A 144,179-nucleotide genomic window follows, 5' to 3' on the forward strand; every position below is an offset into this window, starting at 1 on the left:
ATCAGATTAGTAAAGAATACCATCTGGTTGGACACAAAGGGAGAAATTGAGGCAGAGATGGAATTTCTTTCCCAAGAAAAGACAGATTTAGCACAAGGGCTGAGGCTCCTTGCATCTGCCACATTCACGTAGGACAGCACTCCCTTCATTACCGGCATTTGTTAAGGCTTTTCCACATTTCAAGTACAAATACCAACTACTACTGTGAAACCGAACGGACAGCTTACTTTTTGAACAGAGTAAGGCGGAGGTTAAAAAGGAATTCCACTTGTTATCTCAATGTTTGGTGCATCCTCAGACGCATTTTACTCGAATGACACATTGGACCACGGCTATCACAGACAAAAGCTGTGGCACTCAACTTGCACATCTGCCCTTTCTCCTGACATTTGCCCTCGACCAGCTCATACTGGATGCGCATTTTCTCCTCACACTCCACAAAAGGGCTGTCTGAATGCTATGGAACAGACCACAGTGAAAATTCCCATCTTTCATAGTGCAGTGTGACATGGAAACATGACAGAGGCCATGTGCTGAATCTCAGCACACGGAACAGATCCCAGAAGTGCCTACAGACCTTTGCCTACAGACACCAGACACTAACAGCCAAAGAAATCAAGACATTTTCATACACAGCTCTTTATCATTATGCTTCAAAGTAGCAAGGTACTTACAATCGCTACCAACTTCTTTGCTACCATACAGGCTACAAACATCCCAACAGGATGTGCTCTGGAGCAAGAGAAGGCAGACACACAGAGGGAAGGCATGCCGCAAGGACACAGAGAAAGGAAGTATCTCCAACACCTCCCCTCTTCTTCTCACACTTCCCCTCTTCTTCTGCAAGAGTTAAAAAGGAGTATTTTTGTATGATTGAGAAGGGATTCATGTCAAAATTAACTTTTGATTTCCTGCAGATTCATTCTAATCAAGCCGTTCCTGCTAGATCTCACCATGCACAGGTGTTTGTACTGGCCAAAGGAAAGCCATGCCACAGGCAGCTTCTTTGGCTCTTACTGCCACCTCCAAGCAACTGAGAAGGGATGTGGGAACACACGGAACAAAGAATAGAGCAAACATGCACTCTCAAAGCAACTGTCTGCCTCATCGTTGCCCGGGAGAAAAGAAAATATTGCTTGAATTCCAGACTGTTCTTAGCATTTCCCGACCTACCTAGACTTTTGTTTCAATTCTCCAGAGTTCTGCACCATTCGTTTCCATCAGATTTGGCACGTGTTGGAGGCAACAAGGTGCTATCAAAGTAGGAAACAAGAGTCAGGTATCCTAAAATACAAACCACTCAGTACTTCAAATATAAAATTATGAATCTGAATATCCATACTACTGGGCTTTCTTTTATTTACAGCCATCTTGGCAATGAAAATAAACCTGAGATTGTTGTTGTTCAAGGCCAACTGTTTACTGCCCGATAAGGAACTAACTGTCATCTACCTTGTTCCTACATGCACTGTAAAAAACCTCCCTGTAAAGATCGTAATGCATTGCACCCACACCAATGCGTCTTGTGTTCAGGATGGATATTCAAATGTAACAAGGTTATATTTATATCCAGACTCCTCTCTTAATTTATTACGCAAATAAAATCCCACGCCATGGAGAAAAAATGCCTTGACAAAAGCACCAACTTCTAGCTCTCCACCCATCTATGCCCATTTCTACTATGTTTCAAGATTTACTTCTGCATTCCTCCATTTTTAGAGGCTGATCGCCACCTATTAAGTGTGGCTGGGGCACTGAAAATCAAGAATGCATTTTCTCCATTCAAAAGAGCTGTACAGAAATAGATGTAGTCCCTGCCTTATTGCTGCATTTAGCAATCGCACATTGACAGGAAGCAAAGTGGATTTTGTAGCCAAGTCCTTCATTAACTCCAGGAACAATTGTTTTCCTTTATGCTATACCCTCTTTTGCCACACCCGATATATTGCAAAACCTTCAGTCTCTGTTCACTGAGTACCATCTGCTCCTTTATCAGCTTTTCCATTTCCATATTCACAGTTGGGGGATTCTGTATTTCTTCACTTGCCATAAATTCTCTGCTGGATGGAAAGTAGATATGTAGAATGGAATCACATGATATATGTGATATCGTACGTGATATCACGTAGAAAGAATAAATGATCAAGTATTACTTTGATAGAAACCAAAAGTGAACACTAGCCACTTTGTGTTGCTCATTGTCCAAAAGAAGACTGCCAAATTTCTGACCTGAAACTCTGAACTACACACTTCTTTTGCATGAGCTTCCAGTCCTTGACTCTCCCTTGCCATTTCAGTTGATGCCATTTTTCTTTCTCAAGCTCTGATTTCATTCGATTCAAGAGTAGCTTGGCAGTTGCCCTCTCATTATCCAGCAGTGCTCTCTTTACATTCTGTGTATTAAAAAATAAAACCAGAAGTAGAAGCAGCATATGACATGCAAAAACAAACAAAAAATTGTCTATTCTACAGAAAATGAGGGGAGAAAAGAACACAAATGATAACCAATACCCTGCCAAGTAGAAATTTCTTCTATATTTCAGTGATTGATAGGCAGAAAAAATGAATTTCATTTGGGGAAAGAAAGACATTCTAGGAATTTTCAGACTGCTATCTTGCCCCAGGTAAAACATTTACCATGGCCTTAGCGTTAATGAGCTTGTGAACATCAGCTGCCAAGAGGAAGGACATTTCCTCCAGTTTCACAGAATACTTGGTCAGTACATCTGCTATCTGTGCAATCAAAGAATACAGAAAAGCAACAACAATGAAAAGTAGAAATCAAATATCAATTTCCCAAGTTAAAATCCACATGAACAAGACAATTTTTCCGTTCAAGTGAATTCGGTTTAATTAATTCATTAGCTTCATAAGTATCATTCTCACGTTCAAGAATAGAATTCAAAGAATCAACGTTGCTTCTTCTGAGACATTGAAGCCTGAGTAGATCCCAACTTGAAATCTATTAGGACGACATGAAAGCAATACCTGCTACATTTAGTACATGTAAACTACAAAGACATCTAGAACAGCTCTAAAATATGAACAAACCCATGAACTTTGAAGTAGATGCTAGCAAGAAATGTGGAAATAGGCTTTATCTGCCCAGTGCTTTTCCCAAAAGCTTGGGCTCTCCTTGGCGTCAGTGAGAGTCTCTGTCTCATTATTCAGCACCTGGCTTAGGGTAAGAATGGATGCATGCAATCACTTCATTCCTGTTCATGACATAAACTTACTGCATAATCACGGAAGCCATTTACTTGGAAATATAGCCTAAAAATAGGTGTCAGACTGGGTACATATCTAGGTTGCTATGAGCAAAACCAATTTCTTTTTAACAGGAAAGCCATACAATATGCCTTCCATGGCAGATATTAGTCTACTAGCCCTGCGGTTCAACTAGCAGTGAGCAGTTCATTACACCAAATTTACGTTTGGCAAGGAGACAGTCTATTTATTACAAGCCCCTAGTTCTAGAACCAAGAATTCAGGAGTTGCTCATTCCCAATGAAAATCTGTCCATTTCATAATTTTGGGGTTTTATGCTTCTGTTCTTTACCTGTCTTGAGTGTGGCTTTCTTGTGAAGTCACTGATGGGTGTTTTTCCAACACATTTCTGCTGATTACACGGTAATTGCATGGCATCAGCAGACATCTCTGCATGTCTCTTTAAAGTATGCTTTTTACTCTTCTTAGAGGACCTTGTCTTCTTCTTTCCTTCACCCAAAAGTTGGGCTGAGTGAGCCTTCAAAGAACCATCATCTCAACAATTAGAATTCTCTCAAACCTACTGAATGGAGAACAGCAACAAAAAAAATTTAAAAAAAACTAGTACTCACAAGACAGCAGAAGAGAAAGGTAAAATAATGAATCCTACATGCCACATGCATAACTCTCTTCATTCCAGGCTATTTTCAAAATGAGAAAAAAAAAAATCATCTTTTTCTCAGAGAGGAAAAGCAGAGTAACTGGATTGTGTTGCCTTGCTTACAGTTACCAGAAAAGTCAACAGCAGAGTTGAAAACTCCTGAAGCTGACTAACTACACCTCTAAATGTTTTACTACTGTGTTATGATTCTGTCTTCAGTTAATAGAACCTGATATACAACAAAGAGATGGGAGCACATGGACATGCATTGGAGAGCCTACTCTGGAGGTAACACATTCATTACTAACTCAAACAAATCCAAATTAGAAATGTTGAAAATGACCTGGGGCCATTTCAACAGCCAGCAAACTGACTAACACAACCAACCTTTGTCTTTTATTCAATCCTTTGCTTGTTTTACCTGGGCCTTGAAGATCTGTCTGCAGCCTTCCTCTCTGCAAATATATCACAGTCGTCCTATTGAGAACCCATGGCTCATCACAGCTGCTTGGCCAGGCCTGCTTCCAGAAGAACTGGCAACTACAAGCTGGGAGCCAAGAGATACAACACTTCACTTGGAAAAGGGCCTTCCATGAATCCTAGAATCCCAGAATGGTTTGGACTGGAAGCGACCTTAGAGATGATAGATTCTCGACTTCCCACATCCTGACATGGGCAGGGACACTTTTCCACTAGTCCAGGTTGCTCCATGTCCACTCCAGCCTGGCCCTGGACCCTTCCTTCCATGGGGCTCCCACACAGCCTCTTTGAGCAACATGTGCCAGTCCTCAGCACCCACACAAGGAAGAATTCCTTTGCAATATCCCATCTACCCCAGACCTCTGGCAGTTTGGAAAAGGGTCTGGACTCGCAGGGCAAGGTGGAATAGCTTCACAGTCCCTCCCCAGCTATCTTGGAGCCCCAGCAGGCACTGCAAGGGGCTCAAAGGTCTCCCTGGAGCCTTCTGTTCTCCAGATTGGACACCCTCAGCTCTCCCAGTCTGTCCTAGAGCAGTGGAGTTCCAGCTTTCAAAGCAGCTTAGCAGCTTCCTATCTATGTAATTTGATGTCACCGCAGGCCTTCCGGGCCCTACAGCTATCGCTTCTGGTGTCGCTCGGGGTCACTCCCGGCTCTCTCCCCCCCGCCCCATGCGGCCCTCAGGCGATGCCGTTCCGACGCCACTCCTGCAGCTGTGAGACCAACAGGGGTAGGTCGACCGGCCCAGCCTCATTCACAATCCACAGTGTCCTTGGCGGCTGCTGCAGGCTCATGGTGGCCCGCGCACCCTGAAGCACACGTCCGGAACAGAGGATCATAGCCCCACATTTGTGTTCGTCTCTGCACAAGGGAGGCCAGAATTTCCATGCCCGGACTTTTCAGTTCAGCGCGAGAATGAGAATACACCTGCGCCACGGGGGCGGAAACCTCTAAAGACTCCCTCATAAGTGGTCTCTCCACTTAATGCCTAGGCACTTGCCAATACTGAGGCTACACTAACACCTTTTTTACCTTGTGGGTAAGAAATGCCATTGTTCTGGTGTGCAGCTAAAGGTGCAGCAGAGGCAGGCCAGGCCAAAAGCTGGGGCAGCGCCCTTCCTCACAGCTTCGCTGTGGTGTTCTCCATGCAGCTAGAGAAGTGAGAAGGACGCGAGGAAAAAGAAGGCGTTCTTAAAGTAGCCCTCTGTCAAGCAGCCCTGAAAAGGCGCATAACACACGGCGTCTCGCTGCCCTCCATTCTACATACTCGCAGCTCCCTTTGCCTACTTGCAAAAGTTGCTATCAGAGCAGAGGGGGCCAGATTGAAGAGGCAGTGCCTAGGTTCACCTTCTACTTATTGCACGTAAGCCACGTCCAGCTCCTCGCTGCACTCTGTATTTCCCTTCTCCACGGCATTTACCGTGGTGCTCTCTGCAACTCGGCGCATAGAAGTGACCGCCAATGTTTCCACAGAGGGCTGCAAGGGAACCAAGGAGCAGCACAAGCAGCAGTGCTTCATCTTTCTCCTTCCGACTGCTAAGGGCACTTGGGAAGGCAAGCGAGAGGCAGCCACCTTCCTCTCCTAGTAGCCTGTAACGTGGTGTGTGAGGTATCTGGGGACCTCCGGGTGCCTCTTGTGCACCCACACTCTCAGGCTACTTCTTCTTTTATGTAAAATGCAAAGCAGCTAATAGTAGCTGTAAACTTATTTATTGCAGAAGCACATCAGTCTCAAATGCAGAGTCAAAGCTAACAAAGTCCATTGCAGGTTCTAGCTCGAAGTTCCAAACAGAAACAGTAGCTCCCCGTGGTCCCAGCAGGGCCGGAGGAGCCGGGCAGCTCCTATCTTCTTCTCGGGTCTTGATTTCAGCGGCGAAAACAAAAGCAGAGCAAAAGCTGTGCCATAAAAGCAATGGCTAAAAGCAATGTCTCTTTCCAAGCCTCTTCTTTTATAGAAACTTACGAGCAAACTAAGACATAGAATCGGAGCAGACTCGGACCACTACTTCTTAACCTATTAGAATTCTAATTTCTTAACACACCAAGCTACGTATAAATTGCGTTCATGGCCTATCTTGTTCTAACTGAAAAATGTAAGCAATATTCTTAACTCTATTATGTCTGAAGCTAGGTTCTTGGAGCCTCTAAGAAAACACTAGCATGTTTTTCAGCCTTCACTAGAATATGTACTACTTCTCAGGCATTTAAGACCTTTTGCATACTAAAAGCACTTAAAACTTATTCCATTTACTTACTTATTTTCTTTCTCTTATGTTATAGCTGAAGTCTACACCTCTGCCTTATAAGTAAGAGGCCTAATATACTTCAATCCATCCAAAGGATTCAACTCAGTCCCTGTATTCTGATCTCTCCCTGAAGGATTCAGAGAAACTCCTGACTTACTGACTCCAACATCTCCCCCTCCTTTTTGGACCATAAAGATCCCCTCAACAGATCTTTCAATTATCCATCGAATACATAGGAAAAAAAGGGGCACCATAATTAGTACCACTATTATAATAACTAAAACATATAAACCCATTTTTAAAAGCTTCTTTGCCCACGATGTTAGGTCTAATCCATTAAACAAATCATCTAACCAAGTTCCATCATCAATTTTGATCTTTGCCACACCTTCCCTAAGCCGTTGTATACTTTTATGACTGGATTCCAAATGATCACATAAATTCATGCAACACATTCCGTCAAAATCTTCACATCCATGGCCATGTGCTAACAAAAGGAAATCAATTGCAGCTCTATTTTGCAAAGTTGCATGTCTATTACTGCTAACATCCGTTAACATATCACTCATTGCAAGGGAAGTAGCATTGGTCTCTTTACTCAACCAGCACCCCAATCGATCTAATTGCTTCAATGCCACTGCCGAACTAAGTTGTGGCAAAAGAAGAGACGATGGAAGTCTCTTCCCAAGACCCCAAGGTGTAAAATCATCCTTGCAGTCTGGTTTGTAAAGATGGGTAAATCTCCTCACTCTATACTTCATAGACTTCTTCATTTTGGGTGCTAGCAAAGTAAGTTTTCCAATACTACATGGTCCACCTTTGATGTGCGTCGGGATGGCAGGCCAAACTCTGTCCCCACAAATAAAAAACATCCCTCCTGGCAACTGATAAGTAACATTATTAAACGTCGATTGGACCAAAAAAGTCTGATTACACCAAAAAGTTTGATTTTTATAAATAACATGATGGGGAGAAACATCTTTAACTAAAGCTCGATTTTCTTCTGTGTAGTTAAACACAGCACAAAAGTTCATTTTCACAGAACCAAAAATGTCCAATTCTTGTGGTTCTGAAATTGTTTCAGGAAGATGGGGAACCCACCACTCCCACGTACTAACAGGGGTTTGAAGGTCCCATTTTGGCGTTCCTGCCAAAGGTCCTCGTATAGCTCTATCAACTTCTATGGGAATTGGCCAAACATCCACAGTCACACCAACTAAACAAGTTGAAAATGGCTTCTCCGGGGTTGTGTTGGACAGACATAGTATCCAGACCGGTCACATTAGCTAATGTCACCCAAACATTCATCTTAGTCTGGCTAATTGGCAAATCTGTACTACTAATAATAAACAAAGCAAAGCAATAAAAGCACAGCATAAAATGAAAACCCATATTTCCCTAAACTAATACAAAACAACATTCTACAATACTACTGATTCCCCCTCTTTTTTTAAAAAAAAAAAAGAACAGAGCACACAGTCTTCGTTAGATGAAGCATGAGATATCAGGTGTACGTAAAGATCTTTAACAGTTCACGTTTGTGTGCCCGCTTCTTCACTGGAGGAGTGGGTAGTGCTTTCTTGCTCTTGGAAAGGTTTCACGTTCTTATCTGGAATCCACTTGGGTCCTGAATCTGTGGAAATACAAGCAAAACCGTTGCCCCAAGTTATTAAAGGAAATGGGCCTTCAATTTTCCGTTTCTAAATTTTTGATCAAAACTGGGGGATTTTCTTTCAATTTTGCCTGTGTATTGTTATAGAAATGCCTAAAAATCGGTGGGTCAGGCTCTGTAGGAGAGCTATTCAAAAAATTATAAACATACAAAGCTTTACTCAATCTCATTTGCGGTGTGGCTTGTGCCAATCCTCCTTTCTGCTGATCTAAGATAGGTTTTTGTCCTGGTTTTGGGCAAATTTGGGGGAAAACCTCCAGAAGGAGCCCCCAGACAGCAAACCCCACGACTCCTCCCCCCCACCACCGGGTTCGGGAAGAATTTCCTCAGAGAAGAGTGGGAGAAAAAACCTGTTTATTTAACAAGCAAGACACTCCCCAGCACAGGGAAAAAGACAACACCAGCTGACAAAAAAACTCTTTCACCGTTCTGAAGGGATGACAAGTTCAGTCTCTCCGGCGAGTGGTCTCTCAGTTATCAGTCTCTGGCGCTGGAGATGACTGCTGCAGGTGACAAAGTGTAGACTCCCGGTGTTTCTTGGGGTTTCCCAGGTCCCCGTCCGGAACAGGTTCAGATGGTATCCAGGAGAGGGAGGGAACGGGGTGGAAAACAGTCCAGGGAAAAAGTTGGACTGCCTAGCTGAACTAACTAATAAGCAAAAAGCAAGGACAAAGCGAAGGAAAGAAAAAGAGGCAGAAGCGAGCAAGCAGGCAAGCAAGCAGGCAAGCAAGCAGGCAAGCAAGCAAGGAAGTCGAGCTAAAACCTCTCCTAAACATAGACCATGGGGGAGGTGAGCCGGCTGATAACAAGACAAAACAAAGCTTCACTCTCAGAGTCAGTCCTGGAAGCACAGGACATAATACCAAACATAATCAGGACACACGATTGGAGATACAAACACCATAACATCACCCTAGGACAGTTTTAAAGAGCGATGCGTTCTTTCAACAATTGCTTGACCCGTGGAAGAATGAGCGATACCAAAAACATGTCGAACACCCCAATCCATCAAAAAATCAGACAATCTTTTGGCCTTATATGCTGGGCCATTGTCAGTTTTTATCTCTTGAGGCACACCCAATGAAGCAAAAGCTTGCAAAAAATGTTGACACACCTGGTTAGCTGTCTGCCCTGTATGAAGGGAGGCATAAACTGCACGGAAAAAGTGTCCACTGACACATGGATGTTTTTAAACTTCCCAAATGATGGGTACTTAGTAATATCTGTTTGCCACAATTCAAGGCTGTGTAACCCTCGTGGATTGACTGCTCCTGTGGAGACAGGAGGTTGCACCAATTGACAGTCAGGACAGGCACTTATAATTGCCTTCGCCTGATCTTTAGAAAGGTGAAAGGTCCGCACAAGTGCTTGAGCATTTTGGTGAAAGAAGGCATGACTCAATTTTGCTTGCTCAAAAATGTTGGGCAAAGTATTAACAACAGCCACTGTCAGCTCATCAGCCCTAGCATTCCCTTCTGCCAGAAATCCTGGAAGTGAAGAATGAGCCCTAATATGGGAAACAAAATATGGATTAGTTCTATTTTGCAAGATAGTATAAAGACATGCAAGGTATCGATATAAATCATCATTATCGACATCTTTTAGAATTGATCCCTCTATTCTTTTTACTATATTTGCTACATATGCAGAATCTGTGATCAAATTAAAAGGCTCTGGAAAAAGGTGAAACGTTCTAACTACAGCTGCTAACTCCACAACTTGATGTGAACCTTCCACTGACTGAATATCTGACTCCCATTCTTTAGTTTTTTCGTTTTGCCACGTAATAACTGACTTATGGGTTCTCCCTGAACCATCAGTAAACACTAATAGCTTACAGAGGCACTTGACTTAAAATGGGCTTTTCCCTAAAATTTAATTTTGCTTGCAATAACTTGTGACTTGGGAAATGTAGAGAACAAATACCCGAAAACTTTAACAACACAATCTGCAAATCCTCTGACTTTTGCAATGCCCAATCAAAATACTCTCTCCTCAAAGGCAAGTAGATTATGGTAAAATCCCGACCTGCAATGGCCATTAACCTTTCCCTGGCTCTAATTACAATCTGAGCCAACATTTCCATCGTGGTAAAAATTGTCTTGGGAGACCTAGAAGATAAAAAAACCCATTCTATTATCAACAAAGGGTCCCCTTTCAGAACGTCCCACTGAAATATCAGTCCATATAACCGTTTGTTTCCCCCCAAAATTGCAAGAAAATAAGGCAATGAAGGCCCACATCGATGAGCTTGTCTAGATTGAAGGGCTTCAGTGACCTTTTCAAGGGCTTTCTGAGCTTCAGGTGTCAAAGATCTCGGAGAAGTGATGTCACAATTCCCTCTAAGCAAGTCAAAAACCGGAGCAAGTTCATCATTGGTAATCCCTAAAGTAACTCTGATCCAGTTGATTTCCCCCAAAAGTTGCTGCAGATCTTGTAAGGTGTTGACCTTAGTTTGGAGCTGAATTTTCTGAGGCTTGATGGAATGCTCTGTCATTCTCCACCCTAAATACTTCCATGGTGAAACTTCTTGTATTTTTTCAGTGGAGATTTCAAGTCCTGCTTCCTGAACTGCTGCAACAACATTATCACAAACCTCTTTTACTTCCTTTTGAGTCGAAGCTGAAATAAGTAAATCCTCCATGTAATGTAAAATCATTGCTCGAGGATGCTTTTGCTGCACAGGGGCCAAAGCCTGAGCCACAAACCATTGACATATAGTAGGAGAGTTCTTCATTCCATGTGGCAGAACCACCCAGTGGTATCTTTGCAGGGGTTCTTGTCTGTTGATACTTGCAATAGAAAAAGCAAACCGTGGAGCGTCATCTGGATGAAGTGGGATATTGAAAAAACAGTCTTTTAAGTCAATAATAACAAGAGGCCAGTCTCTCGGGATCATTGAGAGCGAAGGGAGACCCGGGTGTAGTGGTCCCATGTCTTCTATTACCTCATTGATCTTCCTGAGGTCTTGAAGCAGCCTCCAGGCACCAGATGCTTTCTTGCGAATGACAAACACTGGTGAATTCCACGGACTGTTCATCACTCTAATGTGGCCTTTTCGTAGTTGTTCTCTAATCAGTTCTTTAAGAGCACTCAATTTCTCTTCCTCCAGAGGCCATTGACTCACCCATACAGGATTATTAGTTTTCCAGGATAATTTTGGAGTCATAAATGCTGTCATGGCTTTTCACAAAAATCCACTTCCAGCCTTGCTCCCCACTGAGACAGCAGGTCCCTTCCCCAGGCTGTGATGGGTCTTTGCACCACAAAGGGACAGATGGCCGCTGTCTTCCCCGCTGGTCCTCTGACTGTGATGACGTATTCACTTCGTTGACAAACAGTGGCCCCTCCGATACCTGTAATAGGATCTAAAGGAGTAATTAAAGTCCAGTCCTTTGGCCAAAGCAAATAAGAAATCACTGTAACATCAGCACCAGTGTCCAGGAGACCTGTAATTTCAATAGTTTTGTTATTATGAGTTAGGCTGCAAGTCAGTTTTGGTCGGTTGCGGCCTATATGTTCCACTCAAAAAACATGAGAAGCTATATTCATGTTCCCAGTTGACATCTGTTGACCTTCAACAAGCTGCTCCTCTATATTAGGTGGCAAAGCAACAGCTGTAGCTATTGGAGTTCCTGCTAGAATGGCAAGTGGAAGGCACCAGGCTTGAACTAAAACTGTCAATTCTTCATTAAAATTTGCTGAAACAATAGTCGGAAAAACCACAAGTCCCAAAATACGATTCCTTTCTTTACCTAGAATTAGAAAATCTTGTCTCCTTTGTGAAGTTCCCGTCACTCCTGTAGAAACAACTGCATGACAATTCTGTAAAAAGCAGGTTAATTTGGAAGTTGCCAGCTCGCATTGTGCCCCTGGGGGTAAAAGGGTGGGATCGTTGGGTAAGTGACTGGTCACCCAGGGTATGATGGGGCCGGATAATTCATGTATCCTGCCCCAGGGAAGCCTCCTGGCTGCTGGAAAGCCACTATTTGTTTCGGTAAGCAGTGGGGCGTGCTCACTCTCCCGTTTCCCGTCAACAGATTCCCTTCAATATCATATTTAGAACGTGTTGGGGTTTGAATGCTTCGCTTTTCTTTCTGTGGAATTTCTCCCATTGTTATGCTAAGTAATTGTGGCTACACCTTAAAACGACAGATAATGTTCTCTCGTAGGGGGGTGGCTGGAGGGGGAGGGGGGGGGAACCGGAAAAGGAAAGGAGGGATAGGGGGGTCTGGAGCGGGGGACTCGCTCTCTCGCTTGGCTCCTGGAGTGGGAAGACAACCTGGGCTCTGCTCTGGCATCTTCCCCTGCCATCCCAGCGCTGAGATCCACGCTCTCTGCCTTTGGACATCGCTCTGCTGCTCTCCCAGCTCACCCTACTACCTCCGGACACTCTGCTGAGCACCACGACCGACACCGTGAGGGGGGAGTAACTTTCCCCATCCCCGCTCACCCCTGGGCCGCGGCCGCCATCACCCAGCCCTCTTCAACTGCGCGGGACCTGCCCTGCCCCCACAGCACCGGTAACAGCACAGGGAGACGGCCTGCGGCCAGAAGGGACTGGAGCGGAGCTAGACTGTTTCTGTTGCCAATTTTTATAGCTGTTGTTGTTTTTTCTGCTTTGTTAAATACCAGTAAAGAACTGTTATTCTCATCCCCATATCTCCTGCCTGAAGGTGTCTGAATTGGACCTAAAATAATTAAAAGGGAGGGGGGTTGCACTCTGCATCGCAGAAAAGGGGCTCCTGCCTTTCCTTAGACCATACCTGTCTTTCAAACCGAGACAAATTTTGGCGCCCAACGTGGGGCATTGCCTGAGGGCATTGAGAGAGGGGTAGAAAAGGGGATAACAGTTCTTAAATTACCCAAGCTTGTGGTAGGTGACACCATGCTGTCCAGCTTACCCTGGATTGGCCTCCATGTGGTCACTGCTATATCTCTCCCATTTGCAAGCCCTTTTTTAAACATGAGTCTCATAACCAAGGTTACTGTGGCTATTATCCAGTTTATTATGTGGGTTGATCAGTTGAGGAATTCATGGATTTTTAATTTTCTCTGGAAGATGGCCACATGGATTCAGAGCTATCACACTCTAAGTGTGTGTTTCTGGGGCTACTTCAATAATGGTACTTACTGTGAGGAAGTGGCAGCAGGTGAAATTTTTTCTCAACCCATCACAGGGTTTTTGAAGTTCACCCCACCAGTCTTCAAGGGGTTCCAATCCACTTTAAATGCTAATGACATTATATTGTGGCTAGTGTTGCTTATATCCCTGTTAAACCTGTTCTATCTAACATTCAGAGATAAGGGGAGATTGACTTGGATAACAACCCTGATACCTACCCCAGGGATTAGTGATGTTACCCCAGAGCCTGATCCTGTCCCAGAGACTAGGGAGGTTACCCCAGAGCCTGATCTTGTCCCAGAGACTAGGGAGGTTACCCCAGAGCCTGATCCTATCCCAGAGACTAGGGATATTACCCCAGAGTTTGACCCTGCTCCACAGCCCACCTTGGAAAGGAACCACCCAGAATGGGTGGGGGTGCTAGCAAAGGAGATAGGTGAGATGGGCCAGATGCTGAAGGAGTACCTCTCCCCAGCTGGTGAGAAACCCTCCCCCTGCCTTAAAGAGGGAGACTCTGATGGTGCAGCGGTGGGACCCACAGATGTTACATCTGTCCAGGTTCCAGCTGAACTGCAAGGGCACTCACAGCCAGCAGCAGTTGCCCCTGTGGAAACTAGGAAGTCTAAGATGAAAACAAGGCACCTAGATAATAAGGGTCAGGAAGGGGGCCCCTCACAACCAGCAGGGGAGCCAGAAGTTGAGATCATCACCGAGTCCCTGTCATACGAGAGTCTCCGTAACCTGCGAAAAGACATTGTACGACGGGGCCGTGAGCCTTTTACAACCTGGTTACTGCGGGTCTGGGACCTTATGGGTACAGGTGTGCAACTGGATGGTATTGAGGCAAGGAATTTGGGAGCCTTGACCCAGGACTCAGGTGTGGACCAGGTATTTGTAAGGGAGACAGGTCTCCTTTCCCTCTGGGAGCGACTTTTAATGAGTGTGAGAGAGAGATTTGTCCACAGGGAAAGAATGCAGGAGTACCACCAGAGAACACGTTGGAATACCCTTGAGGAAGGGATCCAAAAGCTGAGAGAAGTGGCAGTACTGGAGGTGCTCTTTGGGAGGGATGGACAGCATGACAATGACCCTGACAAGGTCAGGTGCACAGGGCAGAGGTTGTGGAATCTGGCAAACCTGGGCCCATCTCAATATACCCCCTTTATTGCAATGATTGATGCTGATACCAACCAAGTGACAGTGGGTTCTGTTGCCAACAGGCTCAGGAATTATCAGAGTATGATGGCTGGCCCAGTGCAGGCTCATGTCTCTGCTGTGGCTAAGGACCTCAGAGAGGAGTTTAAGGAGGAGATGAAGGAGATAAGGGAAGAGGTGAGGAAGATCAGTGCAGCACCAGTGAGAGTCATGGACCCCAAAAGTAGAGCCCAACCCCCCGGAGCTAGGGAGAGAGGGTACACCCCACGTGCTGACCTGTGGTTTTTTCTACGTGACCACGGGGAAGACATGAGAAGGTGGGATGGGAAACCCACTTCTGTCCTGGCAGCACGGGTGCGCCAACTCAGGGAGGGGAACACCAACAGAGGGAACTCCACTAAAGTGAGGGTAGCCTCAGCCTCCCATGGAGGTGCAGGGTATTACAGAAGGGAGGATGATCTGTCAGATCCCCTTGAAGGAACCTCCAGTATGTATGCCCAGGAGAGAAATAATAACCAGGGCTAGAGGGGCCCTGCCTCTAGCCAGGGAGAGGCACGGGAAAACCGGATCTTTTGGACTGTGTGGATCCGATGGCCTGGCACATCAGAGCCACAGGAACACAGTGCATTGGTTGACACTGGTTCACAATGTACATTAATACCATCAGGACATGTCGGAAAGGAACCTGTTTCAATTGCTGGGGTTACAGGGGGATCTCAGGAATTGACTCTGCTGGAGGCTGAGGTGAGCCTCACTGGGAAAGAGTGGCAGAAACATCCAATTGTGACTGGCCCAGAGGCACCATGTATCCTAGGCATAGACTTCCTCAGGAATGGCTATTACAAAGACCCAAAGGGACTCAGGTGGGCTTTTGGAATAGCTGCTGTGGCAGCAGAGGGCATTAAGCAGTTGAACACCCTGCCTGGGCTATCAGAAAACCCACCTGCAGTGGGACTCCTCAGAGTGAAAGAGCAACAGGTGCCAATTGCTACCTCAACAGTGCACCGCCGGCAGTACCGGACGAATCGAGATGCCGTGATCCCCATCCACAAGATGATCCGTGAGCTGGAGAGCCAAGGGGTGGTCAGCAAAACCCACTCACCCTTCAACAGCCCCATCTGGCCTGTGCGTAAATCGGAAGGAGAATGGAGATTGACAGTGGACTATCGTGCACTCAATGAGGTGACTCCACCGCTGAGCGCTGCCCTGCCGGACATGCTGGAACTGCAGTACGAGCTGGAGTCCAAGGCAGCAAAGTGGTACGCCACCATTGACATCGCCAATGCATTCTTCTCCATTCCTCTGGCAGCAGAGTGCAGGCCTCAGTTCGCTTTCACCTGGAGGGGTGTGCAATACATGTGGAACCGACTGCCCCAGGGGTGGAAACACAGCCCCACCATCTGTCATGGGCTGATCCAGTCTACACTGGAGAAGGGTGGAGCTCCAGAACATCTGCAGTACATTGATGACATCATTGTGTGGGGGGATACGGCAATGGAAGTATTTCAGAAAGGAGAAAAGATCATTGAGATTCTGCTGGGAGCCGGTTTCGCCATTAAAAAGAGCAAAGTCAAAGGGCCCGCCCAAGAGATCCAGTTCCTGGGAGTAAAGTGGCAAGATGGACGGCGCCAGATCCCCAGTGAGGTCATCAATAAGATCACTGCAATGTCTCCACCAACCAGCAAGAAGGAAACACAAGCCTTCCTAGGTGCCATAGGCTTTTGGAGAATGCACATTCCTGAGTACAGCCAGATTGTGAGCCCTCTTTACCTGGTCACCTGCAAGAAGAACAATTTCCACTGGGGCCCTGAGCAGCAGCAAGCCTTTGCCCAGATCAAGCAGGAGATTGCTCATGCAGTAGCCCTTGGCCCAGTCAGGACGGGACCAGATGTGAAGAACGTGCTCTACTCTGCAGCCGGGAACCATGGTCTGTCCTGGAGCCTTTGGCAGAAGGTGCCTGGTGAGACGCGAGGCCGACCACTGGGGTTCTGGAGTTGAAGCTACAGAGGGTCCGAGGCCAACTACACTCCGACGGAGAGGGATATCTTGGCCGCCTATGAAGGGGTCCAAGCAGCCTCAGAGGTGGTTGGCACAGAAACACAACTCCTCCTGGCACCCCGACTGCCAGTGCTGGGGTGGATGTTTAAAGGAAAGGTTCCCTCAACCCACCATGCCACTGACGCCACATGGAGTAAATGGATTGCCCTCATCACACAACGTGCCCGTATTGGAAACCCGAATCGCCCTGGGATTTTGGAGATAATTACCAACTGGCCGGAAGAGGAAGACTTTGGCCTTGCCGACGAAGAGGAACAGGAACAGGTGACCCGGGCCGAAGAAGCCCCACCATATAACCAACTGCCAGCAGATGAAACATGCTATGCTCTTTTCACTGATGGTTCCTGCCGCATCGTGGGGATGAACCGGAAGTGGAAAGCAGCCGTATGGAGCCCCACACGACAGGTTGCACAAGCTACCGAAGGAGAAGGTGGATCGAGTCAACTTGCTGAACTCAAAGCTGTTCAGCTGGCCCTGGACATTGCTGAAAGAGAGAAGTGGCCAAAACTCTACCTTTACACTGATTCATGGATGGTAGCCAATGCTCTGTGGGGATGGCTGGAAAGGTGGAAAAAGGCTAACTGGCAATGTAGGGGAAAACCAATCTGGGCTGCCAATGAATGGAAAGACATTGCCACCCGGGTAGAGAAGTTGCCTGTGAAAGTCCGTCACGTAGATGCCCATGTCCCCAAGAGTCGGGCTAATGAGGAACACCGACACAATGAGCAGGTAGATCAGGCTGCACAGATAGAGGTGTCGCAGATAGATTTAGACTGGCAGCACAAGGGAGAGTTGTTCCTGGCTCGATGGGCCCATGATGCCTCAGGTCATCAGGGCAGAGATGCCACCTATAAGTGGGCACGAGACCGAGGGGTGGATCTAACCATGGACAGTATTTCTCAAGTTATCCATGACTGTGAGACATGCACTGCCATCAAGCAAGCCAAGCGGGTGAAGCCCCTCTGGTATGGGGGGCGATGGTCCAAATATAAGTATGGAGAGGCCTGGCAGATTGACTACATCACACTGCCTCAAACCCGCCAGGGCAAGCACTATGTACTGACCATGGTGGAAGCCACCACTGGATGGTTGGAGACCTACCCTGTGCCTCATGCCACTGCCCGGAACACCATCCTGGGCCTGGAAAAACAAGTTCTTTGGAGGCATGGTACCCCTGAGAGAATTGAGTCAGACAATGGGACTCATTTCAAGAACAGCCTTATAAACACCTGGGCTAGAGAACACGGCATTGAGTGGGTGTACCATATCCCCTACCATGCACCAGCTGCAGGGAAAGTTGAACGGTGCAATGGCCTGCTTAAAACCACCTTGAAGGCACTGGGTGGGGGAACTTTCAAGAACTGGGAGATTAATCTACCAAAGGCCACCTGGTTAGTGAACACCCGAGGTTCCACTAACCGAGCAGGCCCTGCCCAATCTGAGCCCTTGGGAATATCGAATGGAGATAAGGTTCCAGTGGTACACATGAGAGGTATGCTAGGAAAAACTGTTTGGGTGAATCCTGCCTCCAGCAAAGACAATCCCATCCATGGAGTTGTATTCGCTCAAGGACCAGGTTGCACCTGGTGGGTGATGCAAAAGAATGGAGAGACCAGATGCATACCCCAAGGAGAGCTTGTTTTAGGGTGAAATACCTATAGTACTGTGCCTATGTCTCTAACTGCATGTATGTATATATAATGTAACAGTTTAATTTGATATAGCATATTAGTATGGGAGAAATTCAGGGGTGGATAATGTTGGGGGTTGAATGCTTCGCTTTTCTTTCTGTGGAATTTCTCCCATTGTTATGCTAAGTAATTGTGGCTACACCTTAAAACGACAGATAATGTTCTCTCCTAGGGGGGTGGCTGGAGGGGGAGGGGGGGGGAACCGGAAAAGGAAAGGTGGGATAGGGGGGTCTGGAGTGGGGGACTCGCTCTCTCGCTTGGCTCCTGGAGTGGGAAGACAACCTGGGCTCTGCTCTGGCATCTTCCCCTGCCATCCCAGCGCTGAGATCCACGCTCCCTGCCTTTGGACATCGCTCTGCTGCTCTCCCAGCTCACCCTACTACCTCCGGACACTCTGCTGAGCACCACGACCGACACCGTGAGGGGGGAGTAACTTTCCCCATCCCCGCTCACCCCTGGGCCGCGGCCGCCATCACCCAGCCCTCTTCAACTGCGCGGGACCTGCCCTGCCCCCACAGCACTGGTAACAGCACAGGGAGACGGCCTGCGGCCAGAAGGGACTGGAGCGGAGCTAGACTGTTTCTGCTGCCAATTTTTATAGCTGTTGTTGTTTTTTTCTGCTTTGTTAAATACCAGTAAAGAACTGTTATTCTCATCCCCATATCTCCTGCCTGAAGGTGTCTGAATTGGACCTAAAATAATTAAAAGGGAGGGGGGTTGCACTCTGCATCGCAGAAAAGGGGCTCCTGCCTTTCCTTAGACCATACCTGTCTTTCAAACCAAGACAGAACGGCATTGGCTAGCTTGATGCTTCCCCTTTCTGCATCTTGGGCAACGACCAGTTGACTTTTTGCTCTCTGCTGGCTCTGGGCAATTCTTTATCAAATGTCCTGATTTTCCACATCTATAACATGATCCTTTAGAAGCACCATCTTTCTGAAACTTATTATTTTGCAAAAGTGCTGAACTAAGATTATCAAGAGCCTTTGCAAGGTAATCATTATTCTCTTTAAGTTTTGCCCCAATCTTCTCTCCCATAGTATATGCTTGAAGAGTAGCTATACGTTGGGGAGTGCCAATCTTACTGCAAGCCTCTAGCATCCGTGAGACATCGGGGTTAGAATCTGGCAGGCTTTGAATAACTTTTTTTACACTCACTATTAGCATTCATGAAAGCAAGAGTTTGAAGCATCAGTGTACGGATTCTATCATCTTCACATTGCCTGTCCAGGGCCTGTGATAGGCGGTCAACAAATGTTGCATAGGGTTCTGTTGGCCCTTGTTTAATTTGCACAAAATCTCCCTCTGGGGTCCCCGCTGGCTGAGTCAGAAGCAAGGCTTTGCAGGCAGCCCTCTTAATATCATTGAGCACTGCTCTAGGCAAATCTACTTCCTGGTCTTCGGTTCTATCATGTGGGGCTTCTCCTGCTAAATTTGCCAGTGTAAACTGAGCATTGGGACCCCCAGCATATCCTTCAATTAATTGATTTAAAAACCTTTTCCACCTTCCTTCCCACAAAATTAATTGCGATTCCGTCAACAATGCTCCAGCAATACAACGGCAATCATGCGGCGTCAAATCCACACTGTTAAACATTCCTCTCAATAATTGCCTAAAATATGGTGAGCCCAATCCATCCTCCTTCAATACCTTCCTCAGCTCCTTAACATCTTGATGATGTATTGGTTCCCATCTAGGGTTCGCTCCTCCTCTGCCGTATCTAACAGGCAGAGCTAATAACGGTTCAGTAGCTAAATGAAAATCTTTCTCTTTAATTGCTTGGTGCCTCATTGCTGTCCAATTTACAGAAACATGCTGTGGAGTCTTTGACTGAGAATCCTCAGGCTTAAAAACAGACGAACTTCTTTCCCCGTTTGAGTTTTCTGGCTTTGATGTTGGAACCTCTGATCTCCCTGGAACGGGACAATCAACTCCTCTCTTTTTCTCAACAGCCCACTGATCTTCCCTCTCACCCTCAATCACGCCGTCCTGCCCCTCCGCCCTCCAATTCCCCCTCTTCTTTGCCAACTCTGCCTCATCTATGGACACAGAAGGAGTGTTGTCCCATGCAGGCACAGAAACAGCAGCACCGCGGCTAAGCGGGGGGGGGGGGGGGGGGGGGAGGGGGGATCCCGATCTCCCGATCACATTGCCGGTCCGGCTGGGGGCGGGGACCGGCAATTCCGTCTCCGTAGGTGCACAATGAACACAGCAACGCGGGGCCGGTTGGGGACCCGCAGGCGCAGAAGAGGCGACGGCTGCCCGACGCAAAGGACTGACGTCATGAGGCAGTACTTGTTCGAAAACTTCCGCGCGGTCCCGATAAGTATGCAGAGATGGAAAACCCCCCGAACGAGCTCCCGAATCCAAACTCGCGGCATAAGGTATGAAAGCCGACTGAGTCATTTGTGGAAAAGGCCCGTAAAATGCAGCAAAGCCCGCATCGTCCCGGTGCAAGGTAGAAAAAAACGGCGGCGCAGCTACCGTTAAAGGAAGCGGCCCGCACGGCAGGTACCTAGCACCGGCAGTCATGCCGTAAAAATCGCGACGTGCTTCCAGCGCAGCCAAACCTGGCGCTGCCGCTCGACTCAACCGCGGAGGGGAGGGAAACTGACAATCACCCGAATCCCCGACACCGGAACCCGGTACAGGACCCGCAGTTCTTTCGCCCTCGAAACTCCGTTCGGGGGCCGGTGGGACAGAACCAGGTCCCGCACTCGCAAAACAGGGCTCACTGTGTAACAATCGTGGCGGCGAGACCCCGAGATCGCGTTCAGGGCCATCCTCCCTAGCTGCAGGAGACCGCGGTGGGGTGGCTGCCCGAGATCGCGGTGGAGGGGGGGCTCGGTACCAGAATTTCCCTCAAAGGCTCGCAAGGGCATCACAGAAGGGAGAGAGGAAACCTCTGTATCGACAAGATTATGCATTAACAGAGAATCACTAACATACTTCCAAGTTGGTAACAGCAACGGGGCTGTCTTATCACCTCGAGTAACATCTTCAAAAAGCTTAACTCCTGTCTGATCCCAATAAGAAGCACTTAAGGCAGAATCAAGATCTATATCAGGAAACACACTATGAGCATATACTAAAAGCTCTTCCAACTTTTTTTCAGAAATGTTAAAACCATTCTTTCTTAACAAGAATTTTAAGTAATCAAAGACATATTTCTGCTCTTTTGGCATATTATTTCGCATTTCTCTAATTCTAAATGGCACTACTCTTCACCCCAAAGCTCACCTCAATATAAGACAGGCGATGAGAAGGTCCAGACTCGGCCCCCTTCGTCCACCTTTTAGGGGTGCTTGCTCCTCTCACAACCGGTGGGGTGTCCACCCTTCTTCTTACCACACTCAAATAAGGGTTCGAGGGAGGCCCGACAGTAGATATAAAGCCTTGCAAAGCGAGGCGAAAGCACGGCACCAAACACGGGGCACCAAATGTGAGGTTTCTGGGGACCTCCGGGTGCCTCTTGTGCACCCACACTCTCAGGCTACTTCTTCTTTTATGTAAAAAGCAAAGCACCTAATAGTAGCTGTAAAGTTATTTATTGTAGAAGCACATAAGTCTCAAATGCAGAGTCAAAGCTAACAAAGTCCATTCCAGGTTCTAGCTCAAAGTCCCAAACAGAAGCAGAAGCTCCCCGTGGTCCCAGCAGGGCCGGAGGAGCCGGGCAGCTCCTATCTTCTTCTCGGGTCTTGATTTCAGCGGCGAAAACAAAAGCAGAGCAAAAGCTGTGCCATAAAAGCAATGGCTAAAAGCAATGTCTCTTTCCAAGCCTCTTCTTTTATAGAAACTTATGAGCAAACTAAGACATAGAATCGGAGCAGACTCGGACCACTACTTCTTAACCTATTAGAATTCTAATTTCTTAACACACCAAGCTATGTATAAATTGCGTTCATGGCCTATCTTGTTCTAACTGAAAAATGTAAGCAATATTCTTAACTCTAACTCTATTATGTCTAAAGCTAAGTTCTTGGAGCCTCTAAGAAAACACTAGCATGTTTTTCAACCTTCACTAGAACATGTACTACTTCTTAGGCATCTAAGACCTTTTGCTCACTAAAAGCACTTAAAACATATTCCATTTACTTACTTATTTTCCTTCTCTTATGTTATAGCTGAAGTCTACACCTCTGCCTTATAAGTAAGAGGCCTAATATACTTCAATCCATCCAAAGGATTCAACTCAATCCCTGCATTCTGGTCTCTCCCTGAAGGATTCAGAGAAACTCCTGACTTACTGACTCCAACAGTGGTGCACACAAGCACGGTATTTGTGCGGCTTTGATCACCGCCCTCGCCCACGCCTGGCGCCGCTTTCACTCCCCGGCGGCCAGAAGCCGCTGAAGCCGGGCCACACAGCCAGCAGTGTGCCGGCAGCCAAGTGCTCGAGAACGCTGCTTCTGCCCAAGCCCGCCTAGGACGTGCACCTTTGCTCTCAGAGCTCCGTGCAACAGTCTGCCTCTCTCGCAGTTCGAATGGAAAACGAAAGCTTTTTGCCTACGCCCTTCACAGAGATCTGCTGCCAGGACGAGAATATCTTGTGGCAGGAGCTTGCCCCCGACACGAGGAAGCTGCTATTAGCACCGCATTGCAGGGGCACTTCTCCCTCCTTGACTACGCGCTCAGCGCTCCCCGAATTCGCTGCTAGCTCCACGGTCCTTCTCAGCTGCAAGTAGCAGCGCTCACAGTACATAGATATTCACATGGACCGAGGGCCTGGAGGGACATATCGCACACGAAAATGTGCCAGGACAGAGACGTGTTCTACATTGTCCCTTCTCGTGATCCAGTTTGTGCTTCTGCTGCTTCTGCTGTTAGGAATCGCTCCTTGAAAGACGAGCGAGAGCATCTTTCTGGGTGCATTGCACTCAGTGTCAGCTCACTAGGGTCTTTGCACTCGGAGCCAAGGCAACAGGGCGTGATTGCCCGCAGAACTGAGGACAATCTGTTGGGCAGAGCTGAAACTGAGCGCTGGAGTTCAGCTCTGTCCGGACGGGAGAAGGCGAAGAACGAAGCCGCACAGCACCGGGCTTGGGAGCGCAGTGTAGCGAAGAGCACACCAGCAGCCAAAGAGCTCCTTCACAATTGCTTTAACATCTCTGTGCTCTTGCTGCTTGGAAAAGTAGCACACAGCCGTTGCACGCCAGGGCAAAAGCTGGGGCAGTGCCCTTCCTCACACCTTCGCTGCGGTGTACTCCATGCAGATAGAGCGAAGCGAGAAGGATTTGAGGAAGAAGAAGGGGTTCTTAAAGTAGCCCCCAGTCAGCAGCCCTGAAATGGCGCATAACACACGCATAAACAATAGATAATGGTCTCTCGTAGGGGGGTGGGTGGAGTGGGAGGGGGCTAACCGGAAAAGGAAAGGAGGGACTGGGGGTCTGGAGAGGGCGGGCTCTCTCGCTTGGCTCGTGGAGTGGGAGGACAGCCCGGGCTCCGATCTGGCATCTCCTCTGCCCCCCCCTGCTGAGATCCACGTTCCCTACCGTTGGACATCGCTCTGCTGCTCTCCCACCTCACCCTACTACCTCCGGACACTCTGCCGAGCATCACGACCGACACCGTGAGGGGGGAGTCACTTTCCCCATCCCTCTCACCTCTGGGCCGCTGCCGCCGTCACTCCAGCCCTCTTCAACTGTGCCGGACCTGCCCTGCCCCCACAGCACATGTACCTGAGCACAGGGAGACGGCCTGCGGCCAAAAGGGACTGGAACTGAGCTACACTGTTCTGTTCTGTTGTCAGTTTTTATAGCTGTTGTTTTCTGCCTTGTTAGATATCAGTAAAGAACTGTTATTCTTATCCCCACATCTCAAGCCTGAAGGCCTCTGATTTGGACCTAAAAAAATTAAAAGGGAGGGGGGTTACACTCTGCATAGCAGGAAAGGGGCTCTTGCCTTTCCTTAGACCATACCTGTCTTTCAAACCAAGACAGATTTTGGCGCCCAGAACGTGAGGCATTGCCTGAGGGCATGGAGAGAGGGGTAGTAAAGGGGGTAACAGTTCTTGGATTACCCAAGCTTGTGATAGGTGACACCATGCTGTCCAGCTTACCCTGGAGTGGCCTCCATGTGGTCACTGCTATATCTCTCCCATTTGCAAGGCCTTTTTTAAACGTGAGTCTCATAACCAACAGGCTCAGGAATTTTCAGAGTATGATGGCTGGCCCAATGCAGGCTCATGTCTCTGCTTTGGTTAAGGACCTCAGAGAGGAGTTTAAGGAGGAGATGAAGGAGATAAGGGAAGAGGTGAGGAAGATCACTGCAGCACCAGTGCGAGTCATGGACCCCAAAAGTAGAGCCCAACGCCCCCCAGCTAGGGATAGAGGGTACACCCCACGTGCTGACCTGTGGTTTTTTCTACGTGACCACGGGGAAGACATGAGAAGGTGGGATGGGAAACCCACTTCTGTCCTGGCAGCACGGGTGCGCCAACTCAGGGAGGGGAACACTAACAGAGGGAACTCCACTAAAGTGAAGGTAGCCTCAGCCTCCCATGACCAAGGTGCAGGGTATTACAGAAGGGAAGATGATCTGTCAGATCCCCTTGAAGGAACCTCCACTATGTATGCCCAGGAGAGAAATAATAACCAGGGCTAGAGGGGCCCTTCCTCTAGCCAGGGAGAGGCACGGGAAAACTGGATCTTTTGGATGGTGTGGATCCCATGGCCTGGCACATCAGAGCCACAGGAACACAGTGCATTGGTTGACACTGGTTCACAGTGTACATTAATACCATCGGGACATGTCGGGGAGGAACCTGTTTCAATTGCGGGGGTTACGGGGGGATCTCAGGAATTGACTTTGCTGGAGGCTGAGGTGAGCCTCACTGGGAAAGAGTGGCAGAAACATCCAATTGTGACTGGCCCAGAGGCACCATGTATCCTAGGCATAGACTTCCTCAGGAATGGCTATTACAAAGACCCAAAGGGACTCAGGTGGGCTTTTGGAATAGCTGCTGTGGCAGCAGAGGGCATTAAGCAGTTGAACACCCTGCCTGGGCTATCAGAAAACCCATCTGCAGTGGGACTCCTCAGGGTGAAAGAGCAACAGGTGCCAATTGCTACCTCAACAGTGCACCGCCGGCAGTACCGGACGAATTGAGATGCCGTGATCCCCATCCACAAGATGATCCGTGAGCTGGAGAGCCAAGGGGTGGTCAGCAAAACCCACTCACCCTTCAACAGCCCCATCTGGCCTGTGCGTAAATCTGAAGGAGAATGGAGATTAACCGTGGACTATCGTGCATTGAATGAAATGACTCCACCACTGAGCGCTGCTGTGCCGGACATGCTGGAACCCCAGTATGAGCTGGAGTCCAAGGCAGCAAAGTGGTACGCCACCATTGACATGGCCAATGCATTTTTCTCCATTCCTCTGGCAGTAGAGTGCAGGCCTCAGTTTGCTTTCACCTGGAGGGGTGTGCAATACACGTGGAACCGACTGCCCCAGGGGTGGAAACACAGCCCCATCATCTGTCATGGATTTATCCAGGCTACACTGGAGAGGGGTGGATCTCCAGAACATCTGCAGTGCATTGATGATATCATTTTGTGGGGGGACAGGACAGTGGAGGTATTTCAGAAAGGAGAAAAGATCACTGAGATTCTGCTGGGGGCCATCTTCGCCATTCAAAAGAGCAAAGTCAAAGGGCCTGCCCAAGAGATACAGTTCCTGGGAGTAAAGTGGCAAGATGGACGGCGCCAGATTCCCAGTGAGATCATCAAAAAGATCACTGCAATGTCTCCACCAACCAGCAAGAAGGAAGCACAAGCCTTTGAAGGTACCATAGGCTTTTGGAGATTGCACATTCCTGAGTACAGTCAGATTGTGAGCCCTCTCTACCTGGTTACCCGCAAGAAAAATTATTTCCACTGGGGCCCTGAGCAGCAGCAAGCCTTCGCCCAGGTCAAGCAGGAGATTGCTCATGCAGTAGCCCTTGGCCCAGTCAGGACGGGACCAGATGTGAAGAAGGTGCTCTACTCTGCAGCAGGGAACCATGGTCTGTCCTGGAGCCTTTGGCAGAAGGTGACTGGGGAGACTCGGGGTCGACCACTGGGATTCTGGAGCAGAAGCTACAAAGGATCTGAAGCCAACTACACTCCCACAGAGAAGGAGATCTTGGCCGCCTATGAAGGAGTTCAAGCTGCCTCAGAGGTGATTGGCACGGAAACACAACTCCTCCTGGCACCCCGACTACCAGTGCTGGGTTGGATGTTCAAGGGAAAGGTGCCTTCCACACATCACGCCACTGACGCCACATGGAGCAAGTGGATTGCCCTCATCACTCAGCGCGCCCATATTGGGAATCCAAATCGCCCTGGGATTCTGGAAATAATTACAAACTGGCCTGAAGGTGAGACTTTTGGATTGTCTTCTGAAGAAGAAGAGGAGCAAGTGGCACATGCTGAGGAAGCCCCACCATATAATGAGCTACTGGAGGCTGAAAGATGATATGCCCTCTTCACTGATGGTTCCTGCCAAATTGTAGGCACTAACCGGAAATGGAAAGCTGCAGTATGGAGCCCCACACGACAAGTTGCACAAGCTACCGAGGGACAAGGTGGATCGAGTCAGGTCGCAGAGCTAAAAGCCGTCCAGTTGGCTTTGGATATTGCTGAATGAGAGAAGTGGCCAAGGCATTATCTCTACACTGACTCATGGATGGTAGCTAATGCTCTGTGGGGATGGCTGGATAGCTGGAAAAAGGCCAAGTGGCAGCGCAGAGGGAAACCGATCTGGGCAGCTGAGATTTGGCAGGACATTGCTGCCCAAGTAGAGAAATTGACCATAAAGGTTCGACACGTGGATGCACATGTACCCAAAATCCGGGCTAATGAGGAACATCACAACAAAGAGCAGGTGGACCGAGCTGCCAAAGTGAAAGTATCACAGGTAGATCTAGACTGGCAGCACAAGGGAGAATCATTCCTAGATCGCTGGGCTCATGATGCCTCTGGTCATCAGGGGAGAGATGCAACATACCGATGGGCCCATGACCAAGGGGTGGACCTTACCATGGACAGCATCTCACAGGTCATCCACGACTGCGAGACCTGTGCCGCAATCAAACAGGCCAAGCGGGTGAAGCCTCTGTGGTACGGTGGACGATGGTCAAAGTACAGGTATGGGGAAGCCTGGTAAATTGACTACATCACCCTTCCCCAAACCCACCAGGGCAAGCGCTAAGTAGTGACCATGGTGGAAGCAACTACAGGATGGTTAGAAACCTACCCTGTGCTTCATGCCACTGCCCGGAACACCATCTTGGGCCTAGAAAAACAAATCCTTTGGAGGCATGGTACCCCTGAGAGATTTGAATCAGACAACGGAACCCATTTCAAGAACGGCCTTATCAACACCTGGGCCAAAGAACATGGTATTGAATGGATATATCATATCCCTTACCTCGCGCCAGCTGCCGGGAAAGTTGAACGGTCTAACGGACTCCTTAAGACTACTTTGAAAGCACTAGGTGGTGGAAACTTCAGAAATTGGGAAATGAACTTGGCCAAAGCCACCTGGATGGTTAACACCCGAGGGTCCATCAATCGAGCCGGTCCTGCCCACTCTGAACCCCTGCACACAGTGGATGGGGACAAGGTCCCTGTGGCACACATGAAAGGTGTTTTAGGAAAGACTGTTTGGATTAATCCCACCACAGGCAAAGGCAAACCAATCCGTGGGATTGTTTTTGCTCAAGGACCTGGTTGCACTTGGTGGATAATGCAGAAAGATGGGGAAACCCGTTGTGTACTGCAAGGAGACCTAATTTTTAGAGAGAGCTGTATGTAAGGTTTCATTTTGTATTATATATCTGTAACAGGGTATTGGTTTGAGTATGATGTAGATGGTAATAGAATAAGGGGTGGATTATGTCCTGGGGTACAATGCAAAAATGTGTATTCTATCACCATCTGTTAAAATGTGGGAGGGGTGGTGATCCTTATCTCTGTGAGAGATATCCTCTGCTGATGTGCCATCTGATAAGATCAGGGGGATGATCATTGTTATCTTTTCACAACCCATCCTTCCTCCAGAAGATATATTCTGTTAATGGGCCATTAAGTCCTATTGTGTGAGTGATAAGATTACATCATCCCATTGGGAGATGCTCCAGCCTGGGGGAGGAGCCAAACATTTCCTACCTAGATAAAAACTGAGATTTGGAACACCAAGGCAGTCTTTTCTGCTGGATCCCAGAGGAAAGTCGGACCTTTTTCGACATCCTCGCTGGATTTTCAGGGGAAAACTGCACCTTCTACAGGAGCACTGCTTCAACTGAACCACATCTGTCATCCAGGAGTACTGCAGCCACCATTTATACAGACTGCTAACAACACCCTGACTGACAGGGTGTCAGGTTGTATTTCTGACTTTGTTGGTGGTTTTTTCTTTTATATTATTGCATGTATTTTATTTTTTCTCTTTTCTCCTATTAAATTGTATGACTGACTTGGAGTCTCGCACTGGTTTTACTTTCAAACCAACACAACCCCAATCCTTGCGACCCGGGATCCCCCAAAATTCCAATAATTCTCCCCTAAAATCAACTTGGGACCCCTCAAAACTCACCTTGATCTCCCCAAATCCCCCCCCACTTCATCTGGGAACCCCCAAATCCCCAGAATTCAACCCAAAATTCACCTGGGACCCCAAAAACCTCCAAATTCGCTCCAAAATGATTGGCAACTTTACACACACAATTTTCCCACAAAAGGATCTAGAGCTGAATCATTAAAAAAACCGGTGTAATCATGGACAAAGACCCTCTAACTAATTAAATTAGAAAGTGGTATGTTTATTCACCGACGGGCGGCACAGGAGTCACCTCCGGAAGGCGTGACGGCCCTGGACAAGGTTCTTTGCCATCTATTTATTCCCCGAGATCTTACATACAATACATATGCATAACCCCAGAACCTCCCATCCCCATCCCATATTAAAATGAGCCCATTAGTCCTTCACGCGTGCACAGCTCTTCTCTTGAATTGGGTCGGCAACCTTGAAATGGGTCAGTAGTCTCGAAGGATGAAGTCAGGAGAGTCTTCATCAGGTCTCAGTGACCCTCTGGCACGATCCAAGGCTCCGTGCTTCATGGTTAGCAGTTTACTTATTTTACGTTCTTCTGTACGTAAATTTATAATAGCAGATAATTATAACAATTAGCTCTAGCCTAAGCATCTAGTAATTATTAACCTACCATTTACCTACCTAACTTACGTCTTGGTCATGGAAACTACTTCTACTCTTAGCAAAAATCTTAACTTTTTAAAACCATGATTCATTCCCCACTCCTTCTTCAACGTTAGTAAATTCTTTTCCTAATAACAATGCTTTGGTTAATTTTCATGCTTTGACAGTTTTGGTAGGGAAAGTTTCTGGCCACCCTGAAAAGGTACCTATTAATACCAGTAGGTATTGTTACCCCCCTCTCCTGGGTAGTTCTGAAAAATCAATTTGCCATTGTTGCCCAGGCCCATAGCCTTTTTCAATTTGTCCAGGCTTTGGTTTAGGAATATTCTTGGGATTAGTTTGGAGGCAAGGCTACATTGGCGAGTCACCTGAATTACTGCACCTTGCTAGTTTCTGGCCATGATTTGATCTTTCAAATAATTGTACAGAGCATCAATTCCCCAATGTGTTTTCTCATGGTCCTTTTTCACTAATAACCATAACATGTAAGAGGGGATCACAAGCCTACCTTTTCCTCTGTCTGTAATAGCCCACCCCTCTTGGTTATAACTCCTGTTTTCTTCTCTAATGAGCTTTTTGTCCCTTTTATTGTATCTTGGCTTACCTTCCATAGAAATTTGCCCATTTAGAATTAAAGCTGCCTCAATTGTTTTAATAATTACCTTACCTTTAGCTGTTTCTTTTGCCTTTCTGTCCACCAGCTCATTTCCTTTTTCCAATTCAGAGCTCACTTTTTGGTGTATACATGTTGATTTCTTTTCTTTTAGCTAGCTCTAAGGCCTGGGTTAAAGTGATTATTTCAGCCTTCTGTGCAGAGGTGTTTGTTGGCAATGGTCCAGACTCTATCACCTCTCTATTGTGGTAACCGCATATCCAGCATATCTTTTTCCACTGATGATGTAGATGCTCCCATCAGTGAACCACGTTGCAGTGTCCTCGAGAGGGGTGTCCTTCAGATCCAGGCGACTGGAGTAAGTGGCTTCAATGGTCTCCAGGCAGTCATGGATCACTGGTTCTCCCATACTCCCGCTGAGGAAAGAAGCTGGATTGACAGTGTTAGTTACCACAATTTCAACATCATCTTGTTCTACTAGTATGGCCTGGTACTTTAGAAATCTTTGTGGGGAAAGCCAATGTCTTCCTTTCACCTCCAGGACTGCAGCTTCTGGCCTAGGGTGAATTTGTGTGCCTCTTACTGCTGCAACAGCTCTGAGGCACCCTGGCCACCCCTTGGCTGCTGTGTCCAGCTGTTTGGAGAGGTAGGCGACTGCCCTCCAGTACGGGCCCAGGTCTTGTGCTGGTATTCCCAGAGCAATCCCCTGCTTTTTGTGAGAAAACAGAAAGAATGGTTTACTCACATCTGGAAGTCCCAGGGCTGGAGCTGACATGAGAGCCTTCTTTAGTTGGTCAAAGGCTCATGTTGCTTCTTTCATCCGTTGGAGATCTCTGCTTCCTTCTGTAATCACGGTATATAGGGGTTTGACTAACAGCCCATAATTGTAAATCCACAGTCTGCACCACCCTGTCATGCCCAAGAAGGTTCTCAGTTCTTTCACTGTTTGGGGTTTTGGGGTCTGGCATATTGTTTCCTTGCAATCCCGTCCCAAGGTTCTTTGTCCAGCACTAATCTCATAGCCCGGATAGACAACTGTTTGTCTCACCATCTGGGCTTTCTTCTGGGATACTCGATACCCCTGTAGACCCCAAAAAATTTAGGAGGCTTACCGTCCACTCCATACATGCTTCTTGAGTTTTACTAGCTATCAGGAGGTCCTCCACATACTGTAACAGCTGTCCTTCTCTTGATGGAGCTTCCCAGGATTCTAGATCTTTTGCCAGCTCTTCTCCAAATATGGTAGGGGAATTCTTGAACCCCTGGGGTAGTACACACCATGTGAGCTGAGTTTTACCTCCAGTTTTGGGATTTTCCCATTCAAATGCAAACATTTTCTGGCTGGTTTCATGGAGAGGAAGGCAAAAGAAAGCATCCTTTAAATCTAAAACAGTAAACCAGGTTAGTTTGGATGTTAAACGAGTTAACAAAGTGTAGGGGTTGGCTACCACTGGTGACAGCTTGCAAATCTTGTACTAACCTGTATGATCCATAGGGCTTTTTTACGGACAAAATAGGAGTATTAAAATCAGATTGACATTTTTTAGTAGTCCTATTTGAAAAAAGTTCTTAATTACTGGACTAATCCCTTCCCTACTTTCCTTTTTTAAGGGGTATTGTCTAATTTTAACAGGTTGTTTTCCTTCTTTAAGCCAGATTTGTACTGGTAGAGCATTCGTTGCTCTCGCTGGTATATTGGAGGCCCACACCCCAGGGAGCAGCTGATCTATTATTTTCTTAATAATTTCTTCTTTGTTTTCAGCCACAATATCTTTGGTTATTAGCATTACATTTAACAGTTCCACGTATTGCTGATCATTTACCTCCAAACTAATTTCCCCATTTTTGAATATTATTTTTGTTTTTAATAGTTCCAATAGATTCTTACCCAAAAGTGCTAATGGAGCATTGGGCATATATAAAAACCTGTGAATTCCCCATTGTTTCCCAAACTTATATTTCAATGGGCTACAAAAATAAGCCCTTTCAGATTGGCCAGTTGCCCCCTTTACCATGACATAATCATCTGTTATTGGTATTAAGGCTTTATTTAACATCAAATATGTTGCTCCTGTGTTTATCAAATTTTGTTTTTCTTTGTTCCCTACTTTTATTATAACCAGAGGGTCTCCTAGGGTAAGATCCTCTGCTCCATTCCTCTTTTCAATCTCCTCTTCTTTGATCATCACCTTTTCTTCCTTCTGGATACTGGAGTTGAAATAGAAATTGCTTTAACTAGAGTGGGGGATGGAACATACGCTGGAGTCTGGATAGAAGAAGAAATCTCAGGAGGTGGAATGGGACTGGAGTGGGGGATGGGACATAGAAATTTCAGGAGGTGGAATGAGGGAATAGGAGCTGAAGTAACACGAGCTGGCTTTTTTTCAGAAGTAGAAGGTAAAGCGGGAGTTGAGGTTAATAACCGTCTCAAATTTGCTTCCCCTCTCACCCCGCTCTGCCTTTTAGCGGGCGGTTCAAACAAATTCTCCAATTCTTATTCCAGAGGGTTAGCTGGATACACCTTATCAGGGTGTGTGCAGCGTTGGTTTATGGAGCATGTACTACAACATTATTTTAACTTAGCCTCGTTGTCTTTTTCTAAGACCAATACCAAGGGGTCAGAGGGGGCTCTGAGTCCACAATCTTTCTGCCACTCAAGGTGATTCAGGAGAAAAAAAACTCAAAAAACCAAAACAGTCAGAGTAAGTCACCTCCTCCCATTTCTGTGTCTGAAAAATAACATAAGCTGTAACAAAGTTTCATAATGTAAATATCCAACTGAGGGCCACCTGGCTCCCCCCTGAAGTTTATAAAGTGGCCACCATGGTGTACAAAACTTTACAAGGGTCTTTTGGTTCTCTGAGTCTCCATACCCCACTAGCTCCTTCCAATGTGCCAAAACGCACCCCAAAGGACAAGTTTTAGGGATCTCTTTACTCTGGCTAGTTCCCGTCATCCCTCCTTAACAAAACTGGTACTCTGCTTTAATTCTTATTATCTTGTCCATTGCTTCTTGTCCTGCTTTTCACTCAGCAAGTGAAAAGTCAGTCCTTTCCTAGACTTTTTCTTACAGCCCACAGCTCAGGTACTAAATGTAACTTTCCACTTATCAGCTCGATCAAGGAGCTGTTGTTTACCTTTACTGTGCTGGTTAGCAGAAGAACGATAGTAATAGCACCCAGGCACAAGGCCAACCTCGAGATGCACCAAAAACTGCAGGAAAATTCTTACAAATACAAGCTATTTCATTCACTCTTTCTTAACTTTCTAAATTTTCCACAGCTTGTTGCTCCCAATCCAAAGCCACAAGTCCTCCAGCAGATGTCCGATGTAAACTTTTAAAATATGTTTTCTTATTTCTCCTATCTGTCCACTAGTTTACTGAATTCACAAACTCCTATGGGTCAAGCCCAAACCACTGAGGTAAAGGAATTCTTTCTATTCATCTGGTTAGATTGGATCCTTAAACTGACACTGCTCTTATTCTGATTTCAACAATCTACAAACACAGCCTATTGCGTTTCCTAGATACATTGTAAATGGTACATTCCGTGACCTCTGCTATGCCCTGTAGCTTGGTCCCTCTCCCCTCTTGGCCACACAGAGCTGGCTGGGATCCACTTTCTCCCCGCCACCCTTTTCAGACCCTAGAAAAGATCTGTGCCCCCTGACCTCTGTCTCTTTTCCCCTCTTTTTCTGTTGCTCCCTCATTTCCTCACTACTCATGAGAAATAAACCCTGTAACTTCATCAGGGAAAAGATCCTCTTTTGTTATCTTATTTACGTCCATGAGGCAAGGGCCCAGGGGAACTTCACCCTAACACCTGATCTAGACCGGAGGAAGGGTGAAAAACCCTATTTTGGGGCCAAGTAAAAGCCTCAGTTGGCGCTCCATGTGCGTGGTCTCTACAGAGCACCCACATTCCGCTGTGACTCCTATTTTCTGGATTCAACAAGCCTGGGAGCTGATCAACTAGCTTAAATTTCTTTAAGCTGCATTTTGTGCAGTTCGAAGACTTTTCAGCACGAACCGGAAGAATGTCAGGAGCCCAGACAGGTCGGTTCTGGGCATGGATCCACTACATTTACACAGACGTCTCTGCCTGCAAGAGGAAAGGTGAGTGAAAGAGTCCCTTCGCGGCGGGTGGTTCCTGGAGCTCCGCGGGGGGGTCACACCGGTGGCATTTTGCCAGCCCGGCGCCGTTCTCTGGAGGAGAGGCGGGGCGGGCGTGTTTGCAGCCTGCACGCGGCTCGGCATCTCGCGGCCACGTGGTGCGGCGCACGGGCTGGGGGGGGGGGCTGGACGCAACCCACGGAAGAAACATGGACACAGCAATTCTTTTTGACTTGGCCCAATGGAAAATTTCAGAATCACAGTTTGGGTCCATGTTGTCTGCACTTCTTTTTTGGATTTTATTACCCAATTTGTTTTTGTGCATCCAATCGTTAATTAAGGTTTCGTTGGGTGCCAACAGGGACAACCGACCTAAGGTGCATGGCCCTCCTAAGAGCCGAGAAGGGATCCCCGCCCACACCTGGTCCCCACAAATTAAGAACAATCCCTTTGGGAGGCTTTTGGGGCTTGAATAAGTTGGGGTATCAGCTGCAATATGGCTTATAGTATTGCACCACCTTTTGGCAGTGAATTCCCCACGATGTTGCATTATGTTGTGGAATTCCTTTATGCTAGAAGGTTTTGGGAAGATCCTAAAGTGAATGCAATATTGTGCTGGGTAGGAACCTAACAGCTCTAATTCTTGGGGTTCCTGAGCTGCTTTGGGCAAACTTGGCAGCAACTCCTCTATGGGGTTTTTACTTACTCCAGCTTGCTGCCTATGATTTTTGAGTGATCAAATGGTGTGTGACTCAGGAATTTCATTGGACATTTGTGTTTCAAAACTGGCTGAATATTCTCCAGCCTTCAATGGGATTCCTACCAGGCAGGTGGACATAGGGTTTCCTGTTGCTGCTGCGGACAGACATATGTTTTCTTGTTGGAGCGTCTGTGCCAGGGTCACCCAAATGTTCTGACGTCGTTGAGGAACGATTCATGCAGCTGCTAAACTGTTCAGTGTCAACAGGAAGATAACTTGAATGGGGTTCCTCACAGGACCTAGAGAAGGGAAGCTTTTCTCTAAAAGGAAAGACAAACATTATAAAACCTGTTAAAAGACTCTGTATGCCAGAATGTCATCCTCTATGAGGATTTCTTTTTCTTTTTTCCAGCGACGTCTTCTTTTTGAAGCCACAGCCACCTGCTCCTCGTTCCCCTCAGTTGGAGCAGGATGTTTGGGGACATACGGTTTCACCCACTTTTGGGGAATCCACCGAGGGCCTGAGGGAGGGTATACGCACGCATAGCCACGTACCCAGGTAACGAGCTCATAGGGACCTTTGATTTCCCAGGGTTCTGGGTCGCTGATCAAAACTGGAGGGTGTTGGTATAACTTGAACTGTTTACCACTGTTAAAGTGACGTACCACAGGTGGACTCATGTTCTCAAATGAACAATTCAGGAAATTGATAGTAAACATGGCTTTGCAGAGCTTCTGCTGTGGAGACATCCACGCAGTTGAACTGCTCTATTTAGCCAAAACCTGCTTGAGCATCTGATTGGCTCGCTCAACTACACGTTGGCCTGTGGGGGAGTGGGAGGTGCAAGTTTTATGTTCCACTCCCCACTGCTGGAAGAATTCCAGGAACTCCTTGGAGTTATATGCTGCGCCCTGATCAGTTTTGATTTCCTTAGGGATCCCCAATACTGAAAAGGCTTCCACTAGGTGTTTTTTGGCGTGCATTGCCCTTTCTCCTGCGTGGGCAGAGGCATAGACTGGGCCTGAATATGTGTCAATGCTAACATGCACATATTTGAGGCGACCGAAACTAGGAATGTGTGTGATGTCTGTCTGCCATACCTCGCAACTGCCAAGACCTCGGGGGTTAACCCCCATGCCTATTGAGGGCATGGTGTGTAGCTGACAGTTGGGACAGGTGGCCACAATGGCTCAAGCCTGACTCCGTGTTAGCTGGAACTGACGCATTAGACCTGGTATATTCCGGTGATACTGCTGGTGGCTCAGCTTTGCCTGTTGGAAGATGTCAGGAAGGCGTGCTTGTTCTGCTGGGGTTGCTTGTTCTGGTGGGGTTGCAAGGGAGTCTGCCTGACGGTTCCCTTCTGCAATTTTGCCTGGCAAATCTGTGTGTGATCTCACATGCATCACATAGAATGGGTGTTCTCTATGAGAAATCAAATAAATTAGTTTGGAAAGCAACCTGAAAAGCTGCTCATTCTCGATGTCTCTGAGCACTGCCTGTTCCGCTCTGGACAGTACCCCTGCTACATAGGCTGAGTCTGTTACCAAGTTGATTGGCTCTGAGAACTTCTCAAAGGCTCTCACGACTGCTGCCCGTTCAGCTATCTGGGGTGACCCCTCCGCAAACTCAACATCAGCTTCCCAATGCTGAGTCTGAGGATTTCTCCAAGTCATCACAGACTTGTGGGACACCCCAGATGCATCTGTGTACACTGTGAGAGCTTTGAGTGGTCTCCGACTCCTCACGAGGAATGAGGTGGAATTCCTCATTGACCAGATTGTGAGACGGGGCATGGACTGATATTTGTCCTCTGTAGGTGTCCAGGGCTAATTGGAGACTGGCATTGCTCTGGAGCAAGTGCTCAAACATCTCTTTAGTCAATCTTTCAGGAGAGTTCCTTCCCTCCTCAGACAGTTTAACAGGGAGGTGAATACATGTGAAGTCACAGCCAGCTAGTTCATACAGTCTCATCCTTGCTTTCTGAATCAGCTGAGCTATCATTTCCTGTGGCTAAGTGATAGTTTTGGATCTTTGGTGGGAGAGGAAGACTCACTCTATGATTAAGAGTGACTCTCTCTGCCCCTGCATCCATTGGAATATTAACCTGTGTAAGTGTGGCAGTTTTCCTCGGACAATGAATTTGAAGAGCAGCTTGGGCTGGTAACGGTGAGCTTGCCTCTCTCCTAAAGTCTTTTGAACCTTTTTGATTGCAGTCTTTGCCTCTGGGGTCCGTTCCCTAGGAGAAAGCAGGTCTCTCTCCCCTTTCAATAAACTGAAGAGAGGTTCTAGGTCCTCATTAGTGAGGCCTAGCCAGGGCCTGACCCAATTCAATGACCACCCACACAGGGAATGGAGATCTGCTAAGGTTTTTGGATTACAATTAATTTCCAATTTCTGCGGAACAATGGTCCGTGCAGTAATTTCCAAGCCCAGGTACTTCCAAGGTGGCATCCTTTGGACTTTGTTCTCCTGCAATTCAAATCCAGCAGAGGTTAAAACTTTAACCACTAGGTCAAGTGTGTCTTGGAGAAGAGAGTTATCGGGGGCACACACAAGCACATCATCCATGTAATGAAGGATGATGGCCTCCCCTCTCTGGGCACGCACCTGGGACAGCAATGAGGCCACATGGCACTGGCAGATGGAGGGACTACATTTTAATCCCTGGGGCAAAACCTTCCAGTGGTAGCGCTTCATTGGGGCTTCTTGATTGATGGTAGGAACCAAGAAGGTGAACGGTGGGGCATCCTCTGGGTGTAGGGTAATGTGGAAGAAACAGTCCTTGATGTCTAGAACAGCCAATTGCCAATCTCTAGGAAGCATTGTTGGAGAAGGCATTCCAGGTTGGAGAGACCCCATGTCCTCAATTACTTTGTTTATTTCCCGGAGGTCCTGGGGCAGCCTCCGCTCGTCCTTCCCCGGTTTCTTTATCACAAAAACCGGGAAATTCCATGCACTTGTGGTCTCCTCTATGTGGCCTTTAGCCAATTGCTCCTCCACAAGCTCCTCAAGCGCCCTGAGCTTCTCCTTACTCATCGGCCACTGTGCTACCCACTTTGGGGTATCATCTAGCCATTTCACCTTTTGGGTAGGTCGCTGTACAGTGGCCGCCTCTAAAAATCCCGAGGAGTCTCAGGAATAATCAATATTACCCCCCACTGGGACATGGTGTCTCTTCCCCCATAGAGGGCATTTATAGTATGTAACAAATGGACGGATGCTAGCCAATTTTCCATCCGACCCCTCAATTTGCACGATGCTTTCTGATATTTTTGCCAATTTTACTCCTCCTACACCTTGGATTCTGCCTGCCACAGGCTGAAGTTCCCAATGTGACGGCCACATCCTTTCGGGTATGATAGTCACATCAGCACCTGTGTCCAGTACCCCCTCCACATGGAGGTGATCTCAGCCACGGGTTAGGTTGCATGCCAGACAAGGTTTGTACTCACCCACCACTTCTGCCCAGTAGACTTCAGGTGATTTTCCATCTACTGGGACCTCCACTGGAATAGGAATGGCCTGGGCAAGGATTTGTCCCTCAACCAGGTAATATGGTGGTAGAGGACATCGTGCCAGGAGAATGAGGCCAGTTATGCTTCCCTTGATGGTCATGGGAGCTACCTCAATCTCTGGGGGTGTGTGTGCTGTGTACCCTACAACAAAGTATTCACTGTCCAGTTTCATGTGGTTTAACGTCACGTCCTGTGTACTGTTAGGTAAGTCCACTGTAATGACTGTCCAATCAGGTGACCTGAAATGAAAACCTTTGGTAGTCACAAGCCTAAAACGGCCTAGTGGCTTCCAAACCTTGTTAATTGAACATGTAATATTTTGATTTCCATGCATCCCCACACCCTCTCTCCCATCCTCCCCCTTTTTGTTTATTAAGAGATAGTCCTTTGCGAGTGTGGCGCCCGCCGCAGTTATAGCCGAGGGCGCTATTGTGTTAATGGCGGGTACGCGCTGTAAAGCTAGATTTTTGGTTGTTGGTCTTCTTCTGTTTCTGGTTGTGCGGGCAGTCTCTGGAGAAGTGTCCTGGCTGCTTGCACTGGAAGCAGATGATGTGCTGCAGCTGCTCTGGTGACATTGGTTGCTTCTTGGCTTCTGGTGTTACAGCTGCCGTGGTCTTTGGGTGTGCCAGTCCTGGATTTCTTTCGTGTCCACTGAACAGTTCTGCTATTCTGGCGCAAGCTTCTGTCATCTGTGCTAAGCTAGGTGCTGGCTCTAGGGGAAGGCCAAGCATAACCCTACAGCAGGTTTCATTATTATTCCTCTGAGCCATCTCTTTAATTAATTCAGCTTGTACCCCTGGATCAGACACCTGTCTTTCCACTTGCGCACGAAGGCGGTCCACAAACTGTAAGAAATTCTCAGAAGCAAACTGTTTAATGTTAACATAACTGCCTTTAGTATCTACTGTTGGTAATTGATTAAAAGCCTTTTCTTTAACATTGCAGATTTTATCCAGTACAGACTTGGATAGTACTCTGGTTTGGCTTTCGGGGCAATGCCAATCCTTTTCCCCACATAGGTATTCATATGTTATGTCATTATTATCAGCATCTTTTGCATCATCTGAGCTTTTTAAAAGCTCTAGTAAAAGCACTTTCAAAGATCTTTTCCACAGGCTTTCCCATAGATCATATTCTGAAGGAGTTAACAGACATCGGAAAAGCTCTTTGATATCATATGGAACCAGTTCGTTTGAGTTAAAAGTGGCTCTCATCATGCCTTTAAAGATGTCACTATTTCTACCAAATTCTCTCTGTACTTTACAAATTTCCTTATTTATCTTGATAGGACAAAGGTTGATAACTTCTTCTACCATTCCTCTTACCAAGATAAACTACAGGAGCAACTGATGGTATATACTCTTTTTCCTGGTGTTGAATTTCAGGGCTGGGCAACCCCCCCCACCCGGACCGGGGGGCTGCCCACCCCCCCCCACCACGGGGACACCATTCATCCCTCAGGGGCTGTGAGCTGATCCCTCCCCACCCCCACCGGCACTGAACTCAGCAGGGGCTACACTGCCCTCCCCCACCCCACAGCAGCTTGGAGGGAAGGAATGTGAAACCGCAGCAGGGGAGGGGTGGTGGGATCCAGGGTTGCAACACCTGTGGGTGGGGTAACTGGGTGCCGTGCAGGGCTGGGTCTTGGAGGGGGGAGGGGGCAGTGGAGCCGAGGGCAGGGATGGGTTATGGGAGGGGACAGGCTTAGGGGCAGGGACCAGAGGGTGAAGGGGGTTGCGGGATGAAGGAGGAGACACGTGGCTGCCACCATATGGGACCCCCCCCTACGGCCTGTATCGCATGGCCAGAGCTAACTGGGACCCCGACACCTTCAGGTGTAGCCACCTGGCCATTGCCCAAAGGGGAAGGGAACAAGGAAGGAGTGCTGACAATTTTCGAAAAATTATCAGAACCGGCATACCGGGGAGGACCCAGGGACTCAGAGCACCCACAGCCGTGCTGGGAGCCCTGCACCCCCCTGGGAGACCCGTGGGTCCCCTCCAGGTCGGGGTTATAGGGTTTTCGGGAAAGGGAAGGTGAGTCTGAACCGTTTTGCTGCTGCTCCCTGCTGTTTTCTGTCTGAATTAAGTTTCCGAATTTGTAAAAAATTCGGGAGGAATACAGAAGCTGTTTTATCTCCATTTTCCACTTTTCAAGTTAATAAATCCCCTATTTCATCCCAAAATGAAATCGAATTTATATTTTGCAATTCAAGGTCAGATTTTTCAACAGACAGCGAGCTGGCAAAACGGGCTAACTTTTTCTTAGATATTAAAACATTTCCTGAACTGAATATTTCCCTGAGTTGGTTTCTTATACTCTTTTTTAAGGCAGATTGCTGTAAGCCCATGATGTTTAGCAATTTGCCACTATATCTACCCCACTACAGTTAAAAACACAGGAAGAGAGTTAGTTGTTAAAACGTGCCAGGTACACTACAGTTTTCAGGCTTTACTGGATGCGGCGCCGATGTTAATTTCGCCGTTTCTGTCGGTAAAACCCACTTGGCGCCCGCACCGCTGTAGGGACCGACCCAGCCGCAAAAACCCACAAAAACCGCAAAAAACGGCAAAAAAACCTCTGTGCCACCGCTTTGAAAGCAATCAAAGCTACCTGCCTACCTCCGGGCCTGGGTGACTGCGTCCAGCCCCCACCAGTCCGCACGCCACACCACGTGGTCGCGGGCACACCGAGCCGTCCCGCAGGCCGTACACACGCCCGTGCCGTGTCTCTCCTCGAGAGTGGCGCAACGCCAGCCAAATGCTACCAGTGAGACCCCCACGCGGAGCTCCAGGAACCCACCCACGGAGAAAGGAGGCTTACACTCACCTTTTTTTTTCTTGCAGGCAGAGGCGTCTGAGTAACTGTAGCGGGTCTACATCCAGAACCGACCTGCCTGGGCTTCTGACAGGCTCCCGGTTCGTACTTAAAAGTCTTCGAACTGCACAAAATGCAGCTAAAAGAAATTGAAGCTAGTTGATCAGCTCCAAGGCTTCTTGAATCCCGAAAATAGGAGTCACAGCAGAACGTGGGGTGCTCTGTAGAGACCATTCACGTAGGGTGCCAACTGAGGCTTTTCTCGGCCCTAAAATGGGGTTCTTCACCCTTCCTCCGGTCTAGCTCAGGTGTTAGGGTGATGGCTCCCGGGGCCCTTGCCTCATGGACGTAAATAAGATAACAAAAGAGGCTCTTTTCCCTGATGAAGTTACAGGGTTTCTTTCTCATGAGTAGTGAGGAAAAGAGGGAGCAAGAGAAAAAGAGGGGAAAAGAGACAGAGGTCAGGGGGCACAGATCTTTTCTTGGGTCTGAAAAGGGTGGCGGGGAGAAAGTGGATCCCAGCCAGCCCTGTATGGCCAGGAGTGGAGAGGGACCAAGCTACAGGGCATAGCAGGGGTCTCGGAACGTACCATTTACAATGCATCTGGGAAATGCAACACTATTTCCTACCTGCTCGATCAGAGGCACATTAGAAGAGCAGTATGGACCTGAGGGGCAGATGCACATACCTTCACAGACTTCGCAGTGGGACTGTGGCTAGAGCTGGAGGTTTGATACTCTTCCTAATAATTTGAGCCGTTAAAACAAAGCCAGAGGTAACAGACCAAGTGAAAATACAATGCCAGGTTGCAGAAAGAGAATGTTACCTATCTGAACACCTACATAAATTCCCCATCATTCTCTTTGTTTAGGAGACCAAGCCAATGTCCGTGTAAATGAAAACAAGTGTGAATATTGATTTTTCTTGAATCAAGACTCAGCTTTATGTCCAAGTCATAGGCCAATAAACCAGAAAGGCTCCGCTGAGCACAGTGCAGAACTAACATGGAAGACAGTAATTTGACCTCTTATGTAAGCAGTGTTGGAATGGTTCCCCATCCAAAAGGAAGGATGTCAAATGCTTCTTTGGAAATATTTTAACTTCTGTGCATTTCTTTCTTTGTAATGAACTAATCTCTAACAAGCCAGGACGTGATTGTGTTCAGTAGAAACAAATCAATGGCAACATTTAACCTAAAGGTTTTACGAGATTGATCAGGATGTTCGATTTAGATTTAAAAGCACTGTAGTCAAATTTAATTTTATTTCTCTCCGTACTTGAGTCTCTTAAACAGGGACCTTCAATTGGACAGGAAGAGGACACTGAAGCAAATTGTAATGGATGACGTAATGGCTTACCCAGAAGCATTTTGTGGGAATTGATTTCTTCTAGGTATCCATCAGCCAGGATTTTAGGGTGAAGGAAATCTTCAAACAGGTAAAACAAAAATTCCCGTTGGCTTAAAACCTGACTGCTACATTAATTTTTCACTTTTGAGAAAATTTTCATGACCTTTAAAATTCAGACTATATCAAGTATTGTTTCAGCCGTTGAAGAAAGTGCTTTTGATAGAGATAGGAGAGGGAAACCAAAACATTTCTCAGAGCCACACTTTGAACTCTGTCCTTCTTACAAACGGCACTTGAGCAAATTCATTTGCCTTTGGAACAGAAAACGACAAGATAACAGGCTTATCATTACGGATTTGAGTGTTCCAGGTTCTTTAGATAGTAAGTGATCTATTCAAGATGATCTCTTACTGAAATAGATCCATTTTGAGAAGGGATATGGATTTCTTAGAAGAAAGCAAATCCCTATGTTAAAACGGTGTGGTGGGTGTTTTTTGTTGTTGTTTTGCTTTTAGAACTTGCAAGGCACAATCGACTTCATAGTTCGAGATCCAAATAAGACCACGACATTCCAAACAGGTGTTTCTTTTTGGTTGTTTTTCAATCTGTATATCTTTGGATTGTAATCAGTAGAACTGTGCTTGAACTGGAAAGAAGTAGCGGAGGTTTCAGAAGTGGAACATACGGTGGAACAGTAAGCTGAGAGCATTGTGCAAAGAGAGAAGAGGGGAAAATGGTAAGAGTTTCCTGAGTCGGAAGGGACCCCTAGGGATCGTCAAAGTCCAACTCCTGGCCCTGCACAGACACTCCAACAGTCCCACCCTCTGCATCCCTGAGAGCATTGGCCAAACGCTCCTGGATCTCTGGCAGCCTTGGGGCTGTGCCCATTGCCTGGAGAACCTATTCAGTGCCTGACCAGCCTCTGAGGAAAAAAACCTTTCCCTGATAGCCAGCCTAATCGTCCCCTGACACAGCTCGTGGCATTCCCTTGGCTCCTGTCCCTGGTCGCAGAGTGCAGAGAGCAAAGCTGTCCCTGTGCTGCCCTTGAGATGAGCTGAGAGGTCCCAAGTGAGGTGTGAGCTCAGTGTCCTCTCTGCAGCTGAACCAAATGCCCTCAGCCACTCTTTGTATGGCTTCCCCTCCAGTCCCTTCACGGTTTCTGTGTCCCTCCTTTGGACATTTCTCCAATAGCCTGAGGTCTTTCTGACGGTGTGGCATCCAAAATTGCCCCCAGGGCTTGAAGAGAGCGCAGTTCCAGCCCAGAGCAGAGCAGGACAATCACCTCTCTCGAGCCAGCGGTGCCAGAAGATAGGGACAGTTGTCAAAAATCAGCTGGAGAAACACATCTAACAGAGAAACAGGTGATCTAGGCACAGGAAATGGAAGAAGCAGAGGAAGAAGAAGATGAGGAGAAGATTCCTTGTAAAAGTGAAGAAAATGAGCATGCAGAACAGCGACTAAGCATTATGCAGGTCAGTGAGCAAGAGAATAAGTTTGAAAGTGAAGGCAGTTTTGTCCAAAAGAAGGAGGAATAGGAAGTCTTTTTGCTGAGAATGAATAGAAAGTTTTTTTCCGTTTCATTTGTATATGAAGCACCCAGGGCTGTGAATCATGGTTTTAAAAAGTTAAGATTTTTGCTAAGAGTAGAAGTAGTTTCCATGACCAAGACGTAAGTTAGGTAGGTAAATGGTGGGTTAATATTTATTAGATGCTTAGGCTAGAGCTAATTGTTATAATTATCTGCTATTATAAATTTACGTACAGAAGAACGTAAAATAAGTAAACTGCTAACCATGAAGCACGGAGACTTGGATCATGCCAGAGGGTCACTGAGACCTGATGAAGACTCTCCTGACTTCATCCTTCGAGACCACTGACCCATTTCAAGATCACCGACCCAATTCAAGAGAAGAGCTGTGCACGCGTGAAGGACTAATGGGCTCATTTTAATATGGGATGGGGATGGGAGGTTCTGGGGTTATGCATATGTATTGTATGTAAGATCTCGGGGAATAAATAGATGGAAAAGAACCTTGTTCAGGGCTGTCACGCCTTTCAGAGGTGACTCCCGTGCCGCGCGCCGGTGAATAAACATACCACTTTCTAATTTAATTAGTTAGAGGGTCTTTGTCCGTGTTTATACCGGGTTTTTTTAATGATTCATTTGGCGAGCCAGGCCAGGAGGAGGCTCTGCTCAGGTGTGAGACCAGCCCGGGTAGTGGACCCCTCGGGGCACCCCCGGGATTTTCCTGGAAGAGAGGGCTCCGCCGCCCGAACTGTTCATCCAGTAGCAGACAAGGTCTGCTGACTTCCAAAACTCTGGACAAAAGGGTATGTTTAAAAATTGAAACCATTTAAGTTGTGACCTGTAAGGCGTACGCGTGGTCAGGTAAGGCCGTTGGTAATTCGTGGGAGATGTCCCACGCACAACTTGTGCCTCTGTGTGCTTGCAAGACTTGTTTGGTATTTGGTTGTACTTGGTTGCCATCAGAGAATCTTGTTATACCGAGCCAAAAGGGCTCGGTCTGTAGTTGCTGGAAGTAGATTTTGCCATTTGTTGTGCCGTAGAGGGCTTTGTTTGCTAGCATTGTGTGGCTAGCACTTGTAAAGGAAAAATCCTGGTGTATGGTTGTTGAACTGTGTGAGTGCGTCCTGATTGTGAGAGTGGTTGAGAGAGAGCTTGTTGAGACATTCTATTAGCACGATGTGAGTGGGAGTTTGGACCCGTGGTTCCGTTCTCGGGCGACTGAAACGGCCGGGGAAAAACGAAGCAAGTGGGGTGCATTAAATCCTTAAAAACTCCCTCCCTGCTGTGACTGTGGTGTGTGTGCTCTGGTTACCAAAGACACTATTCACTATAACTCTATTTCTGAGGCAATAGTGCCTTTTGACTTGTGCAAAAAGTTATAAGGGAAGCACAGCCTGAGTGAAAGAGTTTATTAGGAAATGAGACATGAATACTAGTGAAGTAAATGGAAGACAAAAGACAGGACCAGTTTGGGAAGGAAAAAGTCCTTGACAAGAGTTTAGTTATGATTTTAAGTACGGAGGCTGTGTTTGTAGATTGTTGAAATCAGAATAAGAGCAGTGTCAGTTTAAGGATCCAATCTAACCAGATGAATAGAAAGAATTCCTTTACCTCAGTGGTTTGGGCTTGACCCATAGGAGTTTGTGAATTCAGTAAACTAGTGGACAGATAGGAGAAATAAGAAAACATATTTTAAAAGTTTACATCGGACATCTGCTGGAGGACTTGTGGCTTTGGATTGGGAGCAACAAGCTGTGGAAAATTTAGAAAGTTAAGAAAGAGTGAATGAAATAGCTTGTATTTGTAAGAATTTTCCTGCAGTTTTTGGTGCATCTAGAGGTTGGCCTTGTGCCTGGGTGCTATTACTATCGTTCTTCTGCTAACCAGCACAGTAAATGTAAACAACAGCTCCTTGATCGAGCTGATAAGTGGAAAGTTACATTTAGTACCTGAGCTGTGGGCTGTAAGAAAAAGTCTAGGAAAGGACTGACTTTTCACTTGCTGAGTGAAAAGCAGGACAAGAAGCAATGGACAAGATAATAAGAATTAAAGCAGAGTACCAGTTTTGTTAAGGAGGGATGACGGGAACTAGCCAGAGTAAAGAGATCCCTAAAACTTGTCCTTTGGGGTGCGTTTTGGCACATTGGAAGGAGCTAGTGGGGTATGGAGACTCAGAGAACCAAAAGACCCTTGTAAAGTTTTGTACACCATGGTGGCCACTTTATAAACTTCAGGGGGGAGCCAGGTGGCCCTCAGTTGGATATTTACATTATGAAACTTTGTTACAGCTTATGTTATTTTTCAGACACAGAAATGGGAGGAGGTGACTTACTCTGACTGTTTTGGTTTTTTGAGTTTTTTTTCTCCTGAATCACCTTGAGTGGCAGAAAGATTGTGGACTCAGAGCCCCCTCTGACCCCTTGGTATTGGTCTTAGAAAAAGACAACGAGGCTAAGTTAAAATAATGTTGTAGTACATGCTCCATAAACCAACGCTGCACACACCCTGATAAGGTGTATCCAGCTAACCCTCTGGAATAAGAATTGGAGAATTTGTTTGAACCACCCGCTAAAAGGCAGAGCGGGGTGAGAGGGGAAGCAAATTTGAGACGGTTATTAACCTCAACTCCTGCTTTACCTTCTACTTCTGAAAAAAGCCAGCTCGTGTTACTTCAGCTCCTATTCCCTCATTCCACCTCCTGAAATTTCTATGTCCCATCCCCCACTCCAGACCCATTCCACCTCCTGAGATTTCTTCTTCTATCCAGACTCCAGCGTATGTTCCATCCCCCACTCTAGTTAAAGCAATTTCTATTTCAACTCCAGTATCCAGAAGGAAGAAAAGGTGATGATCAAAGAAGAGGAGATTGAAAAGAGGAATGGAGCAGAGGATCTTACCCTAGGAGACCCTCTGGTTATAATAAAAGTAGGGAACAAAGAAAAACAAAATTTGATAAACACAGGAGCAACATATTTGATGTTAAATAAAGCCTTAATACCAATAACAGATGATTATGTCATGGTAAAGGGGGCAACTGGCCAATCTGAAAGGGCTTATTTTTGTAGCCCATTGAAATATAAGTTTGGGAAACAATGGGGAATTCACAGGTTTTTATATATGCCCAATGCTCCATTAGCACTTTTGGGTAAGAATCTATTGGAACTATTAAAAACAAAAATAATATTCAAAAATGGGGAAATTAGTTTGGAGGTAAATGATCAGCAATACGTGGAACTGTTAAATGTAATGCTAATAACCAAAGATATTGTGGCTGAAAACAAAGAAGAAATTATTAAGAAAATAATAGATCAGCTGCTCCCTGGGGTGTGGGCCTCCAATATACCAGCGAGAGCAAAGAATGCTCTACCAGTACAAATCCGGCTTAAAGAAGGAAAACAACCTGTTAAAATTAGACAATACCCCTTAAAAAAAGAAAGTAGGGAAGGGATTAGTCCAGTAATTAAGAACTTTTTTCAAATAGGACTACTAAAAAAATGTCAATCTGATTTTAATACTCCTATTTTGTCCGTAAAAAAGCCCTATGGATCATACAGGTTAGTACAAGATTTGCGAGCTGTTACCAGCGGTAGCCAACCCCTACACTTTGTTAACTCGTTTAACATCCAAACTAACCTGGTTTACTGTTTTAGATTTAAAGGATGCTTTCTTTTGCCTTCCTCTCCATGAAACCAGCCAGAAATTTTTTGCATTTGAATGGGAAAATCCCAAAACTGGAGGTAAAACTCAGCTCACATGGTGTGTACTACCCCAGGGGTTCAAGAATTCCCCTACCATATTTGGAGAAGAGCTGGCAAAAGATCTAGAATCCTGGGAAGCTCCATCAAGAGAAGGACAGCTGTTACAGTATGTGGAGGACCTCCTGATAGCTAGTAAAACTCAAGAAGCATGTATGGAGTGGACGGTAAGCCTCCTAAATTTTTTGGGGTCTACAGGGGTATCGAGTATCCCAGAAGAAAGCCCAGATGGTGAGACAAACAGTTGTCTATCCGGGCTATGAGATTAGTGCTGGACAAAGAACCTTGGGACAGGATTGCAAGGAAACAATATGCCAGACCCCAAAACCCCAAACAGTGAAAGAACTGAGAACCTTCTTGGGCATGACAGGGTGGTGCAGACTGTGGATTTACAATTATGGGCTGTTAGTCAAACCCCTATATACCGTGATTACAGAAGGAAGCAGAGATCTCCAACGGATGAAAGAAGCAACATGAGCCTTTGACCAACTAAAGAAGGCTCTCATGTCAGCTCCAGCCCTGGGACTTCCAGATGTGAGTAAACCATTCTTTCTGTTTTCTCACAAAAAGCAGGGGATTGCTCTGGGAATACCAGCACAAGACCTGGGCCCGTACTGGAGGGCAGTCGCCTACCTCTCCAAACAGCTGGACACGGCAGCCAAGGGGTGGCCAGGGTGCCTCAGAGCTGTTGCAGCAGTAAGAGGCACACAAATTCACCCTAGGCCAGAAGCTGCAGTCCTGGAGGTGAAAGGAAGACATTGGCTTTCCCCACAAAGATTTCTAAAGTACCAGGCCATACTAGTAGAACAAGATGATGTTGAAATTGTGGTAACTAACACTGTCAATCCAGCTTCTTTCCTCAGCGGGAGTATGGGAGAACCAGTGATCCATGACTGCCTGGAGACCATTGAAGCCACTTACTCCAGTCGCCTGGATCTGAAGGACACCCCTCTCGAGGACGCTGCAACTTGGTTCAGTGATGGGAGCATCTACATCATCAGTGGAAAAAGATATGCTGGGTATGCGGATACCACAATAGAGAGGTGATAGAGTCTGGACCATTGCCAACAAACACCTCAGCACAGAAGGCTGAAATAATCACTTTAACCCAGGCCTTAGAGCTAGCTAAAAGAAAAGAAATCAACATGTATACACCAAAAAGTGAGCTCTGAATTGGAAAAAGGAAATGAGCTGGTGGACAGAAAGGCAAAAGAAACAGCTAAAGGTAAGGTAATTATTAAAACAATTGAGGCAGCTTTAATTCTAAATGGGCAAATTTCTATGGAAGGTAAGCCAAGATACAATAAAAGGGACAAAAAGCTCATTAGAGAAGAAAACAGGAGTTATAACCAAGAGGGGTGGGCTATTACAGACAGAGGAAAAGGTAGGCTTGTGATCCCCTCTTACATGTTATGGTTATTAGTGAAAAAGGACCATGAGAAAACACATTGGGGAATTGATGCTCTGTACAATTATTTGAAAGATCAAATCATGGCCAGAAACTAGCAAGGTGCAGTAATTCAGGTGACTCGCCAATGTAGCCTTGCCTCCAAACTAATCCCAAGAATATTCCTAAACCAAAGCCTGGACAAATTGAAAAAGGCTATGGGCCTGGGCAACAATGGCAAATTGATTTTTCAGAACTACCCAGGAGAGGGGGGTAACAATACCTACTGGTATTAATAGGTACCTTTTCAGGGTGGCCAGAAACTTTCCCTACCAAAACTGTCAAAGCATGAAAATTAACCAAAGCATTGTTATTAGGAAAAGAATTTACTAACGTTGAAGAAGGAGTGGGGAATGAATCATGGTTTTAAAAAGTTAAGATTTTTGCTAAGAGTAGAAGTAGTTTCCATGACCAAGATGTAAGTTAGGTAGGTAAATGGTAGGTTAATAATTACTAGATGCTTAGGCTAGAGCTAATTGTTATAATTATCTGCTATTATAAATTTACGTACAGAAGAACGTAAAATAAGTAAACTGCTAACCATGAAGCACGGAGACTTGGATCGTGCCAGAGGGTCACTGAGACCTGATGAAGACTCTCCTGACTTCATCCTTCGAGACCACTGACCCATTTCGAGACCACCGACCCAATTCAAGAGAAGAGCTGTGCACGCGTGAAGGACTAATGGGCTCATTTTAATATGGGATGGGAGGTGCTGGGGTTATGCATATGTATTGTATGTAAGATCTTGGGGAATAAATAGATGGCAAAGAACCTTGTCCAGGGCCGTCACGCCTTTAGGAGGTGACTCCCGTGCCGCCCGTCGGTGAATAAACATACCACTTTCTAACTTTAATTAGTTAGAGGGTCTTTGTCCATGATTATACCGGTTTTTTTAATGATTCAGCTCTAGATCCTTATGTGGGAAAATTGTGTGTGTAAAGTTGCCAATCATTTTGGAGCGAATTTGGAGGTTTTTGGGGTCCCAGGTAAATTTTGGGTTGAATTCTGGGGATTTGGGGGTTCCCAGGTGAATTGGGGGGGGATTTGGGGAGATCAAGGTGAGTTTTGAGGGGTCCCAAGTTGATTTTTGGGGAGAATTATTGGAATTTTGGGGGATCCCGGGTCGCGAGGATTGGGGTTGTGTTGGTTTGAAAGTAAAACCAGTGCGAGACTCCAAGTCAGTCATACAATTTAATAGGAGAAAAGAGAAAAAATAAAATACATGCAATAATATAAAAGAAAAAACCACCAACAAAGTCAGAAATACAACCTTACACCCTGTCAGTCAGGGTGTTGTTAGCAGTCTGTATAAATGGTGGCTGCAGTACTCCTGGATGACAGATGTGGTTTAGTTGAAGCAGTGCTCCTGTAGAAGGTGCAGTTTTCCCCTGAAAATCCAGCGAGGATGTCGAAAAAGGTCCGACTTTCCTCTGGGATCCAGCAGAAAAGACTGCCTTGGTGTTCCAAATCTCAGTTTTTATCTAGGTAGGAAATGTTTGGCTCCTCCCCCTGGCTGGAGCATCTCCCAATGGGATGATGTAATCTTATCAGTCACATAATAGGACTTAATGGCCCATTAACAGAATATGTCTTCTGGAGGAAGGATGGGTTGTGAAAAGATAACGATGACCATCCCCCTGATCTTATCAGATGGCACATCAGCAGAGGATATCTCTCACAGAGATAAGGATCACCACCCCTCCCACATTTTAACAGATGGTGATAGAATACACATTTTTGCATTGTACCCCAGGACATAATCCACCCCTTATTCTATTACCATCTACATCATACTCAAACCAATACCCTGTTACAGATATATAATACAAAATGAAACCTTACATACAGCTCTCTCTAAAAATTAGGTCTCCTTGCAGTACACAACGCGTTTCCCCATCTTTCTGCATTATCCACCAAGTGCAACCAGGTCCTTGAGCAAAAACAATCCCACGGATTGGTTTGCCTTTGCCTGTGGTGGGATTAATCCAAACAGTCTTTCCTAAAACACCTTTCATGTGTGCCACAGGGACCTTGTCCCCATCCACTGTGTGCAGGGGTTCAGAGTGGGCAGGACCGGCTCGATTGATGGACCCTCGGGTATTAACCATCCAGGTGATACCGAAATAATGAGAAAAAGGACTAATGTAGATATAGTAGTAGTCATGCTAAGGCTTAGAAAACTGCAGTTCTCGGACAGGCCCTGGGAACCAGCCCTGGGAATGAGCTGGGGACTGTGAAAACAATAATTAAAGATAATTAAAGAATTTAGTAGAGCATATAGAACATTTAGAACCTTTCAAGATAAGGCTAAAGTATAATAATAAATAAAGGGTTCTGGTGATGGGAAAACATGCAAGGGCGATTAAAGGGGGGTAGCCTATAGTTTTGAATAGACAAGCATGCAGAGTTTATAACTTTTAGGAATGATATCTACAACATGTATGTATCTGTATTGTCTTGAAGAATGTGTACCTCTGCACGTAGACTACTTTGTAAAAACGTATAAAAACCTGATGAAAAAGGGAACTGTGGGATCCTGACTTTGGACGCTAGTCCGCAGGTTCCCCGGGCCCTGAATAAAGCACCGCATTAACTAACTCTGTTAGTTTGTGTTCTGTTTGGGGCATCGGGCAACAGTTTTCTGGCCACCCAGATGGGACTCTGGAGGCGGCACGGGCGGTTCGTGGGCTGATCCACTCCACGCCGGCACCAGGTGATTTCTGGGGAGGACATCAACCCGTGCCCGACCCCGCGCCTGACGGACGACCAGGAGGTAAGCCCGAAGGTGCTTTATTCCTTTTATCGAGGGAAAGGGGGGCCTGCCGATTAAGTCGGAACGGCGTTTCCGCACAGGGGTCACAGACGTCTTTAAGGTTGTGGAAAAGCCTAGGCGCTGACCGTCAGGCGCAGCAGTGACTGCGCAGGTTCAGCACTTGCCACTCGCAGAGACGAGAAAGGCAAGGTTTGTGGAAAGGGTGTGAGTGTTGTGTGTATTGTAGAAAAAAAAAAAAAAAAAAAAAAAAAAAAGGTGTAATGATGCCTTTAAAAACGTTTAAAACTCTAGCAAGTTCCGGGATGGAAATCCCGGACGATTCACCTTTGGGCTGTTTATTACAACACTGGAATGCGGGGAACTTTGGTCAAGAATTAAGTAAAAGGAAATTGATTGATTTTTGTAATCATGTATGGCCTTTATATGAACCCGATGGTATGCAATGGCCTAGGAACGGTTCACTGAATCCTGACATTATTACACCTTTGATACATTTCCTGCAAAGTAATGAAAAATGGGATGAGATGCCGTATCTAGACCTCTTTTATTATTTGAAAGATAAACCAGAGTGGCAAAAGGAGTGTGGGATCATGGTTTTGAAAACATTAAACCTGAATTGTGAAGGATGTAAGGGGTGGCAGAAAGAGAAGGAATGCTCAGTTAAGTTTTCGGAACCTGAAGAGGATGTTTCTTTGCTGATAGCCCCTAGTGCCCCTCCAATGGAAGAACGTGGAGAAAGTATGCTAGAGGTAGAAAGGGAGGATCAAGAAGCAAAAATAGAAACCACAGATATACCACGAACCCCCCTTATGCGAAAGAACTCGGAGAGGGCGGTGGGAGGTAGAAAGGAAGAAAAAGGAAGGAGGTGCTCATTTAATGGTTCTGCTGCGTGAAGCAGTAGGGCCACAGGGGGAACGGATCATAGTGAAAGTTCCCTTTTCTCCGAATGATTTGCTAATTTGGAAACAATCAGCGGGGGCGTATCGGGAGGATCCTGAACGAACTGCGCGGGTGGTAAAAATGGTAATTAAGACTCAGAACCCAGATTGGAATGATTTACAAGTTCTGTTAGACACAATAATGGATTCTACTGAAAAGGAAATGGTGTTTAAAGCCATGACAGAGAAAGCACGGGAAATGATTAGGTTGCGGCTTGCGGATGGTACAGTAAATGACTTAGTGCCTAGGGAAGATCCGGAGTGGGATCCCAACTCGACGGGCGGGTCTTGGAGACTTAAAGCTTATCAGGATTTGTTAACAGAAGGAATACGGAATGGAATACCAAAAACTTTGAATTGGTCTAAGTTATATTCGGTCAGACAGGAAAAGAATGAGTCTCCATCAACCTTTTTAGAGCGGCTTAAGGAGACAGCTCGTAGATACACTAATTTAGAAGTTGAGGGAGAATCGGGAAAATTACAGCTAGCATTAATTTTTATGGGGCAGTCCCAGGAAGATATTAGAAAGAAATTACAAAAATTGGAGGGAGAAGATACTCGGAATTTAGATAAACTATTGGAAGTTGCGTGGAAGGTATATAATAACAGGGAAAAAGAAACGGCCAGGAAACAACAGGCTACTATGTTAGCGGTGTTACAGCAAGTGGCTGGAAATAATATGAGAGGACGGAGCCGTGGACGTGGACGAGGAAGGGGAAGAGGAATAGCAAAGGGGGAAATGCCAATGGGGGCGGGAGGACTCATGGGACAATTGAATATGGGAAGAGGAAGAATGCAGCTGGGGATAGATCAATGTGCTCTATGTAAAAATAGAGGACATTGGAAAAATGAGTGTCCTCTCAACCAAGGAATGGGTTTTGGGGGAGGAATTATAGCCAGTGGGGATGGAAATCAGGGACTGATGAATAATACAGGTGCTTTCCCGGGAAATCCACAAGGTGTCGCCCAGGCCTTTATGATGGGGAATTACCAGAATCAGAGCTGACTAGACCAGGATTTAAAGGTAATAATGGAAGTAGATGGGGAACCGTTAGAATTTAGAGTAGATACTGGGGCATCATTCTCAGCTGTCAACACTAAGATAGGACCTTTGAGTGATTCTACTATTCAAGTAGTGGGAGTTACGGGACAAGTTGAGGAACGAACATTTTTGCGGCCATTAGATATAAAATTTGGGGGGAAGGAATTTGACCATCGATTTTTATATATGCCAAATAGCCCAGAATCACTATTTGGGAGGGATTTATTGTCAATGTTAGAAGCAAAGATAATATTTGAAAAAGGTAGAGTAAGATTGGAATTTCCCGAGGAGAATATTGCTAAGCTGTTTGTAGTGAAAGAAGTAGAAGCAGTAGAAATACCACAAGAAATAGAGCAAGCTGTAGTACCATGGGTATGGGAAACAGGAGTACCTGGAAAATCAAAAGCGGCACAACCGGTTGTAATAGAACTAAAAGAAGGAGTCTCCCCAGTAAGGGTAAAACAATATCCTTTGAAATTGGAAGCACGAATAGGAATAGCACCTATGATTGAACAATTTCTTAGCTTAGGAATTTTACAGGAATGTGAGTCAGAATTCAATACTCCGATATTCCCAGTTAGAAAGCCAAATGGTAAGTATAGATTAGTTCAAGATTTAAGAGCAATTAATAATATCACTAAAGATATACACCCAGTAGTAGCTAATCCGTATACATTGTTGACAGCTGTGTCGGAAAAGTTTAAGTGGTTCACAGTGATTGATTTGAAAGATGCATTTTTCTGTATCCCCTTGGCACTTGAAAGTAGGAAATACTTTGCCTTTGAGTGGGAGAACCCAGACACGGGACGCAAGAAGCAGCTCACCTGGACGCGTCTACCACAAGGATTCAAAAACTCACCAACTATTTTTGGAAATCAATTGGCTCGAGAGTTAGAAGAATGGAAGATGACTCAGGTAAAAGAATCACCTTTTTTATATGTTCTCCTACAATATGTTGATGATATCTTTATAGCCTCCACAAAAAAGGATGTTTGCCTTAGACTCACCATTGAATTACTTAATGTGCTGGGACAAGCTGGATACCGAGTATCGAAAGAAAAAGCTCAGCTGGTAAGAACCCAAGTGATTTACTTAGGCTGCGAAATTTCACAAGGGGTGCGAAAGTTAGGAATCAATCGAGTACAAGCAATTTGCACCATACCCACACCACGAAATCCGCAAGAGTTAAGATCCTTTTTGGGCATGATAGGGTGGTGCCGCTTGTGGATTCCGGAATTTGGACTGAAAGCAAAACCCTTGTATGAAGCAGCCAAAAGCCCTGTGTTTCAGTGGGGACAAACGCAAGAAAAGGCATTTCAGAGTCTGAAACAAGCTTTAAAGGAAGCCCCAGCACTAGGATTGCCAGATCTCACAAAACCTTTTCAACTATACGTAAATGAGAGACAGAGACTGGCAATAGGGGTTCTCACCCAAAAATTGGGCTCATGGAAGCGCCCGTTGGGGTACTTCTCAAAGCAGCTAGACTCTGTAAGTGCCGGATGGCCCAGTTGTCTTAGGGCTGTGGCAGCAACAGTGCTCCTAATTCGAGAAGCCAGAAAATTGACTTTGGGAAAAAGGATGGAAGTATTTGTTCCCCATATGGTCATTGCAGTTTTGGAACAAAAAAGGGGGCATTGTCTCTCCTCGAGTCGCATGTTACAATATCAGGCACTCCTCCGAGAACAGGATGACATTGAATTAAAAATAACCAATCATCTCAATCCAGCAGAATTTCTTAGGAGCAGCAGCCAGGAAGAAGGAGGCGAATTGACACATGATTGCGTAGAAATCATTGAACAGGTGTATGCCAGCCGGAAGGACCTGAAAGATGAGCCTTTGGAAAATCCGGAATGGGAACTGTTTACAGATGGATCCAGCTTTGTGGAAAACGGAACCAGGTATGCGGGATACGCAGTAGTGACTTTGACACAAATAATAGAAGCTCGAGCTTTAACCCCGGGAACTTCAGCCCAGAAAGACGAGATACAAGCTCTGGTAAGAGCCTTAGAATTGAGTCAGGGGAAAAGAGTAAACATTTGGACTGATTCAAAATATGCCTTTGGAGTAATACATGTACATGGAGCACTGTGGAAAGAAAGAGGACTGTTGAATTCTCAAGGATCAGAAATTAAGCACAAAGAACAAATATTAGCACTATTGGAAGCAGTGCATAAACCTCAGGCAGTAGCAGTGATGCATGTAAAAGGACATCAAAAGGAAGAGGGAAAAGCGTTCCAAGGAAACCAGCTGGCTGACAGAGTTGCCAAACAGGTTGCTCGAGAGGTATGGACACAATTAGCTTTATTGCCAGTGCGAATTAACCCTGCCACTTCTTTTCTTGAGCAGAAACCATGGTATACACATGAAGATGAGAAGCTTGCTCAATTTGTTCAGGCCCAGAAGAACGAAAAAGGATGGTATGTCACAGCTGAAGGTCAGGTTGTACTGCCAACAAAAGTAATGAAAACAATTTTAGAAATCGAACATAACAAGTGCCATTGGGGAGCAGACGCATTGGTACAATTTTTTAAAACGTGAGATAATTTCCAATCAGATGTTAACAATGGCAAAACAGATTAACGCCATATGTCCAGTCTGTATTAAAAATAACCCAGTGACACGAAGGCAAATACAACTAGGAAAGTTACAAGTGGGGCCGCAACCAGGAGACTATTGGCAAATAGATTTCTCAGAGCTACCAAAAGCACAAGGGTACCGTTATTTACTGGTGTATGTGTGTACCTTTTCAGGGTGGCCAGAAGCCTTCCCATGCAGGACTAACCAAGCAAAGGAAGTAATTAAAACTTTACTACGGGAAATCATCCCTAGATTTGGAATCCCATTAGGAATGTCCTCACATAGAGGACCTCACTTTGTAGCTAGAGTAGTCCAAGAGGTAGCCAGAGTGTTAGGGATAGTTTGGAATCTCCATACGCCCTGGAGACCACAATCTAGTGGCCAAGTGGAACGGATGAATCAGACATTAAAAGGGCAGATTAAGAAAATTTGTCAGGAAGCGAAGATACAGTGGCCTCAGGCACTACCTCTAGCCTTGCTAAGAATCAGGATTAAACCCAGAGAAAGGATAGGAGTAAGTCCATACGAAATTTTGTATGGCAAACCATATCATGCTACAACCTACAAAGGGGACCCTCACTTAGTAGGAGATCAAGTATTGTTGAGTTACATTTTGTCTTTAAATAAAGTCCTTACAGCGCTGCGAGGAGCATTGCAGTGGAACCGGCCTCTGCCCTTGGAGAATCCTGTCCATGACATACAGCCAGGAGATCAAGTATATGTGAAAAACTGGAATACGGAACCCTTGAAAGAAGTATGGGACGGTCCTCACCAGGTGATCATGACTACCTACACAGCAGTGAAAGTCCAAGGGATCGAAAACTGGATTCACTACACTCGAATCAAGAAGGTCCCGTCAAGATGGGAAGTACAGCCTCTGTCAGCAACAAAGCTGGTGTTCAGGGCAAGACCTTAGTTCTTTTAACATTAGTCTGTATAATGCAGGTGGGAGAAGCGTTTGTTAAAATTACAGTTCCGGAGCCAGATGTAATGGTGCCTGAGGGTGCGGGAGTAAATTTAACCTGTTTGTTTTCTGACAACCAGAGAACTGGATTAACAGAAGTACATGCAGCCTGGAGACAAATCACCACAGACAAGGTATTTACAGAAGGAATTGTGACACTTTGGGATATGGAACAGCAAAGAGGTAACACCACATTGACAATATCTCATATGCAAGCTGATCAGGTAGGACAATTCTCATGCATTGTGCGGATTAGAGAAAGTTTTGATTATGGGGACATAAATGTAGGTATTCTAAAAGAGAATGGGAGAACATGGCAGGTGACAGAAGCTGGAAAAACACAACAAGAATTGGGACAAGAAAATTTAATAATGGGATTAGTTAGAGATTTTGGACAAGTACAAAATACTACGTCCATCACTGCATGTTTACCTTTACCTAAAGCGGCGGGAGATCCAATACCATGGGGCATCATTCCCGTTGGGGAAATGCCTCCAGTAACTATAAATGGGACAAAAAAGATGTAATAAAGAAATACGGAATCATACTAAGATGATAGAGGAAACCTATACAGTTCAAGGGAAATGGTCAACACCGGGACAAAAGAGTGAGTGCCTAAAATTACTAAATCCAGTTTTTACAAGAATTGGACGGTTCAAGAATGTAGGATGGTGTACTTATGACATAAGACAAAAAAGACAAAAACCAGTCACAGAATTTTCTTATGAGATAGTATGTCAAGAAGGGAAGGAAGAATGGGAACATTGGAAAACGATTTGGGGTCCTAGTTTGTTAGAACCTTACAGTTACATAGGACCAGTACATTGGTGTGTCGAATGGTCAGGCCAGAGAGAGCAAGAACATCTAGGAGTGTTAGGAACTGAAACAGTAAGACGGGATCAAGTGACCCTCACACCTAGCTGGAATTGTAGCAAAATCATCACCTGTGATACCCCTGAATCCCAAATTGGTTTAGTGCCAGTACGGATACTATTAAAATGGGGCTGTGAATGTCAAAGGTATAATCATACAATAACAGGTGAAATAAAAGGGGCATGGAAAGATTGTCAGGCGACTACCATCAGGAGTCCAGGGCATTCAGTGTGGGTAATGGGGCACGGACAGTGGACTACTCATATGCCTATTAATGGCCCGGTCACACAGATTACTTTAGGAGTCCCTACACTTTGCCCTTTTTGGAAACAGTCTAAATTAACGCAGAAAGAGATGCAGTCACGAACAAAGAGAGAAACAAATGAAGTGGCAGAAGAACTAGGATTGGGAGATGAAGATGAATGGCATGAACCCTCATCAGGAGTTAAATTTGGATGGGTATTGGAATCCTTGTTTGCACCAATTTCTACATATAGAAACCGGGAGATGCTGTACAAATTATTAGGACAAATTGAGAGGCTAGCCGCAGTTACAAAGAAAGGATTTAGGGATCTAAACTTACAGTTGCAGGCAACGACAAGAATGACAATTCAAAATAGAATGGCATTAGATTTGCTTTTATTAAAAGAACATGGAGTCTGTGGGTACCTCCAAGGAAAGGTTGACCATTGCTGCGTACATATCCCAAATGTCACAGAAGAAGTAGAAAAAGACATAAGTCAATTAGAACAAATTGAAACAAAAGTGCATGAAGTCCAGGAGGAAGCTGAACATAACTGGGTAGGAGCACTGTTTAGCTCCCTAGGAATCCAAGTCTCTGGTTGGATATCATCAATTGTACAATATGTAATAATGATTGTATTGATTATTGTAGTATGCATGATTATGTATAGATGTCTTTTAGGAATGATTGCCAGAGAAGGAACTCATACTGGACGTGTTATGAGAGCACTGACCCGGAAAGAAGTAATCCTGCCAACTCGAAAAGAAGACTCACCATCCTACTTAGAAACCATAACTTGAAGAATTGAGCATCCTTGCAGAAAATCTGAAGAATGCTCAAAAGGGGGAGTTGATACCGAAATAATGAGAAAAAGGACTAATGTAGATATAGTAGTAGTCATGCTAAGGCTTAGAAAACTGCAGTTCTCGGACAGGCCCTGGGAACCAGCCCTGGGAATGAGCTGGGGACTGTGAAAACAATAATTAAAGATAATTAAAGAATTTAGTAGAGCATATAGAACATTTAGAACCTTTCAAGATAAGGCTAAAGTATAATAATAAATAAAGGGTTCTGGTGATGGGAAAACATGCAAGGGCGATTAAAGGGGGGTAGCCTATAGTTTTGAATAGACAAGCATGCAGAGTTTGTAACTTTTAGGAATGATATCTACAAGATGTATGTATCTGTATTGTCTTGAAGAATGTGTACCTCTGCACGTAGACTACTTTGTAAAAAGGTATAAAAACCTGACGATAAAGGGAACTGTGGGATCCTGACGTTGGACGCTAGTCCGCAGGTTCCCCGGGCCCTGAATAAAGCACCCCATAAACTAACTCTGTTAGTTTGTATTCTGTTTGGGGCATCGGGCAACACAGGTGGCTTTGGCCAAGTTCATTTCCCAATTTCTGAAGGTTCCACCACCTAGTGCTTTCAAAGTAGTCTTAAGGAGTCCATTAGACCGTTCAACTTTCCCGGCAGCTGGCGAGTGGTAAGGGATATGATATATCCATTCAATACCATGTTCTTTGGCCCAGGTGTTGATAAGGCCGTTCTTGAAATGGGTTCCGTTGTCTGATTCAATTCTCTCAGGGGTACCATGCCTCCAAAGGACTTGTTTTTCTAGGCCCAAGATGGTGTTCCGGGCAGTGGCATGAAGCACAGTGTAGGTTTCTAACCATCCTGTAGTTGCTTCCACCATGGTCAGTACTTAGCGCTTGCCCTGGTGGGTTTGGGGAAGGGTGATGTAGTCAATTTGCCAGGCTTCCCCATACCTGTACTTTGACCATCGTCCACAGTACCACAGAGGCTTCACCCGCTTGGCCTGGTTTGATTGCGGCACAGGTCTCGCAGTCATGGATGACCTGTGAGATGCTGTCCATGGTAAGGTCCACCCCTCGGTCACGGGCCCATCGGTATGTTGCATCTCTCCCCTGATGACCAGAGGCATCATGGGCCCAATGAGCTAGGAATGATTCTCCCTTGTGCTGCCAGTCTAGGTCTACCTGTGATACTTCCACTTTGGCAGCTCGGTCCACCTGCTTGTTGTTTTGATGTTCTTCATTAGCCCGGCTTTTGGGTACATGTGCATCCACGTGTCGAACCTTTATGGTGAATTTCTCTACTCGGGCAGCAATGTCCTGCCAAATCTCAGCTGCCCAGATGGGTTTCCCTCTGCGCTGCCACTTGGCCTTTTTCCAGCGATCCAGCCATCCCCACAGAGCATTAGCTACCATCCATGAGTCAGTGTAGAGATAAAGCCTTGGCCATTTCTCTCATTCAGCAATATCCAAAGCCAACTGGACGGCTTTTAGCTCTGCGACCTGACTCGATCCACCTTGTCCCTCGGTAGCTTGTGCAACTTGTCGTGTGGGGCTCCATACTGTAGCTTTCCATTTCCGGTTAGTGCCCCCAATTCGGCAGGAACCATCAGTGAAGAGGGCATATCGTCTTTCAGTCTCCGGTAGCTCATTATATGGTGGGGCTTCCTCAGCATGTGCCACTTGCTCCTCTTCTTCTTCAGAAGACAATCCAAAAGTCTCACCTTCAGGCCAGTTTGTAATTATTTCCAGAATCCCAGGGCGATTTGGATTCCCAATATGGGCGCGCTGAGTGATGAGGGCAATCCACTTGCTCCATGTGGCGTCAGTGGCGTGATGTGTGGAAGGCACCTTTCCCTTGAACATCCAACCCAGCACTGGTAGTCGGGGTGCCAGGAGGAGTTGTGTTTCCGTGCCAATCACCTCTGAGGCAGCTTGAACTCCTTCATAGGAGGCCAAGATCTCCTTCTCTGTGGGAGTGTAGGTGGCTGCAGATCCTTTGTAGCTTCGACTCCAGAATCCCAGTGGTCGACCCCGAGTCTCCCCAGGCACCTTCTGCCAAAGGCTCCAGGAGAGACCATGGTTCCCGGCTGCAGAGTAGAGCACGTTCTTCACATCTGGTCCCATCCTGACTGGGCCAAGGGCTACTGCATGAGCAATCTCCTGCTTGACCTGGGCGAAGGCTTGCTGCTGCTCAGGGCCCCAGTGGAAATAATTTTTCTTGCGGGTAACCAGGTAGAGAGGGCTCGCAATCTGACTGTACTCAGGAATGTGCATTCTCCAAAAGCCTATGGCACCTAGGAAAGCTTGTGTTTCCTTCTTGTTGGTAGGTGGACACATAGCGGTGATCTTATTAATTACCTCTGGTGAGATCTAACGACGTCCATCTTGCCACTTGACTCCTAGAAACTGAATTTCCTGAGCCGGTCCGTTAACTTTTCTTCGCTTAATGGCAAAACCAGCTTTCAGCAGAATCTGGATAATCTTCTCTCCTTTCTCGAAGACTTCCCCTGCTGTGCTGCCCCATACAATGATGTCATCGATATACTGGAGATGTTCGGGGACTTCACCCTTTTCCAGTGCAGCCTGGATCAGTCCATGACAGATGGTGGGACTGTGCTTCCACCCCTGGGGCAGACAATTCCAGGTGTACTGCACGCCCCTCCAGGTGAAAGCAAACTGAGGCCTGCATTCTGCTGCCAGGGGAATGGAGAAAAATGCATTGGCGATGTCAATGGTGGCGTACCACTTTGCTGCCTTGGACTCCAGCTCGTACTGGGGTTCCAGCATGTCCAGCACAGCAGCACTCTGCGGTGGAGTCACCTCATTCAATGCACGATAGTCTACGGTCAATCTCCATTCTCCTTCAGATTTACGCACAGGCCAGATGGGGCTGTTGAAGGGTGAGTGGGTTTTGCTGACCACCCCTTGACTCTCCAGTTTACGGATCATTTCATGGATGGGAATCACCGTGTCTCTGTCAGTACGGTATTGCCGACGGTGTACTGTTGTTCTGGCGATTGGTACCTGTTGCTCTTCAACTCTCAGTAGTCCCACAGCAGAGGGGTCATCTGCAAGACCAGGCAAGGTGTTCCATTTTCTAATGTCGTCTGTCTCTACAGCAGCTATCCCGAAAGCCCAGCGATATCCTTTTGGGTCTTTGAAATATCCATTTCTAAGATAGTCTATGCCAAGGATGCATGGGGCCTCTGGGCCAGTCACGATGGGGTGTTTCTGCCACCTGTTCCCAGTTAAACTCACTTTGGCCTCCACTACAGTCAGCTGCTGGGATCCTCCTGTTACCCCAGAAATAGAGATGGATTCTTCTCCTACATACTTTGATGGCATCAGAGTACATTGGGCGCCGGTGTCAACCAAAGCCTTATGTTTTTGTGGGTCGGATGTGCCAGGCCATCGGATCCACACCGTCCAATAGATCCGATTATCCCTCTCCTCTACCTGGCTAGAGGCAGGGCTCCTCTATTCCTGATCTTGGTACACGTCGCTCTCTTCCTGTAAATAGGTTCTTGAGGTCCCTTCAAGAGGATCAGTCATATCATCATTCTGATACCGTCTGGAGTTCTGTACACAAGAGACTGGAGCAGCATTGACTCTAGATGAGCTTCTTGTGGTAGGTGTCCCTCTTTTCAGCTCATGTACCCAGGCTGCTAAGGAGGAGGTGGGTTTTCCATCCCACTTCCTCATGTCTTCTCCATGCTCCTGAAGGAAAAACCAGAGGTTACCTCATGGAGTGTGTCCTCTCTCCCTGCCTGAGGAACACCGGCTCCTAATGGCAGAAACTCTTGTTGGTTCTGGAGAGATCTGGTAGTTTTTTTCCTTAAGTTCTTTTTTTAGCTTCTGATGGCCCTCTTCAATCAAGCTTCGGACTTGCTCCACCAGCTGTGTTTCCACGGATGAGACATGGGTACGAAATGGGGCTGTGACAGTGTCCTCATAAATTCTTAGTTTATTGGCCAAGACGCCTACCATGTCCTCACCTTCCCTCCACTGCAGCGTTGCCAGGTAACGGGAATACATCTCTGGTCCGAGCCGTGCAAATCTCAACCACATTTGTGACGTGCACCGGACACAGTCTGGGCTCTTAGGAAATCTCTCATCTTCTGAGAAAATGATCTCCAGCACGGCCAATTCCCTCAGGCATCGGATACCTTGTTCTATTGTGCTCCATTTTCCTTGGTGCACCTGAAGATCTTCTTTACAAAGGTATCTGTCCTTCACACTTGTCAGCAGTGGCCGCCAGAGGCTGAGAGTTTCTTGGGTTCTCCCAATCCCCTGGTCAATGACCACATCCCGGGACAGAGATCCCAGTTGCCTGGCCTCACTTCCATCCAGAATGGTGTTATTGGCTGCAGCGTCCCAGATGCGGAGCAGCCAGGTCAAGATGGACTCATTTGTCTGCCAGGTGAATTCCCTCGACAGGTCACACAGCTCACCCAGGGACAGAGAGCGAGTGATGATTTCTGGCTCTGTCTCTTCCGCTGGGTGGGAAGGTCCTGCCACATCCTCGTCAGTCACTATGCTGACTGATTTGCTCTTTGATTTCTTCTGAACGGGGGCAACTGCTGCTGGTCTAGGCTGTTCTGGTGCAGTGATGGTTTGTGTGGAGATGCTGATGGCGCTTCTGGCTTTTTTTCTCCTCTGTGGCAGTCTGCGTAGACACGAACACTGTTGCTTTGTGTTTGGTTCTTCACCTCTTTGTGACATTGTGAGCAGACATGGACGAAGTTGATCTTTTTCTTTTTTCCTCTTCCTCAAGAATACGCAGCAATACACCATGTAGTGTTTTATTTCTAAGCATGTTGTAGGCTGCGCAGAAGAGACAAAGCAGAACTAACAACAATATTATGCTGTCCTTAGCATCCAGCGGGAACTCAACATTTCCAAAAACTACTGAATCAGGCTGGAAAGATTGGAAAAAATAATTCTTTACCCCTCTCCCCAAGGGCTGGGTGTGATTGTTAAAACCCTGGATGCAGCAACCTAGACTAGGACAAGCAAACAAAGTCAAGTATATATTCTGAATTATGTTCATTGCCTCAGAGGTTATCATGCCGTAGACATAATAGGCCAATAAAGCAATTTTTATACCATATCCTGATCTACACAGGAGCATTACAGCTGGCAGTTAGTGCCCCATGTGCAGAAAAATATAGACAACAAGATATAAAACCCATGTAAGCATGTTGAGAATCATGGTGCATACAAAATTGTAATACTGGCCTTTCTCAGTACACTTCGTGCCCCACATTGGGCGCCAATAAATGTGTTGGTTTGAAAGTAAAACCAGTGCAAGACTCCAAGTCAGTAATACAATTTAATAGGAGAAAAGAGAAAAAATAAAATACATGCAATAATATAAAATAAAAACCACCAACAAAGTTAGAAATACAACCTGACACCCTGTCAGTCAGGGTGTTGGTAGCAGTCCGTATAAATGGTGGCTGCAGTACTCCTGGATGACAGATGTGGTTCAATTGAAGCAGTGCTCCTATAGAAGGTGCAGTTTTCCTCCGAAGATCCAGCGATGATGTGGAAAAAGGTTCAACTTTCCTCTGGGATCCAGTGGAAAGGACTGCCTTGGTGTTGAAATCTCAGTTTTTGTCTAGGTAGGAAATGTTTCGCTCCTCCACCTGGCTGGAGCATCTCCCAATGGGATGATGTAATCTTATCAGTCACACAATAGGACTTAATGGCCCATTAACAGAATATATCTTCTGGAGGAAGGATGGGTTGTGAAAAGATAACGATGACCATCCCCCTGATCTTATCAGATGGCACATCAGCAGAGGATATCTCTCACAGAGATAAGGATCACCACCCCTCCCACATTTTAACAGATGGTGATAGAATACACATTTTTGCATTGTACCCCAGTAGAGGGGTGAATTTGTGGAATGTGGGGAGTCCCAGTTGAATTTTAGGGGTTATTTGTGGAATTCTAGTGATTTCAGGGGAATTTTGGGGGGGATTTGGTGAATTTTAGGGTATACATGTGTTTTTTAGGGTTCTCCCGTGAGTTTTGGGGATGCCAGGTGTATTTTGGGGTGAATTCTGTCGATTTTGGGGTATCCAGGTCGGCATTTGGGAGTCATGGGAGAATTTTGGGATTGGTTTGGGGGGATGCAGGTGGATTTTCCAGGGAATTTTGGTGATTTTTGGGAGTCCCAGATGGGTCTTGGAGTGAATTTGGTGGATTTGGGGGTATCTGGGTGGGTTTTGAGGGGGATTGGAGAGATTTTGGGGTGAATTTGGGAGGTGTTGGGGAGACTGGACCTTGGGAGTGATTTGAGGGATTTTGGGGGTTGCAGGTGGGATTTTGGGATGAAGCTTTGGGATTTGGTGGTCCCCTGTGAGTTTTGGGGTGAATTTGTGGAATTCTGGGAGTTGCCAGGTGAGTGCTGGGCATCCCGGGGGGACTTGGTGTTAATTTTGGGGATTTTGGGTTTCCCAGGTGAATTTCTGAGGTGAAAAGGTTCAAAAAGGTTTTCTTTGAAAACAAGTTAAAGCCAGAAGTTTATTGAAAATTAATAGATGTGATGCAAGCAGCTAATATGCAGAGAAATCATGGGAAAAATAAAGTGGTAACACATGAGTGTGTGAGTATGGGATCAGTATAGCTAAGGCTCAGCTGAAGCTGATTTTGGAAAAGCATGCCAAAAATAAGAATAATAAAGGCACCTATGGGCATTTCAGTGGGAAAAGGAAGATGAAAAGAAACCTATCACACCTCCCCTATTCCCCCCCACCCCCATAAGCCAGACAGGACTAGTGACAACAGACAAGGAGAAGGCTGAGGTATTCAACAAGTGTTGGTCTCAATTTTTACTGCCAGTCACCATTTCCACATGCCTCAGATTATTGGACTGGTGGACTTGATTCTAAGCCATAGTAGCAGGTCCGCTTTCAGACCACTTGAGGAACCTGAGCATGCAAGACCATGGGACCCACCCAGTGGCATGTCAGGGCCCTGAGAGAACTGGCAGCTGTAGTTGCTAAGGTGCTGCCTCCATCATATTTGAGAAATCAAGGCAACCAGCTGAAGTCGCCAGACACTGTGTTTTATTGACTCCAATACTATTGGTCTTTTTTGTAAATCTTAGAGCTCTGAGTCAATTTCTGCAGAGGATTCCCAAAGCGGTTTCACAAATGGAATCTTTGTTATTGGTCCGCATGTTGACCTTGGATATTTCCATTTTCTGCACTCCTATATTTTCAAAACATTTGTAATGACTGAAAAGAAAGCTGAGATGAGGCATTATGCTCTTTCGAGTGATATAAATGGACCAGTATTCTTTTCAGACAAATATATTTTAGCTGTGTCTAAGCACATGTGCATACCTGTGTTTGATTTATGTGTCCAGGTTTTGGCAATGGGGCAGCCACAGGGCCGTCCTGTGACAATGGCCCAGGTGCTGCCCTGTCCCGCTTTCTTCCAACTGGCTCCACTTCAGGATGTCCTCCCTGCTGAGAGAAGAGGCTGGGACAGCACCTTTAGAAATGTGACTTTCTGGGGTTTTTTTGTTTCTTTTGTTATTTTTAAAGTTACTAAAAACATTCACCCTGACTTTTTGATGTGTTGGGTTGGGAGTTTTTTTCAGTTTTGGGTGGGTTTTTTTGGGGGCTTTTTTGTCTCTTTGGGGATTATTGGATGGGTTTTTTTGTGTGTTTGATTGGTCCGCTTTTTTTGTTTGAAAACAAACAATTTTAACAACAATACTAGTCGCAGGGTACAAGAACAGAAGAGTTCACATGAAACCCTCCCCAACAAGAGACAATACCTGATGGCTCATCTGCCCAGCTTACTGACTACACCGGAACCCATTGTGCCCCAAAGATACTCCCTTTTCCCTGCCCCCAGCCATGATGTGAGATGGAATAGAATAACTAAGATTAAGATTCTCCTTATGTAACTCCATCATACTTCGATTCTGGGAAAAAAAAATTTCTTGAAGTTTTATCATTTCAGATCATTTGAATTTGAATTTGCATACTAAAAAGTCTAGCCAGAAACTCATGACAATATTAATAGCCCATTCTAGAATGTCCGAGATGATATACACTTCTTTCAAGAGAATGTGATACCTCACGTGACTTCTCCAGAATTTCAATGAACAGCTTGAGTAGTCTACAAGATTCTTGCTGCCTTCTGGATTTCCTGGTATTTGGCTGGTCTATGTAAGCCAACCAGCTATTCAGCAGAGGCAATATTAGTGCGATACTTGATGGTATGTGAGATGGAACACAGTAATTTATGGCTTTTTGCATAGTGATGAAGCTGTAAAGAAAGCTCCATAATGCTCAGACAAGGGGGCTGCTGGACTTCAAGCAGCAAAGGCCCAAAACGAACCAGTGATAAGGTGTCCTTGAAAAAAAAAAAAAAGCCAGGTGGGGAGCAAAGTGATACTTAAGGGCAGTTTACTGAAAGAGGAAATCTAGTGAAAAAAAAAGTCCAAGAGTGAAGGAATAACAGGGAAAATGAAACTAAGGAAGGAAATCAATCTCAGCTCATCATTTCAGAAGCTAACAAGTTGTCATTGCAATGATGCATAAAGTGAGAAATAATAAATATGTCTGCGCCAAAATCTGAAATATGAACTTTATTGCATTCTGTCTTTCATGGAATCATACAACAGTCTGTGATTAAAGATCATCTAGTCCAACTTCCTTGCCAGATAGATCTTACAGTAGATCAAATTGCTCAAGACTAGCCAAACTGATAAGGATCACTCTCAATGATGGGGCATCCACAACTTCTCTGGAACACCCGTTTGAGTGTCTCACCAGCTTCATTGTAGAAAAGGTTTTCCTTTTAGCCAATCTAAACCTAGTCTCAGTTTGAAAGCATGGCCCCTTGTCCCGTCTCTGCAAACCTTCCTAAAAAGTCTTTCTCCATTTGTCTTATACCCTCTTTACATATTCTAAGGCCACAATACTGTCTCTCCAGAAACCTCTCTTCTCCAGGCTAAAAGATCCTACTTTTCACAAGAACCAGGTCATAAACTGAGATGGAAGACATCTCAGGAGATCAGATCATCCAACAGCTCAGCCTAAGAATAGCTCTGAAGTCAGATCAACTAGCTCAGGGCTGTGTCTGTTTGAATTTTGAAAATTACCAGGAATTGAAATGCTTCAAGGAAGAGAACTCTGGGTGGCTCCAGAAACAGCCTGAGAAACTCGAGCAAACTCGAAACCTCAGAAACTACCACTGCTTTCTCTCCCTCAGCCCAAGCAGTCACAAAGAAGAAGTGTTCCCAGCAGGCTGGGATAGCACACATATACACTACATATACATGACAGGCATCGCCAGCAGCCACATCCTGCTCCTTTCTGTGGCTGGCAAGAGTGAGACTGGATGTTTACATGTGGGCAAACTGGGTCCCTCCAGCAGCTCAGACACTCAGCCTGCACAGTGACCCCACTGAATTCCAGTATTCGCAGTGTCCCAAGGCCACAGCACTACTGTGCTTGCTGGCACAGACCATCACAAACCTCCTAAATCAGTCAGGATTGCCCTGGTCCCACAGCCAGCACCCCACTTGCTCTCCCCCAGGCCACTGCCATTTTTCACCAACTTCTCCACTTTGATCTTTGCTGGTGCTCTCAACACTGGCACACCCAGATGTTCTGCAGCTGTTGTCTCCTGGTGGAAAGGACTGCTAAAGCCATGTTAACAAACAGGACTTCCACAACCTTTCAAAGCAACCTTTTCTGGGGTATGAACAATCTCATTCAAATGTCAACATTTCTTTTCCCATATGTGAAATCAGAATGTTCTTCTTCTGGGCATGCCCAAAACAAGGCACAAACCAGATTGTGCCTTCTGTTTCACATGCTGACTTGTTTGTAAACAATGCTAGGAGAATACCTGTTTTGATCCAACCTAATCTCTGGCCCTTATAGTGATTTCGGAAGTTAGGTTTGCTTTGCTGTTTACTTGATGTCCCATTGAATTGTTGAATCATAAACAGACTATCTGACAGTATAGTAGCATAGCAGTGATGAATAAATGCAAGTACCATCTGCTCCTGTACCAACTTTTCCATTTGCATATTCACAGTTGGGGTATTCTGTATTTCTTCACTTGCGATAAATTCTCTGCAGGATGGAAAGTAGATATGTAGAATGGAATCACATGATATATGTGATATCATGTGTGATATCACGTAGAAAGAAAAAATGATCAAGTATTACTTTGATAGAAACCAAAAGTGAACACTAGCCACTTTGTGTTGCTCATTGTCCAAAAGAAGACTGCCACATTTCTGACCTGAAACTCTGAACTACACACTTCTTTTGCATGAGCTTCCAGGCCTTGACTCTCCCTTGCCATTTCAGTTGATGCCATTTTTCTTTCTCAAGCTCTGATTTCATTCAATTCAGGAGTAGCTTGGCAGTTGCCCTCTCATTATCCAGCAGTGCTCTCTTTACATTCTGTGTATTAAAAAATAAAACCAGAAGTAGAAGCAGCATACGACATGCAAAAACAGACAAAAATTGTCTCTTCTACAGAAAATGAGGCGAGAAAAGAACACAAATGATAACCAATACCCGGCCAAGTAGAAATTTCTTCTATATTTCAGTGATTGATAGGCAGAAAAAATGAATTTCATTTGGGGAAAGAAAGACATTCTAGGAATATTCAGACTGCTATCTTGCCCCAGGTAAAACATTTACCATAGCCTTAGTGTTAATGAGCTTGTGAACATCATCTGCCAAGAGGAAGGACATTTCCTCCAGTTTCACGGAATACTTGGTCAGTACATCGGCTCTCTGTGCAATCAAAAAATACAGAAAAGCAACAACAATGAAAAGTAGAACTCAAATACCAATTTCCCAAGTTAAAACCTACATGAACAAGAGAATTTTCCCATTCAAGTGAATTCGATTTAATTAATTCATTAACTACATATGTATCATTCTCAAGTTCAAGAACAGAATTCAAAGAATCAACGTTGCTTCTTCTGAGACATTCAAGCCTCAGTAGATCCCAACTTCAAATCTATTAGGACAGCATGAAAGCAATACCTGCTACATTTAGTACATGTAAACTACAAAGACATCTAGAACAGCTCTAAAAGATGAACAAACCCATGAACTTTGAAGGAGACACTAGCAAGAAATGTGGGAATAGGCTTTATCTGCCCAGTGCTTTTCCCAAAAGCTTTGGCACTCCTTGGCATCAGTGAGAGTCTCTGTCTCATTATTCAGCAGCTGGCTTAGGGTAAAAAAGGATGCATGCAATCACTTCATTCCTGTTCATGACATAATCTTACTGCATCATCATGGAAGCCATTTACTTGGAAATATAGCCTAAAAAATAGGTGTCAGACTGGGTACATATCTAGATTGTTATGAGCAAAACCAATTTCTTTTTAACAGGAAAGCCATACAATATGCCTGCCATGGCAAATATTAGTCTACTAGCCCTGCACTTCAACGGGCAGTGAGCAGTTCATTACACCAAATTTACGTTTGGCAAGGAGACAGTCTATTTATTACAAGCCCCTAGTTCTAGAACCAAGAATTCAGGAGTTGCTCATTCCCAATGAAAATCTGTGCATTTCATACCTTTGGGGTTTTATGCTTCTGTTCTTTACCTGCCTTGAGTGTGGCTTTCTTGTGAAGTCACTGATGCGTGTTTTTCCAACACATTTCTACTGATTACATGGTAATTGCATGGCATCAGCAGACATCTCTGAATGTCTCTTTAAAGTATGCTTTTTACTCTTCTTAGAGGACCTTGTCTTCTTCTTTCCTTCACCCAAAAGGTGGGCTAAGTGAGCCTTCAAAGAACTATCATCTCAACAAGTAGAATTCTTTCAAACCTACTGAATGGAGAACAGCCACAAAAAAAATTTAAAAAAACAAGTACGCAAAAGACAGCAGAAGAGAAAGGTAAAATAATGAATCCTACATGCCACATGCATAACTCTCTTCAATCGAGGCTATTTTCAAAATGAGAAAAAAAAAAAAGATCATCTTTTCCTCAGAGAGGAAAAGTGGAGTAACTGGATCGTGTTGCCTTGCTTACAGTTACCAGAAAAGTCAACAGCAGAGTTGAAAACTCCTGAAGCTGGATAATTACACCTCTATATGTTTTACTACTGTGTTATGATTCTGTCTTCCGTTAATAGAACCTGATATACAACAAAGAGATGGGAGCACATGGAGATGCATTGGAGAGCCTACGCTGGAGGTAACACATTCATTTTTTACTCAAACAAATCCAAATTAGAAATATTGAAAATGACCTGGGGCCATTTCAACAGCCAGCAAACTGACTAACACAACCAGCCTTTGGCTTTTATTCAATCCTTTGCTTGTTTTACCTGGGCCTTGAAATTCTGTCTGCAGCCTTCCTCTCTGCAAATATATCACACTCGTCCTATTGAGAAGCCATGGCTCATCACAGCTGCTTGGCCAGGCCTGCTTCCAGAAGAACTGGCAACTAAAAGCTGGGAGCCAAGAGATGCAACACTTCACCTGGAAAAGGGCCTTCCATGAATCCTAGAATCCCAGAATGGTTTGGACTGGAAGCGACCTTAGAGATAGATTATCTTCTTGCCACATCCTGACATGGGCAGGGACACTTTTCCACTAGTCCAGGTTGCTCCATATCCGCTCCAGCCTGGCCCTGGACACTTCCTGCCATGGGGCTCCCACACAGCCTCTTTAAGCAACATGTGCCAGGCCTCAGCACCCATACAAGGAAGAATTCCTTTCCAATATCCCATTTACCGCAGCTCACTGGTAGTTTGAAGCTATACCCCCTTGTCCTGCGAGTCCAGACCCTTTTCCAAAGTCCCTCCCCATCTATCTTGGAGCCCCAGCAGGCACTGCAAGGGGCTCGAAGGTCTCCCTGGAGCCTTCTGTTCTCCAGATTGGACACCCACAGCTCTTCCAGTCTGTCCTAGAGCAGAGGAGCTCCAGCTTTAAAAGCAGCTTAGCAGCCTCCTACCCGTGAAACTCGATTCCACTGCTGGCCTTCCGGGCCCTACGGATATCGCTTCCGGTGTCGCTCAGGGTCATTCCTGGGTCTCTCCCCGCCCCCCATGGGGCCCTCAGGCGATGCCGTTCAGCTGCCACTCCTGCAGCTGTCAGACCAATGGGGGTCGGGCAGCCGGCCCAGCCACATCCACAATCTACAGTGTCCTCGGCGGCAGCTGCAGGCTCATGGTGGCCCACACACTTGGAAGCAGAGCTCCGGAACTGAGGATCATAGCCCCACATTTGTGTCCGTCTCTGCACAAGGCAGGCCGGACTTGCCATGCCGGGACTTTTCAGTTCAGCACGAGAATGAGAATACACCCCCACCATGGGGGAGGAATCCTCTAAAGACTCCCTCATACATGGTCTCTCTACGTTATGCCTAGGCACTTGCCATTCCTGAGGCTTCACGAACGCCTTTTTTACCTTGAGGGTAAGAAATGCCATTGTTCTGGTGTGCAGCTAAAGGTGCAGCACAGGCAGGCCTAGGCAAGACCTGGGGCAGTGCCCTTCCTCACACCTTTGCTGTGTTGTACTCCATGCAGCTAGAGCGAAGCGAGAAGGACGCGAGGAAGAAGAAGGCATTCTTGAAGTAGCCCTCTGTCAAGCAGCCCTGAAAGGGCGCATAACGCACGGGATCTTGCTGCTCTACATTCTACATACTCGCAGCTCCCTTTTCCGACTTGCAAATGTTGCTACCAGAGCAGAGGGGGCCAGATTGCAGTGGCAGTGCCTAGGTTCACCTTCTACTTATTGCACATACGCCACATCCAGCTCCTCTCTGCACTCTGTATTTCCCTTCTCCGCGGCATTTACCGTGGTGCTGTCTGCAACTCGGCTCCTAGAAGTGACCTGCAGTGTTTCCACAGCAGGCTGCAAGGGAACCAAGGAGCAGCACAAGCAGCAGGGCTTCAGCTTGCTCCTTCTCACTGCTAAGGGCACTTGGGAAGGCAAGCGAGAGGCAGCCACCTTCCTCTCCTAGTAGCCTGTAACGTGGTGCACACAAGCACGGTACTTGTGCGGCTTCGTTCACCGCCCTTCCCCACGCCTGGCGCCGCTTTGGGTCCCCGGCGGCCAGAAGCCTCTGAGGCAGGGCCACACAGCCAGCAGTGTGCCAGCAGCCAAGCGCTCGAGAACGCTGCTTCTGCCCAAGCCCGCCTAGGGCGTGCACCTTTGTTCTCAGAGCTCCGTACAACAGTCTGCCTCTCTCACAATTCAAATGGAAAATGAAAGCTTTTCGCCTACGCCATTCACAAAGATCTGTTGCCAGGACGAGAAGGTCTTGTGGCTGGACCTCGCCCCCACCACGAGGAAGCTGCTATTAACACTGCATTGCAGGGGCACTTCTCGCTCCTTGACTACATGCTCAGCCCTCTCCGAATTCGCTGCTAGCTCCATGGTCCTTCTCAGCTGCAAGTAGCAGCGCTCACAGTACATAGAGATTCGCAAAGACCGAAGACCTGGAGGGACATATCGCACAAGAAAATGGGCCAGGACAGAGACCTGTTCTACATTGTCCCTTCTCGTCATCCAGTTTGTGCTTCTGCTGCTTCTGCTGTTAGGAATGGCTCCTTGAAAGACGAGCGAGAGCATCTTTCTGGGTGCATTGCACTGAGTGAGAGTTCGCTAGGGACTTTGCACGAGTATCCAAGACAACAGGGCGTGCTTGCCCCCAGAACTGAGGACAGGCTGTTGGGCAGAGCTGAAACTGACCCCAGGAGTTGAGCTCTGTCTGGACGGCAGAAGGTGAAGAACGAAGCCGCTTGCAAGCGCAGTGCAGCGAAGAGCACACGAGCAGTCAAAGAGTTCCTTCACAATCCCTTTCACTTCTCATTGCCCTTGCTGCTTGGAAAAGTAGCTCACAGTGTTGCACGCCAGGGCAAAAGCTGGGGCAGTGCCCTTCCTCACACCTTCGCTGTGTACTCCATTGCTGGGGGTTGAATGCTTCCCTTTTCTTTCTGTGGAATTTATCCCAATTTTATGCTAATTGGCTACATCTTTAGGTAATGTTCGCTCCAAGGGAGGTGTGTAGAGGGAGGGGGGGTGAAATGGGAAAAAGGAAAGGTGGGATGAAAAACTCTCTTGTTTGGCACGTGGAGGGAGACGACGCCTCTTGCTCCTATCTGGCATCTCCCCGGCCACCCCAGCGCTGAGATCCACACTCCCTGCCTTTGGACATCGATCTGCTGCTCTCCCACCTCACCCTACTACCTCTGAATACCCGGCCAAGAACCATGACCGACACCGTGAGGGGGGAGTCACTTTCCCCATCCCTCTCACCCCTGGGCTGCAGCCCTCTTCAACTGCGCGGGACCTGCCCTGCCCCCTACAGCTGCGGTAACTGTACACAAGGAGAGGGCCTGTGGCCAAAAGGGACCGGAAGTGAGTTATACTGTTCTGTTCTGTTGTCAATTTTTATAGCTGTTGTTGTTTTCTGCCTTGTTAGATATCAGTAAAGAACTGTTACCCTTATCCCCACATCTCCTGCCTGAAGGCCTCTGATTTAAAACTAAAATAATTAAAAGGGAGGGGGGTTGCATTCTGCATCTCAGGAAGGGGGCTCTTGCCTTTCCTTAGACCATACCTGTCTTTCAAACCAAGACAGATTTTGGCGCCCGGAACGTGAGGCATTCCCTGAGGGCATTGAGAGAGGGGTAGAAAAGGGCATAACAGTTCTTGAATTACCCAAGCTTGTGGTAGGTGACACCATGCTGTCCAGGTTACCCTGGATTGGCTTCCATGTGGTCACTGCTATATCTCTCCCATTTGCAAGGCCTTTTTTAAACATGAGTCTCATAACTAAGGTTACTGTGGCTATTATCCGGTTCATTTTGTGGGTTGATCAGTTGAGGAATTCATGGATTTTAAATTTTCTCTGGAAGATGGCCACATGGATTCAGAGCTATCGCACTCTAAGTGTGTGTTTCTGGGGCTACTTCAATAATGGTACTAACTGTGAGGAAGTGGTAGCAGGTGAAATCTTCTCCAAGCCCATCACATAGTTTTTGAAGTTCACCCCACCAGTCTTCAAGGGGTTCAAATCTGCTTTAAATGCTAATGACATTATACTGTGGCTTGTGTTGCTTATATCCCTGTTAAACCTGTTCTATCTACCATTCAGAGATAAGGGGAGATTGACTTGGATAACGACCCTGATACCTACCGCAAGGACTAGGGATATTACTCCAGAGCCTGATCCTGTTTACCAGATTAGGGAGGTTACCCCAGAGCCTGACCCTGTTCCAGAGACTACGGATATTAACCCAGCATTTGACCCTGCCCCACAGCCCACGTTGGAAAGGAACCACCCATAATGGGTGGGGGTGCTAGCGAAGGAGATACATGAGATGGGCCAGATGCTGAAGGAGTACCTCTCCCCAGCTGGTGAGCAACCCTCCCCCTGCCTTAAAGAGGGAGACTCTGATGGTGCAGCAGTGGGACCCACAGATGTTACATCTGTCCAGGCTCCAGCTGAACTGCAAGGGCACTCACAGCCAGCAGCTGTTGCCCCTGTGGAAACTAGGAAGTCGAGGATGAAAACAAGGCACCCAAATAATAAGGGTCAGGAAGGGAGCCCCTCACAACCAGCAAGGGAGCCAGAAGTTGAGATCATCACCGAGTCCCTGTCATACGAGAGTCTCCGTAACCTGCAAAAAGACATTGTACGACGGGGCCGTGAGCCTTTTACAACCTGGTTACTGCGGGTCTGGGACCTTATGGGTACAGGTGTGCAACTGGATGGTACTGAGACAAGGAATTTGGGAGCCTTGACCCAGGACTCAGGTGTGGACCAAGTATTTGTAAGGGAGACTGGTCTCCTTTCCCTCTGGGAGCGACTTTTAATGAGTGTGAGAGAGAGATTTATCCACAGAGAACGAATGTGGGAACACCACCAGAGAACGCGTTGGAATACCCTTGAGGAAGGGATCCAACAGCTGAGAGAAGTGGCAGTACTGGAGGTGCTCTTTGGGAGGGATGGACAGCATGACAATGACCCTGACAAGATCAGGTGCACAGGGCAGAGGTTGTGGAATCTGGCAAACCTGGGCCCATCTCAATATGCCCCCTTTATTGCAATGATTAATGCTGATACCAACCAAGTAACAGTGGGTTCTGTTGCCAACAGGCTCAGGAATTTTCAGAGTATGATGGCTGGCCCAATGCAGGCTCATGTCTCTGCTGTGGTTAAGGACCTCAGAGAGGAGTTTAAGAAGGAGATGAAGGAGATAAGGGAAGAGGTGAGGAAGATCAGTGCAGCACCAGTGCGAGTCATGGACCCCAAAAGTAGAGCCCAACGCCCCCCAGCTAGGGAGAGAGGGTACACCCCACGTGCTGACCTGTGGTTTTTTTCTACGTGACCACGGGGAAGACATGAGAAGGTGGGATGGGAAACCCACTTCTGTCCTGGCAGCACGGGTGCGCCAACTCAGGGAGGGGAACACTAACAGAGGGAACTCCACTAAAGTGAAGGTAGCCTGAACCTCCCATGACAAAGGTGCAAGGTATTACAGAAGGGAAGATGATCTGTCAGATCCCCTTGAAGGAACCTCCACTATGTATGCCCAGGAGAGAAATAATAACCAGGGCTAGAGGGGCCCTGCCTCTAGCCAGGGAGAGGCATGGGAAAACCGGATCTTTTGGACTGTGTGGATCCCATGGCCTGGCACATCAGAGCCACAGGAACACAGTGCATTGGTTGACACTGGTTCACAGTGTACATTAATACCATCGGGACATGTCGGGGAGGAAACTGTTTCAATTGTTGGGGTTACGGGGGGATCTCAGGAATTGACTTTGCTGGAGGCTGAGGTGAGCCTGACTGGGAAAGAGTGGCAGAAACATCCAATTGTGACTGGCCCAGAGGCACCATGTATCCTAGGCATAGACTTCCTCAGGAGTGGCTATTACAAAGACCCAAAGGGACTCAGGTGGGCTTTTGGAATAGCTGCTGTGGCGGCAGAGGGCATTAAGCAGTTGAACACCCTGCCTGGGCTACCAGAAAACCCATCTGCAGTGGGACTCCTCAGGGTGAAAGAGCAACAGGTACCAATTGCTACCTCAACAGTGCATCGCCAGCAGTACAGGACGAATCGAGATGCTGTGATCCCCATCCACAAGATGATCCGTGAGCTGGAGATCCAAGGGGTGGTCAGTAAAACCCACTCACCCTTCATCAGCCCCATGTGGCCTGTGCGTAAATCTGAAGGAGAATGGAGATTGACCGTGGACTATCGTGCATTGAATGAAATGACTCCACTGCTGAGCGCTGCTGTGCCGGACATGCTGGAACTCCAGTACAAGCTGGAGTCCAAGGCAGCAAAATGGTACGCCGCCATTGACATCGCCAATGCATTTTTCTCCATTCCTCTGGCAGCAGAATGCAGGCCTCAGTTTGCTTTCACCTGGAGGGGTGTGCGATACACTTGGAACCTACTGCCCCAGGGGTGGAAACACAGCCCCACCATCTGTCATGGATTGATCCAGGCTACACTGGAGAGGGGTGGATCTCCAGAACATCTGCAGTACATTGATGACATCATTGTGTGGGGGGACAGGGCAATGGAGGTATTTCTGAAAGGAGAAAAGATCACTTAGATTCTGCTGGGAGCCAGCGTCTCCATTAAGAAGAGCAAAGTCAAAGGGCCTGCCCAAGAGATACAGTTCCTGGGAGTAAAGTGGCAAGATGGACTGCGCCAGATTCCCAGTGAGGTCATCAATAAGATCACTGCAATGTCTCCACCAACCAGCAAGAAGGAACCACAAGCGTTCGTAGGTGCCATAGGCTTTTGGAGAATGCACATTCCTGAGTACAGTCAGATTGTGAGCCCTCTTTACCTGGTCACCCGCAAGAAGAACGATTTCCACTGGGCCCCGAGCCGCAGCAAGCCTTTGCCCAGATCAAGTAGGAGATCGCTCATGCAGTAGCCCTTGGCCCAGTCAGGACGGGACCACATTGGAAGAACGTGCTCTACTCTGCAGCCGGGAACCATGGTCGGTCCTGGAGCCTGTGGCAGAAGGTGCCTTGTGAGACGCGAGGCCATCCACTGGGATTCTGGAGTCGAAGCTACAGAGGGTCCGAGGCCAACTATACTCCAGTGGAGAGGGAGATCTTGGCCGCCTATGAAGGGGTTCAAGCTGCCTCAGAGGTGGTTGGCACGGAAACACAACTCCTCCTGGCACCCCGACTGCCAGTGCTGGGGTGGATGTTTAAAGGAAAGGTTCCCTCAACCCACCATGCCACTGACACCACATGGAGTAAATGGATTGCCCTCATCACACAACGCGCCCGTATTTGAAACCCGAATCGCCCTGGGATTTTCGAGATAATTGCCAACTGTCCGGAAGGGGAAGACTTTGGTCTTGCCAACGAAGAGGAACAGGAACAAGTGACCCGGGCTGAAGAAGCCCCACCGTATAACCAACTGCCAGCAGATGAAACATGCTATGCTCTTTTCACTGATGGTTCCTGCCGCATCGTGGGGATGAACCAGAAGTGGAAAGCAGCCATATGAAGCCCCACAGGACAGGTTGCACAAGCCACCGAAGGAGAAGGTGGATCTAGTCAACTTGCTGAACTCAAAGCTGATCAGCTGGCCCTGGACATTGCTGAAAGAGAGAAGTGGCCAAACCTCTACCTTTACAGTGATTCATGGATGGTAGCCAATGCTCTGTGGGGTTGGCTGGAAAGGTGGAAAAAGGCTAACTGGCAAAGTAGGGGAAAACCAATCTGGGCTGCCGATGAATGGAAAGACATTGCCACCCTGGTAGACAAGCTGCCTGTGAAAGTCCGTCCAGTAGATGCCAATGTCTGTTGTGCTATGTTGTTTAATTTTAATTTTCCTTCTGTGTTGATGGTTCATCCCAGTTTCTTTCCCCTAAGTTAAGTGCATAATGGTTTTTCCCTTTACTGCCCTTGTCCTTGTCAGTCATCCTAAACCCCTCCCCTTTATCTGGAACCTTCCTTGTCCCTCACCCTAAACCCTGCCCCACGGGATGTCAATCCTTTGTAGCCCCTCCCTTTGTTCTAGAAGTTTCTGTGTCAAGCATTCCCTCTTGTATTCATGATTGGTTATATTGTATGTATCCCCGCCCTCGGTTTGCCTTATTGGCTCAATGTACCCCTTTCCCCACCTTCTGTACCTCCCCTCGTTAACTGTTATTGGCCAGAGTTTTGTGCCATCCCCTTGCTCCTCCCCCGTACTTAAGCCTGTGTAGAACGCCTTCTAACTGCCTTTTGCGGTTCCCCCTCCCAACCTCCGGACTTGTTACCTTTTCCTTCAATAAATCCCTTCCCCCAGAACCATAAAAGGTCTCTCCTGCGACTCTTTATCCCTCCCTGACGACTCGCCCAGGCGTAGCTGTTGCTACACCCCTGCTGCGGCTTCCGGAGTGGTGCCGAGGAGGGGCCATTCACCGACGTAGGCTTCCCGGAGCTAGCCGATAGACCAGGTGAGGTGGGCAGTGGGTGGAAGAAATGTCACATGTCCCCAAGAGTCGGGCTAATGAGTAACACCGACACAATGAGCAGGTAGATGAGGCTGCACAGATAGAGGTGTCGAAGATAGATTTAGACTGGCAGCACAAGGGAGAGTTGTTCCTGGCTCGATGGGCCCATGATGCCTCAGGTCATCAGGGCAGAGATGCCACATATAAGTGGGCACGAGACCGAGGGGTGGATCTAACCATGGACAGTATTTCTCAAGTTATCCATTACTGTGAAACGTGTGATGCCATCAAGCAGGCCAAGCGGGTGAAGGCCCTCTGGTTTGGGGGGCGATGGGCCAAATGCAAGTATGGAGAGGCCTGGCAGATTGACTACATCACACTGCCTCAAACCTGCCAGGGCAAGTGCTATGTACTGACCATGGTGGAACCTACCACTGGATGGTTAGAGACCTACCCTGTGCCTCATGCCACTGCTCGGAACACCATCTTGGGCCTGGAAAAACAAGTTCTTTGGAGGCATGGTACCCCTGAGAGAATTGAGTCGGACAATGGGACTTACTTCAAGAACGGCCTTATACACACCTGGGCTAGAGAACACGACACTGAGTGGGTGTACCATATCCCCTACCATGCACCAGCGGCAGGGAAAGTTGAAAGGTTCAATGGCCTGCTTAAAACCACCTTGAAGGCACTGGGTGGGGGAACTTTGAAGAACTATTATTAATCTACCAAACTATTATTATTATTATTATTATTATTATTATTATTATTATTATTATTATTATTATTATTAACAATTATTAATCTACCAAAGGACACATGGTTAGTGAACACCCGAGGTTCCACTAACCGAGCAGACCCTGCCCAATCTGAGCCCTTGGGAATATCAGATGGAGGTAAGGTTCCAGTGGTACACATGAGAGGTATGCTGGGAAAAACTGTTTGGGTGAATCCTGCCTCCAGCAAAGACAATCCCATCTGTGGCGTTGTATTCGCTCAGGGACCAGGTTGCACCTGGCGGGTGATGCAAAAGAGTGGAGAGACCCGATGCATACCCCAAGGAAACCTTGTTTTAGGGTGAAATACCTATAGTACTGTGCCTATGTCTCTAACTGCATGTATGTATATATAATGTAACGGTTTAATTTGATAGAGCATATTAGTATGGGAGAAACAAAGGGGTGGATAATGTTGGGGGTTGAATGCTTCCCTTTTCTTTCTGTGGAATTTCTCCCATTGTTATGCTAAGTGGCTACACCTTAAGGAAATGTTCTCTCCCAGGGAGGTGGGTGGAGGGAGGAGGAGGGGGGAAACCGGAAAAAGGAAAGGTGGGATGGGGGTCGGGAGTGGGCTGGAAAACTCTCTCGTTTGGCTCGTGGAGGGAGAGGACGCCCCGTACTCAGATCTGGCATCTCCCCTGCCACCCCAGCGCTGAGATCCATGCTCCCTGCCTTTGGACATCGCTCTGCTGCTCTCCCACCTCACCCTACTACCTCCGGACGCTCTGCCCAGCACCACGACCAACACCATGAGGGGGAAGTCACTTTCCCCATCCCTCTAACCCCTGGGCCGCTGCCGCCGTCACTCCAGCCCGCTTCAACTGCGAGGGACCTGCCCTGCCCACACAGCACCGGTAACTGAGCACAGGGAGAGGGCCTGTGGCCAAAAGGGACTGGAACTTAGTTATACAGTTCTGTTGTCAATTTTTATAGCTGTTGTTGTTTTCTGCCTTGTTAGATATCAGTAGAGAACTGTTATTCTTATCCCCACATTTCCTGCCTGAAGGCCTCTGATTTGGATCTAAAATAATTAAAAGGGAGGGGGGTGTATTCTGCATCTCAGGAAGGGGGCTCTTGCCTTTCCTTAGACCATACCTGTCTTTCAAACCAAGACAGATTTTGGCGCCCGGAACGTGAGGCATTCCCTGAGGGCATTGAGAGAGGGGTAGAAAAGGGCATAACAGTTCTTGAATTACCCAAGCTTGTGGTAGGTGACACCATGCTGTCCAGGTTACCCTGGATTGGCTTCCATGTGGTCACTGCTATATCTCTCCCATTTGCAAGGCCTTTTTTAAACATGAGTCTCATAACTAAGGTTACTGTGGCTATTATCCGGTTCATTTTGTGGGTTGATCAGTTGAGGAATTCATGGATTTTAAATTTTCTCTGGAAGATGGCCACATGGATTCAGAGCTATCGCACTCTAAGTGTGTGTTTCTGGGGCTACTTCAATAATGGTACTAACTGTGAGGAAGCGGCAGCAGATGAAATCTTCTCCAAGCCCATCACATAGTTTTTGAAGTTCACCCCACCAGTCTTCAAGGGGTTCAAATCTGCTTTAAATGGTAATGAAGGCGAAGAACGAACCCGCAGGGCACTGGGATTGCAAGCGCAGCACAGCGAAGAGCACACGGGCAGTCAACGAGTTTCTTCACAATTGCTTTCACTTCTCAGTGCTCTTGTTGCTTGGAAAATAGCACACAGCTGTTGCACACAAGGGCAAAAGCTGGGGCAGTGCCCTTCCTCACACCTTCGCTGTGGTGTTCTGCATGCAGCTAGAGCGAAGCGAGAAGGACGTGAGGAAGAAGAAGGCGTTCTTAAAGTAGCCCTCTGTCAGCAGCCCTGAAAGGGTGCATAACTCACGGCGTCTCACTGCCCTCCATTCTACATACTCGCAGCTCCCTTTTCCGACTTGCAAAAATGCTACCAGAGCAGAGGGGGCCAGATTGAAGAGGCAGTGCCTAGGTTCACCTTCTACTTATTGCACGTAAGCCACATCCAGCTCCTCGCTGCACCCTGTATTTCCCTTCTGCGCGGCATTTACCGTGGTGCTCTCTGCAACTTGGCACCTAGAAGTGACCGCCAATATTTCCACAGCGGGCTGCAAGGGAACCAAGAAGCAGCACAAGCAGCAGTGCTTCAGCTTTCTCCTTCCAACTGCTAAGGGCACTTGGGAAGGCAAGTGTGAGGCAGCCACCTTCCTCTCCTAGGAGCCTGTAACGTGGTGGACACAAGCACGGTACTTGTGCGGCTTCGTTCACCACCCTTCCCCACGCCTGGCGCCGCTTTCACAACCCACTATTAATACAGAGCGGGAGTCATGATGGTTCTTTTGATCTTAAAGGTGCAAACAGGCAAAGTGCAGGGGATAAAATCAGTTTATTCAACAGCAGAAAATGAGTTTATTCAACAACAGCAATGCATTTCATCAAATGCCAACAACTCAGTTACGGTAAGTGGGAGAGGTATAGGAAACAAAGTATAGGGAGAGGGGAAGGAAAGAAAGGGATAGGAAAATAGCTACCAACAGACGAGACGGGCGTCCTCACGGGTCATCCGATAGACCGGTCTTCATGCGTGGGGAGATCTCAAAGGGTCTTTCTCAGAGAGTCGCTCTTTTATAGTCCTTCTCCAAAGCGAGTGGCCTCTGGCCAAGAGGTGGAAAGATTTATGGACCATTGTGTGGTGCTGCAGGAGACAGGTGCGGTCAAGCACTCCTCAGTTGGTGGTACAACAGAAACTCTGGTTGGTGTCATGACAACACAGTCCAGTGAACACAATACAACAGCACACAGTCACGGGCATCCACCTTGGCCAGGCCAGGAAACCATTGTTCAGAGTCAGCCTGGGTGGGGGTCCTCGAGGTCTCCTTGCAACGGTCGGGAGGCAAAATTGAGGGGAACTTCCGACCAACCCTTACACCACCCCGTGACTCAAGATTGTCGTCAAGAGCACCCCTTTGTACAGTCGTGGTGGAGTCTTCAGTTGTGGTGTCTTCAGGACTCGTCCAAGTTGGTAGCATATCCTGGAAAACAGAGACAGCAAAGTAGGAAAAAGATAAGGGACAGGATAAGGAAAAGGAGAAAAAAGGAAAACAAAAAAGATCAATTATATTCAATTTTTGATTTCTAACAATCTTAAACAATTTGTTCAATTCTTTAATTTTTCAATTTTTGTTTAGAAATAAATCAAATTTTTAAAGCAAAATTTTGATTAAACAATTTTAATTGCAATTTGAAGATAATCAATTCTAGTTAAAAATCATATTTTATCCTATTTAAAACCTTGTGTCAATAACCCTAGGGATGCCAACAGTAAGCGATCTGGATACATTTGTCACAGATGCCAGTTGTGCTAACCGTTTCATTATTCTCCAACTCATAATGTATAGGATTGCTGATAAAACAAAACCAATTAAAACCAAAATCAAGAGAACAATGGTGGGATGTCACAATTTGTTCAGGACACCTGTAGCAGTAGGTGACCACCCAAATAGAGTATCCCACCACCTGTGTTCAGCATCTGTCTTTACCCTTTCCAAAACACGATGTATTTTTTCCACATTGTGATGAACAGCTATTAGAGTTTTCTGTCCGTTTTTCTTGATCTTCTCCAAAATTTCGATCAAATCTTGGTGGAGCAACAATTGCTTCACCAGAGAGAGGTTCATTCCAATTGGAGTGGGCAATAGATGGTGGATCAGTGTGTAATTTGACTGCAAAAGATGGTGAGAAGTAACTGGGGCTACATAGGAAAAATCACATCCTGAAATCCTAGTAAAGTTACAGAAACAAAAGTTAGAATGATTTTTAGTATTCACTACCAAATTTTCTATGAAAACACTATCACAAGCAGTTCTAAAGCATGCACATCCATTGCCTACATATACCAGTACTGTTTCAGGAATCTCGTTTGGATGAATTTCAAAATTGCAAACGTTCTGTTCTGTGTCCAAGCAGATATCTTGAGCTCTAATTGCATTACTTTCACAGATAAACCCTTGTTGTTCCCGGACAATGCAAGGTTCCAAATTGACAGTTTGCCACCTCCCACCAATTTGACGGGCCCATTCCCTATGCTCGAAAGGATAGAGAATAGCTCCGTCATGGTTCAACCCTAATGCAATGATGGGGAATATTGAATGCACTGAAGCATTACGTATAGTCAGTACAAAGGCTGTGGCTGTGTTTGTGCTGGGATCATAGGTAAAATTTACTAAGTTCCACCAGGACTGGAATTCTTTTTCAAAATCAGTGGCACTGTCCCAGACTAACTTTCGAATTTCAGTGGGAAAAGTGCCTTCCTCACCTTCTCTTATAATTAAAGCAGCAACCGACTGCATCCACAACTGGGCCTGGATACAACTGAGAGCCAAAGAGATGTTATTTTGAGTAGCACCAAGTGCATCGATTATCAATTTGTGGTCATTTACATTTACCTTTTCCCAACTTGGTAATATGTTTGATAACAACCACTGTTGAGTCCCCAAAGCTGTTAAGGTTGTTTGCAGGGGCCATTGTAATTTGGTTACATCTCCAGCTGTGGTAGCCAATTTATTCATTAGTACTTCTGAATCCATGCTATTCAAAATTCCCAATCCTGTTCCCACAACACCGGTTATGTCTCTTGCCATTCGTTTTTTGGAAGGATTCCGTTTCCGCAACCAGGTTGTCCATCCCTCAAAAGAAGTCTGTAGAAAGGGTGAACAAGCTGGCTGAACGTCTGAGACATTATTTTGCATCAGCAATTTGATTTGTTTGAGAGACCATGCCGGATTAAACAATATTTGTTGTTGGCCAGTTTTTCTAATTACGTATGGCCCAAAGTGAAAAATTGTAGGGCTCAACACAACCAGTGGTAGGTGTTACAACATTAACATCAAGTTCCCCCCAGTATTTTGTATTGTTTTTTCCACACATGACTTTATAGGAAAATTGTATAGCAGTTAAATTTAGCCAACAGTCTTGATTTTGGGTTCTACAATATAAAGTCTGGCCATGGGCTCCTATGCCATAACTGTATGCAGGTTCGGTGAGGGATCCAGCCACTAATTTACAAGTTATTGCGACTTCATCACCTTGCGTCACCACGAAAGGAGGGAAAACCTTGTTTTTGTCATCCAACACTAAGGGGGTGCTTACACCATGGTATGCAACTACTGCGGTCAGTGTGGGTTTTTCTATGGCATTTATTTTGAACCTATAGGTCAGACCTTTCAAGCTGGACTCATCTGTTGTGTTATTCTGCCAGGAGCATGTTACATAGGTTGGTCTCGTTAAAGTAAAGTTATGCCAACAGTCAGTAAGTTCATCCACACAAAGCTTTGTAACTTCGACGTTGTTGGCGTCAGGGTCCAAGGTATAGTTACCAACCTTCCTTTGGCCACAGCACAGTATTAGGGGGACTTGCTTTTTACATGTCCATACTGTCGTGGGGCAGAGACTCGCTGTGATGTTAGGGTGCAAGCTACTAGTTATATCTGATTTTAAGTAATTCCCGGCAATTGCAATGGTAGTGGCTTTCTCATGAAGGGATTTCTCCACTTTTCTGCATCCTACCTTGATTTCTTCACCAATTGTTCCTATTAGTACCCTAGCCCAGTCCTTTTTGTCCCAACCCCAGTCACTTGAACGGTATACCTCAGAATCGTGCAGTACTACGGTCGCAAGGCTTGGGTGACGATCTCTGGGGTAGGGTCCTAAAGCACTGGTATAGCTGATGGAAGCTTCAGACCACGGCCACTTGGGCGAGTTTTGGCCATGGTGTTGTGGTAGGATACAGAGAAGTATCAAAAAGGTGATCATGGTTTGTCCGGTTCCCATGTCCCTCGGCGTTCTTCTGTGAAAAGTAAACACAACAGAGTCTGCCACCAAGAGGCAGGAGGTCAAAATGATGGAACAATCCAACGGGTACTTATCCAATGCTCCTTTCCCAGAGCATTGGTGGCTACCCATGCATATTTATTCAGAGGAGTTTTTAGTACCAGTGGTACTTCTCCTACAGTAGGGAGGTTTACTAAAACAGGTTGCCCAGGGTAATGGGCTGGATTTTTAGGTTCCTTAGATCCCTGTAGTGCAGGAATGATGTTTGGGGCTTTTGGACAAAAAGCAGTTATTTTGGGACACCCGTTTACCCCCCATCTATCATTTATACCTTTTACAGCTTGCCATAATCGAAGATCCCAACTTCCCTCATGTGGTTTTAGGAGTCGCTTCAGAAGACCATTTGTCCTTTCTACAATCCCCTTGGCTTGAGGGTAATAGGGGGTGTGAAAAGTCCACTTTATTCCTTCCCCCCTTGCCCATTCCTGTACTACTTTAGCAGTAAAGTGAGACCCATTATCAGATTGAATCTCCTGTGGCTTTGGAAAAGTTCCAGACCATTCTTGTAATGCCTTAACAGTGTTTTCTCCCGTAGCTCTGTTAAAGGCTTCAGCTTGAGCTAACCCTGATATTATTTCCACTCCTACCAGCACGAAATGTTTACCACCAGACTTCTTAAAGGGACCGATATAATCTACCTGCCACGCGTCCCATAAGCCTTTACCTTTCCTTAAGTGCAAAGGGTCATCTTCCAAAGGATGCCTTTCTAGTCGTCTGCAGCATTGTTCACAAGCTGATATGCATGTTTTACACATTTCCCTGGTGACAGGCCAGCCACGAGCAAGGGCTTCTTTGTACAAATCTTTCGCACCTGTATGTTGTCTTTTTATATGCAGCCATTCTAGCAGGTGCTCCCAATCCTCTGTAATTTGTTCCTTTTCCTGGGGACTTAGTCTTGCTAACTCATCAGCAGCATTATTCCACTCACCAGCTAAATTTCCATCTGTCTGATGAGAAGCCACCCACCCCACAGCAGAGTTTCCTTGATTGGCTATATCTAGAATTTCTTGCCATTTTTCCTTATGCCATACTGGGATCCTGTTAACTTCCCAATCATTTTGCTGCCAGAAAGGAAGCCACTCTGTACATCCTTTAAACACAGCATAGGAGTCAGTGTAAATACAAACAAGAGAGGTATTATGTACCTCATGCTTGAAAACACTCCATACAGCAATCAGCTCACCAACCTGAGCACTGCCTTCTCCCTCGGTAATAATTCGTTCACCAGATGAAGTATGGAGAGCTACTGCCCTGTATTTCCACACCTTTCCTTCTCGTTTAGCAGAAGCATCAGTAAACCAAGAATTCACTGATTGTTCAGGGGAGAAAGGAGGGGCCACTTTAATTACTGAGGCAGGTTTATCGTGGCTGCTAGCCAAGTTCTCAGTGTCTTGTATAGCCAGATTTTTTACAGCTCCTTCTGTTACAGAGAAGATGTTACAGTAATGTTCTATCTGGGCATACCACTTCCTAACTGAGGATCTCTAGGCCACCCCGTCAGGGGGAGGGGTCCCACTGGTGACTGTTTTAATAACTTTAAAAGGGCCTCTTAATACAATTGGTTGCTGACGTGTAATTTTCTCCACTTCTATGAGAGCTATGCTGACAACAAAAAGCCCCTTTTCCCAGGTAGTGTATCTTTTTTCAGCATCTTTAAAACCACGAGAATAAAAACCAACAGGCCTTGTAGGGCCTTCTGGGCCTCGTTGCCATATGTGCACTGACAACCCCGAGGTGGCAAATCCCCATTCTACCTGGAAAGGATCTGTGGGATGAATAGGGCCTAGAGCTTGATGTGCAGTTGCTTCAAAAATCAGCAGTTGTAATGCTTCCTCCTGAGAAGGAGTCCAATCCCATTTTACCTTTTTCCTCAGCAAGTCATAAAGAGGTCTAGCAATAATTGAAAAATCAGGGATGTGTTTTCTCCAAAACACTAATAATCCCAGAGCTTGTTGAAGCTCTTTCCTGGATCCAGGCATTTTAATTTGATCTAGGGAGGTTAGGGTATCAGGTGGAATGCATGTCATACCTCCTTTCCACCAAATCCCCAAAAACTTCACCTCCTGAGAAGGTTTCTGAATTTTCTCTGGGGGAATTTGTAAGTCAAGGCTTTCCAGATGAGAGATTATTTTCTGTTGGCTATCCCCCACTACTTCTATTTCATCTCCCCCCACCAGAACATCATCAATGTATTGATAGACAGCTACATTGTCAGGTTTGGGTATCTTTTCTAATTCCTGTGCTAAAGCATGGTGGGCTAGAGTAGGGGAGCGTTTGTACCGTTGAGGAAGCTTAGTGAAGGTGTATTGCTGTCCTTCCCATGTGAAGGCAAAACAGTCCATGTCCTCTGGCTGTATAGGTATCATAAAGAACATGTCTTTGACATCTAAAGTTGCCATGATTGTATGAGCCTTCTCCTGAATTGAAGTTATAAGTTCAGCTAAATTTGGGACAGCTGCTGTGAGAGGATCTGTGTTTGCCTTTAGTCTGCGAAAATCTACTGTCAGCCTCCACTTTCCGTTAGGTTTACGGACTGGCCACACTGGAGAGTTAAAGGGAGAATGAGTGTCAGTTATCACTCCCTGATCTCTCAGGTCCTGAACTGACGTTTCTTCCACCCGCTGCCCACCTCACCTGGGCTACCGGCTAGCTCCGGGAAGCCTACGTCAGTGAGTGGCCCCTCCCCGGCACCACTCCGGGAGCCGCAGCAGGGGTGTAGCAACAGCTACGCCTGGGCGAGTCGTCAGAGAGGGACAAAGAGTCGCAGGAGAGACCTTTTACCGTTCTGGGGGAAGGGATTTATTGAAGGAAAAGGTAACAAGTCCTGAGGTTAGGAGTGAGAGGAATGTTGAATTTGTCTTTACAAATGAGTTGTGGATCAGCCTGTAGATTAGGCTAGCACTGAGAGATAAAAGAAACAATGGGATGGATTCCACTGATTGATGAATGGAAAGAGATATTTGCCTTTACAAACAAACTGTAGGGCTGCTGATAAATGAAATTGGATATCGAAAGATGAAAGAAGCAACGGGGGGAAAACTATGAATTCTATAAGAATTAAAAATTAAAAGGGAGGGTTATACATTAGAGGGGAATTTCAGGTATCAGGCATTCCGGGAAGTCTGTGCCTCTCAAGTACCTCAGCCAATGGGGAAAGAGAGAGGGAAATGCGGCCGGGAAAATAGGATAAAAAGGAGGCTGCGTCCTCCGAAAATTTGAGAGATCCCAGGGGAATGTCCCATGGCCTCTCCCTTTATTCGAATAAAGCAAAAAGGACTCCGCTGTCTCCTTTTTGGACATAAACCTCTGGTGTTAGTGGATTAATTTTCCTGACAGGAGGGGGAACCGCAAAAGGCAGTTAGAATGGGTTCTACACCGGCTTAAGTACGGGGGAGGAGCAAGGGGAAGGCACAAAACTCTGGCCAATAACGGGTAACGGGGGGAGGTACAGAGGGTGGGGAAAGGGGTACATTGAGCCAATAAGGCAAACCGAGGGTGGGGATACATACAATATAACCAATCATGAATACAAGAGGGAATGCTTGACACAGAAACTTCTAGAACAAAGGGAGGGGCTACAAAGGATTGACATCCCGTGGGGCAGGGTTTAGGGTGAGGGACAGGGAAGGTTCCAGATAAAGGGGAGGGGTTTAGGATGACTGACTAGGACAAGGGCGGGAAAGGGAAAAACCATTATGCACTTAACTTAGGGGAAAGAAACTGGGATGAACCATAAACACAGAAGGAAAATTAACATTAAACAACATAACACAACACTGAATAACTGGCTTGATTCCTTCTTTGGCACCAGTGGGAAGTGGGTATTGTTTCACATTAGTAATTTTACTGAAAGGTAAGGAAGGTGCGGATTGAAGCAGATTAATATTAAAACGTGGTGTGCCATAGGACCAGAGACAACCCTCCTCGTCTTCCCACTGTCTTCCAGCAAGGACATCCATTCCCAATAAATCATTTGGAATATCTCCAATTACAATTTTGATAAGTAACAAATTCTCCTCTCCAGGTAGTAAGATTTTTATCAGAGCTATATCCATAGCTTCTGTGGTCCCCAAGGCATTGAGAACAAAGCATTGTCTCCTTGTTGGAATAACTCCACATTTCTGCGCAGCTTTTCTTGTTAGTGCAGAAATTTGGGCTCCAGTGTCAACCACAAAGGTAACAGGTGACCTTTTAGGGCCAACCATTGCTGTTATCAGGAGGTCCCCAGTATTAGGATTTCTGGTGAGCGTTCTAATGAATAACCAGTTCCCCCCCCCATGCCTCTGCCCACCCACGAGAGACGGGGTTTCTAGTTTCCCTGCTTCTGAAGCCTTTTCAGTTCCATTCCCAAAAACTGAGAAGGAGGAAACTCTGACTCAGCTCTCAGAACCTGTGGAGGAGATTGATTTGGCTCACTGCCCAGAATCTGTGGAGGGGTTAAGTTTGACTCACTGACCACAACCGGTGGAGGAGGAGGTGCACTAGGCTGGACAGTAGGAGAGTTTGATGTAAAGATCTTAGGGCAATGCCAATTCACAACAATTTTTATCAACTTGTCAAGTGGTAAGCCATCCATAACATCTTTAGGAATTTGTTTCTTTAACCCAAACGACCACCAGTACTGACGGGGAGTATTCAATTTCCCCTTTTCTGGCTTATCACTAGGAGAAACAATGTGTCTAACACCTTTAGTTTTCTCCACTTTATCCTCTGGGACTTTTACCGGTCCATATTTCCTGCTGTAATTCAACAATTCCTCTGCAACTTCGCTCCATGTCCAAACTTTACGGTTATTGTCAGGAGATTCTGGAGTCCGTCTAGAGGGGGATTCAAAGGGAGGGAAAGAGTCCACGGAACCAGATCGCTCACGTGAGTTTCCAAGAAATCGATCTAATCTTTCTACAGGTGTCATGGATGCGATAGTTTTTTGAAGGAGAATTGTGGTAGATTTGAGTGTTTCTGGGAGACCATTAATTAAAGGGGTCATGATTTCAGGCATTACAGGCAATTGCATAGGTGATTCATAGGTGGTAGTCAGTTTTCTCTCATGTATCATTTGCAGGCAAGCAGCTTTGTGAATGTTTTCCAAAAGTTGGTCGGGAGTACCAACTAAAGCTATAGGGTCTCCCCTTTCCAGGGGGTTAAGCCCCCCGGCCCAAAAAGCTGCACGTTTGGTCAAGGACCATGGGTAGCTCTTATCTCCGGTTGTTAAGAAGACCCCTTGTCCCCGATACCCACTAGCTTCACTTTCTGATAATTTAATCTCATCTCCCCCAGTAAGAGACACGCGAAATACATATTCAGTCCCTGTTTCATGAGGGAGTGGCCCATATTCCTTTGTCAGTTTTGCTTATTCAGTGGCAGAATATGGGATTTCTTTTGTAGAAATGTTTGATACAAAATCATCAGGACCAAGATAAGTATATTGTGTTTTAACCATAGGTCTCAACTTCGGACAGCAGTGTTCCCCAAGATTTTTCATTATAGTTAACTCCTTTTGGGGATAAATTTGATTAATGTGAACAATCTCCTTCTCTTCTGTTTCTGCGTGTGTTTCATTCTGTCTTACTTTTTTGGTACTTTCTTCTCTTGGGGCAGCCTGTAGCAAATGATTTTCATCTCGCAACAAACGGTTCTCATTCCTTTCTTGATCTAATTGTTTTTGCAGAATTTGAACAAGATTTTGCAAAGAATCTATAATTGTACTTTCTTCACTAACTCGCTTAGAGCGAGTTTCTATGGCTGCCGTAAGACAAGCTCCCAAAACTGAGCAGAGTATGGTTTTATTTTTGCCCAGTTTGATTCATGTTGCCAAGAATGTATTCTATCAATCACATTCTCCAGATTAAACCAATTACTGTTCGCCCATTCCTCCCCACCTTGGGACGGCCTGGCGCTATACTTAGCTAATAGAGCATAAAATGCAGTTTTATCTGTTACAGTGGAATTCTCAGTCATTTTGTGAAGGGATAAGTAAAAACCACAACAGGGAGGTCTATTGCTTAAGTTACCACACACAACGAAACAGCTTTCACTGTGTGCCCCCCTTCGCTTCCCTGTGCGGGTGAAGAGACCAAACTACTTGAGAGGCACTCCTTAGTTATAAAACACCAGGTTGTCTCTTCACTACACCAAGTATCAAAAACATCATAAAAAACAACAACAACAACAACAACAGTGTCCCGCCTTTTGCACCAGTAGATCTTTTGTGAAATTCTGACTACAGAGCCCTCAAGCAAGTCTGGGGATGCTCCACATCAAGGTGTCTGCAGTCTGCGGGAAATTAGAAAAACCCCCCTTGCTTTCTAGACAGGCTCACCCATTCAAGGTGGCCAGCTAGGTGAGGCTGGAGTAAGACTTCCTTCCCCTGATACAGACTACAGACAACCGTGCATCCCTTCTGTCTGTCAGAATATCCTGTCCGTAACGCCAATTTAACGTCATGATCCGCTATTAATACAGAGCGGGAGTCATGATGGTTCTTTTGATCTTAAAGGTGCAAACAGGCAAAGTGCAGGGGACAAAATCAGTTTATTCAACAGCAGAAAATGAGTTTATTCAACAACAGCAATGCATTTCATCAAATGCCAACAACTCAGTTACGGTAAGGAGGAGAGGTATAGGAAACAAAGTATAGGGAGAGGGGAAGGAAAGAAAGGGATGGGGAAATAGCTACCAACAGACGAGACGGGCGTCCTCACGGGTCATCCGATAGACGAGTCTTCGTCCGTGGGGAGATCTCAGCGGTCTTCTCCAGGGGGTAGACTGGTCTTCGTCAGTGGAGAGATCTCAAAGGGTCTTTCTCAGAGGATCGCTCTTTTATAGTCCTTCTCCAAAGCGAGTGGCCTCTGGCCAAGAGGTGGCAAGATTTATGGACCATTGTGTGGGCTGCTGCAGGAGACAGGCACGGTCAAGCACTCCTCAGTTGGTGGTACACCACAAACTCTGGTTGGTGCCATGACAGCACAGTCCAGTTAACACAATACAACAGCACACAGTCACAGGCATCCACCTTGGCCGGGCCAGGAAACCATTGTTCAGAGTCAGCCTGGGTGGGGGTCCACGAGTTCTCCTTGCGACGGTGGGGAGGCAAAATCGAGGGGAACTTCGGACCGACCCTTACAGCCCCTGACGCGAGGACGCTGCTATTAGCACCGCATTGCAGGGGCACTTCTCGCTCCTTGACTACTTGCTCAGCGCTCTCCGAATTCGCTGCTAGCTCCATGGTCCTTCTCAGCTGCAAGTAGCAGCGCTCACAGTACATAGAACTTCGCATGAACTGAGGACCTGGAGGGACATATCGCACACAAAAATGTGCCAGGACAGAGACGTGTTCTACATTGTCCCTTCTCGTCATCCAGTTTGTGCTTCTGCTGCTTCTGCTGTTAGGAATGGCTCCTTGAAAGACAAGCGAGAGCGTCTTTCTGGGTGCATTGCACTGAGTGAGAGCTCGCTAGGGACTTTGCACTCGGAGCCAAGGCAACAGGGCTTGCTTGCCCGCAGAACTGAGGACAAGCTGTTGGGCAGAGCTGAAACGGACAGCTCGAGTTCAGCTCTGTCCGGACGGCAGAAGGCGAAGAATGAAGCTGCAAGGCACCGGGCTTGCGAGCACAGTGCAGCGAAAAGCACACGAGCAGTCAAATAGCTCCTTCACAATCGCTTTCACTTCTCAGTGCTCTTGCTGCTTGGAAAAGTAGCACACAGACGTTCCACGCCAGGTCTAAAGCTGAGCCAGTACCCTTCCTCACACCTTCGCTGCGGTGTACTCCATGCAGCTAGAGCGAAGCGAGAAGGATGCGAGTGCGAGGAAGAAGAAGGCGATGTTCAAGTAGCCCTCTGTCAGCAGCCCTGAAAAGGCGCATAACACACGGGGTCTCGCTGCCCTCCATTCTACATACTCGCAGCTCCATTTGCCTACTTGCAAAAGTTGCTACCAGAGCAGAGGGGGCCAGATTGAAGAGGCAGTGCCTAGGTTCACCTTCTACTTATTGCACATACGCCACGTCCAGCTCCTCTCTGCACCCTGTATTTCCCTTCTCCGCGGCATGTACCGTGGTGCTGTCTGCAACTTGGAGCCTAGAAGAGACCGCCAATGTTTCCATAGCGGGCTGCAAGTGGAACCAAGGAGCAGCACAAGCAGCAGTGCTTCAGCTTTCTCCTTCTCACTGCTAAGGGCACTTGGAAGGCAAGCGAGAGGCAGCCACCTTCCTCTCCTAGTAGCCTGCAACGTGGTGCACACTAGCACGGTACTTGTGCGGCTTCGATCACCGCCCTCGCCCACGCCTGGCCCCGCTTTCAATCCCCGGCTGCTAGAAGCCGCTGAAGCAACGCCACACAGCCAGCAGTATACCCGCGGCCAAGTGCTCGCGAACGCTGCTTCTGCCCAAGCCCGCCTAGGGCGTGCACCTTTGTTCTCAGAGCTCCGTGCAACAGTCTGCCTCTCTCGCAGTTCGAATGGAAAACGAAAGATTTTCGCCTATGCCCTTAACAGAGATCTGTTGCCAGGACGAGAAGGTCTTGTGGCCGGAGCTCACCCCCCACGCGAGGCAGCTGCTATTAACACTGCATTGCAGGGGCACTTCTCGCTCCTTGACTACGTGCTCAGCGCTCTCCAAATTCGCTGCTAGCTCCACGGTCCTTCTCAGCTGCAAGTAGCAGCGCTCACTGTACATAGAGCTTAACCACGACCGAAGACTAGGAGGGACATGTTGCCTATGAAAATGTGACAGTACAGAGACATTCTACACCGAGTAGAGACAGAGACACACAGAGAATTCTACACTGCCCCTTCTTATCGGCCATCTTGTGCTCCTGCTGGCTCTACTGTGACGAATCGTTCCTTGAATGACGAGCGAGAGTGCCTCTCCAGGCACATTGCACTGAGTGAGAGCACCCTAGGGACTTTTGGATGTAAAACTTTTTCCACCTCCAAAAATATATGCTTGAGTCCTAAAAGTTTTGGTTTTATTAAGAATAGTTACGTCCAAGTATTGCTGTTCTAAACACCCTTGGTGTCATTCTGAAATTAACTGTTTGTTTCTGTCTTTTTGCCTAGTGGCAATCTAATTCTAAGGTAACTAGATGTGTTGGAAATCCATAAATTACATCTCAGGTTAGGTGGGATAATTGGCTGAGAAGAAAAGGGAATTGAGAATTTGGAAAGAATCCAAAGTGAGCTGATGTCACCATCTGAGATTCCCTTGGGTTCCAAATCCTTTCATTTGTGTTTTTGTGGGCTTTTTTGAAGGCGGTGTACAGTTGAAGCCATGATTTAGCTGTGGTGAGACCTGCTCCACTGTAAAAGCATTATTTTCTCAGTGAGCATGGACAATATTTACAGTGTAGTCTTTTAAGATTCCCTGCACTCCACATATGGTGGCAAAAGCAGTGCCTTGACTGTAATCATAAAAGTGATTACAGTTTGATTGCTTTAACATCATGTAGGATGCTTCCTCCATCTGCTGTGGTCAGCATTAAGTAACAGATTTCTCATTTTCTAGGAAGAGTCTAGCAAACAATCACCTTCCTCCTTCTCTTGCATTTATTCATCACTGCTATGCTGCTATACAGACAGATAGTCTGTTTATGATTCAACAATTCAATGGGACATCAAGTAAATAGCAAAGCAAAACTAACTACTGAAAGCACTATAAGGTCCAGAGATTAGCTTGGATCAAAACAGGTATTCTCCTAGCATTGTTTACAAACAAGTCAGCATGTGAAACAGAAGGCACAATGTAGATTGGGCCTTGTTTTGGGCATGCCCGGAAGAAGGACATTCTGATTTCACATATGGGAAAGGAAATGTTGACATTTGAATGAGATTGTTCATACCCCAGAAAAGGTTGCTTTGAACGGTTGTGGAAGTCCTGTTAGGAAACATGGCTTTACAAGTCCTTTCCACCAGGAAACAACAGCTGCAGAACATCTGGGTGTGCCAATGTTGAGAGCACCAGCAAAGATCAAAGTGGAGAAGTTGGTGAACAATGGCAGTGGCCTGGGGGAGAGCAAGTGGGGTGCTGGGTGTGGGGCCAGGGGAGTCCTGACTGACTTAGTAGGCGTGTGATGGTCTGTGCCAGCAAGCGGAGTAGTGCTGTGACCTTGGGACAGTGCAAATACTGGAATTCAGTGGGGTCACTGTGCAGGCTGAGTGTCTGAGCTGCTGGAGGGACCCAGTTTGCCCACATGTAAACATCCAGTCTCACTCTTGCCAGCCACAGAAAGGAGCAGGATGTGGCTGCTGGCGATGCCTGTCATGTATATGTAGTGTATATGTGTGCTATCCCAGCCTGCGGGGAACACTTCTTTGTGACTGCTTGGGCTGAGGGAGAGAAAGCAGTGGTAGTTTCTGAGGTTTCGAGTTTGCTTGAGTTTCTCAGGCTGTTTCTGGAGCCACCCAGAGTTGTCTTCCTTGAAGCATTTCAATTCCTGGCAATTTTGAAAATTCAAACAGACACAGCCCTAAGCTAGTTGATCTGACTTCAGAGCTATTCTTAGGCTGAGCTGTTGGATGATCTGATCTCCTGAGATGTCTTCCATCTCAGTTTATGACATGGTTCTTGTGAAAAGTAGGATCTTTTAGCCTGGAGAAGAGTGGTTTCTGGACAGACAGTATTGTGGCCTTTGAATATGTAAAGAGGGTATAAGACAAATGGAGAAAGACTTTTTAGGAAGGTTTGCAGAGACAGGACAAGGGGCCATGCTTTCAAACTGAGACTAGGTTTAGATTGGCTAAAATGAAAAACTTTTCTACAATGAAGCTGGTGAGACACTCAAACGGGTGTTCCAGAGAAGTTGTGGATGCCCCATCACTGAGAGTGCTCCTTATCAGTTTGGCTAGTCTTGAGCAATTTGATATACGGTAAGATCTATCTGGCAAGGAAGTTGGACTAGATGATCTTCAATCACAGACTGTTGTATGATTCCGTAAAAGACAGAAGGCAATGAAGCTCATATTTCAGATTTTGGCTCAGACATATTTATTATATCTCACTTTATGCATCATTGCAAGGACAACTTGTTAGCTTCTGAAATGATGAGCTGAGATTGATTTCCTTCCTTAGTTTCATTTTCCCTGTTATTCCTTCACTCTTGGACTTTTTTTTTCACTAGATTTCCTCTTTCAGTAAACTGCCCTTAAGTATCACTTTGCTCCCCACCTGGCTTTTTTTTTTTTTCAAGGACACCTTATCACTGGTTCGTTTTGGGCCTTTGATGCTTGAAGTCCAGCAGCCTCCTTGTCTGAGCATTATGGTGCTTTCTTTACAGCTTCATCACTATGCAAAAAGCCATAAATTACTGTGTTCCATCTCACATACCATCAAATATCACACTAATATTCCCTCTGCTGAATAGCTGGTTGGCTTACATAGACCAGCCAAATACCAGGAAATCCAGATGGCAGCAAGAATCTTGTAGACTACTCCCGCTGTTCATTGAAATTCTGGAGAAGTCGCGTGAGGTATCTCATTCTCTTGAAAGAAGTGTATATCATCTCAGATATTCTAGAATGGGCTATTAATATTGTCATGAGTTTCTGGCTAGACTTTTTAGTATGCAAATTCAAATTCAAATGATCTGAAATGATAGAACTTCAAGAATTTTTTTTTCCCAGTATCGAAGTATGATGGAGTTACATAGGGAGAATCTAAATCTTAGTTATTCTATTCTATCTCACATCATGGCTGGGGGCACGGAGAAGGGAGTATCTTTGGGGGACAATGGGTTCCGGTGTACTCAGTAAGCTGGGCAGAGGAGCCTTTAGGTATTGTCTGTTGTTGGGCGGTGGATTCATGTGAACTCTTCCTTTCTTGTACCTTGCCACTAGTATTGTTGCTAAAATTGTTTTTTTTCTCATCCAAGTGACAAAATCAGCACACTTAATGAGGGATGAAGAGGGAGCAGGCACCTCAGAACAGGAGGAAGAAGAAGCAGAGCCTGCTGTCCTCCAGAAGAAAAAAACACAACCAGCCATCTTTGCATCATTTGTGAACTTCCTGGGCGTGTACTCTATCCCCTTGTCCAGATCACTGATAAAGATATTAAACAGGACTGGGCCCAAGACTGAGCCTTGGGGACCAGCTGGATGAACTCTATTTCCCACCACAATTTGGGCCTGGCCATCACCCAGTTTGTCATCAGCAAACAGCCCACCCACCCAAACCATAAGCAGACAGTTTCTTCAGGAGAATGATGTGAGACTCATTGCAAAAAGGATCAGGGAGATGCCGAGGAAGAGTCTCATGTGAATCCAGGAGAGTATAGTGGAGGACTATTCAGTTTTCCAATCAATTTGCTTAAAAAACTCTCTAAAACCGTAATAAAAAGACAAACAAACAAACAAACAAAAAAGTAGACCAAACAAACACACAAAAAACCCCAACCAATAATCCACAAAGAGACAAAAAAGCCCACAAAAAAACCCAGCCAAAACTGAAAAAAAACCCCAAACCCAACACATCAAAAAATCAGGGTGAATGTTTTTAGTAACTTCAAAAATAACAATACAAAACAAAACAAAAATCCCAGAAAGTCACATTTCTAAAGGTGCTGTCCCAGCCTCTTCTCTCAGCAGGGAGGACATCCTGAAGTGGAGCCAGTTGGAAGAAAGCGGGACAGGGCAGCACCTGGGCCATTGTCACAGGACGGCCCTGTGACTGCCCCATTGCCAAAACCTGGACACATAAATCAAACACAGGTATGCACATGTGCTTAGGCACAGCAAAAATATATTTGTCTGAAAAGAATACTGGTCCATTTATATCACTGGAAAGAGCATAATGCCTCGTCTCAGCTTTCTTTTCAGTCATTACAAATGTTTCGAAAATATAGGAGTGCAGCAAACGGAAATATCCAAGATCAACATGAGGACCAATAACAAAGATTCCATTTTTGAAACTGCATTGGGAATCCTCTGCAGAAATTGACTCATAGCTCTAAGATTTATAAAAAAACCCAAGAGTATTGGAGTCAATACAACACAGTGTCTGGAGACTTCAGCTGGTTGCCTTGATTTCTCAAATATGATGGATGAAGCACCTTAAGAACTACAGCTGCCAGTTCTCTCAGGGCCCTGACATGCCTCTGGGTGGGTCCCATGGTCTTGCATGCTCAGGTTCCTCAAGTGGTCTGAAAGCTGACCTGCTACTATGGCTTAGAATCAAGTCCACCAGTCCAATAACCTGAGAGATGTGGAAATGGTGACTGGCAGTTAAAATTGAGACCAACATTTGTTGAGTACCCCAGCCTTCTCCTTGTCTGTTGTCACTAGTCCTGTCTGGCTTATGGGGGTGGCGGGGGAAGAGGGGAGGAGTGATAGGTTTCTTTTCATCTTCCTTTTACCACTGAAATACCCGTAGGTGCCTTTATTATTCTTATTTTTGCCATGCTTTTCCAAATTCAGATTCAAGTGAGCCTTAGCTATACTGATCCCATCCTCACACACTCATGTGTTACCACTGTATTTTTCCCATGTTTTGTCTCGCTGTGTATTGTCTGCATATTAGCTACTTGCATCACATCTATTAATTTTCCATAACCTTCTGGCTTTAATTTGTTTTCAAAAAAATCCTTTTTGAAGCTTTTCACCTCAGAAAATCAACTGGGAAACCCAAAATCCCCAAAATTCACCCCGAAGACCCCCTGGGATGCCCAGCACTCACCTGGCAACTACGAAAAAATCCACAAATTCACCCCAAAATTTATGGGGGACCACCAAATCCCAGAGCTTCACCCCAAAATTCCACCTGCAACCCCCCAAATCCCTCAAATCACCCCCAAGACCCAGTCCTCCCAACACCTTCCAAATTCACCCCAAAATGTCTCCAATCCCCCTCAAAACACACACAGATATGCCCAAATCCACCAAATTCACTCCAAGACCCATCTGGGACTCCCAAAAACCACCAAAATTCCCTGGAAAATCCACCTGCATCCCCCCAAATTCATCCCAAAATTCTCCCATGATTCCCAAATACTCACCTGGATACCCCAAAATCGACAGAATTCACCCCAAAATCTACCTGGCATCCCCAAAACTCACCTGAGAACCCTAAAATTCACATGTATTCCCTAAAATTCTCCAAATTCCCCCCAAAATTCCCCTGAGATCCCTAGAATTCCACAAATTCCCCCTAAAATTCAACTGGGACTCCCCACATTCGACAAATTCACCCCTGTCCTGGAGCACAATGCAAAAATGTGTATTCTATCACGATCTGTTAAAATGTGGGAGGGGTGGTGATCCTTCTCTCTGTAGGAGATATCCGCTCCTGATGTATTGGGAATCCAAACTGCCCTGGGATTCTGGAAATAATTACAAACTGGCCTGAAGGTGAGAGTTTTGGATTGTCTTCTGAAGAAGAAGAGGAGCAAGTGGCACGTGCTGAGGAAGCCCCACCATATCATGAGCTACCGGAGACTGAAAGACGATATGCCCTCTTCACTGATGGCTCCTGCCAAATTGTAGGCACTAACCGGAAATGGAAAGCTGCAGTACGGAGCCCCACACGAGAAGTTGCACAAGCTACCGAGGGACAAGGTGGATGGAGTCAGATCGCAGAGCTAAAAGCCGCCCAGTTGGCTTTGGATATGGCTGAACAAGAGAAGTGGCCAAGGCATTATCTCTACACTGACTCATGGACGGTAGCTAATGCTCTGTGGGGATGGCTGGATCGCTGGAAAAAGGCCAAGTGGCAGCGCAGAGGGAAACCCATCTGGGCAGCTGAGATTTGGCAGGACATTGCTGCCCGAGTAGAGAAATTGACCATAAAGGTTCGACACGTGGATGCACATGTACCCAAAATCCGGGCTAATGAGGAACATCACAACAAAGAGCAGGTGGACCGAGCTGCCAAAGTGAAAGTATCACAGGTAGATCTAGACTGGCAGCACAAGGGAGAATCATTCCTAGCTCGTTGGGCCCATGATGCCTCTGGTCATCAGGGGAGAGATGCAACATACCGATGGGCCCCTGACCGAGGGGTGGACCTTACCATGGACAGCACCTCACAGGTCATCCACGACTGCGAGACCTGCGCCGCAATCAAACAGGGCAAGCGGGTGAAGCCTCTGTGGTTCTGTGGACGATGGTCAAAGTACAGGTATGGGGAAGCCTGGAAAATTGACTACATCACCCTTCTCCAAACCCACCAGGGCAAGCGCTACGTACTAACCACGGTGGAAGCAACTGCAGGATGGTTAGAAACCTACCCTGTGCCTCATGCCACTGTCCGGAACACCATCTTGGGCCTAAAAAAACAAGTCCTTTGGAGGCATGGTACCCCTGAGAGAATTGAATCAGACAACGCAACCCATTTCAAGAACGGCCTTATCAACACCTGGGCCAAAGAACATGGTATTGAAAGGATATATCATATCCCTTACCACGCGCCAGCTGCTGGGACAGTTGAACAGTCTAATGGACTCCTTAAGACTACTTTGAAAGCACTAGGTGGTGGAACCTTCAGAAATAGGGAAATGAACTTGGCCAAAGCCACCTGGATGGTTAACACCCGAGGGTCCATCAATCGATCTGGTCCTGCCCACTCTGAACCCCTGCACACAGTGGATGGGAACAAGGTCCCTGTGGCACACAGGAAAGGTACTTTAGGAAAGACTGTTTGGATTAATCCCACCACAGGCAAAGGCAAACCAATCCGTGGGATTGTTTTTGCTCAAGGACCTGCTTGCACTTGGTGGGTAATGCAGAAAGACGGGGAAACGCGTTGTGTACTGCAAGGAGACCTAATTTTTAGTGAGAACTGTATATAAGGTTTCCTTTTGTATTATATATCTGTAACAGGGTATTGGTCTGGGTATGATGTAGATGGTAATAGAATAAGGGGTGGATTATGTCCTGGGGTACAATGCAAAAATGTGTATTCTATCACCATCTGTTACAATGTGGGAGGGGTGGTGATCCTTATCTCTGTGGGAGATATCCTCTGCTGATGTGCCATCTGATAAGATCAGGGGGATGATCACTGTTATCTTTTCACAACCCATCCTTCCTCCAGAAGATATATTCTGTTAATGGGCCATTAAGTCCTATTGTGTGAGTGATAAGATTACATCATCCCATTGGGAGATGCTCCAGCCAGGGGGAGGAGCCAAACATTTCCTACCTAGATAAAAACTGAGATTTGGAACACCGAGACAGTCCTTTCCACTCGATCCCTGAGGAAAGTCGGACTTTTTTCCACATCATCACTGGATCTTTGCAGGAAAACTGCACCTTCTACAGGAGCACTGCTTCAACTGAACCACATCTGTCAACCAGGAGGACTGCAGCCACCATTTATACGGACTGCTACCAACACCCTGACTGACAGGGTGTCAGGTTGTATTTCTAACTTTGTTGGTGGTTTTTATTTTATATTACTGCATGTATTTTATTTTTTCTCTTTTCCCTTATAAAATCATATTACTGACTTGGAGTCTCGCACTGGTTTTACATTCATACCAACACACCCCCAAACCTCGCTACCCGGGATCCCCCAAAATTCCACAAATTCTCCCCCAAAATCAAACTGGGACCCCTCAAACTCACCTGGATCTCCCTAAATCCCCCCCCCCCCCAATTCACCTGGGAACCACCAAGTCCCCAGAATTCAACCCAGAATTCTCCTGGGACCCCAAAAACCACCAAATTCGCTCCAAAATGATTGGCAACTTTACACACTCCATTTTCCCACAAAAGGATCTAGAGCCCTGTGCGCTTCGTATACAAACTAAACGGAAAAAAACTTTCTATTCGTTCTCAGCAAAAAGACTTCCAATTCCACCTTCTTTTGGACAAAACTGCCTTCACTTTCAAACTTATTCTCTTGCTCACTTGCCTGCATAATGCTTAGTCCCTGTTCTGCATGCTCATTTTCTTCACTTTTACAAGGAATCCTCTCCTCATCTTCTTCTTCCTCTGCTTCTTCCATTTACTGTGCCAAGATCACCTGTTTCTCTGTTAGATTTGTTTCTCCAGCTGATTTTTGACAACTGTCCCTATCTTGTGGCACCGCTGGCTCGAGAGAGGTGAGTGTCCTGCTCTGCTCTGGGCTGGGACTGCGCTCTCTTCAAGCCCTGGGGGCAATTTTGGATGCCACAACGTCAGAAAGACCTCAGGCTATTGGAGAAATGTCCAAAGGAGGGACACAGAGATAGTGAAGAGGCTGGAGGGGAAGCCATACAAAGAGTGGCTGAGGGCATTTGGTTCAGCTGCAGAAAGGACACTGAGCTCACACCTCACTTGGGACCTCTCAGCTCATCTCAAGGGTAGCACAGGGACAGCTTTGCTCTCTGATCTCTGCGACCAGGGACAGGAGCCAAGGGAATGCCAGGAGCTGTGTCAGGGGACTATTAGGCTGGCTATCAGGGAAAGGTTTTTTCCTCAGAGGCTGGTCAGGCACTGAATAGGTTTTCCAGGCAATGGGCACAGCCCCAAGGCTGCCAGAGATTCAGGAGCGTTTGGCCAATGCTCTCAGGGATGCAGAGGGTGGGACTGTTGGAGTGTCTGTGCAGTGCCAGGAGTTGGACTTTGACGATCCCTAGGGGTCCCTTCCGACTCAGGAAACTCTTACCATTTTCCCCTCTTTCCTCTCCTTGCACAATGCTCTCAGCTTACTGTTCCACCGTATGTTCCACTTCTGAAACCTCCGCTACTTCTTTCCAGTTCAAGCACAGTTCTACTGGTTGCAATCCAAAGATATACCGATTGAAAAACAACCAAAAAGAAACACCTGTTTGGAATGTCGTGGTCTTATTTGGATCTCGAACTATGAAGTCGATTGTGCCTTGCAAGTTCTAAAAGCAAAACAACAACAAAAAACACCCACCACACCGTTTTAACATAGGGATTTTCTTTCTTCTAAGAAATCCACATCCCTTCTCAAAAGGGATCTATTTCAGTAAGAGATCATCTTGAATAGATCACTTACTATCTAAAGAACCTGGAACACTCAAATCCGTAATGATAAACCTGTTACCTTGTCGTTTTCTGTTCCAAAGGCAAATGAATTTGCTCAAGTGCCGTTTGTAACAAGGACAGAGTTGAAAGTGTGGCTCTGAGAAATGTTTTGGTTTCCCTCTCCTATCTCTATCAAAAGCACTTTCTTCAATGGCTGAAACAATACTTGATATAGTCTGAATTTTAAAGGTCATGAAAATTTTCTCAAAAGTGAAAAATTAATATAGCAGTCAGGTTTTAAACCAACGGGAATTTTTGTTTTACCTGTTTGAAGATTTCCTTCACACCAAAATGCTGGCTGATGGATACCTAGAAGAAATCAATTCCCACAAAATGCTTCTGGGTAAGCCATTACGTCTTCCATTACAATTTGCTTCAGTGTCCCTTTCCTGTCCAATTGAAGGTCCCTGTTTAAGAGACTCAAGTACGCAGAGAAATAAAATTAAATATGACTACAGTGCCTTTAAATCTAAATCGAACTTCCTGATCAATCTCATAAAACCTTTAGGCTAAATGTTGCCATTGATCTGTTTCTACTGAACAGAATCATGTCCTGGCTTGTTACAGATTAGTTCGTTACAAAGAAAGAAATGCACAGAAGTTAAAATATTTCCAAAGAAGCATTTGACATCCTTCCTTTTGGATGGGGAACCATTCCAACACTCTTGGCGGCCTAGTAGGAGCTCTGGCTCTGCAGCCTGTCTATAGAAAACTACCTTAGTTTTGTTAAAGGTCTGTTCAAGGTTCCCGTGTCTTTGGTGTGACTATAGGAGAAAAACAAAATCATAAATTTTAACGTTGAGATAAGCAAGAACAAAGGAAAAGACATCTGGGGAGGCAAGATCCTGTTTAGTTGACATACCATGTCCACTTCAAAGAGTATCTTACTCAATAACTAGTCTGTAGAAAGATAGATCTTAGATGAACCAATAGAATTACTATTAACATATATACGTCTTTTGTGTAACCAATCGTACTCTTTGTAACAAACTCTAAGTAACCACTGAAAACGTATAAAAATCATCTCTTTGTTAAAAATAAAGACTCTGCTCTTTGCATTCATATTGAGTGCGTGTTATTGATTCCTGTTCTCCAGCATGAAAACCCCAGCATCTTGGTGACCCCCACATGATGATCCGAAGGGGCCAGACTGCTTAACAGACGGACTTTTATGTGGAGGGTCTTTGTCCGTGTCGCCTAGGAGAACGTTGACTTCCCGCAGCGGTTGCGACTGGGCGTCCGAGAGAGGCGCGAGTGGCCACTGTCGACCGGTGAGTCGGAGCCTTAGACGGCTGTAAAAAATTTGCGGGATGGGAAACATGGTATCAGCTATCGAGAAGGCTACTGTTGATGCCTTAATGAAACTTGCCCAAATGTAAGGAGAGACTGTTGATCGGTCTTCGCTTGTGAATTTACTGTATTGGGCTAAACATCGTGTTTTTTTAAAAGACTCTACCGATGTTTTTAAAGAGAGTACTTGGCAAGAAGTCGGGGCAGATTTGTGGGAAGCTATACAAGCTGGGAATAAGGAGGTAAAATCCTTAGCTCCTACGTACCGGCAGCTGCGCATGTTAATTGAACAAATGGGTGCTGAAATTGAGCTGGAACTCACAGCACAGACCATGGTCACTGCCGTAGCTGGTAAACTCACCCAAGAGTCTGCTACTGTCCCACCCGCGTAGGTGTCAGCCCCTGCGGCCCGTGGCCCCTATGATGATTTAATACCACCCTGGGACCCTACCGATGTTCATAATGTGACTTCCTTTGCACCCCCGGAACCTACGGCACCCTCTGCACCCTCGGTACCTACGGCACCCCCAGTAACAATGAGCGTAGTGCCAGCTAATCCCACTAATACTGACCCCGTGTTACATCTGCCCTCACCTCCCACTTTCGACCCAGCGACTGTGCCTCTTCCCGAAGAAACGGAAATGGACACGGGCGATTTACAGTCCACACTGCAAAAGCAGACCGAAACCATGCTTGAACTGTTAGGTGAAATGAAGCGGCTTGATAAGGGTTCCAAAAGTAAAACGATTCGGGACGCATATAAAAAGGCCCATAACACCATTCTCTCCGGCCTCAAAACTTTAGAGGAAAATTCTTTTTCTGCACCGAATACTTCTACATCTCAACGCCGACAGAATATTATCAATTTGGTTAAGGCGGGGGAGTGGGATATGCCTACTGCAAATCAATTTCTAACATCTAAAGGTTTACCCCCAATAATGCTTTCCGAAATTGAAAACACAAATGTTTCTCATTCTACAGAAAAGGAAGGGACGGGATTGTTAACTACCTTTAATGAGTCTTTTCAGCGTTGGTGGAACAAAGGAGGCTCGGGAGGCTTGGGAGGCTCGGGGAGTTCGGGAGGCTCGGGAGGCTCAGGAGGCTCAGGGAAAGGTCCTGACAAAACTTCCATCCCCAAAGACCCTTCTTTTGACATGAATAAGAGGTGGAAAGGAGTGGTAACAAATGCTGAGTTGACGGGAGATTTTCAGTTTGTCTCAGCTCCGGTGGTGCGAGGAACTGGTGGTAATAATGCTTGGCAGCCCTTAGACTGGCAAATGATAGCAAGGGTTCAAAAATCTGTAATGGACTACGGTGTTGATAATCGCTTGGTAAGGCGGCAAGTAGAAGCATTGCTAAAATATCAAGAACTGGTCCCTGCCAACCTTAAGGCTATGTTTGAGCTTATACTAGGACCTACTAGTTATATGTTATTTTTAGCAAAGTGGCAACAAAGATTGGAGCTTAAACAATTAGATAATGTCAATTTGCCGCAAGGTGATCCTCTACGCTTTGCCACGCTAGATATGCTTATGGGAAATGGTCAATTCATCCATCCACAAAGACAGGCAATGTTAGGGGCTCGCATTTTAGCTCAAAGCAAGTCTGCTGCTTTAGAAGCTTTTAACAACTTGCCCCAAGTAGGTAAGCCTGGACAACCTTATTTACATATTCAGCAAAAGGAAGATGAATCCTTTTTGTCTTTTGTGGACAGGATTAAAGAAGGAGTAGAGGTAGCACCAGATGTCCCTCCTGATATGAAAGGTACTTTAGTAAAAGAAATAGCTATGCAAAATGCAAATGCCACCTGCAAGCGATTATTAGCAGCATTACCAGCTCGTATGACAATAATACAAATGATTGAACAATGTTCACGAGCCCCTTTAGAAATTGAAAAGGACAAAGCTCGAATTCATGCTGCTGCTTTAGCTGCAGCCATTACTCAAGCACACAAGCAAGGGAACGGGGACAAAGGCCCTCCCAATACGTGCTATAATTGCGGTCATACCGGACATATTAGAAAGCATTGTCCTTCAAGTTTGGTAAAACAACAACAAAATAACAATACGAACCTCACATCTACATCATTTGTCGGCACTTGCCGCCGATGCGAAAAGTTTGGCCACAAGGCAAATGAATGCCGATCCAAATTTAAAAAGGATGGGACACCGTTGGAGGGAAACGAGATGAGCCGCAAGGGGGGGGCGCTGCGAACAAAAAGAACCCCTCAGTAGCCATGGCTGTCTCTACAACATGCTCCCCGCCACAAAAAGGAGCGCTGGAGTCTATTTGGTAACTAGAGACTCCGTGACTATTTTTGATGATTCTGTTACCGTCATCGATAGTACTACCAAAGGTCCATTAGGTGGCGGTATGGCCGCATTATTGCTAGGGAGATCGTCGGCCACTTTAGACAGCATTTTCGTTTTACCTGGTGTAATTGATGCTGATTATAGTGGTATTATCAGAATAGTAGTGAAAGTCTTTTCCCCACCAATGTTCATTCCACAAGGTAGTGTAATTGCTCAACTTGTTCCTTTTCTTCCCCAGGTTCCAACAGCTACTAATACACAAAGATCTGGTGGTTTTGGTAGTACCGGACCCTTAATTGCCTTTGCTCAAGTCATGACTAGTGATAGATCAACCCGGCAAGTAACCGTAAAATTGTATTCTGATAATATCGATGATTCTGAAATGCTTGAACATTCAATGATGCTAGACACTGGGTCAGACGTCACCATAATACCACTAATTGCTTGGCCTCAGCAGTGGCCCACTACACTCTTAAATGAGCAAATCTTAGGAGTTGCTGGAACCACCCGTACTTTACAAAGTCAGGAATTCGTAGAAATTACTGATAAAGAGGGAAACAAGGTTGTAGTAAAACCTTATGTACTAGACACTCCTCTTTGGATCCTTGGTAGAGACACGCTTAGTCAATGGAATGTCATTTTAACCAACCAACATTTTCAGGGGCGGCCACTGAGCCGATAGGTGCTCGACCCACTATACAACTAACATGGAAATCTGACCAACCAGTATGGGTGGCTCAGTGGCCCATCACTAAAGATAAATTAGAGCATCTCCATTCATTAGTACAAGAACAATTAGCCTTTGGTCATTTACAACCTTCTATGAGTCCCTGGAATACCCCCGTTTTTGTTATACAAAAAAAGTTGGGAAAATGGAGATTTTTACATGACTTAAGGGCAGTCAATAATCAAATGCACTCTTTAGGAATTCTGCAACCAGGTTTGCCATCGCCAGCTGGTTTACCAAAAAACTATCACCTGTTTATTATTGATATCAAAGATTGCTTTTTTAGCATTCTGTTGCACCCTGAAGATACCAAACGATTTGCATTTAGTGTGCCCTCCATTAATCACAGTGCACCTATGAAAAGATATGAGTGGGTGGTACTCCCTCAAGGTATAAAAAATAGTCCTACAATTTGTCAATGGTTTGTAGCCAAGCCTTACATCAATGGAGACTTAATAATCCAAATTTTCTAACATATCATTATATGGATGACATTTTAGTTGCAAGTGAATTTCCATTACCCCACTTAAAACAAAAGGAATTATTGCTAGAATTAGAAAAGTGGGGATTGAAAGTGGCAGAAAAAAAGGTGCAATTCTCCGACCCTTGGTCTTACTTGGGCTTTAAAATAACACAAGCTCGCTTTGTGCCTCAAAAGGTAACTTTACATGCAAATATTGAAACAGTCAATGATGTGCAAAAGCTTCTAGGAGACATTCAAAGCATAGGTGCATGGGCAGGTATTTCAAATCAAGACTTAGATCCTTTAAGAAAATTGTTACATGGTTCAAAGGACATTAATGATAAAAGGTGACGTTTCTTCCACCTGCTGCCCACCTCACCTGGGCTACCGGCTAGCTCAGGGAAGCCTACGTCAGTGAGTGGCCCCTCCCCGGCACCACTCCGGGAGCCCCAGCAGGGGTGTAGCAACAGCTACGCCTGCACGAGTCGTCAGGGAGGGATAAAGAGTCACAGGAGAGACCTTTTACGGTTCTGGGGGAAGGGATTTATTGAAGGAAAAGGTAACAAGTCCGGAGGTTGGGAGGGGGAACCGCAAAAGGCAGTTAGAATGGGTTCTACACCGGCTTAAGTACGGGGGAGGAGCAAGGGGATGGCACAAAACTCTGGCCAATAACGGTTAACGGGGGGAGGTACAGAATGTGGGGAAAGGGGTACATTGAGCCAATAAGGCAAACCAAGGGTGGGGATACATACAATATAACCAATCATGAATACAAGAGGGAATGCTTGACACAGAAACTTCTAGAACAAAGGGAGGGGCTACAAAGGATTGACATCCCGTGGGGCAGGGTTTAGGGTGAGGGACAGGGAAGGTTCCAGATAAAGGGGAGGGGTTTAGGATGACTGACTAGGACAAGGGCGGGAAAGGGAAAAACCATTATACACTTAACTTAGGGGAAAGAAACTGGGATGAACCATCAACACAGAAGGAAAATTAACATTAAACAACATAACATATCAAAAAGGGAATTAACCCAAGAAGGGAAACAAGCACTGCAAATAATTGCTAAAAAGTTGCATTGTACAACTGCTTTTAGGTTTGATCCTACCATACCAATAAACCTTTATATCATTAACTACCCTGCTGAACAAATTGCTATAATTGGGCAGGAATCATTCAAGACTTTCTTCTTATTGGAATGGGTGTTTTTAGCATGTAGCCCCACTTCCTCTGTTACAAGACGTATTGATCATTTAGGATCCTTAATTCTGAAAGCACGCCAATGAGTGCATACTGTTTTTGGAGTTGATGCATCTTCTCTTTATGTGCCCATAAATAATTTGTCTCTTTGCACTGAATGGCAATCACTATCGTATACATTCGCTACAGCCACTATTGGCTTAGAACTTGATAATCATTATCCGTCACATGCCTTGTTTTCCACTAACCTCCCACTAAAAGGTCAAACATTGCGAAACTCTAAGCCAATTCCCAATGCGATCACTGTTTTTACTGATGCCAGTGGAAGGACTAAAAGGTTCGGATATGCAATATGGAAAAATGGCAACTGGGATGTCGTAGTTTACCAACATCCGGAAGGATCAGTACAATTACTTGAACTCAAGGCTGTAACCTTAGCTTTTCAACACTTTGACTTTCAAGAAATTAATCTCGTTAGCAATTCCTTGTATGTTGCCTCTATCTTGGAAAGAATTGAGGACGCATTAATAGGTCGAATCTCAAACTCCTTAATTTATCATGAACTCGTTCTTCTAGTAAATGTAATTAATATCAGGCACCATGCCTTTTTCTCAACACATATCCGCAGCCGTCTCAATCTACCAGGGTTTTTATCAGAAGGAAACGCCAACATTGACCAAATCGTATCCTCACCAGCCATTGGACTCAGTAATTTTGACCTTGCCGTTGCCTCTCATGCCTTTTTTCACCAGTCAGCATTAAGCCTACAGAAGGAATTCCATCTAACAAAACGAGAGGCACGAGGTATCATAGCATGTTGTCCTGATTGGGCAAAACTACCCCCAATCCAGTTACAAGGAGTGAACCCTCGTGGTCTCCACCCTAGAACATTGTTTCAATCAGATGTCACAATCGTGCCATCATTTGGACGCTTTAAACATGTACATGTCACTGTTGATACCTGTAGCAGACTAGTATGGGCAATGCCTATGATAAACGCCAAAAGTAAGGCAACCTGCAGACACTGGTTAGAAGCTTTTGCAGTGCTTGGTGTCCCACAACAAATAAAAACAGATAACGGTCCTAATTATGTTAGTTCTACTTCACTTGAGTTCCTACTTAGATGGAACATTACCCATGTCACAGGAGTACCTCACAATAGTACTGGGCAAGCTATTGTAGAACGCAAACATCAAGACCTTAAACGCCTTTTCTCTGCTTTACAAAGGGAGGGGAATGTCACCCTCTCTCCACAAGAAATCGTAGCAAAAACATTGTATGTCCACAATTGGAAAATGTGGATGGAACGCCCTGAGCTAAAAACCCAAATGTTGCCCATTACACTGCATTTTTGCAAGGATGAATCTTTGACTGTTCATAAGATACAAGTATCTGTATGGGAACCCCAATCACAACAATGGACTGGTCCCCACCAATTATTGACATGGGGACGGGGTTATGCTTGTGTATTAACAGGTGCTAAACCTAATTGGATCCCAGCCAAGTGGGTCAAGCCTTGGATATCAAAGATTGAGGAAACTGGAGAAGACACGGAGCCAAATTCAACGGTGGACGAATAGAGTGCAAGATCTCATCCCGATCCTAATCATTATTCTCAAGGAACCAATAAGAACACACCCTAATATCCCAGACTTTCCAGATGTGATTGATTTGCGTAGACTAGTACAGAAATATCTTAGGTCTAGAATACAAGAAGTATTATTTCCTCGTTGCGGTTGTGTAGTATGGAAATTAGGAACTTTCTTATGTGGAAATTGTAAAAGGGAGTATAACTCCAGTGATATTTATACTTGCTTTTTGGGATGTAATGAATGTCAGGAACGCCAATCAGTAAGACCTTTAGAATCACTTAGAAAGTGGTTAAAACTGCCTGACTTAACTGTTAGTGAAGCTATAAGCCTATTTGAATCAATAGAAGAAAGGAATTTAACATTGCATGCGTGGTATATTTTAAATTATACAAAGCTAGTTGAGACTGCTTGGTGTACTATTATTATATCTAGCCAATATACTGTTGCCTGCAAAATCCATAGCAATAATGATGCTAATTAAGCTACTAACACTATGTTTGACTCTTACCCAGTGCTTTTCGCAATCAATCAACCTCCCTCAAGAGAACTTCTGGATTGCTTGGGCCAACAAAACTGGTAACACAAATTTTTGTTTACATCTTAGTGCAGCCACTGACCCATTTAAAACTTGCTTCATTGGGTCACCGGTACAACCACAAGAAATCACTATAGCCCCCCCTATCAATTGCTCAGAAGTAAAAAACAACAGTCACTGCCTGGCAAAAATATTCAAATCTCTAAATACAACCCTGCCATGGGATCCTCAAGAGTTAAATTTACCAGACAGCCGAAAAGCAAATCACTCCGGATGTGTGTATTTTGGGCAGACTAGTTGGAACATTAACGAATCTAAAAAACAAGTCTGGCTAACCCCTCGTAAGTTTTACAATAGTAGTGAACATTGTGGATCATCCCCCTATGGGTGGGGTTCAGGTCATATTTACTTAGACATTTCTAAGCCCCTTTCCCTACCTCAAGGTCTATATTTAATCTGTGGAGATAGAGCCTGGCAAGGAATACCTAGCGTGCTGGACAGCTAAACAGGCCAATGTCACTACACAAGTTCTGTCCCAAATGGCTCAAGATATGAGTAGTCTCCAACAAGCTATTCTTCAAAACAGAGCAGCTATTGATTACCTTTCGTTGGCCCAAAGTAAAGGCTGTGAAGATTTTGAAGGAATGTGTTGTTTTAACTTGTCCGATCATAGTGATTCAATCCATAAGCAGCTAGAATGGCTTCAAGATCACGCTAAGAAGATTACTGTCAATCACAACCCCCTTGATGACGGGTTAATGTCTTTTGGTATTTCTGCAAGGGTAAAAGATATCCTTAAGATAGGAATTATTATTGTACTAATTGTAGTAATTGTGTTATGTATGGGACCTTGCATCATCCAGTGTTTTTCCTTTCAAATTCGACGTATTGCCAATGCTGTTTTTGAAAAGAAAGGGGGAGATGCTGGCGGCCTAGTAGGAGCTCTGGCTCTGCAGCCTGTCTATAGAAAACTACCTTAGTTATGTTAAAGGCCTGTTCAAGGTTACAGTGTCCTTGGCGTGACTATAGGAGTAAAACAAAATCATAAATTTTAACGCTGAGATAAGCAAGAACAAAGGAAAAGACATCTGGGGAAGCAAGATCCTGTTTAGTTGACATACCATGTCCACTTCAAAGACTATCTTACGCAATAACTAGACTGTAGAAAGATAGATCTTAGATGAACCAATAGAATTACTATTAACATATATACGTCTTTTGTGTAACCAATTGTACTCTGTGTAACAAACTCTAAGTAACCACTGAAAACGTATAAAAATCATCTCTTTGTTAAAAATAAAGACTCTGCTCTTTGCATTCATATTGAGTGCGTGTTATTGATTCCTGTTCTCCAGCATGAAGGCCCCAGCAAACACTGCTTACATAAGAGGTCAAATTACTGTCTTCCATGTTCGTTCTGCACTGTGCTCAGCAGAGCCTTTCTGGTTTATTTGCCTTTGACTTGGACATAAAGCTGAGTCTTGATTCAAGAAAAATCAATATTCACACTTGTTTTCATTTACACGGACATTGGCTTGGTCTCCTAAACAAAGAGAATGATGGGGAATTTATGTAGGTGTTTAGATAGGTAACATTCTCTTTCTGCAACCTGGCATGGTATTTTCACTTGGTCTGTTACCTCTGGCTTTGTTTTAACGGCTCAAATTATTAGGAAGAGTATCAAACCTCCAGCTCTAACCACAGTCCCACTGCGAGGTGTGTGAAGGTATGTGCATCTGCCCCTCAGGTCCATAGTGCTCTTCTAATGTGCCTCTGATCGAGCAGGTGGGAAAGACCTCCTGGGTGTGTGAACAGTGCTACTTCCTCTATAGCTTCAGAGCTGCTGCTAAGATCTTCAGGAAGGAGAGCGGTATTGCACCAATTTTTAGATGGTTTTTAAAGTTGCAAGTGCTTGGCTATCTTAAACGTCTGAGTTCCTAGAACTTTGAATGAGATCAAATCTATGAGTGAAGAGATGATGGTGCAGACCAACTTCTGATTCCGGTGATCCAAGAATCTGCACTACTTTTACCTTCTGAATAAGGCATGGATGTGATGGTATGCACAGTAATACTGATGTGCTATGGTTTTTGAATGATAGCAGTCTTCCTTTGTCCCATTCCTAAACCGTGGACATTATTTGCCTTAACCTTGTTCAGTAGGAACATGATTCTATATTCTTACATGAAGTGAAAAGTACTCTTTTTCCATACCTTCACACAACAGCATTAAAACAAGGCCTAAGTAGTACAACCAATGCTCAAAGATGCTCTACCTTTTAAGTTGACTATACAAAATTCATACCTTGTTCTCATTTGATCTCAAGAAGAAAGGGTGCTCTCCAAATACTCCTTCAGCTCTTCCTCACAGCTCACCATTTTCCTTTTTTCTAAAATTGTATCCAGATCACTTTGATCATCTAAGGCCACATAAAAAAAGCGAGTAAAAACGGTTTCGTAGCTACTAAAATCTCCCCAACTATTTAGGATTCAAGGAAGTTAATTATGCACATATATTCTACATCCAGAAGAGAAAGCTACCTCAGCAAAACTCATCACCTATGAAAATATTCCTAGATAATGAACACCTCTGACACTGCCGCCCCAAGGTGGTTGTTGAAAAAATGAGAACCTCACATCCAATCAGACTCTAGACCTGCACAAGATCTCGTAATAGCAACTTGCAGCCACTTTCGACAGAAAGCAGCAGTGATCTCTATCACTGTTGCCATACCAAGAATAAGACAGGACTGTCCATTCAGCGTGAATCAAGCAGTTAGCAAAAATGCACCTGACAGAATGAAACTGAAGAGTAGAAATTCCCATCTAAAAGTCAAAGATTACATTTTTAATTTTATAGCAGGTATTTGAATTTCAGAGGGCTCTTTGCATTAAGAAGTCCTGTCTTTATAGCACACCCTTGTTTTTATGTTTCTACCTGAATTATGGCCATTTAGCCGTCTCCTTAAAATCACTCCAAAGAAAATCATTCAAGTGAACAAGTTCTTTCTAAACCGCTGGAAGGTGAAATGAATGAGTAAGAGGATATGTAACATGGTAAAAGGCTGCCTGGAATTTTACGACTGGTATCCAACATGGCGTCTTCAATCTGGAGAGTAAAAAAAATCAGTCTCCAAGTAAACTGCTAAGAATGCGGATTATCAAAACTTCTGTTTATTCTGGCACCATAAAGCACCAAATCACATGCTATAATTTATCCCTTTAGAAACAACTGCTCAACTTTTTTTATGTATAGAAAAGATTGGAAGACATTTGGGAGACCATTTCCAGCTATTCCTCAAGTCTGATCTTAAGCAGACTGGGCCATACATCATTCATCGCTATCATATGTATTTCAGATAGAAATGATCATAAAAATACAATCTATTTATATTACAAATAATAAACACAAGAATTATGAACACTTCCACATGAAACTCTTCCACACCAAACTGTTTCTTTGGAGTGTTTTGTCACACTATGGACCTCTTTCTAAGGTGACATCAATAGCCTACCACGCAGAAGGCATTGCAGATGGGAGCACAGGAGGAACAGGCTAATTCCAAGGAGTGATGAAAACATATGTCATCAAATAAAAGAAACACACATCCACGTGCACCACTTCTTCTTCAAACATACATTTTAGTTTCTCAGTCATCTGAAGCATGTTGGAGTGCACAACTTCAGCATCCTCTGCTGTGCAAATGTTCATATTCAACAGGGTCATCTGAAGGAAAAGAAGAACAAATTATTGACATGCACAGAAGAAATACTGTGTGGCTTTCAGAGAACCTGGCTAAACTTGGTGTTTCTTTTCTTGTGATGGACAGAGATAGATTCAGCCTCCTACATGCCATATTAGATTAGTGAACAATACCATCTGGTTGGACACAAAGGGAAAAATTGAGGCAGAGGTGGAATTTCTTTCCCAAGATAAGACAGATTTAGCACAAGGGCTGAGGCTCCTTGCATCTTCCACATTCACGTAGGACAGCACTCCCTTCATTACCGGCATTTGTTACGGCTTTTCCACATTTCAAGTACAAATATCAACTACTACCGTGAAACCAAACGGATGGCTTACTTTTTGAACAGAGTAAGGTGGAGTTTAAAAAGGAATTCCACTTGTTATCTCAATGTTTGGTGCATCCTCAGACGCATTTTACTCGAATGACACATTGGACCACGGCTATCAAGCCAAAAGCTGTGGCACTCAACTTGCACATCTGCCCTTTCTCCTGACTTTTGCCCTCCACCAGCTCATACTGGATGCACATTTTCTCCACGCACTCCACATTAGGGCAGTCTGAATGCTATGGAACAGACCGCAGTCAAAATTCCCATCTTTCATAGTGCAGTGTGACATGGAAACAAGACAGAGGCCACGTGCTGAATCTCAGCACACGCAACAGATCCCAGCAGTGCCTACAGACCTTTGCCTACAGACACCAGACACTACCAGCCAAAGAAATCAAGACATTTTCATACACAGCTCTTTATCATTATGCTTCAAAGCAGCAAGGTACTTACAATCGCTACCAACTTCTTTGCTACCATACAGGCTACAAACATCCCAACAGGATGTGCTCTGGAGCAAGAGAAGGCAGACACAGAGAGGGAAGGCATGCTGCAAGGACACAGAGAAAGGAAGTATCTCCAATACTTCCCCTCTTCTTCTCATACTTCCCCTCTTCTTCTGCAAGAGTTAAAAAGGAGAATTTTTGTATGATTGAGAAGGGATCCATGTCAAAATTAACTTTTGATTTCCCCCAGATTCATTCTAACCTAGCCAGTTCCTGCTAGATCTCACCATGCACAGGTGTTTGTACTGGCCAAAGGAAAGCCATGCCACAGGCAGCTTCTTTGGCTCTTACTGCCACCTCCAAGCAACTGAGAAGGGATGTGGGAACACACGGAACAAAGAATAGAGCAAACATGCACTCTCAAAGCAACTGTCTGCCTCATCGTTGCCAGGGAGAAAAGAAAATATTGCTTGAATTCCAGACTATTCTTAGGATGTCCCGACCTACCTAGACTTTTGTTTCAATTCTCCAGAGTTCTGCACCATTCGCTTCCATCAGATTTGGCACGTGTTGGAGGCAACAAGGTGCTATCAAAGTAGGAAACAAGAGTCAGGTATCCTAAAATACAAACCAGTCAGTACTTCAAATATAAAATTATGAATCAGAATATCCATACTACTGGGCTTTCTTTTATTTACAGCCATCTTGGCAATGAAAATAAACCTGAGATTGTTGTTGTTCAAGGCCAACTGTTTACTGCCCGATAAGGAATTGTCATCTACCTTGTTCCTACATCCACCATAAAAAACCTCCCTGTAAAGATCATAATGCATTGCACCCACACCAATGCGTCTTGTGTTCAGGATGGATATTCAAACGTAGCAACGTTAGATTTCTATCCAGACTCCTCTCTTAATTTATTACACAAATAAAATCCCACGCCATGGAGAAAAAATGCCTTGACAAAAGCACCAACTTCTAACTCTCCACCCATCTTTGCCCATTTCTACTATGTTTCAAGATTTACTTCTGCATTCCTCCATTTTTTGAGCCTGATCGCCACCTATTAAGTGTAGCTGGGGCACTGAAAATCAAGAATGCATTTTCTCCATTCAAAAGAGCTGTACAGAAATAGATGTAGACCCTGCCTTACTGCTGCATTTAGCAATCGCACATTGACAGGAAGCAAAGTGCATTTTGTAGCCAAGTCCTTCATTAACTCCAGCAACAATTGTTTGCCTTTATGCTACACCCTCTTTTGACATACCCGATATATTGCAAAACCTTCAGTCTCTGTTCACTGAGTACCAGCTGCTCCTTTACCAACTTTTCCATTTCCATACTCACAGTTGGGGGATTCTGTATTTCTTCACTTGCCATAAATTCTCTGCAGGATGGAAAGTAGATATGAAGAATTGAATCACACGATATATGTGATATCATATGTCATATCACGTATAAAGAAAAAATGATCAAGTATTACATTGATAGAAACCAAAAGTGAACACTAGCTACTTTGTGTTGCTCATTGTCCAAAAGAAGACTACCAAATTTCTGTCCTGAAACTCTGAACTACACACTTCTTTTGCATGAGCTTCCAGTCCTTGACTCTCCCTTGCCATTTCAGTTGATGCCATTTTTCTTTCTCAAGCTCTGATTTCATTCGATTCAAGAGTAGCTTGGCAGTTGCCCTCTCATTATCCAGCAGTGCTGTCTTTATATTCTGTGTATTAAAAAATAAAACCAGAAGTAGAAACAGCATACGACCTGCAAAAACAAACAAAAAATTGTCTCTTCTACAGAAAATGAGGGGAGAAAAGAACACAAATAATAACCAATACCCTGCCAAGTAGAAATTTCTTCTGTATTTCAGTGATTGATAGGCAGAAAAAATGAATTTCATTTGGGGAAAGAAAGACATTCTAGGAATATTCAGACTGCTATCTTGCCCCAGGTAAAACATTTACCATGGCCATAGAGTTAATGAGCTTGTGAACATCAGCTGCCAAGAGGAAGGACATTTCCTCCAGTTTCACAGAATACTTGGTCAGTACATCAGCTATCTGTGCAATCAAATACAGAAAAGCGACAACAATGAAACGTAGAACTCAAATATCAATTTCCAAGTTAAAATCTACATGAACAAGACAATTTTTCCATTCAAGTGAATTCGATTTAATTAATTCATTAACTACATCAGTATCATTCTCACGTTCAAGAAAAGAATTCGAAGAATCAAGGTTGCTTCTTCTGAGACATTGAAGCCTGAGTAGATCCCAACTTCAAATCTATTAGGACGGCATGAAAGCAATACCTGCTACATTTAGTACATGTAAACTACAAAGACATCTAGAACAGCTCTAAAAGATGAGCAAACCCATGAACTTTGAAGGAGACGCTAGCAAGAAATGTGGAAATAGGCTTTATCTGCCCAGTGCTTTTCCCAAAAGCTTGGGCACTCCTTGGCATCAGTGAGCATCTCTGTCTCATTATTCAGCAGCTGGCTTAGGGTAAAAAAGGATGCATGCAATCACTTCATTCCTATTCATGACATAAACTTACTGCATCATCATGGAAGCCATTTACATGGAAATATAGCCTTAAAAAGAGGTGTCAGACTGGGTACATATCTAGATTTCTATGAGCAAAACCAATTTCTTTTTAACAGGAAAGCCATACAATATGCCTGCCATGGAAAATATTAGTCTACTAGCCCTGCACTTCAACGGGCAGTGAGCAGTTCATTACACCAAATTTACGTTTGGCAAGGAGACAGTTTATTTATTAAAAGCCCCTAGTTCTAGAACCAAGAATTCAGGAGTTGCTCATTCCCAATGAAAATCTGTGCATTTCATACCTTTGGGGTTTTATGCTTCTGTTCTTTACCTGTCTTGAGTGTGGCTTTCTTGTGAAGTCACTGATGGGTGATTTTTCAGCACATTTCTGCTGATTACAGGGTAATTGCATGGCATCAGCAGACATCTCTGAATGTCTCTTTAAAGTATGCTTTTTAGTCTTCTTAGAGGACCTTGTCTTCTTCTTTCTTTCACCCAAAAGGTGGGCTAAGTGAGCCTTCAAAGAACCATCTTCTCAACAATTAGAATTCTTTCAAACCTAATGAATGGAGAACAGCAACAAAAAAAAATTTAAAAAAACAAGTACGCAAAAGACAGCAGAAGAGAAAGGTAAAATAATGAATCCTACATGCCACATGCATAACTCTCTTCATTCGAGGCTATTTTCAAACTGAGAAAAAAAAAAGATCATCTTTTCGTCAGAGAGGAAAAGTGGGGTAACTGGATTGTGTTGCCTTGCTTACAGTTACCAGAAAAGTCAACAGCAGAATTGAAAACTCCTGAAGCTGGCTAACTACACCTCTAAATGTTTTAGTACTGTGTTATGATTCTGTCTTCATTTAATAGAACCTGATATACAACAAAGAGATGGGAGCACATGGAGATGCATTGGAGAGCCGATGCTGGAGGTAACACATTCATTTTTTACTCTAACAAATCCAAATTAGAAATGTTGAAACTGACCTGAGGCCATTTCAACAGCCAGCAAACTGACTAACACAACCAACCTTTGGCTTTTATTCAATCCTTTGCTTGTTTTACCTGGGCCTTGAAGATCTGTCTGCAGCCTTCCTCTCTGCAAATATATCACAGTTGTCCCATTGAGAACCCATGGCTCATCACAGCTGCTTGGCCAGGCCTGCTTCCAGAAGAACTGGCAACTACAAGCTGGGAGCCAAGAGATACAACACTTCACTTGGAAAAGGGCCTTCCATGAATCCTAGAATCCCAGAATGGTTTGGACTGGAAGCGACCTTAGAGATGATAGATTATCTTCTTCCCACATCCTGACATGGGCAGGGACACTTTTCCACTAGTCCAGTTGCTCCATGTCCGCTCCAGCCTGGCCCTGGACACTTCCTGCCATGGGGCTCCCACACAGCCTCTTTGAGCAACATGTGCCAGGCCTCAGCACCCATACAAGGAAGAATTCCTTTCCAATATCCCATCTACCCTAGCCCTCTGGCAGTTTGAAGCTATTCCCCCTTCTCCTGCGAGTCCAGACCCTTTTCCAAAGTCCCTCTCCAGCTATCTTGGAGCCCCAGCAGGCACTGCAAGGGGCTCGAAGGTCTCCCTGGAGCCTTCTGTTCTCCAGATTGGACACCCACTGCTCTCCCAGTCTGTCCTAGAGCAGAGGAGCTCCAGCTTTAAAAGCAGCTTAGCAGCCTCCTACCCGTGAAACTCCACTCCACTGCACGCCTTCCAGGCCCTATGGATATTGCTTCCGGTGCCACTCGGGGTCACTCCCAGCTCTCTCCCGCCCCCCATGGTGCCCTCAGGCGATGCTGCTCAGACGCCACTCCTGCCGCTGTGGCCAACGGGGGCCGGGGGGCCAACCCACCCTCATCCACAATCCACAGTGTCCTCGGTGGCTGCTGAGGACTCATGGAGGCCCACACACCCGGAATCAGAGTGCCGGAACATAGGATCATAGCCCCACATTTGTGTTCGTCTCTGCACAAGGCAGGCCAGAATTGCCATGCCCGGATTTTTCAGTTCAGCACGAGAATGAGAATACACCTGCGCCATGGGGGAGGAAACCTCTAAAGTCTCCCTCGTACGTGGTCTCTCAACTTAATGCCTAGAGACTTGCCATTCCTGAGTCTACACTAACACCTTTTTTACCTAGTGGGTAAGAAATGCCATTGTTCTGGTGTGCAGTTAAAGGAGCAGCACAGGCAGGCCAGGTCAAAAGCTGGGGCAGTGCCCTTCCTCACACCTTCGCTGTGATGTACTCCATGCAGCTAGAGCGAAGCGAGAAGGGCGCGAGGAAGAAGAAGGCATTCTTAAAGTAGCCCTCTGTCAGCAGCCCTGAAAGGGCGCATAACACACGGCATCTCACTGCTCTCCATTCTACATACTCGCAGCTCCCTTTGCCGACTTGCAAAAGTTGCTACCAGAGTAGAGAGTGCCAGATTCAAGAGGCAGTGCCTTGGTTCACCTTCTACTTATTGCACGTAAGCCACGTCCAGCTCCTCGCTGCACTCTGTATTTCCCTTCTCCACGGCATTTACCGTGGTGCTGTCTGCAACTCGGCGCCTAGAAGTGACCGCCAATGATTCCACAGCGGGCTGCAAGGGAACCAAGGAGCAGCACAAGCAGCAGTGCTTCATCTTTCTCCTTTCGACTGCTAAGGGCACTTGGGAAGGCAAGCGAGAGGCAGCCACCTTCCTCTCCTAGTAGCCTGTAACGTGGTGTGTGAGGTTTCTGGGGACCTCCGGCTGCCTCTTTTGCACCCACACTCTCAGGCTACTTCTTCTTTTATGTAAAAAGCAAAGCACCTAATAGTAGCTGTAAAGTTATTTATTGTAGAAGCACATAAGTCTCAAATGCAGAGTCAAAGCTAACAAAGTCCATTCCAGGTTCTAGCTCAAAGTCCCAAACAGAAGCAGAAGCTCCCCGTGGTCCCAGCAGGGCCGGAGGAGCCGGGCAGCTCCTATCTTCTTCTCGGGTCTTGATTTCAGCGGCGAAAACAAAAGCAGAGCAAAAGCTGTGCCATAAAAGCAATGGCTAAAACAATGTCTCTTTCCAAGCCTCTTCTTTTATAGAAACTTATGAGCAAACTAAGACATAGAATCGGACCAGACTCAGACCACTACTTCTTAACCTATTAGAATTCTAATTTCTTAACACGCCAAGCTACGTATAAATTACGTTCATGGCCTATCTTGTTCTAACTGAAAAATGTAAGCAATATTCTTAACTCTAACTCTATTATGTCTAAAGCTAAGTTCTTGGAGCCTCTAAGAAAACACTAGCATGTTTTTCAACCTTCACTAGAACATGTACTACTTCTTAGGCATCTAAGACCTTTTGCTCACTAAAAGCACTTAAAACTTATTCCATTTACTTACTTATTTTCTTTCTCTTATGTTATAGCTTAAGTCTACACCTCTGCCTTATAAGTAAGAGGCCTAATATACTTCAATCCATCCAAAGGATTCAACTCAATCCCTGCATTCTGATCTCTCCCTGAAGGATTCAGAGAAACGCCTGCCTTACTGACTCCAACATCTCCCCCTCCTCTTTGGACCATAAAGATCCCCTCAACTCATCTTTCAATTATCCGTCGAATACATCGGAAAAAACGGGGCACCATATTTAGTACCACTATTATAATAACTAAAACATATAAACCCATTTTTAAAAGCTTCTTTGCCCACGATGTCAGGTCTAATCCATTAAACAAATCATCTAACCAAGTTCCATCATCAATTTTGATCTTTGCCACACCTTCCCTAAGCCGTTGTATTCTTTTATGAATGGATTCTGAATGATCAGATAAATTCATGCAACACATTCCGTCAAAATCTTCACATCCATGGCCATGCGCTAACAAAAGGAAATCAATTGCAGCTCTATTTTGCAAAGTTGCATGTCTATTACTGCTGACATCCGTTAACATATCACTCATTGCAAGGGAAGTAGCACTGGTCTCTTTACTCAACCAGCACCCCAATCGATCTAATTGCTTCAATGCCACTGCCGAACTAATTTGTGGCAAAAGAAGAGATGATGGAAGTCTCTTCCCAAGACCCCAAGGTATAAAATCATCCTTGCAGTCTGGTTTATAAAGATGGGTAAATCTCCTCACTCTATACTTCATAGACTTCTTCATTTTGGGTGCTAGCAAAGTAAGTTTTCCAATACTACATGGTCCACCTTTGATGTGCGCTGGGATGGCAGGCCAAACTCTGTCCCCACAAATAAGAAACATCCCTCGTGGCAACTGATAAGTAACATTATTAAACGTCGATTGGACCAAAAAAGTCTGATTACACCAAAAAGTTTGATTTTTATAAATAACATGATGGGGAGAAACATCTTTAACTAAAGCTCGATTTTCTTCTGTGTAGTTAAACACAGCACAAAAGTTCATTTTCACAGAACCAAAAATGTCCAATTCTTGTGGTTCTGAAATTGTTTCAGGAAGATGGGGAACCCACCACTCCCACGTACTAACAGGGGTTTGAAGGTCCCATTTTGGCGTTCCTGCCAAAGGTCCTTGTATAGCTCTATCAACTTCTATGGGAATTGGACAAACATCCACAGTCACACCAACAAAACAAGTTGAAAATGGCTTCTCCGGGGTTGTGTTGGAGACACATATAGTATCCAGACCGGTCACATTAACTAATGTCACCCAAACATTCGTCTTAGTCTGGCTAATTGGCAAATCTGTACTACTAATAGTAAACAAAGCAAAGCAATAAAAGCACAGCATAAAATGAAAACCCATATTTCCCTAAACTAATACAAAACAAAATTCTACAATACTACTGATTCCCCCTCTTTAAAAAAAAAAAAAAAAAAAAAGAACAGAGCACACAGTCTCCTTTAGATAAAGCATGAGATATCAGGCATGCATAAAGATCTTTAACAGTTCACGTTTGTGTGCCCGCTTCTTCACTGGAGGAGTGGGTAGTGCTTTCTTGCTCTTGGAAAGGTTTCACGTTCTTATCTGGAATCCACTTCGGTCCTGAATCTGTGGAAATAGAAGCAAAACACTTGCCCCAAGTTATTAAAGGAAATGGGCCTTCAATTTTCCCAGTTTCTTAATTTTTGATCAAAACTGGAGGATTTTCTTTCAATTTTGCCCGTGTATTGTTATAGAAATGCCTAAAAATCGGTGGGTCAGGCCCTGTAGGAGAGCTATTCAAAAAATTATAAACATACAAAGCTTTACTCATTCTCATTTGCGGTGTGGCTTGTGCCAATCCTCCTTTCTGCTGATCTAAGATACGTTTTAAAGAGCGATGCGTTCTTTCAACAATTGCTTGACCTGTGGAAGAATGAGCGATACCTAAAACATGTCGAACAGCCCAATCCATCAAAAAATCAGACAATCTTTTGGCCTTATATGCTGGGCCATTGTCAGTTTTTATCTCCTGAGGCACACCCAATGAAGCAAAACCTTGCAAAAAATGTTGACACACCTGGTTAGCTGTCTCCCCTGTATGAAGGGAGGCATAAACTGCACCTGAAAAAGTGTCCACTGACACATGGATGTTTTTAAACTTCCCAAATGATGGGTACTTAGTAATATCTGTTTGCCACAATTCAAGGCTGTGTAACCCTCGTGGATTGACTGCTCCTGTGGAGACAGGAGGTTGCACCAATTGACAGTCAGGACAGGCACTTATAATTGCCTTCGCCTGATCTTTAGAAAGGTGAAAGGTCCCCACAAGTGCTTGAGCATTTTGGCGAAAGAAGGCATGACTCAATTTTGCTTGCTCAAAAATGTTGAGCAAAGTATTAACAACAGCCACTGTCAGCTCATCAGCCCTAGCATTCCCTTCTGCCAGAAATCCTGGAAGTGAAGAATGAGCCCTAATATGGGAAACAAAATATGGATTAGTTCTATTTTGCAAGATAGTATAAAGACATGCAATGTATCGATATAAATCATCATTATTGACATCTTTTAGAATTGATCCCTCTATTCTTTTTACTATATTTGCTACATATGCAGAATCTGTGATCAAATTAAAAGGTTCTGGAAAAAGTTGAAACGTTCTAACTACAGCTGCTAACTCCACAACTTGATGTGAACCTTCCACTGCCTGAATATCTGACTCCCAGTCTTTAGTTTTTTCATTTTGCCACGGAATAACTGACTTATGGGTTCTCCCTGAACCATCAGTAAACACTAATAGCTTCCAGAGGCACTTGACTTAAAATGGGCTTTTCCCTAAAATTTAATTTTGCTTGCAATAACTTGTGACTTGGGAAATGTAGAGAACAAATACCCGAAAACTTTAACAACACAATCTGCAAATCCTCTGACTTTTGCAATGCCCAATCAAAATACTCTCTCCTCAAAGGCAAGTAGATTATGGTAAAATCCCGACCTGCAATGGCCATTAACCTTTCCCTGGCTCTAATTACAATCTGAGCCAACATTTCCATCGTGGTAAAAATTGTCTTGGGAGACCTAGAAGATAAAAAAACCCATTCTATTATCAACAAAGGGTCCCCTTTCAGAACGTCCCACTGAAATATCAGTCCATATAACCGTTTGTTTCCCCCCAAAATTGCAAGAAAATAAGGCAATGAAGGCCCACATCGATGAGCTTGTCTAGATTGAAGGGCTTCAGTGACCTTTTCAAGGGCTTTCTGAGCTTCAGGTGTCAAAGATCTCGGAGAAGTGATGTCACAATTCCCTCTAAGCAAGTCAAAAACCGGAGCAAGTTCATCATTGGTAATCCCTAAAGTAACTCTGATCCAGTTGATTTCCCCCAAAAGTTGCTGCAGATCTTGTAAGGTGTTGACCTTAGTTTGGAGCTGAATTTTCTGAGGCTTGATGGAATGCTCTGTCATTCTCCACCCTAAATACTTCCATGGTGAAACTTCTTGTATTTTTTCAGTGGAGATTTCAAGTCCTGCTTCCTGAACTGCTGCAACAACATTATCACAAACCTCTTTTACTTCCTTTTGAGTCGAAGCTGAAATAAGTAAATCGTCCATGTAATGTAAAATCATTGCTCGAGGACGCTTTTGCTGCACAGGGGCCAAAGCCTGAGCCACAAACCATTGACATATAGTAGGAGAGTTCTTCATTCCATGTGGCAGAACCACCCAGTGGTATCTTTGCAGGGGTTCTTGTCTGTTGATACTTGCAATAGAAAAAGCAAACCGTGGAGCGTCATCTGGATGAAGTGGGATATTGAAAAAACAGTCTTTTAAGTCAATAATAACAAGAGGCCAGTCTCTCAGGATCATTGAGAGCGAAGGGAGACCCGGGTGTAGTGGTCCCATGTCTTCTATTACCTCATTGATCTTCCTGAGGTCTTGAAGCAGCCTCCAGGCACCAGATGCTTTCTTGCGAATGACAAACACTGGTGAATTCCAAGGACTGTTCGTCACTCTAATGTGGCCTTTTCGTAGTTGTTCTCTAATCAGTTCTTTAAGAGCACTCAATTTCTCTTCCTCCAGAGGCCATTGACTCACCCATACAGGATTATTAGTTTTCCAGGATAATTTTGGAGTGATAAATGCTGTCATGGCTTTTCACAAAAATCCACTTCCAGCCTTGCTCCCCACTGAGACAGCAGGTCCCTTCCCCAGGCTGTGATGGGTCTTTGCACCACAAAGGGGCAGATGGCCGCTGTCTTCCCCGCTGGTCCTCTGACTGTGATCACGTATTCACTTCGTTGACAAACAGTGGCCCCTCCGATACCTGTAATAGGATCTAAAGGAGTAATTAAAGTTCAGTCCTTTGGCCAAAGCAAATAAGAAATCAATGTAACATCAGCACCAGTGTCCAGGAGACCTGTAATTTCAATAGTTTTGTTATTATGAGTTAGGCTGCAAGTCAGTTTTGGTCGGTTGCGGCCTATATGTTCCACCCAAAAAACATGAGAAGCTATATTCATGTTCCCAGTTGACATCTGTTGACCTTCAACAAGCTGCTCCTCTATATTAGGTGGCAAAGCAACAGCTGTAGCTATTGGAGTTCCTGCTGGAATGGCAAGTGGAAGGCACCAGGCTTGAACTAAAACTGTCAATTCTTCATTACAATTTGCTGAAACAATAGTCGGAAAAACCACAAGTCCCAAAATACGATTCCTTTCTTTACCTAGAATTAGAAAATCTTGTCTCCTTTGTGAAGTTCCCGTCACTCCTGTAGAAACAACTGCATGACAATTCTGTAAAAAGCAGGTTAATTTGGAAGTTGCCAGCTCGCATTGTGCCCCTGGGGGTAAAAGGGTGGGATCGTTGGGTAACTGACTGGCCACCCAGGGTATGATGGGGCCGGATAATTCATGTATCCTGCCCCAGGGAAGCCTCCTGGCTGCTGGAAAGCCACTATTTGTTTCGGCACGCGGTGGGACGCACTCACTCTCCCGTTTCCCGTCAACAGATTCCATTCAATATCATATTTAGAACGGCATTGGCTAGCTTGATGCTTCCCCTTTCTGCATCTTGGGCAATGACCAGTTGACTTTAAGCTCTCTGCTGGCTCTGGGCAATTCTTTATCAAATGTCCTGATTTTCCACATCTATAACATGATCCTTTAGAAGCACCATCTTTCTGAAACTTATTATTTTACAAAAGTGCTGAACTAAGATTATCAAAAGCCTTTGCAAGGTAATCATTATTCTCTTTAAGTTTTTCCCCAATCTTCTCTCCCATAGTATCTGCTTGAAGAGTAGCTATACGTTGGGGAGTGCCAATCTTACTGCAAGCCTCTAGCATCCGTGAGAGATCGGGGTTAGAATCTGGCAGGCTTTGAATAACTTTTTTTACACTCACTATTAGCATTCATGAAAGCAAGAGTTTGAAGCATCAGTGTACGGATTCTATCATCTTCACATTGCCTGTCCAGGGCCTGTGATAGGCGGTCAACAAATGTTGCATAGGGTTCTGTTGGCCCTTGTTTAATTTGCACAAAATCTCCCTCTGGGGTCCCCGCTGGCTGAGTCAGAAGCAAGGCTTTGCAGGCAGCCCTCTTAATATCATTGAGCACTGCTCTAGGCAAATCTACTGCCTGGTCTTCAGTTCTATCATGTGGGGCTTCTCCTGCTAAATCTGCCAGTGTAAACTGAGCATTGGGACCCCCAGCATATCCTTCAATTAATTGATTTAAAAACCTTTTCCACCTTCCTTCCCACAAAATTAATTGTGATTCCGTCAACAATGCTCCAGCAATACAACGGCAATCATGCGGTGTCAAATCCACACTGTTAAACATTCCTCTCAATAATTGCCTAAAATATGGTGAGCCCAATCCATCCTCCTTCAATACCTTCCTCAGCTCCTTAACATCTTGATGATCTATTGGTTCCCATCTAGGGTTCGCTCCTCCTCTGCCGTATCTAACAGGCAGAGCTAATAACGGTTCAGTAGCTTAATGAAAATCTTTCTCTTTAATTGCTTGGTGCCTCATTGCTGTCCAATTTACAGAAACATGCTGTGGAGTCTTTGACTGAGAATCCTCAGGCTTAAAAACAGACGAACTTCTTTCCCCGTTTGAGTTTTCTGGCTTTGATCTTGGAACCTCTGATCTCCCTGGAACGGGACAATCAACTCCTCTCTTTTTCTCAGCAGCCCACTGATCTTCCCTCTCACCCTCAATCACGCCGTCCTGCCCCTCCTCCCTCCAATTCCCCCTCTTCTTTGCCAACTCTGCCTCATCTATGGACACAGAAGGAGGGTTGTCCCATGCAGGCACAGAAACCGCAGCACCGCGGCTACCCGGGGGGGGGGGGGGGGGGGGGGAGGGGGGATCCCGATCTCCCGATCACATTGCCGGTCCGGCTGGGGGCGGGGACCGGCAATTCCGTCTCCGTAGGTGCACAATGAACACAGCAACGCGGGGCCGGTTGGGGACCCGCAGGCGCAGAAGAGGCGACGGCTGCCCGACGCAAAGGACTGACGTCATGAGGCAGTACTTGTTCGAAAACTTCCGCGCGGTCCCGATAAGTATGCAGAGATGGAAAACCCCCCGAACGAGCTCCCGAATCCAAACTCGCGGCATAAGGTATGAAAGCCGACTGAGTCATTTGTGGAAAAGGCCCGTAAAATGCAGCAAAGCCGGCATCGTCCAGGTGCAAGGTAGAAAAAAACGGCGGGGCAGCTACCGTTAAAGGAAGCGGCCCGCACGGCAGGTACCTAGCACCGGCAGCCATGCCGTAAAAATCGCGACGTGCTTCCAGCGCAGCCAAAACTGGCGCTGCCGCTCGACTCAACCGCGGAGGGGAGGGAAACTGACAATCACACGAATCCCCGACACCGGAACCCGGTACAGGACCCGCAGCTCTTTCGCCCTCGAAACTCCGTTCGGGGGCCGGTGGGACAGAACCAGGTCCCGCACTCGCAAAACAGGGCTCACTGTGTAACAATCGTGGCGGCGAGACCCCGAGATCGCGTTCAGGGCCATCCTCCCTAGCTGCAGGAGACCGCGGTGGGGTGGCTGCCCGAGATCGCGGTGGGGGGGGGGCTCGGTTCCAGAATTTCCCTCAAAGGCTCGCAACGGCATCACAGAAGGGAGAGAGGAAACCTCTGTATCGACAAGATTATGCATTAACAGAGAATCACTAACATACTTCCAAGTTGGTAACAGCAACGGGGCTGTCTTATCACCTCGAGTAACATCTTCAAAAAGCTTAACTCCTGTCTGATCCCAATAAGAAGCACTTAAGGCAGAATCAAGATCTATATCAGGAAACACTATCAGCATATACAAAAAGCTCTTTCACCTTTTTTTCAGAAACGTTAAAACCATGCTTTCTTAACAAGAATTTTAAGTAATCAAAGACATATTTCTGCTCTTTTGGCATATTATTTCGCATTTCTCTAATTCTAAATGGCACTACTCTTCATCCCAAAGCTCACCTCAATATAAGACAGGCGATGAGAAGGTCCAGACCCAGCCCCCTTTGTCCACCTTTTAGGGGTGCTTGCTCCTCTTAGCAAACGGTGGGGTGTCCAGCCTTCTTCTTGCCACACTCAAATGAGGGTTCCAGGGAGGCCCGACAGTAGATATAAAGCCTTGCAAAGCGAGGCGAAAGCACTGCACCAAACACGGGGCACCAAATGTGAGGTTTCTGGGGACCTCCGGGTGCCTCTTGTGCACCCACACTGTCGGGCTACTTCTTCTTTTATGTAAAAAGCAAATCGGCTAATAGTAGCTGTAAAGTTATTTATTGTAGAAGCACATAAGTCTCAAATGCAGAGTCAAAGCTAACAAAGTCCATTCCAGGTTCTAGCTCAAAGTCCCAAACAGAAGCAGAAGCTCCCCGTGGTCCCAGCAGGGCCGGAGGAGCCGGGCAGCTCCTATCTTCTTCTCGGGTCTTGATTTCAGCGGCGAAAACAAAAGCAGAGCAAAAGCTGTGCCATAAAAGCAATGGCTAAAAGCAATGTCTCTTTCCAAGCCTCTTCTTTTATAGAAACTTATGAGCAAACTAAGACATAGAATCGGAGCAGACTCGGACCACTACTTCTTAACCTATTAGAATTCTAATTTCTTAACACTCCAAGCTACGTATAAATTACGTTCATGGCCTATCTTGTTCTAACTGAAAAATGTCAGCAATTTTCTTAACTCTATTATGTCTAAAGCTAAATTCTTGGAGCCTCTAAGAAAACACTAGCATGTTTTTCAACCTTCACTGGAACATATTCTACTTCTTTGTCATCTAAGACCTTTTGCTCACTAAAAGCACTTAAAATTTATTCCATTTACATACCTATGTTCCTTCACTTATGTTATAGCTTAAGTCTACACCTCTTCCTTATAAGTAAGAGGCCTAATATACTTCAATCCATTCAAAGGATTTAACTCAATCCCTGCATTCTGATCTCTCCCTGAAGGATTCAGAGAAACTCCTGACTTACACAGCTAGACAAATCATGGGAAAAATACAGTGGTAACACATGAGTGTGTGAGGACGGGATCAGTATAGCTAAGGCTCACTTGAAGCTGAATTTGGAAAAGTATGCCAAAAATAAGAATAATAAAGGCACCTACATGTATTTCAGTGGGAAAAGGAAGATGAAATGAAACCTATCACACCTCCCCTATTCCCCCCCCCATCCCCATAAGCCAGACAGGACTAGTGACAACAGACAAGGTGAAGGCTGAGGTACTCAACAAGTGTTGGTCTCAATTTTTACTGCCAGTCGCTATTTCCACATCTGTCAGGTTATTGGACTGGTGGACTTGATTCTAAGCCATAGTAGCAGGTCAGCTTTCAGACCACTTGAGGAACCTGAGCATGCAAGACCATGCGACCCACCCAGAGGCATGTCAGGGCCCTGAGAAAACTGGCAGCTGTAGTTGCTAAGGTGCTTCCTCCATCATATTTGAGAAATCAAGGCAACCAGCTGAAGCCTCCAGACACTGTGTTGTATTGACACCAATAGTCTTGGTCTTTTTTGTAAATCTTAGAGCTCTGAGTCAATTTCTGCAGAGGATTCCCAATGCAGTTTCAAAAATGGAATCTTTGTTATTGGTCCTCATGTTGATCTTGGATATTTCCATTTTCTTCACTCCTATATTTTCGAAACATTTGTAATGACTGAAAAGAAAGCTGACACGAGGCATTATGCTCTTTCCAGTGATATAAATGGACGAGTATTCTTTTCAGACAAATATATTTTTGCTGTGTCTAAGCACATGTGCATACCTGTGTTTGATTTATGTGTCCAGGTTTTGGCAATGGGGCAGCCACAGGGCCGTCCTGTGACAATGGCCCAGGTGCTGCCCTGTGCCACTTTCTTCCAACTGGCTCCAATTCAGGATGTCCTCCCTGCTGAGAGAAGAGGCTGGGTCAGCACCTTTAGGAATGTGACTTTCTGGGTTTTTTGTTTTGTTTTGTTTTCTTATTTTTAAAGTTACTAAAAACCTTCACCCTGATTTTTTCATGTGTTGGGTTTGGGGGTTTTTTTCAGTTTTGGTTGGGTTTTTGGGGGGGCTTTTTTGGGGGCTTTTTTGTCTCTTTGGGGATTATAGGTTGGGGTTTTTTGTGTGTTTGTTTGGTGTACTTTTTTTTTTAGTTTGTCTGTTTGTTTGTTTTTTTATTATGGTTTTGTAGAGTTTCTCAAGCAAATTGATTGGAAAACTGAATAGTCCTCCACTATAGTCTCCTGGATTCACCTGAGAATCTTCCTAGGCATCTCCCTGATCCTTTTTGCAATGAGTCTCTATCTTGGTTTGAAAGACAGGTATGGTCTAAGGAAAGGCAAGAGCCCCACATTCCTGAGATGCAGAATGCAACCCCCTCCCTTTTAATTATTTAAGTCCAAATCAGAGGCCTTCAGGCAGGAGATGTGGGGATAAGGGTAACAGTTCTTTACCGATATCTAACAAGGCAGGAAAACAACAACAGCTATAAAAATTGACAACAGAACAGAACAGTATAGCTCAGCTCCAGTCCGTTTTGGCCTCAGGCCATCTCCCTGTGCTCAGTTACCGGTGCTGTAGGCAGGACAGGTCCCGCGCAGTCGAAGAGGGCTGGAGTGATGGCGGCGGCCCAAGGGTGAGCGGGATGGGAAAGTGACTGCCCGTCACGGTGTCGGTCGTGGTGCTCAGCAGAGTGTCCAGAGGTGGTAGGGTGAGGTGGGAGAGCAGCAGAGCGATGTCCAACGGCAGGGAGCCTGAATCCCAGTGCTGGGATGGCAGATGAGATGCCACACCGGAGCCCGGGCTGTCCTCCCACTCCAGTAGCCAAGCGAGAGAAGGTCCCCCTCTCCAGAACCCCTGTCCCACCTTTCCTTTTCCGGTTCCCCCCCTCCTCCCTCCACCCACCTCCCTGCGAGAGAACATTGCCTTAAGTTGTAGCCACTTAGCACAACAATGGGAGAAATTCCACAGAAAGAAAAGGGAAGCATTCAACCCCCAACATTATCCACCCCTGAATTTCTCCCATACTAATATGCTATATCAAATTATACTGTTACATTATATATACATACCTGCAGTTAGAGACATAGGCACAGTACTATGGGTATTTCACCCTAAAACAAGGTCTCCTTGTGGTATGCATTGGGTCTCTCCACTCTTTTGCATCACCCACCAGGTGCAACCTGGTCCCTGAGCGAATACAAGTCCGTGGATGGGATTGTCTTTGCTGGAGGCAGGATTCACCCAAACAGTTTTTCCTAGCATACCTCTCATGTGTACCACTGGAACCTTATCTCCATCTGATATTCCCAAGGGCTCAGATTGGGCAGGGCCTGCTCGGTTAGTGGAACCTCGGGTGTTCACTAACCAGGTGGCCTTTGGTAGATTAATCTCCCAGTTCTTCAAAGTTCCCCCACTGTCCTGGTTTTGGCCAAATTTCGGGGAAAATCTCCAGGAGGAGCCCCCAGACAGCAAACCCCATGACTCCTCCCCCCCCCCCCCCGCCACCGGGTTCGGGAAGAATTTCCTTGGAGAAGAGTGGGAGAAAAAACCTGTTTATTTAACAAGCAAGACACTCCCCAGCACAGGGAAAAAAAGACAACACCAGCTGACAGAAAAACTCTTTCACCGTTCTGAAGGGATGACAAGTTCAGTCTCTCTGGCGAGTGGTCGCTCACTTATCAGTCTCTGGCTCTGGGGATGACTGCTGCAGGTGACAAAGGGTAGACTCCCGGTGTTTCTTGGGGTTTCCCAGGTCCCCGTCCGTTCAGATGGTATCCAGGAGAGGGAGGGGACGGGGTGGAAGAGAAAACAGTCCAGGGAAAAAGTTGGACTGCCTAGCTGAACTAACTAATAAGCAAAAAGCAAGGGCAAAGCGAAGGAAAGAAAAAGACGCAGAAGCGAGCAAGCAGGCAAGCAAGCAGGCAAGCAAGCAAGCAAGCAAGCAAGCAGGCAAGCAAGCCGAGCTAAAACCTCTCCTAAACATGGGCCATGGGGGAGGTGAGCCGGCTGATAACAAGACAAAACAAAGCTTCACTCTCAGAGTCAGTCCTGGAAGCACAGGACATAATACCAAACATAATCAGGACACACGACTGGAGATACAAACACCATAACATCACCCTAGGACACCCACCCAGTGCCTTCAAGGTGGTTTTAAGCAGGCCATTGCACCGTTCAACTTTCCCTGCAGCTGGTGCATGGTAGGGGATATGGTACACCCACTCAATGCCGTGTTCTCTAGCCCAGGTGTGTATAAAGCTGTTCTTGAAATGAGCCCCATTGTCTGACTCAGTTCTCTCAGGAGTACCATGCCTCCAAAGAACTTGTTTTTCCAGGCCCAAGATGGTGTTCCGAGCAGTGGCAAGAGGCACAGGGTAGGTCTCTAACCATCCAGTGGTGGCTTCCACCATGGTCAGTACATAGTGCTTGCCCTGGCGGGTTTGAGGCAGTGTGATGTAGTCAATCTGCCAGGCCTCTCCATACTTATATTTGGCCCATCGCCCCCCATGCGAGAGGGGCTTCACCGGCTTGGCCTGCTTGATGGCAGCACACGTCTCACAGTCATGGATAACTTGAGAAATACTGACCATGATTAGATGCACCCCTCGGTCTCGTGCCCACTTATAGGTGGCATCTCTGCCCTGATGACCTGAAGCATCATGGGCCCATCGAGCCAGGAACAACTCTCCCTTGTGCTGCCAATCTAAATCTATCTTCGACACCTCTATCTGTGCAACCTGATCTACCTGCTCATTGTGTCGGTGTTCCTCATTAGCCCGACTCTTGGGGACATGGGCATCTACGTGATGGACTTTCACAGGCAGCTTCTCTACCCGGGTGGCAAAGTCTTTCCATTCATCGGCAGCCCAGATTGGTTTTCCCCTACGTTGCCAGTTAGCCTTTTTCCACCTTTCCAGCCAACCCCACAGAGCATTGGCTACCATCCATGAATCAGTGTAAAGGTAGAGTTTTGGCCACTTCTCTCTTTCAGCAATGTCCAGGGCCAGCTGAACAGCTTTGAGTTCAGCAAGTTGACTCGATCCACCTTCTCCTTCGGTAGCTTGTGCAACCTGTTGTGTGGGGCTCCATACAGCTGCTTTCCACTTCCGGTTCATCCCCACGATGCGGCAGGAACCATCAGTGAAAAGAGCATAGCATGTTTCATCTGCTGGCAGTTGGTTATACGGTGGGGCTTCTTCAGCCCGGGTCACTTGTTCCTGTTCCTCTTCGTTGGCAAGACCAAAGTCTTCCCCTTCCGGCCAGTTGGCAATTATCTCCAAAATCCCAGGGCGACTCGGGTTTCAAATACGGGTGCGTTGTGTGATGAGGCCAATCCATTTGCTCCATGTGGCGTCAGTGGCATGGTGGGTTGAGGGAACCTTTCCTTTAAATATCCACCCCAGCACTGGCAGTCGGGGTGCCAGGTGGAGTTGTGTTTCCATGCCAACCACCTCTGAGGCAGCTTGAACCCCTTCATAGGCGGCCAAGATCTTCCTCTCCGTTGGAGTATAGTTGGCCTCGGACCCTCTGTAGCTTCTACTCCAGAATCCCAGTGGATGGCCTCGCATCTCACAAGGCACCTTCTGCCACAGGCTCCAGGACAGACCATGGTTCCCGGCGGCAGAGTAGGGCACGTTCTTCTCATCTGGTCCCGTCCTGACTGGGCCAAGGGCTACTGCATGAGCAATCTCCTGCTTGATCTGGGCAAAGGCTTGCTGCTGCTCAGGGCCCCAGTGGAAATCGTTCTTCTTGCGGGTGACCAGGTAAAGAGGGCTCACAATCTGGCTGTACTCAGGAATGTGCATTTTCCAAAAGCCTATGGCACCTACGAAGGCTTGTGTTTCCTTCTTGCTGGTTGGTGGAGACATTGCAGTGATCTTATTGATGACCTCACTGGGGATCTGGCGCCGTCGTTCTAGCCACTTTACTCGCAGGAACTGGATATCCTGGGCAGGCCCTTTGACTTTGCTCTTTTGAATGGCAAAGCCGGCTCCCAGCAGAATCTTAATGATCTTTACTCCTTTCTGAAATACCTCCATTGCCCTGTCCCCCCACAAAATGATGTCATCAATGTACTGCAGATGTTCTGGAGATCCACCCCTCTCCAGTATAGCCTGGGTCAATCTATGACAGATGGTGGGGATGTGTTTCCACCCCTGGGGCAGCCGGTTCCACGTGTATTGCACACCCCTCCAGGTGAAAGCAAGCTGAGGCCTGCACTATACTGCCAGAGGAATGGAGAAAAATGCATTGGCGATGTCAATGGTGGCATACCACTTTGCTGCCTTGGACGCCAGCTCGTACTGCAGTTCCAGCATGTCAGGCACAGCAGCGCTCAGCAGTGGAGTCATTTCATTCAATGAACGATAGTCCATGGTTAATCTCCATTCTCCTTCAGATTTACGCACAGGCCACATGGGGCTGTTGAAGGGTGAGTGGGTTTTACTGACCACCCCTTGGATCTCCAGCTCACGGATCATCTTGTGGATGGGGATCACGGCATCTCGATTCGTCCGGTACTGCCGGCGGTGCACTGTTGAGGTAGCAGTTGGCACCTGTTGCTCTTTCACCCTGAGGAGTCCCACTGCAGATGGGTTTTCTCATAGCCCAGGCAGGGTGTCCAACTGCTTAATGCCCTCTGCCACCACAGCAGCTATTCCAAAAGCCCACCTGAGTCCCTTTGGATCTTGGTAATAGCCTTTCCTGAGGAAGTCTATGCCTAGGATACATGGTGCCTCTTGGCCAGTCACAATTGGATGTTTCTGCCACTCTTTCTCAGTCAGGCTCACCTCAGCCTCCAGCAAAGTCAATTCCTGAGATCCCCCCATAACCCCGGCAATTGAAACAGGTTCCTCCCCGACATGCACTGATGGTATTAATGTACACTGTGAACCAGTGTCAACCAATGCACTGTGTTCCTGTGGCTCTGATGTGCCAGGCCATCAGATCCACACCGTCCAAAAGTTCCGGTTTTCCCGTGCCTCTCCCTGGCTAGAGGCAGGGCCCCTCTAGCCCTGGTTATTATTTCTCTCCTGGGCATACATAGTGGAGGTTCCTTCAAGGGGATCTGACAGATCATCTTCCCTTCTGTAATACCCTGCACCTTGGTCATGGGAGGCTGAGGCTACCTTCACTTTAGTGGAGTTCCCTCTGTTAGTGTTCCCCTCCCTGAGTTGGCGCACCCGTGCTGCCAGGACAGAAGTGGGTTTCCCATCCCACCTTCTCATGCCTTCCCCGTGGTCACCTAGAAAAAACCACAGGTCAGCACGTGGGGTGTACCCTCTCTCCCTAGGTGGGGGGCATTGGGCTCTGCTTTTGGGGTCCATGACTCGCACTGGTGCTTCATTGATCTTCCTCACCTCTTCCCTTATCTCCTTCATCTCCTCCTTAAACTCATCTCTGAGGTCCTTAACCACTGCAGAGACATGAGCCTGCATTGGGCCAGCCATCATACTCTGAAAATTCCTGAGCCTGTTGGCAACAGAACCCACTGTCACTTGGTTGGTATCAGCATTAATCATTGCAATAAAGGGGGTATATTGAGATGGGCCCAGGTTTGCCAGATTCCACAACCTCTTCCCTGTGCACCTGACCTTGTCAGGGTCATTGTCATGCTGTCCATCCCTTCCAAAGAGCACCTCCAGTACTGCCACTTCTCTCAGCTGTTGGATCCCTTCCTCAAGGGTATTCCAAGGCGTTCTCTGGTGGTGCTCCTGCATTCTTTCCCTGTGGACAAATCTCTCTCTCACACTCCTTTAAAGTCACTCCCAGAGGGAAAGGAGACCTGTCTCCCTTACAAATACTTGGTCCACACGTGAGTCCTGGGTCAAGGCTCCCAAATTCCTTGCCTCAATACCATGCAGTTGCACGCCTTTTCCCCTAAGGTCCCAGACCCGCAGTAACCAGGTTATAAAAGGCTCACAACCCCGTCGTACAATGTCTTTTCGCAGGTTACGGAGACTCTCGTATGACAGGGACTTGGTGATGATCTCAACTTCTGGCTCCCCTGCTGGTTGTGAGGGGCCCCCTTCCAGACCCTTATTATCTAGGTGCCTTGTTTTCATCTTAGACTTCCTAGTTTCCACAGGGGCAACTGCTGCTCCTGAGTGCCCTTGAAGTTCAGCTGGAACCTGGACAGATGTAACGTCTGTGGGTCCCACTGCTGCACCATCAGAGCCTCCCTCTCTAAGGCAGGGGGAGGGTTTCTCACCAGGTGGGGAGAGGTACACCTTCAGCATCTGGCCCATCTCACGTATCTCCTTCGCTAGCACCCCCACCCATTCTGGGTGGTTCCTTTCTGAGGTGGGCTGTGGGGCAGGGTCAAACTCTGGGTTAACCTCCCTAGTCTCTGGGACAGGATCAGGCTCTGGGGTAACATCCCTAGTCCCTGCAGTAGGTATCAGGGTCATTATCCAAGTCAATCTCCCCTTATCTCTGAATGTTAGATAGAACAGGTTTAACAGGGATATAAGCAACACTAGCCACAGTATAATGTCATTAGCATTTAAAGCGAATTTGAAGCCCTTGAAGACTGTTGGGGTGAGCTTCAAAAACCGTGTGATGGGTTGGGAGAAGATTTCACCTGCTGCCACTTCCTCACATTAAGTACTGTTATTGAAATAGCCCCAGAAACACACACTTAGAGTGCGATAGCTCTGAATCCATGTGGCCATCTTCCAGAGAAAATTAAAAATCCATGAATTCCTCAACTGATCAACCCACAAAATGAACCGGATAACAACCAAAGTAAGCTTGGTTATGAGACTCATGGTTAAAAAAGGGCTTGTAAATGGGAGAGATATAGAAGTGACAACATGGAGGCCAATCCAGGGCAAGCTGGACAGCATGGTGTCACCTACCACAAGCTTGGGTAATTCAAGAACTGTTATCCCCTTTTCTAACCCTCTCTCAATGCCCTCAGGCAATGCCTCAGGTTCCAGGCACCAAAATCTGTCTTGGTTTGAAAGACAGGTATGGTCTAAGGAAAGACAAGGGCCCCTTTCCTGCGATGCAGAGTGCAACCCCCTCCCTTTTTAATTATTTTAGGTTCAAATCAGAGGCCTTCAGGCAGGAGATGTGGGGATGAGGGTAACAGGTCTTTACTGATATCTAACAAGGCAGAAAACAACAACAGCTATAAAAATTGACAACAGAACAGAACAGTATGACTCAGTTCCAGTCCCTTTTGGCTGCAGGCCGTCTCCCTGTGCTCAGTTACCAGTGCTGTGGGGGCAGGGCAGGTCTCGCGCAGTTGTGGAGGGCTGGAGTGACAAGGACAGCGGCCCAGGGGTGAGAGGGATGGGGAAAGTGACTCCCCCCTCACGGTGTCGGTCGTGGTGCTCGGCAGAGTGTCCTTAGGTAGTAGGGTGAGGTAGGAGAGCAGCAGAGCGATGTCCAAAGGCAGGGAGCGTGGATCTCAGCGCTGGGGTGGCAGGGGAGATGATAGATCAGAGCACGGGGCGTCCTCTGCCTCCATGAGCCAAAAGAGAGAGTTTTCCAGCCCACTCCAGACCCCCGTCCGGCCTTTCCTTTTTCCTGTTTCACCCCCAGCCCACCCTCCACGCACCTCCCTTCGAGAGAACATTTCCTTAAGGTGTAGCCACTTAGCATAACAATGGGAGAAATTCCACAGAAAGAAAAGGAAAGCATTCAACCCCCAACAATGGAGTACACCACAGCGAAGGTGTGAGGAATGGCACTGCCCCAGCTTTTGCCCTGGTGTGCAACGGCTGTGTGCTACTTTTCCAAGCAGCAAGAGCACTGAGAAGTGAAAGGGATTGTGAAGGAACTCTTTGACTGCTCGTGTGCTCTTCGCTGCACTGCGCTCGGAAGCGGCTTCGTTTTTCACCTTCTGCCATCTGGACAGAGCTGAACTCCAGCGCTCAGTTTCAGCTCTGCCCAACAGCTTGTCCTCAGTTCTGCAGGCAAGCACGCCCAGTTGCCTTGGCTCCGAGTGCAAAGTCCCTAGCGAGCTCTCACTCAGTGCAATGCACCCAGAAAGACGCTCTCGCTCGTCTTTCAAGGAGGGATTCCTAACAGCAGAAGCAGCAGAAGCACAAACTGGATGACGAGAAGGGACAATGTAGAACACGTCTCTGTCCTGGCACATTTTCGTGTGCGATATATCCCTCCTGGTCCTCGGTCCTTGCGAAGTTCTATGTACTGTGAGAGCTGCTACTTGCAGCTGAGAAGGACCGTGGAGCTAGCAGCGAATTTGGAGAGCGCTGAGCACGTAGTCAAGGAGCAAGAAGTCCCCGTGCAATGCTGTGCTAATAGCAGCTTCCTCGCGGCGGGGGCGAGCTCCGGCCACAAGACCTTCTCGTCCTGGCAACAAATCTCTGTGAAGGGTGTAGGAGAAAAGCTTTCGATTTCCATTCGAACTGCGAGAGAGGCAGACTGTTGCATGGAGCTCTGAGAACAAAGGTACACGCCCTAGGCGGGCTTGGGCAGAAGCAGTGTTCTCGAGCGCTTGGCTGCCGGCACACTGCTGGCTGTGTGGCTCTGCTTCAGCTACTTCTGGCCCCCGGGAAGTGAAAACGGCGCCAGGCGTGGGCGAGGGCGGTGTTCGAAGCTGCAAAAGTACCGTGCTTGTGTGCAGCACGTTACAGCCTATTAGAAGAGGAAGGTGGCTGCCTCTCGCTTGCCTTCCAACATGACCCTAGCAGTCGAAAGGAGCAAGCTGAAGCACTGTGTTGCATTTCCTAGGTGCATTGTAAATGGTACATTCCGTGACCCCTGCTTATGCCCTGTAGCTTCGTCCCTCTCCCCTCCTGGCCATACAGGGCTGGCTGGGATCCAATTTCTCCCCGCCCGCCTTTTCAGACCTTAGAAATGATCTGTAGCCCCTGACCTCTGTCTCTTTCTCCCTCTCTTTCTCCCTCTTTTCCTTGCTACCCAGGAGAAATAAACCCTGCAACTTCATCATGGAAAAGAGCCTCTTTTGTTATCTTATTTAGGTCCATGAGGCAAGGGCCCAGGAGGCTTCATCCTAACACCTGAGCTAGACCGGAGGAAAAGGTGAAGACCCCATTTTTAGGGCAGAGAAAAAGCCTCATTTGGCGCCCCAACTTGGATGGTCTCTACAGAGCACCCCACGTCCGGCTGTGACTCCTATTTTAGGGATTCGAGAAGCCTTGGAGCTGATCAACTAGCTTAAATTTCTTTTAGCTGCATTTTGTACAGTTTGAAGGCTTTTAAGCATGAACCGGGAGCCTGTCAGAAGCCCAGGCAGGTCGGTTCTGGATGCTGACCCACTACAGTTATACAGACGCCTCTGCCTGCAAGAAAAAAAAGGTGAGTGGAAGCCTCCTTTCGCAGCAGGTCGGTTCCCAGAGCTCTGCGGGGAGGTCTCACCGGTGGAATTTTTCCTGCTCGGCTGCGTTCTCGGGAGGAAAGGTGGCACGGGAATGTGCACGGCATTCACAGATAGGCAGTCCGTGGCCACATGGTATGGCGTGCGGGCTGGGGGGAGGCTGGATGCAGTCACCCAAGGCGCGGCGGCAGGCAGGCAGCTTTTGATGGGCTTCAAAGCGGCGGCACGGGGTTTTTTTGCGGTTTTTTGTGATTTTTGAGCGTTTTTGTGGCGGGATTGGTCCCTACAGTGGCGAGGGCGCCACGTGGGTTTTACCGACAGAAACGGCGAAACTAACATTCGCTCCGCAGCCAGTAAAGCCTGAAAACCGTGGTGTACCTGGCACGTTTTAACAACTAACTCTCTTCCTGTGTTTTTAACTGTAGTGGGGTAGATATAGTGGCAAATTGCTAAACACCATGGGCTTACAGCAATCTGCCTTACAAAAGAGTATAAGAAACCAACTAAGGGAAATATTAAGTTCAGGAAATGTTTTAATATCTAAGAAAAAGTTAGCCCGTTTTGCCAGCTGGCTGTCTGTTGAAAAATCTGACCTTGAATTGCAAAATATAAATTTGATTTCATTTTGGGATGAAATAGGGGATTTATTAACTTGAAAAGTGGAAAATGGAGATAAAACAGCTTCTGTATTCCTCCCGATTTTCTTACAAATTTGGAAACTTTTAATTCAGACAGACAACAACAGACAGCAGCAGCAAAACGGTTCAGACTCACCTTCCCTTTACCGAAAACCCTATAACCCGGACCTGGAGGGGACCCACGGGTCTCCCTGGGGGGTGCAGGGCACCCAGCACAGCTGTAGCTGTTCTGAGTCCCTGGGTCCTCCCCGGTATCCCGGTTCTGATAATTTTTCGAAAATTGTAAGCTCTTCTTCCTTGTTCCCTTCCCCTCCGGGCCACGGCTACGTGGCTACGTGTGTCAGGGTCGGGGTCCAAGATAGCTCAGGCCATGCGGTAGACCGCCTGGGTTGGGTCCCATATGGTGGCAGCCACGTGTCTCCTCCTTCATCCCACAACCCCCTTCACCCTCCAGTCCCGGCCCCTAAGCCTGTCCCCTCCCATAACCCATCCCTGCCCTCTTCTCCACTGCCCCCTCCCCCCTCCAAGACCCTGCCCACAGGTGTTTCAACTCTGAATCCCGCAACCCCTCCCCCGCTCTGGTTTCACATTCCTTCCCTCCAAGCTGCTGAGGGGTGGGGGAGGGCAGTGGAGCCCCTGATGGGTTCAGTGTCGGTGGGGATGGGGGTGGAGGGGGATCAGCTCACAGCCCCTGTGGGACGGATGGTGTCCCCGTGGTGGGGGGGGGTGGGCAGCCTCCCGGGCCAGGTGGGGGGGGATGCCCAGCCCTGAAAGTCAACACCAGTGAAAACAGTATATACCATCAGTTGCTCCTGTAGTTTATACTGGTAAGAGAAATGGTAGAAGAAGTTATCAACCTTTGTCCTATCAAGATAAAAAAGGAAATTTGTAAATTACAGAGAGAATTTGGTAAAAATAGTGAAAACTTTAAAGGCATGATGAGAGCCACCTTTACCTCAAACGAACTGGTTCCATATGATATCAAAGAGCTTTTCCAATGTCTGTTACCTCCTTCAGAATATGATCTATGGGAAAGCCTGTGGAAAAGATCTTTGAAAGTGCTTTTACTAGAGCTTTTAAAAAGCTCAGATGATGCAAAAGATGCTGATAATAATGACATAACATATGAACACCTATGTGGGGAAAAGGATTGGCATTGCCCCGAAAGCCAAACCACAGTACTATCCAAGTCTGTCCTGCATAAAATATGCAATGTTGCAGAAAAGGCTTTTAATCAATTACCAACAGTAGATACTAAAGGCAGTTATGTTAACATTAAACAGTTTGCTTCTGAGAATTTCTTACAGTTTGTGGACCGCCTTTGTGCGCAAGTGGAAAGACAGGTGTCTGATCCAGTGGTACAAGCTGAATTAATTAAAGAGATGGCTCAGAGGAATGCTAATGAAACCTGCCGTAGGGTTATTCTTGTCCTTCCCCTAGAGCCAGCACCTAGCTTAGCACAGATGATAGAAGCCTGTGCCAGGAAAGCAGAACTGCTCAGTGGACACGAGAGAAATCCAGGACT

General features: G+C 46.1%; 1 protein-coding gene across 1 annotated transcript; it reads left to right on the top strand.

Moving 5' to 3' along the window:
* The first annotated feature begins 50,740 nt into the window (after nt 1–50,740).
* LOC148220098 (endogenous retrovirus group K member 8 Gag polyprotein-like) lies at nt 50,741–108,162 on the top strand. Its single transcript, XM_088155753.1, has 3 exons — nt 50,741–50,752; nt 105,840–105,909; nt 106,976–108,162. The coding sequence occupies exons 1-3, from the start codon at nt 50,741–50,743 to the stop codon at nt 108,160–108,162; spliced, it is 1,269 nt and encodes a 422-aa protein (XP_088011879.1).
* Nucleotides 108,163–144,179: the final 36,017 nt, after the last annotated feature.

The sequence above is a fragment of the Sturnus vulgaris genome, chromosome W (assembly GCF_052056855.1).
Source record: "Sturnus vulgaris isolate bStuVul1 chromosome W, bStuVul1.hap1, whole genome shotgun sequence".
Taxonomy (NCBI): domain Eukaryota; kingdom Metazoa; phylum Chordata; class Aves; order Passeriformes; family Sturnidae; genus Sturnus; species Sturnus vulgaris.

Bases quoted from the DNA above. Each gene is read 5' to 3' on its own strand.
- LOC148220098 (XM_088155753.1), top strand. The intron at 105,910-106,975 runs GTGAGTCGGAGC...GGAACAAAGGAG, and splicing joins CGAGTGGCCACTGTCGACCG to GCTCGGGAGGCTTGGGAGGC.